We start from the raw sequence: 144,179 nt of genomic DNA, 5'->3' as shown, positions 1-144,179 counted from the left end.
AACATTTACGAAGTAGTTTTGGTGCCTTCGTAACATGTTACGAAGCTGTCAGAGGCGGTTGACACGTATTACGAATACCCGTCACAACCCCTACCGGTTGACCTGACCTGACCTGACCCGACCTGGTCTAAATGCTTAAAGATATCGTCTCTGATCAAAATTAACACGATATTCGTGATCAGCACCCCGGAAATCCACATAGCAGCCACACTTTACGACTTCTAACAGGTCCCGATTTTCCCGGTTTTCGGGTCATTGACCTGACCTGGAAGGTCACCCGATGAGTGATGACCCAGGACCTTAAAATTGGGTATCATTGGCTTCCTCTCGTGACGGGCAACACGCTCGTTTTTTCCGCGAAGCTCTAGCTCGATCAGGGGCCAAACGCGAGGGGGGTCGTACCCCCCCCCCCCTTGTGCCGTCAAAGGACGCAAAATGACCTGTGCCGGCGAGGGTTAAACAGCCGTCTGCAAGAGTCTGGTTTCGAAATTTGAGTCACTGATACTTTGATAATTATTGATAGGGTTATGAGATCAATCTCAAATTTGATCGGGGAGCCAAAATTTGTAGCCGTGGGTGCGTGATGCCTAAACTTCCATAAGGTCTCGGTCATTGGATCTGAAAAGTGAAAACAAAGCTTAGTCCTTAGGGTAACTAAGGTAACTTGCTTTGGCTCAATGTCGTAAAATGACGGAGCAAGGAGCATAGCCCCTCCCCCGCAACCCGTAGCGACAGCGTCCAATCCACTCGTCCACACTAGTCCACCGTCCGGCGTCCGCACTACTTCCCAGAACCGTCGGGCCAGGCTGCCTTTGGTGGAAGTGACATGGGGTCAGAGACGACACTATCAGCGGTCAGGTTCGAGACGGGTGGGCCCGATTCCGATCATGTCTAGTCACAGCGACCACAGGGAAACGGTGTCAGTCTGCGGAGTCCCGTGGGACGGCAACTTTCTTCACAGCGGCCATCGTTCCCACCGAGAGGACCCGCTGTAAAAGATGCATGACGCTCACACGATCACGTTCCCACGGCTCCAGCAACGCCAGTGTGTTGTGACAACCCAGCCCTGAGGGTGAACCGAAGTCGTTCCGTTCTGCTGACGGTCGTGTTCGCCAAACAGTCCCTGCCGATATTCGCTGGAGATCAGGACACCCGAGCGAACCTCTGCACCAGGTATGAGCATTCAAGACCAACAGCTGACCACTGATTTGAATTATTATTCCGTGTCAGTGTGGTCCAAGCAAACGTCATCAGGGTACTTTGAGCCAGGAGCCTCGCTTACCAGAACAGCATTTCAAAGAGTGACGGCCGGGGGTTGATGCCTAATTGATACGGACCTTGCATACTCGTATAATCATCGTCTTGTTTATTGAATTGACAATTCCTCGCTATGAAGCTGGCATGAAGCACGAAAATGAAATAAAGGAACGCATTTAACTCATGACATGTCAAAGAAGGATCGATTAACATTTTTAACCCCTTAGCTAAACTATTCGCGAGATATGTGATAAATTTCGATGGTCAATATGCACCTTGAGAGGACGCGGACGTCGAATGGTAGGGGAAAGTGGGGTAAGACGGGCACCTTAACTTTGGAGCCATTTTTCGGCCGGTTAGAAACATCATAGAAACGGGAAACTGGGTGAAAACCTTTTTCAGACATTTTACTTTCATTTGCCAGAAGATGAGACTTAGACCTGATTCAACAAATAAACTGCAGCTATTTTTGCAAAACCTTGCAAAAACCCGTCTTACCCCACCCCATGGGGTAAGACGGTCACATGGGTAGGGCAAGACGGCCAGCTTCTTTCACCGATCAGCGCAGCTCGCAACAAATGCCCGAGATTAGCCGCATTTATACAGTCGCTCGTTGGTCTCAAGTGCTTCGGAAATGGCAGTATACGAGATTCGTGCAGAAGGCGTATGCTCCTATATAGGCCCTAGTTCAGAAGCCATGTAGAACCGTTTTTCACATTCATTATTCGAGAATAAACTGTGCCGAAGGAATATTGCTAACATGTCTGTGAGTATCGGAATCGAACATATTCTTATTAGAAATGCTTCTTTTTTCCTACAGCAACAAAAATATTTTCACCATTACAGACCCATTGGGTTCATAGTTGCCCGTCTTACCCCAAACTCAATGTCAGAAGTTCAGCACGATTTTTCGCTGTGGACAATTTGATGCAGACAAAGCAAATCCGCCGTAAATGAACACTGTTGGCATATGAGTGTACCACAAGTGATTGCGAGTTTTTAACTCTATAGTGCTGTACACAAAAGCTTGCACAATACATTATGGATGTTTTCAATGAAATGAGTGTTTTAAAGAAATCAAAATAAAAGATTATCGACTGAACACAAATTCACCAGACTTGAATGGTGGTGTGTAGTGGGAAAGGCAATTCTGGTCCTAACTTTTCTTGCTCGTAGCGCTATTGGTTTGGTCTGCAGAAGGGGTGCCCGTCTTACCTACCCTGACCGTCTTACCCCACTTTCCCCTATTCGGGCAAAATGAGTGCAACTGACGAGACTAGAGTCAATCAATTCTTAGAAACAAATGCCGTATCATTAAATATCATATTGGGTCAAAGCAGTGGCGTATCCAGGATCTTGGAAAGGGGGAGGCCAAACCTGCTCGAGGGGCCCCATCCTTACCTTAGGGGCCCCAGTAGTATAGCGTATGTAGGTACTTAACTCACGCCCAGGTGCGGTTCTTTGCCACTTTTGCCATGTGAGGGAGCCTTTTTAGGCACACTCGGCAATCTAAAAAAAAAAATGTTGAAGCGCGAAAAAGGCATCGATATCGATAGCTCTGTAGCGTACAATTTATTTCAGCAGTAGGCATATAGTTTTTTTTTTTTGCTTTGGTCGTCGCTAGGGTCACTAAAGATCATCAAAAGCAAAATGTCTTTGCCAATTTTTTTTAACGATTGTAACATTTTTCAAAGGGCAGATGTCAGTCTCATCTTAGTGTCTTGCGCTGGTTGAGGGCTGGTACCCTTAACTTTAGAAGGGCCCGACTCGGTTTGAGCTCTATCTAGACTCTGATGGCTCTATGTCGCCCACATTGGCCTCACTCCGACCTCTGAAGGCTCATTCTGGCCTCTGAAAGCCCCACACCGGCAACAGAGTGAACCATGCTGGCCTCCGGGCCCCATAATGGCCTCAGGAGACCCATGCTATGGCTGACCTCACAGGGCCCCCGCTGGCTCTTGGGAGCCTTTGAGTCAGGCTCTGATGTCCCTATGCTGCTCTCGAACCCACGCCGGTCTCTAGAAGCCCACGATGTCCCCTGAGGGTCCCACGCATGCCTTTAAGGGCCACCCCTACCTTAGGGCCTCAGGGGTCCCAAACATGCATAAGGTCTGAAGAGTGGCTGCCGAGGCCCTCGAGGTAGTCTCTAATGGCCCGACGCCAGCCTATGAAGGCCCGCGTTGGCTTCTGAGGGCCAAGCACCAGCCTCTCAAGTCTGGAGTCAGATGACAGATGGCCCCACGCTGGCTTCAGAGGGTTCACGCTGGTCACAGAGGGCCCCACACTTGCCTATGTAAAAGGGCTCCACATTGTCTTCAGAGGGCCCCAAGCTGGTCTCCGTGGCCAATGGACCTCAATCTGACCTAAGAAGGTCCCATGTCTCTGGGCTTAAAAGACCCAATGCTGGACATCGACGGCCCCACGCTGGACATAGAGGGTCCCACACTGGCCTTAGAAGGCCCCACAATGGCCTTAGAGGGTCCCACGCTGGCCTTAGAGGGCTGAGCGCTGGCTCCTTAGGGCCCTACGCCAGCGTCAAAGGGTCCCACGCTCAAGTCTAAGCTTTTTTTTTTATGGCCGCCAAAGCGACCTCTGAGGGCTCCACGCTAGCCTCTGGGGGCTCAGCCTTGGCCTCTAAGGGCCCTACGCTGGCCTATGAGGGCCATCAAATGGCATTTTAAGATAGTTTGACGCAGTTTGACCCTGAAAGTTACTGGTGGCCCTTCATAGGCCGGCAAGGGACCCTCAGAGGCCGGGAGGCCCTCAGAGTCGCTGGTAAGTGGTCGTCAGATGCGCTGGCCTAGGGCCCTCGGAGGCGCCAGAGGCGCCTCAGAGCCACCGAAGTAGGCCCTTAAGAGGCACTGGTGTGGGACCCTTAGAGGTGGCAGTGAAGGCCATCAGAAACTGGTGTGGACCGTGGGGCCATAACAAACGGGTATGGGGCCCTTACAGCTGATCCCTGATTGGCCGGCAACGGCCCTCAGAGGCCGGCAAGGTCCCTCAGAACCCGGCGTGGGGCCCTTCTGGAGATAAGTGTGACTACACAAGAGACCATGGGGTGTTCTCACAAGCCCTGTGGTGTCCTTTCCAGTTGAAGCGTGGCCAGCGCGAACCCTCTGCTGCCAATTGGCACCGCAGGGTCCCTCGGGCCCGAGGGGACCCTAAACCTTATAACGGACATGTGCCCCTCGCCCCTGGCTATGCCGTTGAATCCAAGTGATCAGGGGCTGTTCAGGTGATCAGGGGCCTCTCAGGTGACCAGGGGCCTTTCAATTGACCAGGGGCCCTCCAGGTAACCAGGGGACCTTCTGATAACCGGGGGCCGGTTATACCAGGGGCTCCACGGGTACCTAAATGCCTTCATGTGACTGCAGGGGCCCTTCATATAACCAGGTAATCCCCGGGTAAACATGGCCCCTTGGGCGACCAGGGTTTCTTCAGGACACTGGCCAGGGGCCACCCAAGGGATCAGAAACCCCTCAGGTAGCTGGGGGTCCCTTAGATAACCAGGGGCCCCTCAGGTAACCAGGGGCCCCTCAGATAACCAGGGGGTCTCAGGTAATTACGGGCCCCTTAGGTAATCGGGGGGCCCTCAGATAACCAAGGGCCCCTTAGGTAACGCAGGGGCCCCTCAGATAGCCAGGGCCCCTCAGGTAACCAGGACTCCTTCAGATAACCACGGGCCCCTCAGGTAACCAGGGCCCCCTCAGATAACCAGGGGCCCTTTAGGTAGCCAAGGGCCCCTCAGATAACCAGGGGCCCCTCAAGTGACCAGGGGCCCCTCGGGGCCCCCGTGGCCCCCCTTGGGTACGTCACTGCACTCAAGTGACCCTAAGGGCCCACTTGCATGTTTGATGCCAAAGGGGGAGGCCATGGCCTCTTGGCCTCCCCCCTGGATACGCCACTGGGTCAAAGGGTCATCCTAAGCCATATTCGTTAATCGTTACCCTGACTATATTTTGATTCAAATTAAGTTTTTACGTAGGCATAGGCTAGTTTGATAAATTTGGTTGGCCGGTCGCCGATCGGCAGCAAAACATATTGTCACGTTTTCAATAACTCGGCGAAAATTGCTTGGATGTCGATTGTCATTATCATTTGTCGTGCCCTCTATAAAGTTGTAGCTCCGTGGCTTGACGTAATCCGACAAACTTTACCTCCAAATGCGTCCTAAAGATGCTCAGGACACATATATTTCACTGAAGTCTTTAAATGCCATTTTCGTCTCATCGTCTGTCGCATACAAGGACTCGTGAAAGGAATTACATCATGTTCTGGCCGGACTTGCTTCAATACCGATGGTTGAATGATCGACCTTCAATAAAACGTGTAAGGTGTATTCATGTCGGTAGATTATTTTTCGCCGTAGGCATTCCTACGGCCGAACTACCTATACTCGACCTGTACCCCCATTGTTTTTTTTTAATATTTTTGTTGCCCGACTCGGGCTTTTGTCGTTAGTAGCATACATTCATACTGGGTTAGTACACTATATACACGGCAGTGGTACGAATCGTTTTCGGCACCCGCTACGCGGGACAGCCTTGACCGCACGCTTCCTGTCACGCACCCCAAGTGGCACCGCACTGGTGCGCACGCTGGGGCTATCCCGATTTCTCGGGCCCGGCAGGTCAGAGGGCTGCTCCGGGACATGAAGCGAGGCCGTGCCCTCGGGACATGTCACCGGACCGAAGGATCTGTTTAAAGGCGGATCAGGCCCGTGTACCTGCGGCCGGGGGCGCTGGCTGGCATAGCGGTAATCCCCACGACCGAGCGAACACTCCCCAGTTACTGCCATCTCCTGGGTAGGAGCCGGCCGAGGAAAACGCTGCCAGAGGTCAGCTTTGATCCAAGGACCTCCCACACCAAACGTGAACGCACTTGCCAACTGCGCCACGAGGGTGGTATACCCCCATTGTTTTTGCGGCTAAAGATACTACACGTTAGACTTTGTTTGTAGACTTGTTTTCTCTATCTGAAAAAAGTTGAGTATCTACGTATTGCAGGCGATATAGGTAATGCAAAATATCACGTCCCGACCGCCTTTCCAGCGATGTCGCTGAGACTGGCCCTGTTGGCTTTTACCCTTCTGCTGGCGCTCGCCGTCGCACATGGCCAGGGCAGCTGGTTCGCAGCAGAAGACACGGACACCCTCTCAGAAGTCGACTACGAGGAGGAAACCGACCAGTTCAGGAACAAACGACAGTCCATCTTTGATGTAAACCGGGGTGAAAAACATGTTATCCAAAATGCATGCTGTGTTTTGAGAAGTTTTTTATTGGAATCGTACAATATGTTTTCAGTTCGCTGAAATCGTTCAATCGAGCTAACTAGAAAATAAATCAAACTGCACATTGCACAATGTACCCAAAAATATCGTAACCTATCGAGGAAACGTGAAAAGACTAGGCCACAGACTTCTCTCTCTATATATAGAGAAGTCTATGACTAGGCCTATCCAACTGTTTCGTGTTTCCATTCTCATATAGTCGTTCCATTCCAGGAAAAGGAGGAATTGCGCAGAAACTGCCTGAGAAAATCTCGGCAGGCGTGCTGTCCCCTGCTGAAGAAGGACGCCGTCAAGTTTGCTGCCTGTGTAAAGGGCTACAGCTGGTCCAACAAGGACAAGGATCGGCCTGGCTGTCCCAACTACCCCCGCTGTCCCGGCTTCACACGGGGCTGAAGCAGCATGGGCGTGTGAAGGATCAAAAATAAACGCAACCTGTCACCTGGGCACCGTTATCCCGAATCGCCCGACGTTGTTTTGTTTTGTTTGAATGTTTTCTATGATTGGTAAGATAAAACCACGAAGAGGACATACCTAGCGAGACATGAGTCAGGATATCTTGAAATAAAGGCTTTGGATTGAACATGCGGGTGTCATAAATTTTGCGGTGGGTGGTAATGCGGCGCTCGACATTACCATCAGGAGTCCATGACCCGTATTAGGTTACCCACTACCCAGTAACGCCAGCATGCAGTAAAAGTTATAACATTGTTAACATAAAATGGGAGTCCATTGTTTTGGGTTTCTTAAAGCACACTCCACAGTCCACAGCAAGCCTTGCTGCTGGTATGATAAAGTACGTTATACGTAGTACGTACCATAGGCGGCGGAACGGGGAGGGGGGGGGCACCGTACCACCCTTTGATTGTGACATTTTAACATTAGCCCTATGGGCGTTGCATGGAAAGAATGGGACCAAAAGTCGGCAGTGCCTCCCCCCCCCCTAATTGAAGGTGTTCCACCGCTACTGGTACGTACTACTCACTACTTAGGACTAAAAATGTTTACTGAAAGTCATTTAACTCCTAAAAGACGGTTTAACCAAAATCTATTCCAAAATATCCTACACGGGTAAAATTAGAACAATGAACTCTGTTGTGCACAATATCGTTATGTCGTACACTTAAGTGTAAAGATGGTACCCGACAACAGTGTAGGATGTTTAGCAATAGCTTTTATCACTCTTTTTTTATCAAATTATCCTTCAACAATACCCAAGGCGTCGACAAAACATGGGAAATTGTGGCCTTACCTACGTACCCAGTTATAAACCCAAACATATTCGGAACTGTATTAACCATAACTCCATGGATTTCCGCTCTACCGTAACTTCCGTTATCTGAGGGTACCATATGGCTTTGATTTGCATATCATGATCACGGTTCACGAAAAATATGGTTTCGCAGCACAGCATAACGTCATGCGCCTTCTGCTGGCGCATTGCGGTACAGCATATCTTCAGGCGCCTACTGCCAGCATATTGCGGGACAGTATAACTTCAGGCGCCTATACTAGCGCCATCTCGCGACAGGAATAATAACTTTGAGTAGCGTCATCAACTTATGGCGTCGATACCTGGACAATGGACATGCTGGACATTTGCTGCCGTTCTAGGCTTCGCAGGGGCTTTGCCAGGTTTTGGGGATTGCGGGCCGGGGTACACAGTCCAGACCTCCATCAATATATCTTATCTGTTCTACTTAGACCACCGCGACCCTCGCGGGGTGGCGGCACCCCAGTAACCGTGTAGCTATAGGTATTAATTGGTAGAGGAGCACAGAACGATTTGACAGTCACCAACGCCACGCGCAGTGTATGCTATCGATACGTAGCCCGACCCTTCCAACCTGTATGCTTATGAATCTTCAATTAATTTCCATTATGACAGACCACACATCTGATCTAAAAAAAAAAGTTTACGACCTCAGGCTGTATCATAGATAAGAATTAAGGTAGTACATATAAGAGCGGATCTTAGGTACATAAAATACACCGTAACGATCCAATGAATGACTTTTCTAGCAACTGGCCCTATACCCAGGGGTGGAGAAATATGCCGAGTTGGGGTTGCACGGGCGCAGCAAATCCGCCGCCGCCCTAGCGGTGACCTTGACCTCCGCCGTCTGGTGCGGCTCCAAAGCCAAGCCGGCGCAGCCGGCGTGGAATTGGGAAGTCTCGTGCTACCCCAACTCGGCACAATCGTCCACCCCTGCCTATATCATGTTTTTTGTCCATTAGTTTTAAGAAAAGAATGGGACATCACAACCTCATTTATACATACAGTCATTATATATACATATCATTATATATATATACACTCATTATATATACATATGTTCACTTGCTTCTAGCATCTCAGATTTATAGCCAATGTGACCTTTTTTATCGGTGGGCACTAGATAATTTTTCACAATTACGCAGCTCAGCCTGCTGTCATTGAAGCAGAGTTTTCCAGTCGATTCGATATCCAGATGCGGTGCCGATGGTTGTCGTAGAGACCAGTGCGCTGGTGTCACCGATTACCCTGTCCCCAGAAAACGATAGTAGCGAATTGGCCAACGTCTCCCAGGAATGAAACCGTGCGCCGCACTTCTACTGTGAAACGAAACGAGCTTCAGGACGGTAATACACATAAGACCTCCAATGATTTGAATAAGATGTCAGCATGATTTCAATGTCTCATTTCCACGCAAGTCACAACACCAGAACTCACGATTACGATTAAAATAATATATTTGCCGTCCGCCATAAACTGGGTGCATTCCATCGGTCGTAGCCAAGGTAACCAGACGACGTAACCATGGTAACCGTCCAGAGGCTTCACATTCTCCTCAAACACGTATACACACTAACGTAGCAGCACCCCAAATAGTCCTTACCCACCCTCCCTCTCCCACTCATCTAAGTTAAATATAAACAAACAACAAATATAAACCACTGTATACGACTCGGTGTATCACATTACGCACCGAATCCATGTTCGAATCCACGTCGTATTCCGCCTTCGTCGAGCATGCATACCTACACGCTAGCATATCTGCAGTCTGCACTCTGCAGCTCTAATCTTTTAATAGAACATAGTGGAAATACTTTCTCCCCACCCAAGGAACGGAAGCAAATCGACCCGGGATGGATTCCCGCAGCAACCGAGCAACAAAGACCACGGACCAACCGACGCACAACAGCTGACGACTGACGTCATTGGATTTAACGGATGATGACGTGATCGTCACTCCCTCAGCCGAGTCAGTCGCCAGGAGGTATGTCTCTATTCCCGCACGTGGATGTTGGGGTTGAAGTGCGGGTCGAACATGGGGTCGTCGTCGGAACTTGAGCCGGCCGCCAGCCAGCGCATAGCCGAGACGAACGTTACCAGCGCCACCACGACCAGAACTAGAACCATCAGATAGCGCCGGTAGATGGCGCCGGCGCGCGGCCGGGACGGCGGACCGCTCATTAGCCTGCCAGCAAGGAGCGGGGAGACTGAGTGGAGAAGACAGCGTGGCCATGACAAGCACCAGCAGGGGCTGAAGTAGAGCTGTTACTCCTGCCGCTGCCCTGACATCATTCCCTCGTAGCCTCCCCCAAAATCTTAGAGATCCGGCCCGTATAAGCTATAATTTGGCCCGGCCTCTCAAGGCAGTCTGTATGTATGTATGTATTGACACCAAAAGCCTTCCACATATGGCGTGGCGATTACGGCTTAGATCCGAGTATAATGGGTAACAGTCATGCGGGCAGGGGGAAGAACACTCAGCACTAGACGACAGTCATCCATCGATGGGGGTCGCGACAATAATCATCTACATATGTACATAAGACAAACAATATATATATATATATACATAAGCACAAACAGATCGTCCACCTATTGGCGGCATGCCTCGTCTACTACTAAACAGACTCGTCAGCGGCGTAGCGGGGATTTGTTAATCAGCGCGGCCCTGGCAGACCGGGCGAAGCTGGCAGGTGGCAGCTGCACTACCTGGGGTGGGAGGCTATTTAACAGCGCCGCGGCGCGGTACTCGAAACGCCGTTTTCCGGTTTCAAGCCTCGGTCGGGGAAGATGAAGGAGATGATCCTGCCGTGTGTGCCTGTCTCGAAAATTTTGATTAGGGACGAACAGTGCAGCGAGGTTCTCGGGCTCTTCATGCTTAATGACCTTTTGCGCGATCGTGAGTGTCAGGTAATCTGACATGGATTTTGGTGATAGCCAGCCAAGTCTGTCGCGCAGGTCCGAGACGTGGTCAAACTTACGCCGTCCGAAGATCACTCTAGCGGCAAAGTTCAAAATTTTCTGGAGTCGGTCAAAATTTTTCTGGGTCCCGTTACCGTACACAGTGAGGCAGTAGTTGATTCGTGATATGACCAGAGATGTCACGAGAACTTTAATGACACCGTCAGGGAGACAATTTCGTGCGTGAGACAGTCCGATCAACAAGCCAGTACACCGACGACTAAGCTCGGACACATGTGCTTCCCAGGACAGGGCGCTGTCAAAGACAACACCCAGATTCCCCACCTGCTCGCTTGGCTGCAACACAGAGTCACGAAGAGAGACGCTGAAGTCGGGTACCTTCCGTAAATTTTGTCTGCTGCCAAAAACCATGAGTTGCGTTTTGTTTGCGTTTAGCTTGAGGGCGTGAAGACAGAACCAGTCACTGATTGATGCGAGTGAAGCTTCCATGCGAGAGATAAGCGATCTGAGGTCGTCGGCACGGCCGCTCACTAGAACCTGGGTGTCGTCCGCATATTGGAAAACGGTGGCGTCACCTGCGTATAGCGAGAGGTTGTTCGAAAATATGGTGAAGAGTAACGGTCCCAGGGCAGATCCTTGGAAGACACCCATATTATTTGGAAGCGGCCGAGACAGTACTCTACCTCCGGCGCCATTAGATAGGGACACGCTCTGGGTGTGTCCCGTGAGAAAAGCAGAAAACCAGGAGGTCTCGATCCCGTGCATGGCCAGTTTTTGAAGTAAAAGTTCGTGGTCGATGACATCAAAGCATTTGCTTAAGTCAAGGAGACACAGCAGTGAAAGTTCTCCCCTATCAGAGGCTGCGAGGATTTGGTCTGTGACGGACAGCAGAGCGGTCTCTGTGGAGTGTCGGGGGCGAAAACCATGCTGCGAGGAGGCAAGGAGATAGTTATTTGAGAGGTAGTGGTAAAGCTGTTGATGTACGAGGCGTTCCACAACCTTCATAATCACGGGGACTAATGAGATTGGTCGAAAGTTGGTGGGATCCGAGGGGCTGCCTGATTTGAAGATGGGGTGGACTGTGGAATGTTTCCAGGAATCGGGGATATCGGAGTTGGTAATACACGTATTGATAATGTAAAGTATGACGCGACCGATAGCTGAGAAGCCGGACTTTAACATTCGGATGCAAATGCCATCAGTCCCACTGGCGCCTGAGTTGCGCATGCCGAAGATAGTGTGACCAAGTTCGCCGAGAGTGACCGCGCGGAGCTGAAAACGACATGCACCGACCCGGGGGAGGCGAACGTTCAGATCGGTAGCGGTGTTAAGAGACCGGACCTCCGCAGCGATGCGAGGTCCGACAGAGACGAAAAATGAATTCAGTTCATCGGCGGGTAAATTAGGCTGCACACTAGGACCGTCCTTTTTCCCTGCTACAACTGTCCTGATAGACTGCCAGACCTTATTGGGACCCCGCTCGCAGATATTTCTCTGTAGCTCCTCTCGCCGGTCGCGACGCAGCGCGGCCCGAACAGAGCGATTCAGCTCCTTGTAAGCTGTCGACTGACGACCGGACAGTCGTAGCGAGGCGCGGCGCTGGGACATAAGGTTCCGTGTGACAGCAGAGGCCGGGGGCGCTGTGGGGTTCCGAATGGTAATGCGCTTGAGTGGGGCGTGGTCGTCGATAATAGGCAAAAAGTTGGACACGAATGCATCCCACTGATCACTAACAGTCGCGGCGGTAAACACAGGCTCCCAGTCGACAAGCTCCAGATCAGAATTAAGGGCAGTGACATCAACGCGGTTGAGCGAACGAGCTGAGATGATTGTAGGCTTCGGACGCAGTTTGGGGACGTTGACATCTACGCTAATAAATTTATGCGGACTAAAATGACAAAACTCAACACGGGTGTTAGAGAAGAGGTCCACTTTGTTCACCATACACACGTCAAGGAGCGAACCGGAAGTGAAAGTCGAGGTTGTTACTAGCTGGTCTAGGGAGTAGTCCGATAGGAAGCTGCTGAGATGCTGTCGTGCACGAAAGTTGGGTTCTTTCTTCAGCAGGTCACAGTTTATATCACCGCAGATGACGAGCGGGGTCCTAGGGTGATCGATAAGTACTCTTTGTAACTGATTTTCAAGGTCGGCGAAATCGGCACATAAAGCGGTTTCGGAGTGGCGGAGTCCACCTCGCCTTCCTCAGTTAGGTCCTGCTCCGATCTGATACGAACCCCTACTCACGACAGTTCCGTCCCTCTACCTTCTCCGAGGCTGCCATCTCGTGTCGCTGTGATTCAGCCCCTTTACGACAGCCCCGTCCCTCTGATCTGGCCAGGTCTTATCCTGCGACATTTCCCATATTGCTGTGATTTAGCCCCTCTACCAAATCCCTCCACCCACCACCAACTCCCGAGACGCTGCGATACGGTATTTACTGACCTCCACCAGCGCTGGAACCATTCCAGCGCCGAGCGGCGCCGGTACTTGTTCTCCGAGCTGTCCGAGTCCAGCAGGCTGCGACTCTCCTCCAGGAATCGGCGGTTCTCCGCCGCTGGAAGGGGGCAGAGCGGCGGGTCACACATGGGGCGATCCGACGGAAAGGGAGAAAACGGAGTATGTTATCACGTACGCTAAGCTTGCATGGAATGAGAGGACGTGTGTAACGCACTTATTATGCACGCTTTTATTTACCGAAAAAAGTTTTCATTGGATTATGAATTACAAGCAAGTTACCTTTCTTTCTTTACCAGTTTGCATTAAGAAAGAGTCCAGTCGAAAATATTTGGCAAAAGTGGCTTATGAAATATGAACAGCTCGGTTTCTAGGACTAACGTGGGTAGAGCAGTTAGGTGGCATTTGAAAGATATTTAAATAGCAGCCCTAGTTGCTCAATCACAGTAGCGAGTTAAAGTTCAATCACATAACCATTCCCAACACCTGCGGCGCGCCCTACGTTACCTGCAGCGCTGAGCTCGCGGTGGAAGGCGCTGCCCGACTCCATCTGTACCACGCTGCTGTCCTTTCGTGCCGGCGGCTCGTGCTCCCACGCGTGAGCTGGCGACAGGGAGAGGAACGCAGGCGTCAGACAGTCAGAGAGGGGATTATCTGGGGTGACAGGTTGAGAGGGACGAGATGCAGGTAAGGAACCGAGTCAGGAGAGCATTATGTATACCACCACAAAATACAACTAACAAAATAACGACAAGTGCGGTTAGGGACAGCAAAATAATAATGTTGAATGAAACGCGACATCCATGCACAGTTTCGAATCATCCCTCGCACATCCCAGTCAAATTCGCTGAAAGGATTCGTAACTCATTGTTTTTATCCGACTTCACTAAGAATATCGGCCGATATGACCAAAATACGTGAATAACATCTTGTTAGCTTGGCACAGATCCAGCATAGATGAGATATAGCCATCTTTCTCCATTACCCCTTTTATTCCAGGTTCCCAAGTCCCAGTTACCCCGTTTATCCCCTCCCTCCCCCTTCCTCGTCCCGACCCTCACGTGTTGCTGTTGGCGTCGGCACGCTGGCGGCCGGTTCAACCGGCGGTGGTGGCTCACTGAAGCTGGCCGGGGTGTCCAGCTGCGGAACACGGGACGTGGGGAGCGCGTGTTACCAGTGAGCCGATACGGCGAGTGGTGAACTTGAGGTAACGAGCGGTTCGAACGGGATATACATTACACAACAGCCGGAAATGTAGTGCGATATGGACACATGTCTGAGGTCACATTGGTTTACAATCATAAGCTTACCAGAACAAACTTTAGGAAAATGCGCCTCACTGCATAAATAAATCACCCCCAAAACGTGATGAATAATACCAAAAGCCGAACCATACACACTGCGAAAGGGAGAGAGATCGCTCTCACCAGGGGCAGGCCGAGCCCGGCGCGCGCCCAGTTGACCTTCTGCAGCTGCTCACGGAGCACGTCCGCCACGGGGGAGACCATGTTGGCTGGCGGGAAGAGCGGCGCCGGGCAGCAGGGACATCGGTAGCCGGCCGGAGCCGTGTTGGCCGGCAGCTGCAGCGCCGCCGCGTTCAGACATGACCAGTGAAACACGTCTGTGGAGCAGACAGGGGACTGTGGGTTACTGGTGTGCTGGGTTAGAGCCTAGAGGGTGGGGTGGTGGATAAAGGACATAGATCAGTAGAACCATGGTATATCAGTGGTAAATAAATGAAGGAAGAGATACAAAGAACATGGTGTCTGGTTTCACTGGTTTCTGAGGACAACTTTGTAATAGGCACCAAACTTCATTCCAATACTACTACACAGTTCCTTCATTTGTTAATCCTCGATATTGTTATACAATCAGTATTCCCTGCTGCAAATTGATTGTAAATATGTCAAAAGTGGCATACATTGCTTATGTTCCAAATGCTGTCTTGGGCTAAGCTAAATGAGCATAAAGAAAGGAAATGGGCCACATTGATGACATATAAATGATACCTTTGCTGCAAAGAAATTCCTTTTTTGTTGGTTGGTACTTGGTACTTGTTATTTAGCTTCCCTAAGACACTTACGGTAGCAGGTGAGCCGGACACAAGGGTGGTCCTTTAGGTCTTCCTTGCACAGTGGACATTTCGGGTCACAGTCACTGTCCTCTAGCCACTTCAGGTAGGACTGCACTATGCACTGAAATCAGAAAAGGGAACAGTGAGCATGCATGCCACATTTAACTGAGATACAGGAATGCTAACAATCACAGAAATGAGCAGTCTAATTAATAATACAGTGAACAACAGTAGTTATAACAAGGCAGAATACTTAACATTAAATTTGCTTTAGCTTTATACTAGAAAATGCTTAATATAAGATATGTGAGCCACATGTTGACATAAGCAAACAAGTTAGGGGTTGGGAACATCCAGACATAGTGCAAAAAACAAATAGTGCTTTTGCATTTTTCCTTTAACATATTTGAGGGAAAAGTATGATAAGATTAAAAAAAGAAGCATCAAATCAACAAAACTGCTTCCCCTTACCTTTGGGTGGTTGTTAACCATACAATATTCACATACATTCACTCGATGCTCAAAACAAAACTGATTAGTAACTTTCCTCTTACTGCATTTGCATAAACCCATCTTTCTGTATTAAAAGCAAAACAAAAATCAACCTGTTATTCAACCTCTGCTTGAGATGAATGACATATAAGCAACAACTAGCTTTTGGGCAGGTTGATTTAGTGCACAAACTTCACCAGAGCAAAAAGCTGAAACATGGGAACTTGAATAAAAACATGAAACATGTTCACATAGTCAAGTCGAGGAGTTAAAGTGAGTGCTAGCATAGCTATCTCAATAAGTGTTGACAAGCAAAGACAATAGGCCACAGCCAACCAGGTGACCCAAGTAAATAGTTCTTTATTTTTGCAGTAATATGACGAGGTACCCGCAAAAATTATTGAGAGCAATCTTGGGAATCAATTGTCAACTAGATCGAGGTACCTACTGATATGTTGACAATATAATGAAAAACGAAGTTTTACCAGATAAAATAATGCGTAGATACTTTCAGTAATTAAAGTCAGAGTGAATGTTGAATGAAATTAAGACGTCAATACCAATATTGGGCTGGTGAAGGTTCTGAGAAAATTGAGCTTTCGATTTGGATCAGGATATTGATATAGCATTCTGACATTTCAATTCGAATGAACGAAACCAACTTCTTAGCCAAAATCCTAAGTAGCCATCGCACCAAGTGTTATACACAAAAAAATGACATGCAACGTTCCTAACAGGGCACTAAAAAGTCCTTCACTCAAATAAAAAGTCCTAACTCTCAAGGCCGTACAAGAGAGGTAGAATCATCCCGCGATTTCCAATGGACCGGTCGCTAAGCATTAGCGTGACGTCACTGGTGGATGCCGCGCGGCGCCCGGCTCCAAGCTGTACGTCGGGTACATTTGGCACCGTATAGTTGATATTACTGAACGTAACGACAACTAATGACTCTTAATAACTTTCTTACTCACCTGAAGCTGATTTCCTTGCCGGTACATTGCCGACCCGAGCCCCAGGGTTGACAATCATGGGATATGGGTCGGATGGGCGACCTCGCGACGGGAGAAGGAACAATTGCAATTGCTGTGCCCGCACCGCCGATTGCATTCTCTATCTGCATCGGGGGGGGGGGGGAGCAGGGGGCACGTGCCCCCATCGGATCAGGGGGCCTCTCGGGCCCGAGGGGCCTTGCGACGCCAATTTGCGGCTAAGGGTCCACGCTGGCATCTTTCGACTCAGAAGGGCCCCACAGGGCTCTGAAGAACACCTTATGTGCTCCGAACTCCGAAGAGCCACACTTCTATCCATAAGAACCCCACACCTGCTTTTTAGTGTCCCTTGTCGGCCTTTGAGGGCCCCTTGCCGGCAGTGGCGGATCTAGGATTTGAGTTTAGGGGGGGGGGGGGGGCAAACATTGCGCCGCCAGGCAAGTCGGCGAGAATTTCAAACGTCCAGTCTTAGGAACTGTAGTTTCTGTATGTATTTCCACACGGTCGCTCACCCACCACGGGCTATCGCCGACCTCACACTGCCGCGGCCCGCGGCTCCCGTCCACCGCGTGTCGCACCGCGTGTCGCCGCCGGGGAGACACATGGCCGGCACATGGGCCCGCAGGGCCTCGGCTAACATGTTAACTGGTGGGCCAAATGGCCCACCAGTGACCCGAAATGGCCCACCAGCCTCAAAGATTTGGCCCACCAGTAATTTTCCGAAAAATCTAAGTTTTCACATTTTACACATTTCAAATTGAATTAGCAGATCTTATCGTACATTTTCAGGCTGTAAAATACACATCGGTGAAACATATTCTTGTGAAAAAAACTTCAACCTATTGTTTGCAATATCCTTGGGGTAAAAAGTGGACTACAGTACCCGCAACTTAAAAAAGAATGATCGTCGTTGCCCGCCTAATACCATCACCATTCCCGGTTTCTTGAGACAGCCGTAGCGTAGGTTAAAGGCAGGGGTGTCGTTTTCCGAAAATGATTGGTAGTGCCCAAAGGCGGCGGCTGGCCATATATGACGGGGCTTACAAGGTAGGGTACCCCCAAATCTGCCTTTCTCATCGGATTTCGGCCACTTATTTTTCGCCCTGGTCATTGACAAGACTAACCGAAATCTAAAAAAAACACAAAAAAAAAACTTTGGAAATCTGGGTCCACACCGGACGCCATGCACAAAACGTGCAGTTATATAGGCAATAGTGTCGGCGGAATGCACGCCATTCTGAAAGAGGCCCACATCGACTTAAAAGGACGGCTGTGCTGAAAGGGGACAGGAACAGCTTTGAAGGCCCAAGCCGACTAAAAAAGACGGCTGCGGGGCCAGGAACGGTTTTGAAGACCCACGCCAATTGAAGGGTTCGACAACTAACGAGGACTGGAAACACAACGATAGTTAGAAAGACCTGCTTGCCAAAATAAAAGGATGACAGTACGAGGGGCGTTCAGAAAGCTACGGGCCCGACCATGAAGGAGCAGAGAGATACAGCATCGACTCATTAGACCAAAAAGTTCATTTATTCAAATAAACACCGTTAAGACAAACACATTTCGCGCAGCGCTTCGCGAGAGCCCTCAAGGCCTCCATAACCAAGTGGGTTTTGGACCCATCCTGCACGTCCAAGACGGCTGATTTCGTCTCCCTGCTGTTAGGGAGGTTGCCGCTGCTAATTTTCTTATGTTGGGGAAGAGGTGGCAATCACTAACCAGAGTGTGCAAGGTTCGGAGAGAAAAAAGTGGATGCGACAACAACTCGAAGCTCATCGCTTCACTGTTCGTCATCCCGCCCATGTACGCAGGTGCGTGGTCGCGGATCAGGTGCACACTTTACGTCGGCTTCCCTATAGCCTCTCCTCGATGTTTATCGAATGGACGCACATCATCAATTGTGTGCCCCTGTTTTGGAAAGTTGACGAGCGGAGGGGGGTCGCATCGACCCCTCCCCCCTGCCAGGCCGTGTTATGAAAAATGCCCAGGGCGAAGGTTAACGCTTGGTGCCTTTTCTGCACTAACTACTAAGAAACGAATCACTGCTCTCTTCTGGGCGTCGCCCATCCTATCCGAAATGGCAAATTATGCTACGAATAGAAGCCCGAATCAATCACAGAAGAGACTTAATTAATGGCCACTTACTTAATTTGCGTAAGTGGACATCCCAATAACACATCATTTAACACACCGCCTTGCAGGCCAAAATTCCAACTCCTTCATTGTTCGGCCCGAAACTTTTTGAACGCCCCTCGTAGTTACGAGCTTCAGTTTTCGGGGTCTGATGCGGTAATGACCTGGCGTTGAACCCTGGGGAATCAGGCTGCATCACCCACTCAAATCAATATACCTATGGCCTATTCTGGAGCACCGCGGCACCTTCCGAAGTCGGTGTAGGGCCTCCAGCGGCTGGTGTGGAGACGGATTGGGGTCTATTAGGGGCGGTCGCGTGGTATGCGGGACTCAGAGGCAGTTATGGACCTCTATAACCAATTGCGTTTTCGAGCCTCTTAAAATCCATTAAGGACCGGAGTCCTAGACACGTGAAACCTCATTGTCAGCTACATGCACCTACTGTGGCTAGAACCTTATTTATGTACTTGCATATGTGCTTATTTAATATTTGCTTATCTGTTTATTTTGATTTTTTATCAACTGATAAGTGACAAAAGATTGGTAGGGCTCAGCGAACATTGGTAGGGCCCAAATAAGCATTGGTAAGGCTCGGGCCCTACCAGGCCTATACAAAACGACGCCCCTGAGTCTATTGTGAAACTTCGTAGGTAGGTAGGTAGGTAGGTACCCCATAACTTGAAATTACTTGACGTAATGACATGATGTGGAAAGTGAAAATGATACCTAGGTATTGATGGAAATTTATGGACTTAGGTACGCTACAAGAAGATTGAATTGGTCAACCAATTCAAATTCAATCTACTTGTGGAGTAAGTCTATAGATTTTCATCAATAGTTACCACTTACCATTGAAGTTACTTGCTATCATGTTGATTTTATACATAAGAACCTCATTCATTTTATTTGTATGACATGTTTGAATGCAATTTTCTCAATAAGTGAAGAAAAATGTTGGTAGTGCTCAACAACACATTGGTAGTGCTCAGCTGAACATTGGTAGTGCTCGGGCACTCCCAGGCCTATACAAAACGACGCCCCTGGTTAAAGGGACTATCCCACCTTCTAAAATGTTGTTAAAACCAGTTAAATTGTGCCCGACTTTATAGATTGGATGACCAGGAACACGGTTCTGGCATTTATTTTTCATTAAACATCTTAGGCTTCCCATATTCCAAACACAAACTTTCAAATATGTGACGTCACAGTCCAAAATTACCTCCTTCCCCAGGCCACATTACTGTCATAAAGCTGATTCTTTTTACTCTGTAGGCACCACAACAAAGTTCAGACCAAGTTTTAAGCGATTTTTCAACGAACAAACCCATTTAAATCAGAATGACTAAACGAGGTGACGTCACACTAACGGTCGCTCCATGTTGAAGATAGGGCCTTGTACAAGGCCCATTTTCAAATGAAGGGTCAAGGGAACGAATTTCTTCAACACCAAGAGGCCGCGGGGGTTGCAACCTAGATAGATAGTGGTTTCTGAACCTCGCCGCAAACTTGGCTATCTCAACTCAAACCCCATGTTAAAGGTGGGATAGTCCCTTTAAGCCTCAGTCACACTTCACCGGATTGGACTAACGAGTGGTTGCAGTCACATAAGCATCTGCCGCAGACCAGTCGGTTACAAGAAAAACTACGAATAAAGAACAGACCAGTTCAGACGGTCGGGGATAGGCCTGCGAGCGATCTCAGACGGCTCGCCGATAGACACGATACAAGCCAGAGTCAAACTAGAGGTAGTGTCGGCGACTTCCAGCCGATTGAAGTCTGCAAGCGATAATATACGTCTTCACGACCGGTATGATGCTTGCAGTCACACATCTGACCAGTCGGACGAATTTCGAACCGTTCACAGTCAGCGTTCCAAAAATTTCTCATTTGGGCTGAAGATGACACTCAAGAATAAGAATGGATAATTTTCCACTCTCACATTTTGGGTTGCTAGAATTTTCCACTCAGACACCCAAGGGAAATCTGAAGCTTGGGACACTGTTCACCAGAAGTGTTTAGTGTACATAACTTTTTTATAGAAAATATTAGGGTTGCGCAGTGCGCTTGGGCTAATTGAGTAAATTATTTTCCATGCGACACCAATAGGCCTAATGATCATTTTCAGAGATGTTGGGGTTGCTGCCCCCTTTTGGGGTTCCTGCTACAACCCACTTTATATAGGTATAAAGTTGCACTCGTGCTGTTCACAATTCCTCCCGATCTACTCGACAACGCCCGATCCCGTCCGACCGCTTTCGATTCTCCGACTCCGACTCTTCGACTAGTCGGCGAGCGATCCACTCAGGGCTCGCTGATTTTAACACCCGATCGGCCGTAAGTTATCGTCCAAAGTTTTATAATCTGCGTCAATATTTTGTGCATACTTGTGCGATTTTATGTGCACCCCGCCGGATTATCACCACTGAGAGGGTTGTGGGTCCGGGTGCCACTCTCTTCGTCTAGCATCATTTGGTCTAGTGCCTTTTGAGCTAGTGCAATTGGTCTAGTGCTTCAGCTGGTCTAGCGCCAGTTTGGCTAGTTTCGTTTGAGCTAGTGCCAAAGTGCCATTCATTTGAGCTAGTGCCTTTGGTCTAGTGCCGTAATTTCGTCTAGCTTTCAGCAGACTCATTTCCATGATGGAGGTGTATTATCATGCTTGGCACAATAATTAGACTCACGAGGAAAAGATTTTGCGGTTATTCTATTTTTTTACAGAACTTCACGAGGCAGCTTTCATTCCTTTTCTGTTTCGACTGAAACGAGGTAAATTTGTTGTGTGATAGACGCAAATTACGGGTTATCGGCTGTAGCTATGGAAATTTTTAGTCATCAAGGGGTGGGGACAAATTAAGCTTCGAAGGTTTTGTCTACCGAAAGAATACTTCAAATATTACCACTCAAAATTGGCGATGCGAAAACAAAGGATGTAAAGGATCTGTTTCAACATCATTACGATATCATACCGAAAGACAAGTTGTTACTAGGCAAATTCACAACCACCCCCCAGTTCCGGCAAGAGTTGAAGTTGTTTCGGCATTGGACAAAGCCATGGAACAGGCAGAAACGTCAAATTTGCGTCCAAGAAGAATTATAAGTGATATGAATTTGAGTAGAGAAGCCACAACAGAAGCTCCAACTAGAAAGACAATTTCGCAACGTATCCAAAGAAAACGAAAACATTCAGAAATCGGACATGAAGTAGCGCCACTCAACAGGTCAGGCATTATAATTCCAGAGAAGTACAAAACGACAAAACGGGGAGAAGAAGAGCATCGTTTCCTGCTGTATGACAATGAAGGTGATGGAAACGACAGACTGATAGTCTTTTCTTCCGAAGTCATGCTAGACGAATTAAGCAAAAATAACATTTGGATGATGGACGGAACATTCAAAGTGGCACCTACTTTATTTCTTCAGTTATATACCATACATGTTATCATTGGCGGGCCAAATGGACACGTCTTTCCTTGCATTTATGCCCTTTTGCCCAACAAAACTACTCAAACATATATAAAGCTTTTCCAAATTTTAAAGGATGCTCGCCCAAATCTTGCGCCTCATCTTTGCATCATGGACTTTGAGTTAGCTAGTAAGCGCGCTTTGTTAACTGAATTTCCTCAAGTGAGTGTAGCAGGCTGTTTCTTTCATTTAACTCAAGCGGTTTGGCGGAAAGTTCAGGGAGCTGGCCTAACGGAAAATTACATTAATCAACCGGAAGTTCGAGAAGCGGTGAAATCCCTCTGCGCTCTTGCCTTCCTTGACGTTGAAAATGTGAACGAAGCTTTTGAACAACTTCAAGAATATGTCGAGCAAATTGCCATCGAGGGATTAACAGACCTTTATGATTACTTTGAGGACACATATATAGGAAGGCAAGGGCGCAGAGGGGTTCGCCGAAACCCCCAAATTCCAAAAGAAATGTGGAATGTTAAGGAAAGGACCATATCTGGCATACCCCGAACAACCAACAAGCTTGAGGGATGGCATCGGGGGATACAGGCCATGCTGGATTCCCCCCATCCCTCCATCTTCCGTTGCTTCGCAGCGCTCCAGCGTGAAGAAAATTTACAAGTTAACGATCTTTTCAGGTTTAAGGCGGGTCATGACGTTCAAAAATCCAAGAGAACTGTTAAAAATATGAATAAACGCCTGACAACACTTATAACCAGACTAGCGGAAGGCACCATAGAGCGGGCGGAATTCCTTCGTGGCGTGGGATATGCTATCACACTGAACGTTTAAATCCGAAACATCAAGATTTGGGCGGGTTGCCTTTAAGGTTTGAAGAAACTCTATATATGTTTGTTCCGGCAAAAGGGCATCTGAACTAAGTACACCAACATCCGAACATCTGAAATCTGAAGTGTGTTATACATAATCGAACGAACGAAATATATACGACGAGACCGAACTTTTTCATGGTAAACATGGCCGAGCATCTCAGGGAACTATATATTTCAAATAAATTTCGGGAACTAGCACAAATGAACTAGACCAAATATGACACTAGCTCAAATGAAGCTAGCTCAAGTGGCACTAGACCAAATAAAGCACTAGACCAAATGAACTAGCCCAAACGATACTAGACCAACTGACACTAGTCCAAGTGGAGGGGACTCGTGGGTCCCTACTCTCTCCTCTCTCTGAAGAGTCGGGGGGGTCGAGCCCCGTTTTTTTACATTTTTTGAATGCCATCCTGACGTTTTTTGCAGAATAAAGTGGCCGAAATCTGGGGAGAAATCGAAACTTGGGGGGGGGGCTATGGCTACGAAGGTCAGTCCATGTCGCTGCCCAAGTGGCCCACCAGTCAAAATTCCTTAGCCGAGGCCCTGTGGGCCCGCGTCGGCCGAGTCCGACCCCAGCCCCGTCCACCCAGCCCGGGTCCGGGCCAGACCGATACAGTTACACACCCCCCTGATCTACAAGATCACAAATCCATAATCAACACAAAAATACACATAACATGACACAACATAACAAGGCGAGTACTTAATAATACACCGGTGTTCCATAGCGCTGTGCCGGGCGACTCTCCCGCTCGGTGCGCCGCAGGGTTCGTGGTGCAACGACTCCTGGTCCATCGTCATTGGAAACATCATTAGCACGAGTGCATTCAGTGCGAGGCGTGACATCAGACATGACACTCACTACGGGGCCAGGACTAGAATCAGCATTATGTGGCTGCGCGGATACGAAAAGTGGCAGCTCATTTTCGGCACCCTCTGTGTCGTCAACCAAATAGTAATCGCTCACGTTGACGGTGCGGTGTCGCAGGTTTCTAACATGATGAGGGGTGCCATCAACTACTACTACCTGTGGAGAAACTACTGAGGACACGACACCAGGTTCAGACACGTCCGTGCATCGCGTGCCACGGCGCCTGACCCACACAGCGTCACCAGGGGCGAACTCGCCCGTCCCGCGCGGCGCCGCCGGCTCCGAGCCGTCCGATCCCTCGCGGCCATTCCCACGGCCGTCCGTTCCCTGGCTGCGCCCTTGACCGTCACTGTCACCGACCGGCAGCTGGCGACCAGCTGACCCGACACAGTCGCGCACTGTGTAGCGATAAATCCGACCGACGGGGGCATCACTGGCGCTGTCGCTGTCGCGGGGCGACACATTGTAAAGATGCACGGCCTCTGGGATTGAGCATTGCTTTCGAGCGGCAATAACCTTAACTGTCCGGTGATGCCGTTCAACAATACCGTTACCGCCCGGCTCGTATGCTGCTCGGAACCGCAAAACCACGCCCCATTTCGCCGCGAACGCCGCATAATGTCGTCCACGAAACACAGTGTCATTATCACATAGAATCTCGCATGGCGCTCCACGTTCGCATAATATCGCTTCCAGATGCGACACAACATTTTCCGCGTCCGGCCGACGCAACTGCCGCCACAAACCGAAACGAGACGGACCGCAATCGATCACTGTCAGGTACGACTGATGCTGGTAGTGGGTGACGTCGATGGCCAGCCGTTGCCACGTCTCCGGTACCTCCAGCGATCCGTGACGCCAGGTGACCGGTGCCGGATCGATTGAGCGGCAGACATCACAGTGATGCACAACAGCACGCACCTGAGACCGAGTAATGGTAGGAGCGATGTCACGACGGGCGAAATACCAGGTGCGGCGAATCCCTGGGTGACCGGCGCGCTCGTGCAGCTGAGCAATAGAGGCGTCCACTGTTGCCCCGGTCGCCACCGCCGCTTCTGTGCCGGCGGCCACCGCCGCGCCGACCACCGCGGTCGCACCCGTGTCGGCGGCCACAGCCGTGCCGACTGCCGCTCCCGTGTCGGCGGCCACCGCCGTGCCGACTGCCGCTCCCGTGTCGGCGGCCACCGCCGTGCCGACTGCCGCTCCCGTGTCGGCGGCCACCGCCGTGCCGACTGCCGCGGGCCCTGATGCGTCATGCCTCAGCCACTCTTTCGGAACCCGTGTCAGGGCGTCTGCGCGATTTTCGTCTGACCTGACCAGGGTCACTGTCAGCACGAGACCCATTTCTTCCACCAGCTGGCGAATAAGGTCGACACGCCGCCGGATTAACATCTCGCCGTGTGCCTTAGTGCGGAGCCGGGCTCGCCCACTCAGAGCGTCGTCAATCCATCGATGGACTGTGGCAGAGTCAGTTCGCAGCTCAACAGTTCTCATCCCCCATGCGATGGCTAGGTTGATACCCTTCACAGCAGCATCCAGTTCAGCCATGTTTATGTGGGTAGAAGCAGCAGCTTCACGCCTCAGCCAGCAGGCATCCTCCACAGGGCCACCGTCTGCGGTCTCCAAAACAACGCCTGCGGCCAGCGAGCTGGCATCCGTCCACACCACGGCCGCGTCACCTGAGACACACCACACGCCGTGCGCCGGATCGTCACTGTTCACCCGTTCAGCCACATGATCGACCTGCGCCTGCAGCGTACGGTCCGCTGTCATGTCGTCCCAGCCGCGTGTCACAGCATTAGCACGGCGTTTGAGCCAGGCTGTAGCGGGACGCAGCCACCCACAGACCGGGAGGTGGGCCACCAGGCGACCGCACCAAGCAAACACGCTGCGGCGGGTCAGCGGGCTGGGCGGGGGGCCGACAGGGTTGTCTCGCTCCCAGTGCAGCTCGTCACGCAGTGGGCGAACTCGCAGTCCGAGCAGCCGCGCACCATCAGACACACGCTCAGGGGCCTTGCACTCGAGTCCATACCTGGCGAAATGACTGACAACCCGCTCCGCGCTCGCAATGTCCTCATCTACCAGCAAGTCATCCACATATGAGAGCACTGCACGCTGGATTTCAGGGTCCTGTGCCAGCACAGCACTGACGACCGCCTTCATGACTAGCGGCCCTAGGCTGAGTCCAAATCCAAGCCTCCCCAGATAGAAGCGCTGGCCACGAATCTCAACCGCTTGATACGGCCATAGACTTTCGTCGAGATGGATCTGAAGGTACGCCTTTTTGAGGTCAACGACCGCCACGTTTCTGCCGTGACGCCGCCACTTCCTCAGCTGATCGGCGCAGACATCTGCTTCAGCGGTGTGGGCGTTTAGGTGGCTGTTTAACTCCCGATAGTCCAGCACCGGCCTCACTTTCTCCTTATTCTTCTGTTGTACAGCCATCAGCGGTACGAGCCCTCGCGGTGGGCCGAGCCGCTGCTCGTCGTATGGCAGCAGCCAGCCGTTGCTGATCCATGTGTCCAGCTCCGTGTCAAATTCGTAGCGGGCGGACCGTGGCACGGAGTACTGGGGCACAGAGTTTTTCCAGGCACTCAGGGCCAGAGTTGTCCGCCCACTTCCAAGCCACAGTCCACTTTCGCTCTGCCGAGTCGAACCGCACACTAAAGTCCGGCGCGTCAACTTCGAGTGGTGCACGGGCAGCGGCTCCACAGAAGCGGACTTGAGACGGTGACTGCACACTGACACCCCCCAGGCTAGAGATGCCAGACATGCCGATAATTAGTTCCACTCCCAGGGGCCGCTCGCTCACCACCAGCACACTCACTCGGGCCCGCTGCCCGGTCACAGTCACCACGTCAGCACTGCCCGAGCCAGTGCACTGAAACTCGTCACCGCTCATCGTCGTCACCGAGACAGGTCCACGCTGCCATTGTTCGCAGAACGGTGCATAAATGATGTTATCGGTGCAGCCGGTGTCGATTAGCGCTCGACAGTCTCGCCCGTTGACTCGCAGTTGCACGACTGGCAGAGCGCCGCTCAGTGCTGCACGCGAGAGGACGCCGGCGCTGACTCGTCCTCTCCTCCGTCGTTTCCCGCAGCTCGGCGGGGGCATGAGGAGGACATATGGCCTATATCACCGCATGCCCAGCAGCGCCACGGCCGGCTGGCCCGGCGCGACGGTCCCTCCTGCGCTGACAGCCGCTGACGGGAGGGGGCGGGGGCGAGGGGTGCCGGCCCGGCCGCCGCCGCCGCCGCCGCCGCCGCCGCCACGCGCTCGTCGCTGAGCACAGCTCTGGCGCGCGCCAGCACACTGGCAAGGTCGAGCCCTTCCGCTCTAGACCCAGCCCGCACCATCTGCCGAACAGACTCGGGCAGACCTGCTACAAAAGCGCAGGTCAGCGCACGCTCCGGTACGCCACCAAACAGCTGTGCCAGCCGCTGAAGGTCCGCCAGAAACACATCGGCTGACTCTCCACTGCGGAGTCTTCGGGTGGTGAAGGCCTCGTATGCTGCATGCTGATCAAGCGCAAAAGCCTGGTACAGGCCTGCGCGTATGGCCGCCAAACTGCCACGGCTTTCGTCCGGCAGCTGCGCCCACACGGCGAAGGCTCCGCCGGTCAACCGGAGTGGGATGATCGCTGCTGCATCCACTCCGCGGTGCTGGCAGAGCAGCTCCGCTCTGCCCAGCCATTCGACCACATCGCCGGTCCCATCGAATTCGGCGATCACACGCGCGTCGAATGCGACACTGGGCGCCACCACCACGGTCTGTCCACTCGAGTCCACTCCTTTCACGTCTACAGTCCCACTGCCGGTCTTGTTGGCCATTTTTCGCAATGCCGAAATAGCTTGTAGTTTCTGTATGTATTCCCACACGGTCGCTCACCCACCACGGGCTATCGCCGACCTCACACTGCCGCGGCCCGCGGCTCCCGTCCACCGCGTGTCGCACCGCGTGTCGCCGCCGGGGAGACACATGGCCGGCACATGGGCCCGCGTCGGCCGAGTCCGACCCCAGCCCCGTCCACCCAGCCCGGGTCCGGGCCAGACCGATACAGTTACAGGAACAAAAAAAAAACGAGCTACCCCTATTTTTCTCCTCGGATTTCGGGAATTATTATTTTTTTGATTTTTTACATTTTTGTCAGTCCGGCCAAGCCAGGGCAGCGCAAAAAAAAATTTGCAGCCACCCTGACCCCGGGAGATAGTTAGAGAATAGCTCACCGGCGCTATGGACGGTCCGTCCTCTACCTCAGACTCAGACTCAGACTCAGACGTGTATTAAGGAAATCCACTAAAAGCGGCTATTACATCCTCTCGTCAAAAATTAAAACGGTGGTTTCAAAGTCAAGATAAAGAGAGACAAGCATCACAATCACACTCGCATACATCATAGTCAAGATAATACAAGAAACATAGATACAGACAATACCAGCACACATACACACCAGATGGTTAGCTCAACGTCAGGTTGGATCCGTCAGCAGCCGCATGAGGCGGTGCTTAAAAACAGGCACCGGGAGCCCGAGCAAATCGGGTGACAGGCGGTTGTAAAGAACCGGACCACGGCTGATGAAGCGCCTCTTGCCTGCTTCGGTTCTAGATCGGAGCACATATAGTGAGTGGTCCTGTCGGGTCACCCTAGCTTGCGCTCCTAGTGAGATCCTCACTCAAAGTTTGATAAATCGCCCGATGAATTAGAATCCGACCCCTAAGCACAATGACATAGGCAAGCACCTCTCTAAAACACACCATACAGCGATTCTTTTAGAGATGTCGCTTCAGAAAATGCTGCAAGGTCTTCCTCTACTGTTTATCGATTCGCAACAGGTGCTACAAGTTCTATATCTTCAAAGGAAATGGCAACTAAAGACCTAAGAGCAGTGGGCAAGGGGCAGAAGAAGCTGAAGTTAAGGGCGAGTGGTGTTGATAATTAAACGTGTCAATACTATTAGCCATTTTACGCTCTAAACAAACGAAAAAATACACTTTGGTGTTTGTATGGAAGTTTTCATGGGTTGCATTTCAGTCAGATTTTATAGGCTTTGAGTATTTTTGTATATCCCAGTATACATGTCACTGAGCATGCGCGATGACCTTCACGCCTGAAATGTCACCAATCTGGTCATAATTATTGGCACCAAAGCTCTCAGCCAAAAAAGTTTCGTTGCACTCCATTCATGGGCGAATTGGCGGGACTCAAGAGGATATGTAGATGGGAGGCAAGACTGGCAAAAAAGGCTTAAATCAAGGCGTCAAAAGCTCACAAGGCCCATAGCCAACGCAAGAGATGTTGAGAATTGTGTGGTGTCGCGAGCTGCTCCCCCTGCCCGGGGGCCTGGCGACGCCACTTGCTCCCCCTGCCCGGGGGCCTGGCGACGCCACTGGCGGCGCCGGCGCGCGCGGGGTTCGGGAGAGTCGGCCGCCGGCCCGCGCGGAGTGCGGTTGCTGCAGGAGCGATCGGTGTTTGGCGCTCTGGGAAGTTTAACGCCATGCGGCTTTGGTTGTGAATAAAGAACTCACGTTACAACATCCTGGCGACAAGGATGACATGCAGCTGACATGCCAGACGTCAGTTGTGACTGTGAGTCGCGCGAGTGGTGACGGCCGGGATTCGGGCGCGAGCGAGTGGGCACTGAGGACGGACGGTAAGATGCGGAGCGAAACGGTTGCTAAATTGAAATGCTTAGTGCGGCTTAGTGCTTAGTTTTTTTTTTCGCTGCTGCATGTGTTCGTTGGTTCGCCCGTCGCCCGGCGGCGATACGCGCGCGGCGTGCCGTTTTTTTTGCCCGATGGCCGATCGTGGTGGCAGCCATGTTGCGCAGCGGACGGCGGCGCTGGCGTTGGCGGGCCGCGCTGTGATTGGACCGGCCGGTGGTGACGTCAGACGGGCACGACGCGTGTGATTGGCCGAGACTCACCGCTCGGTGACGTGACTGTGGCGTCACGGTCACGTGACTCCCCCGCTCGGGAAAGCGCGGGAAACCGTTGCGGCGGCCGCGGCGGCGGCAGAGTGCGGCAGAGTGGGAAGAGAGGAGCGGAGTGCGGTGACGGCCGGGTGCGTCGAGTAGACCGGGATACGCGGTGACGGCCGGAGTTCGCGGCGGCGGTCGGGGTTTTGAGCGATCGGGGCAGTGCAGCGCAGCCCTCGATCAAGATGAACAGCACGGGACTGTCGATTCCGGCGGTGGAGCCGTTTCGGCAGGGCGACGACTTCGGCCGATGGTTGCGCGGTGTCGAGCGTTACCTGTGTGCGGTCGGGATCCAGGAGGCCGACCGGAAGTGTGCGGTGCTGTTGCACCTAGTCGGGCCGGACGTTGCCGACCTCAGCGAGACGCTGCCGGAGGAGACGAGCGAGACGGCCAACAGCTTCGAGCGGCTCACGGGGAAGCTGACGGCCTACCTGTCTCCGGTCAGGAACGCGGTGGCAGAGCGCTCTCTGTTCCACGGGATGCAGATGGAGCCTGAAGAAGACCTGGAGAGGTTCCTGGGTCGCCTGCGAGCGCAGGTCGTGCGCTGCGGCTATGCAGCCACTGAAGTGGACCGGGAACTGCGCGATCGGTGCGTGCTGGGGAGCCGAGCCGATCTGCGGGCCAAGCTGGTAAAGCTGGCCGCCTCGAAGGGCGACGGTTTGACCCTGGCCGAGGTACGGCAGACGGCACGCGCGCACCGCGATATGGAGCAGCTCGGTGCTCAGCTGGGCGGCACGCGGTTGGCCGAGGCACCGGCAGCAGACGCCGAGGGAGCCGTCAATGCCGTGAGGTCGCCACAGTCACGGCTCGGAACCTGCTTCCGCTGCGGTGCTGCTGGTCATTGGCAGCGCGACTGTCCAGCGGCCGGAGCTGTGCCGCGTGCACGAGACAGTCACCGTGTACGCGACAGCCACCGTCCGGCTGGCCGAGCGGCCAGCGGCGGGCGCGTAGGAACGACCGGCGCACGAGGTCAGGCTGGCACGCCGGACAGGAAGAGCAGTGACGGCCCGGTCAGGCTCCGGCGATGCTTCAAGTGCGGCTCCACCGGGCACCTGAAGGCGGCATGTCCGCAGCGGCGGGTGCGGCTGGTGGCTGCGGAGGAGGAACAGACGGACGGCGACGGCGACGCGTGGCTGGTGAGCTCAGTCGGCGGCGACGCGTGGCTGGTGAACTCAGTCGAAGCCAGCGCCGCGAAGCCGGAAATGAAGACGGTGACGGTGAACGGCCAGCAGCTGACCATGGTCGTGGACACGGGGAGCCCGGTGTCGCTGGTGAGCGTGGAGACAGCGCGGCAGCGGGGGCTTCTGCAGCAGCTGGACCCGTGTGACCTGCGCCTGACCTCGTTCACAGGTCAGGCCATTCCCTTGAGAGGGGAGGCGCTGGTAAGCGTCACGGCGTCAGGAAGACCCGCGACCCGTCTGCGGCTGGTGGTGACCGGGTTTGGACCCCACCGCCCGCTGATGGGACGCGAGTGGCTGCAAGCGCTTGGTCTGATGACGTCACCGGCTCGGGTATGCCGCGTGCAGCCGGCGCGGACGCTCGAAGGCGTGCTGGAGAGGCACTCGGCGGTCTTCAACGAGGAGCTGGGACGCATCCCGATCAAGGTGGGACTGCGGCTGAAGTCGGACGCCAAGCCGGTGTACCGACGGGCGCGTCCGGTGCCGTTCGCCCTGCAGGAGGCGGTGGACCGCGAACTGGACCGTTGGGAGGAGCAAGGGATCGCCGAGAAGGTGCCTCCTGGACACTTCTCCGGATGGGGTACGCCGCTCGTACCCATCCCCAAGAAGGACGGCGTGCGGCTGTGCGCGGACTATCGGATCACGGTGAACCCGCAGCTGCAGCCTCTGAAGTATCCGATGCGCACACCGGAGGAGTTATTCGCCAGCATCCGAGGGAAAAAGTTCTGCAAGCTGGACTGCAGGAACGCCTATCTCCAGTGCGAGCTGGACGAAGAGAGCCGAGAGATGACCACCGTGACCACACACCGTGGTGCGATGCGGATGAACCGTCTCCCGTACGGGATCAGCACCTGTGGAGCGCAGTTCCAGGCGATCATGGACCAGGTGCTGGATGGTCTTCCAGGAGTCGTCTGTTACCTGGACGACGTGCTGATCGGCGCCGACAGCGACCGTGAGCTGATGGACAGGCTGGACCGGGTGCTGGAGCGGCTGAAGGACAACGGCGTCCGCCTCAAGAAAGAAAAGTGCCAGTTCGGAGTCCGAGAAGTGGTGTATCTCGGTTGGCGACTGTCTGAGGCGGGTCTGCGCCCAGTGCAAGAGAAGATGGCGGCCGTCACAGCAGCACCTGACCCTCGGAACGTGCAGGAGCTGCGATCTCTGATCGGGTCAGTCAGTTATTATCAGCGGCTGCTGCCCAACCTGTCTACCGTGCTAGCGCCGCTCTACGCGCTACTGAAGACGGGCGTCAAATGGGCATGGACGGCGGAGTGCGCCGCGGCAGTGCGCCGTGTGAAGGACATGCTGTCCACGGCGCCGGTCCTGATGCGGTACGACCCCGTGCTGCCGCTGCGGCTCGTCACGGACGCCAGTGCGACAGGAGTCGGAGCGGCTCTGATGCAAGTGACGCCCGAGGGGCTCGAGAGGCCGGTACAGTACGCCTCCCGAACGCTCACTCCGACGGAGAGGAAGTACGCCCAGGTGGAGAGGGAAGCCGCAGCCGTCTCGTTCGGAGTGCGGCGGTTCCACCAGTTCCTGTTTGGTCGGCCGTTCACCCTGGTGGTCGACAACAGGACGCTCTCCAGGATCCTGAACCCGGACCGTGAGCTGCCCTCTCTGGCGGCGGCTCGCATGCAACGGTATGCGCTGCAGCTCGCGGCGTACCAGTACAAGATCGAGCTGCGCCGGACGGAGGACATGAGGCTGGCGGACACGATGTCCCGTCTGTCGGTGCCGGACGAGGCGGAGAACCAGCTGTCGGCAGAAGAGGAGGCGGCGTACGGCGGAGGCGGCGTAATGTTCATCGCCGAACAGGGGCCGTGTTTGACCGCGCAGCATATAGCAGTGGCCACGCGCCGAGACCCGGTGCTCGCCCGCGCTCTGGCGGCGGTGCGATCGGGCTGGCCGGCGGTGGTGGACCCGGACCTGGCTCCCTTCAAGAATCGCCGAGAGGAGCTGACGACCGAGGCCGACTGTCTGCTCTGGGGCGGCCGAGTCGTCATCCCGAGCAACCTGCGCGACACCGTCAAGCGGGAGCTGCATGAGGGTCACTTCGGCTGCACTCGCATGAAGCAGCTGGCGAGGCGCTTTGTGTGGTGGCCGGGACGCGTATTCGCCAATTGTATTACACGAATCGGCCCATCAACTAGCGACATCTCTAGTGCGACGTCATAGCCATCCGCCGCGACAATGCATGCATTGAGGCTAGATTTGAGTTGAGGCTTTTTTTGCAATTGTATATGGCAATCAAATATGTATGTGTCGCCGTAGCCGAGTGGTTAGAGTCTCGGTGTGGTGGACGAAAGGTTGGTGGATCGATTATTGCTTTAGCGGTTCTTTTCTCTTAAAAAGAAGTCGGTCGTAGACGCGCATTTTTGGCCCCTACGTTCGCACGCCAATATCGTACGCCCAATAAATCTCTGACAAGTATTCATCTGATTAAGGAATAAGTTGCAAAAGAACTGCAGTTGCAGTCTATACCTGAACTACCAATTTTGTTACGGCACTGTCGATATTCGTCAAAGTCGGAAGAGCTATTATGAAACACACTCGAATGACAACGGATTCCTGTATTATTTCATCGATCAGATAAGACATGTATAGAGATAAATTGATAACAGCCCGCCGTGAGCATGCAACTTAACAACCAGTCCCAAGTTATCTTCATAAACGTCTAATATAGATCTTTTTGACTTTAACTAGATTCCAAGTAAGGGGACTAGGTATCCCCCTGGCGGCTGAAATGTAAAAGTTATAGTTAGGGCATAGCTCCTATAGATGACGCTCTGACGGCTGAAAACTGATGATCTCGTCCCGTGATTACGCTAACAGCTATGCCGAACTTTTTTGTGCATGGTGATTCTTACACGAAAAGCTATCTAATAGCCTGCTTACCAGCGTGCGATTTTTACTTTTCATCTTAGTTTTCGCTACTTTTAGGTACTTTACCTTGCCAAGTGCTCACCTACTTTCAAAAGGTCAGCGCCGCCCCTGTCAATGCTGCGTGCTATCACCCATTGGCAGTGAGAAATATTGATCAATGTGAATGAATGGCCATCGCCCAGCACCATTTGTCTTTCCATTGGCTACGTTCGCATAGTATGCACTATGCATTAGTGATGTTAATCACAGAAAATCAGAACACCGCTACCAAACCAAATACAAACAAAGACCATTGGAAAATACCGAAACCGAACCAATCGGTTGGACTGCAAATATCTATCTTATGCAACATATTCATTAGAAGAATGCCTACGTCTGATTTCTTGGGTGCGCGCCGTTGCAAATGTATAAAAAACGCACAATGACAGATGACACGAAAATCGAAGTCGCCGAGTGGATTCGAACCACCTACCTCTGAATCACCAGTCAGATAGTCTAACCACTTCGCCACGGCGACATCATATTATACGCAGCTTAAATGTCATTAATTTAAAACCTAGCTTCAATAGACGGGCGAGGACCGAAAGTATGACGCCACGCTGACGTCACTCAGGAGGCACGCTATTGGTCGGCCGATTCGTGTAATACAATTGGCGAATACGCGGCCGGGACTCGATGCTGAGCTGGAGGCGCTGGCTCGCGGGTGTCAGGCGTGCGTCTCAAAGCGAGCTGAGCCGCCGCAGGCGACACGGCACCCGTGGGAGCCGACGGACGGCCCGTGGCAGCGGGTGCACGCCGACTTTGCTGGGCCGATGCTGGGCCATTCCTTTTTGATAATGGTCGACAGCTACACAAAATGGATCGAAGCTGTGCCGATGAAGACGACGACGGCGGCCCGGACGGTGGCCGTGATGCGCGATATTTTCGCCCGTCTGGGACTGCCAGTGCAACTGGTGACCGACAACGGCCCGCAGTTCGCCAGTCAGGAGTTCGCGGCGTTTGTGCGGTCAAACGGCATTCGTCACACTCGTGTCGCGCCGCACCACCCCTCGTCAAACGGACTGGCGGAGAGAGCAGTCGGCACCGTCAAGAACGCGCTCCGAGTCTGCGCGGCGGCCGGTGGGGGAGTGGACCTCTCTCTGTCACGCGCGCTCCTGGCGTACAGAGTGACGCCCCACGCCGCGACTGGACGGACTCCCGCCGAGATGCTGTTCGGTCGGAACCTACGAACTCGGATGAACCTCATGGTTCCGAGCGCCGAGACAGCTCTGCAGGCGGCTCGGGACCGGCAGCGTGAGACGGCCGGCGGACGGAGCAGGGAATTCGCCGTGGGAGCTACAGTGTGGGCCCGCTCGTATGACGGTCGTCAGAAGTGGGTCCGCGGCACGGTGGTCGCCCGCCCTGGTCCCGTGTCGTATGAAGTGGATGTGGGACACGTAATCTGGTCGCGCCACGTTGACCAGCTGTTGGCGGCGGCGGCTGACCCAGGGAACAGCGCCGGCGGTGACGTCAGAGCGACGACCAGCGGTGACGTCAGAGCGACCACCGGCGGTAGTGTCCGAGCGGCGACCCGTGGTGACGTCAGAGCGGCGACCGGCGGTGACCGGGCTGGTGGCGCCGGCGGCAGCGCCGGGCGCCCTGTCGGAGACGATCGCGCCAATGGCCTCGGTGACGGCAGCCCCGCCGGCGTCGCCGGTCAGGCCTGTGACCGGGGAGCAGTCGGCCTCGGCCGTGCCGGTGATCTCGGCGGCGGCGGTGATGCCGGTGACCCCGGCGGCGACGGCCGTGCCGGTGACCGCGGCGGCGGTGGTGATGCCGGTGACCCCGGCGGCGACGGCCGTGCCGGTGACCGCGCAGTGTCAGAAAAGTGGCCCGTTTCTAAGTTTTCTTGAACTCGGAAGATTTGTTCTGCGAAAAGTCTTGACTAAAGTAAAGCAATTTTTGTTCTGTGAGCAAACGTTCCCTAAACAGATGGCCAATGATTTTTGTGTAACAATGTACTTTTTCTTCTTCAGCAGATTTAGTCATCTCTCTCCAGTCTCCATGGCTACTGAATGAAGACCTGGACTCCTGAATAGAATGCAGTACAAACTACTGACCTACTCCCAAGAACCAGCACCGCCTGCTACTCTAAGTTCACCAGCTGACAGCTGTTGGCAAAACTTTCACTGGTAACCTTGTCCCTCACAATAACTGGTATTAGATTGGCAGCCTGAAGCCCATCAACTGTGATGTGTTATGAACAGGTGATCTGTGAATGGTGATCACACAGTGTGTGCGTGCATTAACAATTAATCCTGTATTTTTTTAATAAAAATGTTGAAAATATTGTCACTCTTTCAACATCTGGTTCAACATGTATGATATGAATGAAGGACTACACAGCATGCAGGAGCTGGAAATGGGCAATGCCCCAATGGATATGCAGACTTAACGTAATCAGGTGAGATAAACCTGAAAAGCTCGATTTCATATCCATATTAGCATGCAGTGCCTACAAAGTAGTGAATGCTTTAAAAAAAACTTAGCTGACAGGCAACAGCAGTTCAAGTTAATAACGTAGTCAGGTGAGATAAACCTGAAAAGCCTGATTAATTTACACGTACACTGGTCTGAGAAACAACACTACCAAGCTAGTGAGTAGTAAATGGGCAATGCCCCAAATGGATATGCAAACTTAACATAGTCAGGTGAGATAAACCTGAAAAGCTCAGCTTGATTAATTTACATGTACACTGTTCTGAGAAATGACACATATACCAAGCTAGTGAGTAGTAAATGCTATCAGAAAATTATGGGTACTGGATAAGCATATTACCCATAATACCTATATCAGCACAACCAATCCTACCTTTAAAATCACCTTCTCACACAAATCAAACCAAGGCCCTACATCAATATAGGAAATCACAAAAATAACACGCGAGTCATATAGGAGACGAGTCATGAGTCTTGGCCTTTTGACGTCTAAAACACTGCCATCACCGCACCAACAAGTTCGCTACCCGCCCGGCTCCCTTCATAATGCAACCGGGCGCAAACTTGTTCTGGATTCTCATGTGCGTGAAGTTACCTTACCTTACCTTACCTTAGAAGTACACGGAATTTTGAGGCCAAGTAGCAGGCCTATTGGACCGGATCATTACTTTAAACTCGCTCTGTTTCTATTGATCGAAGACTGATGAATATTGGATGTTTTTCCAGTGGGAGTCGAGTCGGGACTTGAAGGCATTGACAGTAGGTGCGGATACAACAGAGGGAGGCAGGCCGTTCCAGCTGTTGATTGCTCTGACTCCCAGAAAGTTCCTCCTCGCTCTTGATCTTGATCTTGGCTTGTGGAGCTTCAAATGATGGCCTCGAGTAATCCTGGAGCTTGCCAATGGAAGGAGACCTGGGCGCACATCGAGGGAGCCCCGGAGTATCTGGAAGACCGTTATCATGTCTCCTCGTAGGCGTCGATACGTAAGTGAGGGCAGGTCCAACTCCCTGAGTCTCTGCGAGTATGGCTTGGGCCGTAGTTCACGGACCAGCTTGGTAGCACGTCTCTGGACTCTCTCTATCTTCTTTTGGTCTCCCTTCGATGGCGGTCCCCATATACTGTTACCATATTCCAGGTGAGGTCTTATCAAGGTCCTGAACAACACAGTAAGCATGTCTTTGCTAAGATTTCCAAACGATCTGCGGATGATTCCGAGGAGCTTGTTTGCTTTGGCCACAACCCTTGCTGTCTGAACATGAAACTTCATTGCACTGTCTATTGTCACGCCTAAGTCCTTTTCTTCGTCAACAGCAGTGAGGTTTGATTCAAACATTTTGTAGCTGACACAGGGGTTCCTGGGACCCATGTGGAGCACCTTGCATTTGTCCAAGTTGAGTGGGAGTCTCCAGCGTTGTGACCACTCAGCTACTTTGTCGATGTCTTCTTGAAGTCGAAGTCTATCACTGGGGGACTGAACAGGACCGAACAGCTTGGAGTCGTCCGCGAAAATCTTGATATGACTTTCAAGATGGTCAGGCATGTCATTGATGTATATGAGAAATAACAAAGGACCCAGTACGGAACCCTGAGGAACACCACTTTTCACCTTAGAGCTGCTTGACAAGGCGCCTTCGACCAGGACCTGCTGGGTGCGATCAGACAGGAATGCTTCGACCCATTTCAACACCCTTCCATCAACACCATAGTACTTCAGCTTAGAAAGAAGAAGACCATGTGGGACCGAATCAAATGCCTTGCTAAAGTCGAGGTAAATGGTGTCGACAGGCTGCCCAGAGTCTATTGCTCGCGTCCAGTCATCCATAGCTTCAAGGAGCTGGGTTGTACAGGACCTTGCAGGACGAAAACCATGCTGGTGAGGACTAAGCAGATTGAAGCTCGCTAGGTGAAACATGATCTTGTCCCTGACAACTGATTCCATGATCTTGCAAACGACTGAAGTTAAGCTGACTGGTCGGTAGTTCTTTGCATTTTCCCGGTCGCCTTTCTTGAAAATGGGAACTACTGTAGCGTGACGCCATGTTTTCGGAACGATCGACGTTTCCATGGACTTGTTGAACACCACAGCAAGAGGATGGGCAACCAATGGCGCCAACTCTTTCAAAACTCTGGGATGAACCCCATCTGGACCTGGTGCTGCTGACACATTGAGACTCTCGAGCTTGGACGTGACCTCAGCGGGGCTCACCGACATGTCACTGAGGATCTCATCAATTTGAGGGAGTCTCTCGATGCTCTGGGCTGGCGAGGCAATTGGTTCACTTGTGTAGATACTGCTGAAATGCTTGTTCAATATCTCAGCTTTCTCATGTGGTTCATATCTTGGTATACCTTGTTCATCTATGATAAGGTCGATTCCAGACTTGGTTTTGAGGCGAGAGTTGGCGTACTTCCAAAAAGCTTTTGGGTTGTCCTTCAATTGAGATACTATGGATACTTCAAGTTGGGTTCTCAGCTTCCTCGTCATTTTTCTAAGGGCGTTCCGTGCAGCAGCATATCTAGCAAAGTCCTCTGGGCGTCTAGACTCCATGTATATGGCCCACAGATTTCGTTTCTTTTTACGCAGTCTCAAGGCTTCTTTGTTCATATACAAGTTTTTTGCTTTAGCAATCTTAGTCTTCGGCACAAACTGTTCAATGAGGCCCGCTATACTGTCTTGAAACAATGTATAGGCATTCTCCACATCAAGCCCTATCATTGAACCCCAGTTGACTTTGCTTGCCTCAAGCCTTAGCTTGTTAAAGTCAGCCTTGTAAAGGGCAGGCTTCAGCTCTCTATGAACAGATTGTATTGTGTAGCAGTTCACTGTAAATCGCAAAACCAGATGATCACTCATGTTTAAGCCAGGCAGATACTCGAGGTTTTTGATCATCCCTTCTTCATTAGTGATGACAAGATCCAAAACACTTGGTGTAGTACCTTCACGGTATCGTGTAGGGTGCAATATGTGCTGGTGAAGGAATACATCATTCATGGTCTCCAGGAACTGGTGAGTGGGATGCTCTGGAGGCATTTGGCTTGCCATAATGTTCCAGTCAATGTGTGGGTAATTAAAGTCACCAGCCAGAAGAAAGTGAGAAGAAGATCCACACACTTCTCTGAGCAGACTACAAACCTGAAGTGTACTTTCAAGAACATTTATGCTGGGGCTCCTATACAAACATCCTAGGAGCAAAGTATCACTACCCAGCAGCGGTATTGAAAGCCAGAGTACTTCTACCAAGCTTCGGGGTGAGAAAGAGATGGTTCGGCATTTTAAATGGTCTTTAGCATAAACGCATAACCCTCTCAACCCCAAAGATCCAAGACTTGGTTTCTCTGGATCAAAATTCATAAATACTTTGTAGCCTGGTATCATGAAAACCGATACAGAGAGAGGGACAACTTGAGCTTTTGGGATAACCTCAGTTATCAATATCAAGTCTGGTTCTGACCCAGCAATCTCCAGCAGTAGACAGTCCCTCTTGTTCACCAGTTGATCTGCATTTGTGTACAGTATCTTTAGTCCATTCCTTCTACCATGACCTTGTTTGAGTCATTGCTGTCTTTGTTGAGCCCCACGCCCAGCCTGCATGGTTCTGGGCACTTCAGATTGGGGTGTGCTTCCTCGTCTGGTTGTGTCAGCTCTTGACTCAGCCGACTGAGGCTTCGGATTCTCTTGTCTCGCAGAGTTGGAGAGCTTAACAATAGCACCACGCCTTATGACAAGACCTTGCTCACCAGATGCTTTTCTGTTTGCCAGTTCTTGTCTCAGCTTCCTGTTGATCTCCCTCTCAGCAGGGGTCAAGTCAGGATTTATGTATAGGTTCCTCCAAGCTGAATTGTCTCTAAGCTGGGCTGACATGCGGAGGAGCTCTTGCCTTGTTTCCAGGTCTTCCATCGTGACCACCAGCAGTCTTGGTCGGTCACTCTGGAGTTTTCCGACCCTATGACACCTCACAGCCTTGATGTTCAGTCTGAGATTTTCTCGGATGATGCTGGTGAACTTCATCAAGTCCAGCTTCTCCCTTGTTTCTCCCTCAGCTGGCTCGCTTTCTGGCAGGTTAAAGACAACAACATTGAGTTTCCGCCTCTCTTTGTCAAACACAGCATTGACAGCACTGCAGATTTCCTTTGACTCCTCTAGCTGATGTTTTGCCCCTTTTACACCATTTACCTTGCTGGACACATCTTTGATCAGGTCAGCACAAGAACCCCTGACAACCTCGGCAAAGGATGCCTTTGTCTCTAATTCTCTATTAAAAGATCGCTGAATCAGCTGTTTCTGTTCTGCAGCCACCTCTTCCTGATGGCGAAGGGCTCGAGTTACCAGCTTGATGTGTTCAGAGATCCCAGAAGCCAGTGACTCTACTCTGCGATTTACGTTCTGCACCTTGTCCTCAAATGACTCAAGGGTATCACCTACTGTTGAAGCCATAGACTCTACTTGTTCATTTACTTTCTTCAGTACCACGTTTTCAATTGATTCTAAGGTGTCTCTAACTTTTCGGTCATCATTTGCTCGGGAAGAGAAGATTTGTATGTGACAGGATGCGCAGAACCAGTGCAGCATAGCGAATTTACCTGCAGCGCTCACCGCACCCTTTGGAATCGCTTGGCATGCACTGTGGAACCAAGCCGAACATTTATCACATGCGATGGCGCTTTCTCCATCCTTAACTGGTTCCCCACAACGTGGCTTACCTGGTCCTCCCTTGCATACGATCAGTTCCGGCTCATCGGAACTCGGAGTGCGCGACCTTCCACCAAAAACAGTAAAGACACTGTCATCAAGCCTTTTAACTGCTGAACCATATTTCCCATCTTTTTTTGCAGCAATCTCACTTACTTTCAGATGATCTTGACCTTCCCTGCAGTCGGCTTCTGCCACGCCACCAAAACCTCCCGCTGCGCTTTTGTCACTCTTTCCTTTTCCCGCGTCGCTTGTGTTGTCTGCGCTTGTAATGGCGGGTTCACTTGTGACCGTGATGCTCGGCGGAGAGGTAGAGGGCGTGACGATCGCCGTAACGTTTTCCGTAACATTTAGTGACGTATCATTTTTCTGCCGTGCACGTCTGGGAAGCGTTGGAGATCGCGATAGGGTAGGCATGGATAAACCTACTTTGATGCTTTGGGTAAACCAAAAAAAGGACCGGGCAATGCTGTAGGGGAGGAATCCTCAGAGCTCCCAAATGCACGTCCGTCCAGCTCGAAAGCGCGAGGTGAAGTCAAGTTGGCGTCGGATTCGGATTCGTATTCAGCGTCGAGTACCGAATCACTTGAAAACGTCATATCTGGTCAATTCGGGGACGGGGAGCACGAATATGACATTAATTTTGCCCTAGCAGGTATCCCTCATCCCTTAATCGTCCCTTAAATGACGGGGCGCGCCAAAAGTGCCTCAGGGGTTCTTCCGATCGCGAAAATAATGGTCCCAGGCAATTCCCCGGGTCGATATCTAGCCGCACCACCACTAACTTCACACGTGCCTCACATCCCTCATCCCTTAATCGTCCCTTAAACGACGGGGCGCGCCAAAAGTGTCTCAGGGGTTCTTCTGATCGCGAAAATAATGGTCCCAGGCGATTCCCCGGGTCGATATCTAGCCGCACCACCACTAACTTCACACGTGCCTCATATCCCTTATCCCTTAATCGTCCCTTAAATGACGGGGCGCGCCAAAAGTGCCTCAGGGGTTCTTCCGATCGCGAAAATAATGGTCCCAGGCAATTCCCCGGGTCGATATCTAGCCGCACCACCACTAACTTCACACGTGCCTCACATCCCTCATCCCTTAATCGTCCCTTAAACGACGGGGCGCGCCAAAAGTGTCTCAGGGGTTCTTCTGATCGCGAAAAGAATGGTCCCAGGCGATTCCCCGGGTCGATATCTAGCCGCACCACCACTAACTTCACACGTGCCTCATATCCCTTATCCCTTAATCGTCCCTTAAATGACGGGGCGCGCCAAAAGTGCCTCAGGGGTTCTTCCGATCGCGAAAAGAATGGTCCCAGGCGATTCCCCGGGTCGATATCTAGCCGCACCACCACTAACTTCACACGTGCCTCACATCCCTCATCCCTTAATCGTCCCTTAAACGACGGGGCGCGCCAAAAGTGCCTCAGGGGTTCTTCCGATCGCGAAAAGAATGGTCCCAGGCGATTCCCCGGGTCGATATCTAGCCGCACCACCACTTACTTCACACGTGCCTCATATCCCTTATCCCTTAATCGTCCCTTAAATGACGGGGCGCGCCAAAAGTGCCTCAGGGGCTCTTCCGATCGCGAAAATAATGGTCCCAGGCGATTCCCCGGGTCGATATCTTGCCGCACCACCACTAACTTCACACGTGCCTCATATCCCTTATCCCTTAATCGTCCCTTAAATGACGGGGCGCGCCAAAAGTGCCTCAGGGGTTCTTCCGATCGCGAAAATAATGGTCCCAGGCAATTCCCCGGGTCGATATCTAGCCGCACCACCACTAACTTCACACGTGCCTCACATCCCTTATCCCTTAATCGTCCCTTAAATGACGGGGCGCGCCAAAAGTGCCTCAAGGGTTCTTCCGATCGCGAAAATAATGGTCCCAGGCGATTCCCCGGGTCGATATCTAGCCGCACCACCACTAACTTCACACGTGCCTCATATCCCTTATCCCTTAATCGTCCCTTAAATGACGGGGCGCGCCAAAAGTGCCTCAGGGGTTCTTCCGATCGCGAAAATAATGGTCCCAGGCAATTCCCCGGGTCGATATCTAGCCGCACCACCACTAACTTCACACGTGCCTCACATCCCTCATCCCTTAATCGTCCCTTAAATGACGGGGCGCGCCAAAAGTGCCTCAGGGGTTCTTCCGATCGCGAAAATAATGGTCCCAGGCAATTCCCCGGGTCGATATCTAGCCGCACCACCACTAACTTCACACGTGCCTCACATCCCTCATCCCTTAATCGTCCCTTAAACGACGGGGCGCGCCAAAAGTGTCTCAGGGGTTCTTCTGATCGCGAAAATAATGGTCCCAGGCGATTCCCCGGGTCGATATCTAGCCGCACCACCACTAACTTCACACGTGCCTCATATCCCTTATCCCTTAATCGTCCCTTAAATGACGGGGCGCGCCAAAAGTGCCTCAGGGGTTCTTCCGATCGCGAAAATAATGGTCCCAGGCAATTCCCCGGGTCGATATCTAGCCGCACCACCACTAACTTCACACGTGCCTCACATCCCTCATCCCTTAATCGTCCCTTAAACGACGGGGCGCGCCAAAAGTGTCTCAGGGGTTCTTCTGATCGCGAAAATAATGGTCCCAGGCGATTCCCCGGGTCGATATCTAGCCGCACCACCACTAACTTCACACGTCCCTCATATCCCTTATCCCTTAATCGTCCCTTAAATGACGGGGCGCGCCAAAAGTGCCTCAGGGGTTCTTCCGATCGCGAAAAGAATGGTCCCAGGCGATTCCCCGGGTCGATATCTAGCCGCACCACCACTAACTTCACACGTGCCTCACATCCCTCATCCCTTAATCGTCCCTTAAACGACGGGGCGCGCCAAAAGTGCCTCAGGGGTTCTTCTGATCGCGAAAATAATGGTCCCAGGCGATTCCCCGGGTCGATATCTAGCCGCACCACCACTAACTTCACACATGCCTCATATCCCTCATCCCTTAATCGTCCCTTAAATGACGGGGCGCGCCAAAAGTGCCTCAGGGGTTCTTCCGATCGCGAAAAGAATGGTCCCAGGCGATTCCCCGGGTCGATATCTAGCCGCACCACCACTAACTTCACACGTGCCTCATATCCCTTATCCCTTAATCGTCCCTTAAATGACGGGGCGCGCCAAAAGTGCCTCAGGGGTTCTTCCGATCGCGAAAAGAATGGTCCCAGGCGATTCCCCGGGTCGATATCTAGCCGCACCACCACTAACTTCACACGTGCCTCACATCCCTCATCCCTTAATCGTCCCTTAAACGACGGGGCGCGCCAAAAGTGCCTCAGGGGTTCTTCCGATCGCGAAAAGAATGGTCCCAGGCGATTCCCCGGGTCGATATCTAGCCGCACCACCACTAACTTCACACGTGCCTCATATCCCTTATCCCTTAATCGTCCCTTAAATGACGGGGCGCGCCAAAAGTGCCTCAGGGGCTCTTCCGATCGCGAAAATAATGGTCCCAGGCGATTCCCCGGGTCGATATCTTGCCGCACCACCACTAACTTCACACGTGCCTCATATCCCTTATCCCTTAATCGTCCCTTAAATGACGGGGCGCGCCAAAAGTGCCTCAGGGGTTCTTCCGATCGCGAAAATAATGGTCCCAGGCAATTCCCCGGGTCGATATCTAGCCGCACCACCACTAACTTCACACGTGCCTCACATCCCTTATCCCTTAATCGTCCCTTAAATGACGGGGCGCGCCAAAAGTGCCTCAAGGGTTCTTCCGATCGCGAAAATAATGGTCCCAGGCGATTCCCCGGGTCGATATCTAGCCGCACCACCACCAACTTCACACGTGCCTCATATCCCTTATCCCTTAATCGTCCCTTAAATGACGGGGCGCGCCAAAAGTGCCTCAGGGGTTCTTCCGATCGCGAAAATAATGGTCCCAGGCAATTCCCCGGGTCGATATCTAGCCGCACCACCACTAACTTCACACGTGCCTCACATCCCTCATCCCTTAATCGTCCCTGAAACGACGGGGCGCGTCAAAAGTGCCTCAGGGGTTCTTCTGATCGCGAAAATAATGGTCCCAGGCGATTCCCCGGGTCGATATCTAGCCGCACCACCACTAACTTCACACGTGCCTCACATCCCTCATCCCTTAATCGTCCCTTAAATGACGGGGCGCGCCAAAAGTGCCTCAGGGGTTCTTCCGATCGCGAAAATAATGGTCCCAGGCAATTCCCCGGGTCGATATCTAGCCGCACCACCACTAACTTCACACGTGCCTCACATCCCTCATCCCTTAATCGTCCCTTAAACGACGGGGCGCGCCAAAAGTGCCTCAGGGGTTCTTCTGATCGCGAAAATAATGGTCCCAGGCGATTCCCCGGGTCGATATCTAGCCGCACCACCACTAACTTCACACATGCCTCATATCCCTCATCCCTTAATCGTCCCTTAAATGACGGGGCGCGCCAAAAGTGCCTCAGGGGTTCTTCCGATCGCGAAAAGAATGGTCCCAGGCGATTCCCCGGGTCGATATCTAGCCGCACCACCACTAACTTCACACGTGCCTCATATCCCTTATCCCTTAATCGTCCCTTAAATGACGGGGCGCGCCAAAAGTGCCTCAGGGGTTCTTCCGATCGCGAAAAGAATGGTCCCAGGCGATTCCCCGGGTCGATATCTAGCCGCACCACCACTAACTTCACACGTGCCTCATATCCCTTATCCCTTAATCGTCCCTTAAATGACGGGGCGCGCCAAAAGTGCCTCAGGGGTTCTTCCGATCGCGAAAATAATGGTCCCAGGCGATTCCCCGGGTCGATATCTAGCCGCACCACCACTAACTTCACACGTGCCTCATATCCCTTATCCCTTAATCGTCCCTTAAATGACGGGGCGCGCCAAAAGTGCCTCAAGGGTTCTTCCGATCGCGAAAATAATGGTCCCAGGCGATTCCCCGGGTCGATATCTAGCCGCACCACCACTAACTTCACACGTGCCTCATATCCCTTATCCCTTAATCGTCCCTTAAATGACGGGGCGCGCCAAAAGTGCCTCAGGGGTTCTTCCGATCGCGAAAAGAATGGTCCCAGGCGATTCCCCGGGTCGATATCTAGCCGCACCACCACTAACTTCACACGTGCCTCATATCCCTTATCCCTTAATCGTCCCTTAAATGACGGGGCGCGCCAAAAGTTCCTCAAGGGTTCTTCCGATTGCGAAAATAATGGTCCCAGGCGATTCCCCGGGTCGATATCTAGCCGCACCACCACTAACTTCACACGTGCCTCATATCCCTTATCCCTTAATCGTCCCTTAAATGACGGGGCGCGCCAAAAGTGCCTCAGGGGTTCTTCCGATCGCGAAAATAATGGTCCCAGGCGATTCCCCGGGTCGATATCTAGCCGCACCACCACTAACTTCACACGTGCCTCATATCCCTTATCCCTTAATCGTCCCTTAAATGACGGGGCGCGCCAAAAGTGCCTCAGGGGTTCTTCCGATCGCGAAAAGAATGGTCCCAGGCGATTCCCCGGGTCGATATCTAGCCGCACCACCACTAACTTCACACGTGCCTCACATCCCTCATCCCTTAATCGTCCCTTAAACGACGGGGCGCGCCAAAAGTGCCTCAGGGGTTCTTCCGATCGCGAAAAGAATGGTCCCAGGCGATTCCCCGGGTCGATATCTAGCCGCACCACCACTAACTTCACACGTGCCTCACATCCCTCATCCCTTAATCGTCCCTTAAACGACGGGGCGCGCCAAAAGTGCCTCAGGGGTTCTTCTGATCGCGAAAATAATGGTCCCAGGCGATTCCCCGGGTCGATATCGCCCCTGAGGCACTTTTGGCGCGCCCCGTCGTTTAAGGGACGATTAAGGGATAAGGGATATGAGGCACGTGTGAAGTTAGTGGTGGTGCGGCTAGATATCGACCCGGGGAATCGCCTGGGACCATTATTTTCGTGATCGGAAGAGCCCCTGAGGCACTTTTGGCGCGCCCCGTCGTTTAAGGGACGATTAAGGGATAAGGGATATGAGGCACGTGTGAAGTTAGTGGTGGTGCGGCTAGATATCGACCCGGGGAATCGCCTGGGACCATTATTTTCGCGATCAGAAGAACCCCTGAGGCACTTTTTGCGCGCCCCGTCATTTAAGGGACGATTAACCCGCGCACCGACGGGGGGGGCGGATATCCGCCCCCCCCTGAGGTTTTTCGCGGATAGCGGGAAAACCGCGGCGCGTAGCACCGCGAAATTTGGTATGACTATTCCCTCATCAATTTTACACATGGTGTGCAAGTTTGAACCTCCTACCTTTTAAGGTCAGGTCACCAGGTCACTTTGAATGACCCAACCTCAAGTCACTTTTTTGCAACTTTGTCACCGTGCCAGAGCTACAGTAGATGTCGGAGGCCTTTGAAAGTCGCAGGATGTTATAAGGTCATTAGTAACTACAATTTGTATATCTCGGAATTTTGATATCGGTGACCTAAGGTCAGGTCAATTTCGCGACCTCCCCATTATAAGTCAATGGGGGAAAAATCAACTCCCTATTTTTACCACTAAAACGGGTCGGAATGGCCCCATATACCATACATGACTTCATATACGATCAACCTTCACTACCTTGAGGTCTGTTTTGCTGTTGAGCAGCTGTGAGGTCATGTGACGTCATCAAAGGTCACCAAAGGTTTTTGGCCAATAACTCCGTACAGGAACAAGATACAGCCGCGTGGATGGTCTCATTGTGTTCAGCTCGTCAAGACGCATCGAATGATATACATGATGACCTCGAGGTCACGTGACCTGAGGTCAACCTTTGACCTTGACCTTTCGAGGTCAACATATATATCATTCGATGCGGATTGACGAGAGGATCACGATGATGCCCTTAGTTTGCTCCTATCTTGACTAATTCGAAAGTTATTCGAGAAAAACTCTCTCCATATCTAGCGCCGCCATTTTGCATTTTTCGACCCCTGTGACGTCATCTTTAACCTGACCTGAAAATGACCTTAGTAAAAATTGTAGATCTTGACCGTGCGTATCCGATGCCGTTTACCGCTTGTCGCTATCTTGCTTCGTTCTCGAGATCTCAGGGGGGGGCGGTTATCCGCCCCCCCCCGTCGGAACTAAGTTGGCGCAGACCCCCGTCGGTGCGCGGGTTAAGGGATAAGGGATATGAGGCACGTGTGAAGTTAGTGGTGGTGCGGCTAGATATCGACCCGGGGAATCGCCTGGGACCATTATTTTCGCGATCGGAAGAACCCTTGAGGCACTTTTGGCGCGCCCCGTCATTTAAGGGACGATTAAGGGATAAGGGATATGAGGCACGTGTGAAGTTAGTGGTGGTGCGGCTAGATATCGACCCGGGGAATCGCCTGGGACCATTCTTTTCGCGATCGGAAGAACCCCTGAGGCACTTTTGGCGCGCCCCGTCATTTAAGGGACGATTAAGGGATAAGGGATATGAGGCACGCGTGAAGTTAGTGGTGGTGCGGCTAGATATCGACCCGGGGAATCGCCTGGGACCATTATTTTCGCGATCGGAAGAACCCCTGAGGCACTTTTGGCGCGCCCCGTCATTTAAGGGACGATTAAGGGATAAGGGATATGAGGCACGTGTGAAGTTAGTGGTGGTGCGGCTAGATATCGACCCGGGGAATCGCCTGGGACCATTATTTTCGTGATCGGAAGAGCCCCTGAGGCACTTTTGGCGCGCCCCGTCGTTTAAGGGACGATTAAGGGATAAGGGATATGAGGCACGTGTGAAGTTAGTGGTGGTGCGGCTAGATATCGACCCGGGGAATCGCCTGGGACCATTATTTTCGTGATCGGAAGAGCCCCTGAGGCACTTTTGGCGCGCCCCGTCGTTTAAGGGACGATTAAGGGATAAGGGATATGAGGCACGTGTGAAGTTAGTGGTGGTGCGGCTAGATATCGACCCGGGGAATCGCCTGGGACCATTATTTTCGCGATCAGAAGAACCCCTGAGGCACTTTTTGCGCGCCCCGTCATTTAAGGGACGATTAAGGGATGAGGGATATGAGGCACGTGTGAAGTTAGTGGTGGTGCGGCTAGATATCGACCCGGGGAATCGCCTGGGACCATTATTTTCGCGATCAGAAGAACCCCTGAGGCACTTTTGGCGCGCCCCGTCGTTTAAGGGACGATTAAGGGATGAGGGATGTGAGGCACGTGTGAAGTTAGTGGTGGTGCGGCTAGATATCGACCCGGGGAATTGCCTGGGACCATTATTTTCGCGATCGGAAGAACCCCTGAGGCACTTTTGGCGCGCCCCGTCGTTTAAGGGACGATTAAGGGATGAGGGATGTGAGGCACGTGTGAAGTTAGTGGTGGTGCGGCTAGATATCGACCCGGGGAATTGCCTGGGACCATTATTTTCGCGATCGGAAGAACCCCTGAGGCACTTTTGGCGCGCCCCGTCATTTAAGGGACGATTAAGGGATAAGGGATATGAGGCACGTGTGAAGTTATTGGTGGTGCGGCTAGATATCGACCCGGGGAATCGCCTGGGACCATTATTTTCGTGATCGGAAGAGCCCCTGAGGCACTTTTGGCGCGCCCCGTCGTTTAAGGGACGATTAAGGGATAAGGGATATGAGGCACGTGTGAAGTTAGTGGTGGTGCGGCTAGATATCGACCCGGGGAATCGCCTGGGACCATTATTTTCGCGATCAGAAGAACCCCTGAGGCACTTTTTGCGCGCCCCGTCATTTAAGGGACGATTAAGGGATGAGGGATATGAGGCACGTGTGAAGTTAGTGGTGGTGCGGCTAGATATCGACCCGGGGAATCGCCTGGGACCATTATTTTCGCGATCAGAAGAACCCCTGAGGCACTTTTGGCGCGCCCCGTCGTTTAAGGGACGATTAAGGGATGAGGGATGTGAGGCACGTGTGAAGTTAGTGGTGGTGCGGCTAGATATCGACCCGGGGAATTGCCTGGGACCATTATTTTCGCGATCGGAAGAACCCCTGAGGCACTTTTGGCGCGCCCCGTCATTTAAGGGACGATTAAGGGATAAGGGATATGAGGCACGTGTGAAGTTAGTGGTGGTGCGGCTAGATATCGACCCGGGGAATCGCCTGGGACCATTATTTTCGTGATCGGAAGAGCCCCTGAGGCACTTTTGGCGCGCCCCGTCGTTTAAGGGACGATTAAGGGATAAGGGATACCTGCTAGGGCAAAATTAATGTCATATTCGTGCTCCCCGTCCCCGAATTGACCAGATATGACGTTTTCAAGTGATTCGGTACTCGACGCTGAATACGAATCCGAATCCGACGCCAACTTCACGCACATTGGATTCTCGCAGACTATATTTGGTGTTTCCGTGGTGGCAGACTATCCCCTGGTAAAAGTTCCCAATTGCAGTAAAGTATGAAAAAATGATATCAGTAGATGTAAAAAAGTTTTTTCTTTTCAAAAATGTCAAAATTTAGCAATTTTATAACGTGTGCTGCCCATATTTTACGATAGTCTGCGGGGTCGTTCCGGGCCTGCTAAGGTCAGCTTCACTTGGATCGTTTAAGACACCTAGACATCATTCATTGCAAAACAAGGTATTGCTAGAATGGAAATTAATTGCTAAAAGTTATAGAATAGTTTTTGTTTCGTAAAATTGAGCAAAAAATGCGTATGGGGATAATAAGTGACAGCGTCTTTTGAGGTATCACCTTTTTGGTGCCGGCATAAGAGGGCTTGGACGAATTTATGGCAAATTCTTTGTGAATAATATTAAAATGAACAAAATAAACAGTTATTGTCTTTTTGATGCCTTTTTCCCATCTGAATTACACAAAAATTGATTTTTTGTTATTTTACTCGAACTCATGGCAGTAAGATATCTTAACTTGTAATAAATCGACCGAAGGCATTATTTTGTGCTGCATATTATTCATTAAATTTTGTATTAAAATAAATTGAACATCAAAATCGTTTTTGTCATTCGGCAATGAACTTAACCAGCAACAAATACATTTTTAAAAAATAAATATATTCTCAGACTAGGCAACGCTGTCTCGCGCGCTTTTACGCTTGCTTTTACGCGAACGCGCCGGGTTAGGGGGTTAGTCTCGAGATTTGCGTGAGTTATTGTAAAGAAGTATAATTTCGTGGGGTAATTTAAGAGTTAAATGTTCATGTGCAATTTTTCTCGTTTTTTCATACTCAACAATACGATTTTTGTTTAAAGGCTGAGATACTGAGTCTGAGACTCATTCGACTTCGACCATCTTCGTTCAAGGAATCTGAGGTGGGATTGTTCATGTCAATTTTTGTAACAAGCTCAGGTAATGGTAATACTTAACATAAACCATGTGTTTTGTCTTAACTTCTCTCCTTCTTGATTATACCTTCACTTCTACCTAGGCTAAGAAACTGATATTCAAGGGTAGCTGCTTTCACACTAGTAGCCTTCTGGTGGGTTCAGATTGTTTTCTTGCATTTAGTTATGATATGTTCTTGGATTTCCCTTGTTTAAATTAGGCAAATGTGAGTATTAATATTTATATAGGTATGCATCATTATACTTGAGCAATGGCAATGTAGCCTACCTGCTTACTAAGTAGATACGAGATTGCATGGGTATTCATTAAGCAGGCGTCTCACGAGATGCCAGATTTGAAACATAATCTAACCTGATCTAACCTTGCCTACTAACCTACAACCTACAAGCCTAATACCTACAACCTACAACCTACAAACCTACAATCTACAAACTTACAACCTACAAACACTGCCTGCCTAGGATGCCAGGATGCGACACTGCCTAGGATTTAGGGTTCCTTACATCCACAAACCTACAACCTACCTTGCTATTGTAGACAGATCTGGCATCTCGTGAGATGCCTGCTTAATGATTACCATTGCTTGTTGGTCATGTACAAGTGTTTCACTTTGATATATGCTGCATTTCAACAATGTCTGCCCATTATGCTAAAAAGAAACTGATATAATGCGGTAGCTGCATTAAAAATTTGGAACCATAGTTGAGTTCCAACTTTGTTCTGCGACCTTTTCAAAATTTTAGTCTGCGAACTTAGATCCCCAAACCACTTTTCTGACACTGTGACCGCGGCGGCGGTGGTGATGCCGGTGACCCCGGCGGCGACGGCCGTGCCGGTGACCCCGGCGGCGACGGCCGTGCCGGTGACCCCGGCGGCGGCAGTAGTGCCGGTGACCTCGGCGGCGGCGGTGATACCGGTGACCTCAGCGGCTACAGTCACACCGGCGGTGGCGGTGATGTCGGTGACGGCGGCGGAAGGGGCGGCGGGGACACTGAGGGCCCCTCGCAACGCCGTTCCGCTCGGCGCCGGAGGTGCCCGAGGCGACTGATCGCCGAGGTTTAAAATGTGTTTGGCGCCGGAGGTGCCCGAGGCGACTGATCGCCGAGGTTTAAAATGTGTTTGTTTCCACGTTGAGGTTTAAAATGTGTTTGTTTCCACGTTCCGGTTTAAAATGTGTTCCGTTGTAAGGGCGGCAGCTTAAAGTGAGTGTGTTCCGTTTTAAGGGCGGCAGGGTGTGGTGTCGCGAGCTGCTCCCCCCTGCCCGGGGGCCTGGCGACGCCACTTGCTCCCCCTGCCCGGGGGCCTGGCGACGCCACTGGCGGCGCCGGCGCGCGCGGGGTTCGGGAGAGTCGGCCGCCGGCCCGCGCGGAGTGCGGTTGCTGCAGGAGCGATCGGTGTTTGGCGCTCTGGGAAGTTTAACGCCATGCGGCTTTGGTTGTGAATAAAGAACTCACGTTACAACAAATTGGTCATTTGGGTCATGACATGACCTGAAAAACAAGGTCATATCTCCGAAACCAAAAACCACAAAACTTGAAATTTTCAGTGGACATAAAGAAAGGATAGATGAGCAGCTATACGAAAAATCAAGCTTCTAGATCTAAAAATGTTCAGTGAAGAGCAGAAAAAACTACCTGGGGGATGGGGGTGGCAACCCCCCCCCCCCCCCCGGCTCCATGTGCGGGTGAGGGTTAAAACTGATCTTTTGAAAGCGGTAGTCGTAGTTCAATGTTTTACATCAGAATCGGTCGAGCATGACGCCATTCTGACGTCTTATTCGGCCGATCTATTGTAGCTGCGAAGTTTTTATTTGAACACAAGGCGTCAAATTGATGCAGTCAAGGGTACTGAAATTTTTGTGTTGATGCATCCAGTGGTTTCGAAGATATCGTAGAAAAAACGAGAGGAGGCTTTAAATAGCCCCCCCCCCCCCTCCCCCAGTGAGGCGCGGGCTATGCTACAAGTGCAAACACTTCTTATATACCCATGCAAACCCACCACTGTCCAACCGCTCACCAGTGTGGTGACCCCTGACCCCACTGGCGTCTGGCGGTCTGCTGTTGACGGTTTGTTTACTTGGTTCAAGGTTTCAATAAATCGCGTTACTTTTTTTGGTAGCAGTAGCAGTAGTAGCACTGCTGATGGATGATGGACTGACATTCATGGGGCGGAGGACTTTTTATCAGCTCACAACTTTATATCACGAATGACAACCTTCTAGTCCTCCATTTATTTCACATTTTCTTTTCAAACACCATGGTTTTAGTATTCAAGTTGTCAGGGCATATTTTAAGGATTTTTCACTGCGTCCCAAAGGTGGCATAGGGCAAACGCTTTGATCGGAAAGGGCACATTGCAAGCGAAATAGTATATAATGCAAGTGAGATAATGTACAGATACATGTGTACTGTGCTGGTGGAGGGGCACTGCAAGCGGGATATTGGGAGCGGGCTGTGATTGCTTTTGGTCAGTCTCGAAATTCGCCCAGTCGTAGTGCGTTCTTTATCCGCATTCAAAGGGCGGACCGGCGATTTAATGACATTTGCATTGTTGCTAGTCACTCGTTTTCCTGAACGGCGTTGGGCGTGTTTGACCTCCCTTGACGCATCAAATTGTACCTATGCTTAGAGAATAAAAATGAATATGCACATGATTAAAATGTGATACATACGTCTCTTCATGCGTTTTTCACCCTTATCAATCGGCTCAAAATAGAGGTTGACGTGTGAAACATTGCCAATTTGCATTGAAGATACTATGTGTTTGAAATAATTAGATGACGTAAGGTCAAACAGTACCCACCTAAGTTGTGACAAGAAATCATCGGATTTTAAAGCTACATAAAAAAATCCATCATAGATTAATGCTTTGGATGAACGGATGCTTTGGATGCTTCGGATTTCGCTTCCTTACTGCCTATCATGTAATATAACCCAAACTTTTCCCAATGGAAGTTCCTTTGTTTAATTATTATGCCCAGAAATGTGTCGATTTTCTGCCATTTCCGGGCGCTTTGGGGGGGGGGGGGGGGAGCATGGCCCCGTGGCCCCCTCTATATCCTCCTATATGGCCAGACGGCCATGACGGCTCTGATCTGACCGTATGCCATCAAATGTCAAACTTCGCAATGATGCGATATTTTTTTTTCGGAAAACGTGCCGGTATCTCAAAAACTATGATAGCTAGGAGGACGCAATCGATAGAAGAAAAGCAATTGATATATGTATCTTGAACAGCTCTTTCGTCAATATTTCGTCAGAATTGAGTTCAGATCAACGGTTAAGGCTCCATAGCCAAAAACGGGTAAAATTACAATTTTTGTCAATATAGGTTTCATGAAAAGCTTTTAAACTAAAAAAAGGTAGAGAATTTTCGTTTGCACGATCGTTCTTCTCTCATTTTTACCTCGAAATGTCAAGGTCAGAACTTGACCTCACATTAAAGGAAGACTGCCACCTTCAAAAAGTTTTCTCAGATCGGCCTATGATTTATTCCCTGGACAAAACAAAATTTTAGAATTCACCTGACAAAGTATCATCACGTGAATCGCGAAAAAAATTGTCGATTATCATACAATTATCAATCGGTTAATGTCTAACGACAATGTTTACACATCACTAGACTTCAAGGTCATAAGATTATTACATTTTATTTGAAAAAGTAAGGTATTTTATAATTTACTAATATATGATTTCATAAGAAATTGGCCATGTTTAATTTATTTTGCATATAAGTTCGTAAAACATTTAAAAATCATGGCTCATTTGGAATGGGTCTGGCCCATGTTAAACCCCATTTCCCACACTTTTTTGGAAAAAATGAACTACTGAATATATAAGTTTAACTTTTATTTTGACACTCCAAAATTCTTCTCTGATCTCGAAACAATCAAAGATTTGACATATATTTACCAAAAGATAAGAAAATTCATGTTTCAAAGTTATCGATAAACAGTAGAGATGTCGGTTTTCTTGGACTAAAAAAATGGCATCAAACTGAACTTTGGTCTCCGATTTCTCGCAAACGGGTTCGAATTTCGGAAAACCGACTTCAGTCTGGGACATAGGTGGCTCAGCTCTAGTGAAAACCGTTTTGTGGAAAAAAGGTGGCAGTCTACCTTTAAGGTCATTTCGTGACCAAGATAGATCATGTCGCATACCAGTCGATGCGTTTCGATGAGGTACCTCAAAACAATGATACAATCCACTGTGCATGCAAAAGCCCTGTAGGGCCAGATTTTGGGCCAGGCTCCGGGCCTGCGGGCTCCAACTTGATATCTCTAAACAGGACTTTAGGGAAGGGCAGGACACAGAGTCTGAGCCCTAAGGACAGGACAGGCACGGGCCATGAAGCTAAGATAAGACGGATACTTGAGGGCTGGGTAGGATGCAGGGTCCGAGGGCAAGGCAAGGCGCGGGTCTGAGGCTATCATTACACAAGGCCGGAGAGTAGTGCAAGACACAGGGCCTTAGAAAACCTGATGATCAACACACATGATGGCAGGGCAACACGCAGGATCTTAGAGCAGGGCAAGAAATAGTACCTAAAGGTAGAGCAAGACATAAGACACAGGTATGGCACCAGGCCCGAAACACCGCCCACGTCTTGTCATACCTTCGGGCCCCGAGGGTATGACAAGACGTGGGCGGTGTTTCACGGATGCTGCTATCGAATTCCGCGAGCTGACGTCATACTTGTGGTAGTGTTTGAGCAATGGGCCTGTTGATGTCTCCATGGAAACCCAATTTGACACGTGTAATAGCAGCGTGCTGCTATCACCGGTGAAACAGGGCCAGGGTATGGGGCCTGAGGGCAGGGCAAGGCTCAGGGCATGAAGGCAGAACAAAGCACGGGTTCTGAGGACAGGTAAGGGCACGGGGCATGAGGACGGGAAACGGCACGGGACCTGAGGGCGGGAGACACCACAGGGCCTGATGACAGGGCAGGGCACAGCGCCTGAGAGCGGGCATGGGACACGAGACCTTAGGGCAATGCAGAATACAGGGCTTGAGGGCAGAGTAGGACACTGGGTCTGATGGCATGGGACGGCACAAGGCCTGACGACAGGGCAGAGCACAGCAACTTAGGGCGAGGCAGGGCCCGGGCCTGAGGGCGATACAACGCATAAGGCTTAATGGCAGAATAGGGCACAGGGTCTAAGGGTAGGGCAATGCACATGAGGCCTGGAAGCAGAACATGACAGGACAGGGCCTGAGGCAGGGCAAGGCATTAGGCTCGAGGATGGGCGCGGGGCCGGGGCATGAGGACATGGGAAGGCCTGAAGACAAGGCAGCGGCACGGGGTCTGATGGCAGGACGTGTTACAAGGCTTGAGGGCAGAGAAGGGCAAGGGCCCCAAACTAGGGTAGGGCAGGGCACGGGGCCAAAAGACGGGAAGGCAGCGCATCAAATTTCCAGGCAGAATATATAAAGTATCGTGTTTGAGGGCAGGGCAGAGCGGGGCACAGGGCCTGAATGCAGAGCAGGGCACAGGGACTGAAGAAAGGGCAGGGCAAGGTACAAGACCTAAGGACAGGGCACTGGGCAGGGCACATATCCTAGGGGTATAGTAGGGAAGAACATAATAAGGTGTATGACCAAGGGTAGGGCAGGGCACAAGGACTGGAGAGGGCATGTATGTGCTTAGGTACATACTACATAGCCCAGGGCACAAAGCAATCGGAAAGCCAACATCTTTTACACAGTAAAAGACCGAGGCATGTTACTTATTTTTGCTCGCACTTTTCGGCTGAAACCGTGGCATTTCAGTGTGGGACGCAGTGGTCCAAATTTCGCAAGGGCTATGTCCCAAAGGCAGGGGGCTGCGTCCCAAAATGGGACGCAGTCAGTATGTTAAAATATGCCCTGCAAGTTGTAGTTTTTTAGGGGGGCAAAAAGATATGTTTGCCCAGAGGTTTTCCGTTTAGGGGGGGCAATTGCCCATTTTGCCCCAACGTAGATCCGCCACTGCTTGCCGGCTTCTCAGGGCCTATTGGCGACCTCTGAGGGCTACTTGCCGGCCTCTGAGGGCCCTTACCGGCCTATCAGGGACCAGCAGCTCTAAGGGTTCCACAAACGCCTGCGATGACCCCCTAAACCAATGGTTGAAGGCCCCCACAACGGCGCCTGCGAGGGCCCTCACCGGCGACTGTGAAGGCCTCACACCGGTGCCTAGCTGAGGGCCCCACACTGCCACCTCTGACCCTTCAATGAGTTCCCGAAACCAGTGCTTCATATCGGCGGCTCTGGGGGCTCAACGCCGGAGCCTCTGACGGCCTCAGACGGGACCTGCGCATCGGACGGCCACTCACCGGTGACTTTTGAAGGCCCCACACCGACGACTCTGAGGGCCCCACTGGCGTTTGAATGTATCTTGCTGGTCTCTAAGGTAAGGACTCCACAGGGCTCCCGAAGGCACCGCAGACCTCTTGAGAGCCCCTGTCGGCCTGTAAAGGGTTCGAGGCTCGAGCCAGCAGCTCTAAGGGTCCCACACCCGACTGTGACAACCCCACACTGCAGTGTCTCTGAGGGCCCACAACGGCAACTGTGAGGACCCTCACCGGCGCCTCTGAGGGCCCGCAGTGGCACCTCTGGGGACCCTGCACCAATGCATCTGAGAGCATGGTTAGCGCTTAGCACCGACGGCTAGCGCACGCCCGGTGTGTTATCGGCCGTGAGCCGCTCCAAAACGGCTGCAGTAACTAGTCGATATAGGTAGTAAGCAAATGCAGAGATGCAGGTGGATTGATGAACGGCAAGCTTTTGTGTTTTACGAGGGTGAAGGGTCGAAGTCGGCTGCTAAGTGGTGAGCGGATTTTATCAGATGCCGGTTCACCATGACCTTTGTCCGGGTCCTGGTACCCTGACGCACTCTTGGGGAGCCGAATCACAGCAAAAATTCACCCACGACTGTATCTATACGGCTTACGCTTTTCTGAAAACGTCTGCGTTTGGCCTTCTACGGGCCCGGCCGGCCGGCCGGCCGCGCCGGCCCCGATTGGCGGTCCTCCAGTGACGTCACCGGTAGTGTTAAGCTGATTGGCGAATAATACATGGGAAGAACCGGGACGACATCCCCCTGCTAACTCTGATACGTTCAAGGCAGTATATACCGATACGTTATTCACAACTGTCGACAAGACTGGCGCGAGAGTTTCAAATACGTGTGGTTGTAAACAAGTCGAAAGACAGGTCTAAAATGCAGCTAAAAATTATTGACAGCTGCAAATAAAACCAGCGTCATAGACACACCAACTGAACGATCGCCTTGAAACTTTCAGCGATTGATAAGAGTAGATAACAGTATTGTGATGTGTCCATCTGTGTTGTTTGTGTCGGCGCATGCTATGCACGTCTCCTGCATGCTAATACATGGCCCCCCTGCTTTGCAGTGAATGTTGTGACAGCCGGACTTTTTGGCCGGACTCTCAAACATTAGGTTACAGGTAAACTTGGCAAGCTAAACCGAAAAATGGCACCTGCGACCTCTCCTTATGTCCCTGAGCTGAAGTCATATCAGGTCATGAGAGGTCCCTAGCATTTCTTTGACAATAACTTTTGAAGTTTTGACAGATAGGTACATGCTAGAGCGACGAAAACACCTCAGTTGTGTTCAGCTCCACGATCCTACGGATCGACTGATATGCAGTATGACCTTTTCCGGTCAGGTCATGTCCTTGACCTGAGGTCAACTTTTGAAAATTCTACGCAACGTGAAAAAATCGACGTGTCTTGACAATAGTAACATGATAGGTACTTGCATGATAAATGTCGTTACTTTCTGGAGTCAAAAGTTATTGCAAAAAATGTTTTTCATGAAAACGGCCATTTTTGGAGTTTTTGCCCTCTTAGAGTCTAGAGGCTTAACCACTGACGTGAGGTCAAATCTGAGGACAATATCCAGAAAGGTCTGTGAAAGGGCTATCGAATGTGCTTTTCCGCAGCGCTGTAGCTCTATTGGTTCCCGAGTTGAGCGTTGGGTGTTTTGAAAAATGTTGAAATAGACAAAACGGGGGGAGGGGGGTCAGACACCTCCGGCCCGGCGCGGTTGGTGAAGTGCACCGCATAGGCGGCGGAACGGGGAGGGCACCAGGGCACCGTGCCCCCCTTTGATTTTGGCATTTTAACATTAGCCCTATGGGCGTTGCATGGAAGAATGGGACCAAAAGTCGGCAGTGCCACCCCTTAATTGAAGGTGTTCCGCCGCTACTGGTGTACCGGCTCGGCGCGGGTTAACCCGGCACCGCCTGGGCTATTTCCGTACCCACGACAGCCTGGGGGGGGGGGTCGGATCCGACCCCCCCCCCTGTTATCTCGAGAACCAATGGTCGTATCGAGCCCCGCGAGGCGGCGTTCGAAAGGTCTCTACGAGACCTTCCCAAAGCACTCTCAAGATTTTAAGATTGAGGTCAACTTTCGGGTCAAGGTCAGGTCAAAGGTCAAATTCAGGGGTTTTGCATGATATGAGAATCCTATGCAAATGCATAGGATTCTTACTGGAATGCAAACGGACTGATGTCATCCCCAGGATTTGCATGATTAGGCCTACGGACAGCGGAATCGATAGCTGCTGCTCGAAACTCACCAAAAATGATCTCAAAGGCCTAGTGAAGGTACCATGTGCGTATAGGGGTCATACTAAGTACGGGTCAAGGTCAGGTCAGGTCACGAAAGGTCACGGTTTTCACTTTCTGCTACATGGGCGTGCGACACATGTTTTATGGCTTATTTTTCACGCCGAATCCGATGGTAATGGTTATATGTGACCCCAAGTCACTGTGCTGGTGATAAGTGTGCATTGAAACTTGAAAGCATAAAAAATCGTTTATACCATACATAACTAAACGAGGGCTAAGAAAAAAAGTCAATTTTTCAACTTTTTATTTTTGACATAAAAATGCACTTTTCTAGACGAGCTTTGTCCCAGGAATCTAGTAGTGCCATTTGTTTTCACATGCAATGTTCAGAAGTGCCTCTAATTCGCGAAAATGCTTATGACGTCACCATGCCCTATGCATGTTGGAGCTATTTTTTACAATTTGGGGGTCAAAAATCAAGATAGAAAGTTGAAATTTGGGGAATCTAATGTTCTAATAGAGCTCTACAACATATATTCCGGTTTTTTGGAAATTCCCAAAATTTTGGATTTTATTAGCTGTTTTCCAAAAAAATATAGTTTTTTTGAATTTTTAGGGGTGAAAAACGCATTTTATGGAAAATCCGAGATAGCCATTTTAAAGAACTTGTTGAGCTGCGTCTTTTCATGTCCTTAATTTGCAATTTGCTTTAAAGCCTGATTTTTGCCGATTTTTTAAACATTTACCACTTTTTGACTAAAAATGCCGTGTAGTTACATCACTAAAATCGATATATCTAAAAAAATTGAATCTTTTTTCTTAAAAATTGCACAGGAGACGTCAAATTGATGGGGAAGAAGGTATGCCAAGTTTCAAGTAGATAGCGAAAGAGGTTCATGAGTTATTCAAGAAAAACGGAGGGGGGGTCGGATCCGACCCCCTCCAGGCGGTCGCGGGTTAAGATCACGGACACGATCTGTTTGTAGGTGAGAAAAGAAGGGCCAGGGGACGGCGCAGAGTACCTCAGCGAACAGGCATTGTCTGTAAAGCTCATGACGGTAAGCTGCAGTCTCCACCGATATTGAAGAATGACTATCAATAGTCAATCGGAGCGCAGCAAAACACGGACGTTCAGCTACGTATAACGTAGCACAGATGGTTCAAAACAGGTACTGAGTGATACATACCTGCGATCGACACGGCGAATCTGAGCACGCAGTCACCTGACACTGACACACTGTCACATTCATTACTCTCCAACATCGCATTAGCTGTCATCATGTCTCTGTCAGCCCAATGCCACCGGAGACGGGCCCCAGGGCCAGACCCGAGTGATTGACAGAGAGATACGGGGCCGCGGGGAACGATCGATGGTTTCCCCGCAGTTCCCCGCAACCGCACCAGATGCCAGCGACATACGGCGGTGTTTACACGAGATATGAAGCAGCCGAGCGGTACACAGAGGCTGAGTGTAGGGGAAACCGGGGGAAGCCCGGCATAGTAAGCTCTTTTTCATTTTTATTACATACCTTATGTGCTGTATAAAATGTTGATATCCTGTTAGCTAGCTAAGTTCATTGGCCGTGTTTTCCCAAAAATTCGGTTTCGTGGAATAAGTATAAGGTTGAGAAAATCGAGTTTTAAAAAAGTGTTGATTTTTCTGGGGTAAGCCCGGCATAGGGGTAACGCCGGCCACCTCCCCAGCGCTTTACAACGAGTTGATGAAACCATTATGTGTCTTCCAAATATTAACGGAAAGTGAAATATTAAGGTACTGATAAGCTCTGGACATCTTAGAGTTTATGTCACTACTGGTATTTTAGCTAGCGTCTACCACATATACAGTACAGGTCGATGAAAATCGTGATGCAAAATTGACAAAAAATGTGTATTTCAAAATTCCGTAAAATTTCTTTTTCGGGGGGTTGGTGCAAAAGCCCCCCCCCCCCCTGAGGCTTTTCGGAAATAGTGCAAAAACGGCGGCGCGCAGCGCCGCCAAATTTCGGGTACCTTATGGGGCAAACCTTGCGCATCTTTTGCTAAACAAAAATTTGACCGGGTCATGTCAGGTCACGGAGTTATGACGTCACAAAGGGAACAGCCTCCGGCCGGATTTTCACAAACTGAGTGCCAACGCCCGAGGTTTCCTGCCGGTGGTACGGACATCGGTTGATGGATCGTGATGAAACTTCCCATGCATGTTGGGGCAAGTATTGGCTATCATATGGTATAAGAAACTTGACCGGGTCAGGTCAGGTCACGGAGCTATGACGTCACAAGAGGAACAGCGTCCGGTACTATTTTTGAAAAGCGCCCGAACCACTATTTTGCTAATTCTTGTCACCTCAATGGGAATATGCAGCAATATTAGCTTCTATAGGGAGCAAATGTACCTCCCAAATCCAACAATACAATCAGATTTCAAAAATTTAAATTTTGATTTTTCGAATTTCTGCCGCCGACTGTGACCTTGCCGACTTCCGGCGCTCCCAACGCGCCATTTTTAGAGCTAGGGAAACGAAATACATACCAAACGATAGAGAATTGATCAAGGAACACGATAGTGAAGGTTTCAAGTCGATATCTTCCACCGTTTTGCCGCAATCGCCGCGGAAAGTTGAAAAAAGTCTATTTTTCCGAAAATTTGACCTTTGACCGGTCAAAAGTAGGTCAAATATTGACCTAGGACCAAAAAATATACCACCAATCGCGAGATCTCGGCGAGAGCAATCCGTTGGTCTTTTCCGCTAAGCTCTACGACGCTCCGTTTTCAAACGCCAATGGGGGGTCGCACCAACCCCCCCCCCCCCTGCATGGGCGAAGGTGGCAGATCGCCGTTTACGGGCGAGGGTTAATGCATCATATTGCATATCATTCGACTCCGCTGATGAAGAAGAACACAACGACACCATTTTTGAAGCTCTAGCTTCATTGTCTGTCGCGTTATTTGCAAAAACGTAGTTTGACCCTAGTTGACCTTAAGTGACATGACTGGCTTTGTCTATGATAACATGTTTATTTTCGAAATTTATCTTTGATCTAGGTGTAAACCAAACCTGCTCAGTACCTATTATCTCATGGAAAACAGTGGTTTAGTGGCATTGCTCTCGGTTGGGGGAAAGCATGGCCACTCGCCCGGGGTTACCCCAATGTGCTAATTTTTATTTTAGAACTGCGATGTTCGAAAAAAAATGTCATACTTAAGCCAGCCTGCCTCGTCACCCCTCACTACAAACACTTAAACGGTCCTTACATAACATTCGTATAAATATTAGTACTGTATGGTATAACATTAACAGTGCAACATATCTAACTTTTTAGCTAAAAACCCTTAAAATATCATTTTTGCGCTATAACTTTAACAATATGCAATTTTTGTTAGCCTTAACTTTTTTGCTGGCGTTACCTTAGCTGCCACGCTGAAAGGACAAACAGTTGAGCATTTTATTGTGAATAATTTAGCCGGAAACGGGGTGGCCGGGCTTCCCCCGCGCCCGGGCTTCCCCCGGCTTCCCCTATCACAGAGTTTCGGGGATATACTGCGGAGAACCGCCCTTGTGTCTCGGTATCAGTGTCAGGTCATCGATGCAACCCAAACAACACGTGTTGCTACAGAACAGATGTTTATGTTTATTTTATGGGAACGCGCAGAGCGAACATCAATATATTTTTGTCTCGGCAGAGTAATAGTGTTATCGAAAGATGTTGAAACCAAGAACCGTTCAAATGGAAGTGCAAAAACATGTACAACATGTCGTGTGATATTATGTCGTTTGATAACATGATATCATGTCGTTTGATAACATGTCGTTTGATATTAAAAACATGTCGTTTGGTATCATTTTCAGTCACCTGCATGCAATAACACATAATGCGAGTTCAAAATGTTTCCATCCTTTTTGGTCCACCCTGTATTGCTCCAAGTGAAGGTGTTTCAGTTGGGCTTAACCCAACCGTAGCCCAAGTTCGATTATAATTATCACTTTTGCTGTGTAACTATTGGCCATTATATTTCATAGACAAGGGTATGTTCATGCACATTGCACACATTCATGCGACCAGTGGAAACATGTTTCTTCTGTGCCAGATTGAGTCTGGCAACAGTCAGTGGCAGGGCCTCGGCTAAGGAATTTTGACTACTGGGGCAAATCGGCGAAGCGTGTTGGCGCCCTGCTGGGGGGGGGGGGGGGGGTATTTGAACACCTGCGGTTTTCCTGCGTTTTTTTTTTTGCGGATATCTAAAAAACGGCTGCGCTCCATCATCCATCAATTCTACACGTGTTGTAAAAATGTCAGACCAAGGTCATTCAAGATCAGGTCACCAGGTCAATTCAAGTGACCTCACCTCATAAAATGTTTCAATGTATGCCGTAGCTACACCGAGTGACCGATCACTTTGAAACTTTCAGCGAATGATAAGAGCAACAGCATGTACAAAATTTATATCTCGGAATTTTCATATCGGTGACCTAAGGTCAGCTCAATTTTGCGACCTCTTTTATAAGTCCATGGGAGAAAATTCAAAACCACCTCTTTTGGACGAAAGTTATTTTAAACACTATAAAACACTGTACGGCCCTCCAGGTACCTAGTGGTTGGTTGCCAACATCACAATAACCTATCTTGAGTATCTGCATTGATGAATACGTCTAATGGCTGTTGAAAACCATTGCCGAAGAGTGTGCAAGAACCCTCTTCTCATTTCTATTGAGTCATTTTACAGGAGTGTCTCTGTCATTCAAAGTTATTACACCAAAAGCACACAGGCTAACCAACCACTCTTTTTCTGGAGGGCCGTACGTGACTTTGACACCCTGAACATGAAAGTAGCATCCGTGACCCTTCTTTATGCCCCTGAGGTCATCTCAGTTCACGAATGGTATCTAACAGTTTTTCGCGAATAACTTTTGAAAGAGGCATGCTAGAGCAATGAAAATGCCTTAGTTGTGTTTGTCTCGACGATGCAGATCCACTGATATGCAACATGACAATTTCCGGTCATGAGTAAAAAGTTATTGCAGAAAAACTGTTCCCGAAAAAAACGTCTATTTTGGTAGTTTTTGCCCCTTGCAGGCAAAACCGTTGACGTTAGGTCAAATCTAAGAGAAATAACCAGAAAGCATGCTAATATGGCTATCAAATGCGCTTTTCCGCGGTGCTGTAGCTCTAATTGGTTCCCGAGTTATGCGTCGGCATCCTGTAAACTGTCCATATTCGGCCTGAAAATCGGCGAAATTTGGCCTTCACCATGACCGTCCTGACCTTTGACCTGACCAAAAAAGTGGCCGAAGTAATTTCGTCATTATTTTTGACGCTCTTTCGAATGAAGATGGAAGATGGATTATGGGGTGCAAAAAGATATGTTTGCCAATGCACGTCTATGTTTTTGCCTTTTGGATGGAAATTGAGGATGCAGCTGCAAGTGCACACCGCGCACTCCTCTTCCGCCGCCCCTGATTTCTTGCCACAAACGTCTTCAACCGCTCCCGAATGAAAGAATGTACGTTAACCCGGCAGGCGGTGGGCCTCCCAGCCACCTTCCGCGCGGTGGGGGGGCCATTTTTTTGCCCCCCCCCCCCGAATCTCCGAAACTACTGGACGGATCCGGAAAATTCAAACGGCGTTCGATAGCCCTGTCAAATTTGTCGAGGAAAATCAAATTTCATTGACCTCGGGGTCACCGATGACGTCACAGGTCAGGTCAAAGATAAAATGTTTCACCGTTCACGGGGCTTCTAGGGAAAGCGCTAAACACCGAGTAAAACGCATTTTGTCGAAAATCAGCGATAAGGCGTCAGTTGTCTAGTACATATGTTGCTATTAGAGGTCACTGGTCATACCAGGTCAGGTCACAGGTCAGGTCACCAAAGGTCACCAAGGGTCACCACATGAGCCCAACTTTACTAAGGTTATGTGATGCATGTTTTATGGCCAGTTTTTCATTTCCAACTCAATGGTGTTGTTTCTAAGACAATCAGGTACGGTTTAGGTCACTTTCTGGTGGAGGTCAGGTCAAGGTCAGGTCAAAAAATGTCAAATTTCAAAGTTGATATTTTTGCATAAAATGGGTATCGATTCGATGCAACTCGGCACGGGGAGTCTAATGGTGGTCTTTGTTTTGCGCTACGAGGTCTAGAATTGCGAAAAAATTGAGTTTGAAAATTTGACGTCATCAATTTTGAACAGTATTTTCGCTATAACTTGGCCAAAAAGAGGTATCGATCTCAAATTTGGTATGTAGATAGAAGGCGGTAGGGACCATGACAAGTTTTCCGTTTTTTTCGAAATTCAAAAAACTTTTTGGATTTTTTGGCTATTATATTCAAAAAATATATTTTTGGGGGGTCAAAATCCACAAAATTCGAAAAACCGAAATAACAGTTTTGTAGCCCTTTTAATTCCACACCTTTTATGTCTGAAATATTTTTCTGTATCTCTAAAGCTGTAGGCCTGACAGCTCTTCCCGCGAAACCTTTTTTCGGTCGAAAATGGCAAAAATGACGTCACTCTGACGTCATTAGCGGCCAACCTATCATAGCCTTTGGAAAAATTTTTGGTCACCAAGTGCGCTAGCTGCTCCCGGGAGGGTACTGAAAGTTCGGTGACGATCGGCGCAGCGGTTCTCGAGATATATTGAAAAAACTAAAGGGGGGCAAAAAATGACCCCCCCCCCCACCGCCTGGGCCCGATTTCACCAAGTGAATATATTCTTGGTGTACTTTGGAAAAGTACACCGACAAAGTACGACGATAATACTATTCGGTTTCGCCACAGGAATATATTCAATACGCCCGCTTTACGTACTTTGAGAGCCACCGGCGCGCATGCATATATCTTTTCTTGTCGTACAAGAGGAAGTACCTAAACTAATGTTGCTAATAATGCTCTTGATTTTTGCTGGGAGCATGACATTCCAAAGCCAAAAATGTAAACAATCGGCAGCAAGCCGCGGAGCACAGTTGACGTTACTGGCGTGTGTGGGTTTTATTGGATTTTGAATTGATATTAATTTTTTTCTTCCATGTTACTTCTCATTAGATATTGCTTCAATATTTGTTCACATCTTCTACGCAATTCTGGAGTGGTTCAAAGCAAATATAAATAAAGTCGAACAATAAATAGCATTACTTGAGGCACCTATCTTATATCTAACTACCGATCACTGACGATAGCAAGGAGCACGGCCGACTAGCCGACAAGTTATCTGAAATATTACTTGAATCAAGTTGTTAAATAATCGAAGGGTCTACCGACGACTTCAAATATGGAGAATATTTCGGAATCATTCGGCAGACTGAACCTGAACGGAAGCGGGAAGCCGGTGATAAATTGAATCATTTGGCCACAACACAAAAAAATATGGACATTGGACAGCATATGGGTACTGCAAAGAAATAGCAAAAGTGGGCGATGAAAACGAATGTAAACGAATGCGTTGTGACTTGTGATGCAACATGCTGGGCATGTCAATCAAGGCGTTGCTGGACTGGACTTCAGTCCTTCCTCTCGCCCTCGCCAGTTATTTACTTTCTCTTCGGTAAAACGCTGTATAAAGAACACGGTGTAATAATCACGGTGAGAAAGATTTGAAACGCTTTTGGCCTTTTGTGTTATCAAAATACAATGTGAACTGTCGTTTTTTTAAAGTGGAAAACTCAATGTAATCGGGAATGCGAATGAAAAAAGGAATTCCCTGTTGTGTTTCTGCATGATGGGGTGATTTTAATCGCAGTGATGCCACGATGAGATAAGCCTTATAAAAATAGCTGTTCTGGGGTTTAATTTCAATATAAGCCCTGACACACGATACCCTATATATCCAGCAAGAAATAACCATATGACATCAAAAACTTTTTGCGTAGCCTGTGGCATGTTTTTATCATACGTTGCATCGACGAAGTCATTAAATTTGTAACATTATCATACAAAAAAATTGATGTATGCCAAACTGTTTCTCAAAGTATGCCACAAAAAGTAGCATAGGGGAAGTTGGGGCAATGCCGGAGTTGGGGCAAAGCCGAAATTCGAGATATTTCGAAAACCGTAAGACATGGATGCCACCTGTCAGTGATGCTCTGAAGCTTAAGTGACTACAATTATCGCATGTTTGTTACGAGTCGTCATTCGGAATACTTCGACTGTGAGGGCGCCAAGAGCGTTTTCAAGGTACGTTTCCCTTGTACTACATGCGCCTTTGAAGCTGCATTTCTTACTCATTATGCTACCGTTTGTCTGGCCAATTCGGTCAAGTAATCTTTAGCATGTCTTTGCATAAGTGTGCTGCCTATTTGAAATTTATACAGCACGTTGAAAAGTTATGGGCCTGCAAATGAAAGTATGGCAGGCTGGGGTAATGCCGAAAACGTGCGATTACGCACGTGTTAAAAGCACGCTACGTGGACTTTACTGCTGTAGAATAGCAACGCGTATTTTTAGTCACACAAATTACACTTTCAACCGACACAACGGCCTGTTACCTATAAGGAATGATTTACCTGGCATGTTCTTACTATATCACACAATTATAACTTCCAGTGTGCACCGCGTCCTCAAGCTCTTAAAACACGTGTGAGCTTTGATCAATTCTGGATAAAGTTTGAGATAAAATGGCAAAACATCAATGTCGGCATTCCCCGTAGATCATTTCTCCCATTTTCGGCTTTCCCCGCAGTCCGGGGCAACGCCGAAAAAGTCACTTCTTTGATATTTTTAGTTTGTGCGCTTAACGGTATGCGAATTCATCAAATGCGCCTGGTATGTATGAAAGGCAAAAGACTGGCCTCTCGAATGACGCCAACAAGAATAGCTTATGTTGTCTACCTTGCGTGCTACGGGCGTCAGAAAAAAAGTCTTCGGCGTTCCCCCAACTTCCCCTACTTTCAATGCCAGAAAACTCGGCAAACAGCTGTTGAAAAAGCAGATCGGCGTACCAGAGGTACCTCAAATGTAATAGTATGCCAAAAAACGACGGACTTATGCAGTCATACTTTGTCTTTGTCTTGAATAAGTATCCCTGTACGGAGTTTGGTGAAACTGAATATGTCATAATATGCCAAAAGTGAATATGTACGCCGCCGTAATGGAATATATTCACTTGGTGAAATCGGGCCCTGGAGGGTTAATATTGATATATTCTCATTTTGTGGAGGTTGGGCAAAGCCTGACCACTACTGGGGCATTCCTCGACTCTACTGGGGCATTTGCCCCAGTAGTTAACATGTTAGCCGAGGCCCTGGTCAGTGGCATGCAATACGATGAGGCTGCTGAGGGGATCATAGCGGGATTGCGTGGTCGGCGTTGACGACATTCACGGGACCACGAACCCAGGCTCATTGCGCTGCACACAGAAAAATATTAACACCGTTAGCGGTGTAATTGCACAGTACATATCTGAGCACTTGAGGAAAGTTAATTTAGTCCCTTCCCCGCTTAAATTACTCGCGCTTCTAAATGAACACCAGGAAGAAGGTAATAGAACACTGTTAGGAGGGTTGGGTGTTTTACTACATGTAGCAAAACACCCAACCCTCCTAACAGTGTTCTATTACCTTCTTCCTGGTGTTCATTTAGAAGCGCGAGTAATTTAAGCGGGGAAGGGACTAAATTAACTTTCCTCAAGTGCTCAGATATGTACTGTGCAATTACACCGCTAACAGTGTTAATATTTTTCTGTGTGTGCCTTCGAGACCCATTTGGTGCCGCAGCTCCATTTTTTCGGTGTTAAATGGTAGAATAAAATCCCCTGTTTTATCATTATGATGACTGTTGCGCGTGGTCCACGGCATCTAATCGGCAGAGGCAACCTTTAGTCCCGGCTCCCGGCTTGTCCATTTTGCAGGTCGGAAGTCCATTTTATTTCCTCATATTTCTGTTCAGCTCGGACTCCTAACTTATTCAGATCGGGTTCGTGGCGTCGGATGGTCGGTGCGATCGTTGTTTGTTTCTCGCATAAGCTTACGATGTAAAACTATGCTATAAAATGATGATACTCCACCAGCACAACGCACAGCATGCATTTATACTCTGGCATGATCTATAATCATGATGTATGCGTACATACAAAAAAAAACTATGTCGGTATGCCACGGCATACATGTATCACTTTCTTTGTACAGTCCTAAAACAAAACGAGTACCTACATATCTATCGGTAAACCTGACTCGTATGCATTAGCATCGCCGGCATCAAACGTTTGACCAGCCGACAGCTCTGCGGAAGTACCCTGCACCACCAGGGCCGCAGTCTGAAGTTCCAGTCCCGTCTCGAGCCAAGGACACGGTCACGGTTCATGAACGCCATCCCGTCCCGATTATCGAGTGACAATCGCCGATCGCTGCGGGTTTGTACGCGGGCTTCCCGCGGCGGCAGTAGCGCGCAGATTCGATAAACGGGACGCCGCACGCGACGCTGCGGATCCGTGGGCGGTGCGGTGCGGCGGGCCGGCCACTCAGTGCCGGAGCACCAGTGGTGCCGGGTGGGCAGAGGAGCGGAGCGGCAGCTGGTGAGAGGTGGGAGCGGTGGTGCCATTATAGTTCGTTTGTAGTTTTGTGATGTGGTGATTGGTGGACTGATACGTATAGTGATCCCTTGTCAGAGGTGCATATATGTAGAGCCTCGTGCCTCTTACCTATGCGTACCAGAGGCAGCTGTGGATTAATCCTTAAGCATTCATAGAGGTAGTATATTCATGTAAATTAGTTTTACACACACTCACTATAAAAGCTTTCTAACCCTGTTCCGAACGACATTTGATCTGTAAGCGCTTCAAAACCACATCGGACCAGAATGGCGAATCGACCTTATGTTCGCGCGTTTTTAATTTGTTTTGTGATTTGAAACGAGAAAACATGTTAATGATGTTTGTCACGACTCACGAGGATTATGGTGTGTGTCCAAATCACCCCAACTTCGAGTTCAAAAATTTTTACTTGAATCGTGGAAATACTTTACAAGATGTTTGTCACTTACCTTATGGTATGTGTCCAAATCACGCCAACTTCGAGGTCATAAAAGGTCAAGGTCATAGCTATTCGCATTCATGGCAGTTACTTGATCAATGTTTGAAAGAACATGAATGTCAAGCAAAGCAGATTATTGATAGATGAAATGTTATCTTTTTTGCTGAAATGTAGGTATTCCCATGTAGGTAATGCAAACGTTCTTACCGAAAGCGAGATTATGTGGCGATAATTCCAAACCATAATTCCAAGCATGAAATAACCATTGAATGGCTAGTGGCAGCCAAAGTCATTGGGTATGCTTTATGCTATCAACAAACATCCACCCATTCCATTTTTCTTGAATCACACCCCGAACACCAACGAATCGGTGAACTGTTATACGGCACCTGGCATGCGGCAGCACGCTTATCGTTATCTGGCATGATGTCATACGTTTATCAGTGAATCAATCGGCAGATGTAATAGCTCTGGGCTAACAGTAAGTGTGAAATGACAATAAACCTCGGTAAATATCGATAGCGTTATGGTCTCATGGCGCTGGATAGTAAACTTGTTTGATCTACTTTTTTGTGCGTATTTGCCCCCTGCAGAGGGTTTGGAATACCTACCTCGCTTTTTCGGAAACCCTGGCGTAGTTGTAAAACACGGCTTTAGGTGATGCAAGACACAGGTAAGTTTTTAACCAGCCATCAAGGCTTTAGGTCAACTGGTTATCACATATTATGTAAAATACCCAAATGATGGGTTTGGTGTTTGGGTGTGTAAGACAGTTTGTCGCTTTTGTAGTTTTTGCTACAACGGCGTGGAATGTCCAGCAGCGTCGATTCCTTGGCTGGTATGCGTTTCGTTTAGAATCGGTCCAGTATAGTATTGCCCTGTCTAGGTCAGGTCAAATACAGTACCTAACTAGAGTCACGACCTATCGTCGGAATGGCAAAATCGTTTGTGTTGCATATGCAATGCGATGCAGCAATTCATTCGGCGCTCATTGGTGTTTTCCCGGTTCGCTTGCTTATATTTCGATTGTATTTTGCCCACAGCTGAATTGGACACGACCAGAAAAGCAAGATGAGGGTCGCCACCGTCGCCCTCGTCTGCCTGACGGCTGCAGGTGGGTTTTTGGTCTGCTTTATTTCATTATTAGAACGATGAAGAATAACCTGTTGCTCATTTCTATCAGAAATATAAAAATAAACCATGATATATATTCGGGCGCGGCCCTTCCTCAGTGGTAGGTACCCATCGCTCTAATAATCATCGTTCATCGTTTTATAACAATGCTCAACGCAACGTTCAAATACCTGAAATCATACTTTATTTCAACATTATATCAGTGGTATGATAGAACGTAAATGTCAACTGAGGGTCAACTGATCCATCCATTACTCCAGCTTGTAAATGTGGCGTGCATGTGTTCAACCCCTTGTAATATCTTGGGCTGAATGGCGGAACAACAGCGAACAGAAAACACATCACAATTCACGCACACACAAGCAAGCGACGTCTATCAGTGACCGGGCAAATGTATGGAGAGTCTGAATCACCGTGTTTACAAGGCAGGAAGTTGAAATGACGTGATGCTGACGTCATCACTCCGCCCTTGAGTGCCCGGTTTGACAGCAGCGGACGCCACAAAAAAGTGAGAACTGAGTGACGTCAGCGCGAGACATTTTGATGATGTGCTGCCTGCCATATAGGTCCATATTCGCTGGAAATAACGGTCAAACTACATAGTTACAGTTTTTCGGAATTGTCTTCGGCGAAGTGTTGTCGATTGACACAGAACCTAGCAATAATAAATGGTGCATGTATCTAATGCGCTCACCGCCCTGCTGCAATATAATTTGTTTGTCCTAAGACATCATGGAATCGACTACACTACCGTTCTTCTGATAACGACATCAGATGATAAACAATACATCTTGAATAGATGAGGTAGCACGAGCCACGCCACGAGTCAAGCCAATCTCCTTCGACTTCTGGTTATCTCCTCCATTCGATTTTCACTGGAGACGAACGTTCTTTGTTTGCGTTAACGGAGAAAGCAAATAACCGACCTCTAGGAGCTTTCAGAAGAATAACAAATAGGTGTCCAACGTCAACATCTCCGCTCACACAATGATATCATATTCAGTACAATATGGTCTTGAAGTTCCGTGGAAAGAAGTAAGAACGATGCCGGACCTCGTATTTATACTTCGAGGAGCGCATTATATCGTCGGTTCCTATCAAATAGCCTACGACTGTGACCGTGACGATCAGGCAATCTCAGCCTAATGCCTATGTAGTAACTTAGTTTAACTTTATATCACCGGTAGCCCGTAAAAGTGAATCTCCTGTTGGTCTGTGACCATCTTTTACCAACCGTGACCTCTATGACCTGTCGCCAGCCGTGTGCACCGGGTCTCGCTCCCCGATCTCCGACCGCGAGATTCTGGAGCTGAGCGCACAGCTGTTTGATTCCGACACCAACAATGTGTACGACCACCTGGATGTGAACACCGGCGGCCGCGTGCCCTACGGAAAGTCCACCGACTACGCCCAAGCACCGTGAGTCGACAGCCAGCGACTCTGCCGGGTTTGCAGTGACCGATTCCATAGAAAATAAATTGGCGTCTGAGGTAAAGAAAAAAATGTTCAGTCCTCGGTCACGTCTCGTAATTGAGTATTTGTGTCTGGTATGGTGAAGGCATAAATTGTCTCCCTACTTCCTTCACCATTGCAAATGTTTCGTCTCTCGCAGCCTGCTGGAGCCCTTCAACGCCACCCGCTACCTAAGTGCCCCCACCTATACGGCCCTGGTCAACTTCTACAACAACTATGAGCGTGACGTCAACACCAACGAGAGGCACACACCCGAGGAGCACAGCGAACAGGTCCACTTCATCAACAAGATCACAGAGACGCCCGCCATCAACAAGGTCAAGCAGTTCCTCTCCAGGAAAGGTAAGAAAACATTTTTTTTGTAAGATACCTATTGCATGACTAAGCGCATAGAGGCATGCACAAATTTTACATAGTTGCACGTAGTAGGTATATTTATGCTGCGTATCGTAAATCTTTCAAGGTCGGCAAAGTTAGCAGAAAGAAGCTGAGACATGACATCACTCTGCGCTAAGTGCAGCTACATTTATTAAATGATGGGCGATGTCCTTATCCACCCAACGAGCTGACGTTCTAGCACACACCCAATTGGTGGGTGCAGCCGCGGATCTGGGCCGGCTGGGCGGCCTCTGGCCAGTGTTTGGTTTAGCCCGCGCCTTGTGAGGGTCGTTGTGTAAACATTTTCCGTGCGATGACGAGCATCCACGCCCGTCAGCTACTCAGACAAAGACGCTGAAACAAGCACGCTTGTTAACGAGTGATGATTAACAGCCTGAGCCATAAGTTGTGCTAAAATCCCTGAACTCCTTGTGTTTTTAGTAAATAAAGCCTTTCTGTATTCACTTTTTTAAGCTTGCCCGTACGGTGTCGTTTGTTGAAATCCTTTGCCATGGATATGACATACTCAAAGAGATTTAAGCACGTCGCAGCAGTTATCCGGGATATTAGTTTACAGCCACACATCTATGAGACGGCTCACCGTTTGCCCATAGGTTACGTGCCAAGCAGCGTGAACTCCTTCAAGCGGACGATGAAAGCGCTCTGGTTCGATTTCTACGGCCGTCGTCGTGGCAAGCTGACTTCGTCCGGGTTTGAGCACGTGCTTCTCGGGGAGGTGAAGAACAGGTGAGCACGTGCTGCTACATGAGTACTAAGATTCGTTCCGGAGTATTAGCTCGGCCGGACCCGGGGTTATTCAAACCACTGCAACCTGGAGGGGAGGGGGGCGTGCTCGATCTCCCGTCCAAATCCGTAAATAAATATAAGCTATGGGAACAAAAGCGGTACCTACCGAACAAAACGTCTACACGAGACGATTCTAAAGCATCTAAATTTCTTACCTCAGGTCAAATATAAAGGTCAAGGCCAAGCACAAAACCAACACATGTGTAGTGACCTCAAACTATGTGTTCCAAGAGGATGGCAGGATGCATAGCATCGGTCAAATTGTTCGGGAAAAAGAAAATCCGTCTCCGAGGAATCCGACGATGTGAGCAAAGTTCAATGTCAAGATCAAAGTTGTACTCGAAATTGACCTCAATTTTTGGATTTTTTCGTGTATCTCATGTCTTCGAAATGCTTTGAAATATTTTCAATCTTGCTAGGCCCCCATATGTGGTCCTCCTACCTAACGATGCAAGGCTATCCTAGGGTCAATGTCATGCAGAAGCGTCCTTGAATGTTTCACAGATCCAACTCAATCATTATACTTTACCAGTAAAACGCCTTTTGGGCGAAGAACGAGCGAGCGAGATAGTGAGCCTTGCACGTGCGGAAGGGCGAGAGGGTACTTCCAACGGGATTGTGCAAAGCACCCTTCTAACCGGTCGCTAGCGGTGTGCCAAATTTGAACGTAATCGGCCTGGCCGTTCCTGAGATCTGGAAGCGGCATTCTGCACGTGCGCACGTGCAAACGGGGTCCAAAATGACTTTTGCACGGCACCCTACTAACCGGTCTCCAACCGTGTACCAAATTTGAGCGCAATCGGCCCAGCTGTTCTCGAGATCTGGAAACGCCCCCTGCACGTGCGCACGTGCAGTAGCACCCTAACCACAACACATGTGAATGCATCGCTTGGTGGGTGCCTACCCGTATGCCAAGGTTCAGCGAAATCGCCCCAGTAATTACCGAGTTACTGAAATGGGAACAAATTTGGCACCTCTTCTTTTTGTATTTTGCACGTGCAGTGGGGGTCACTCACATAGATCAAGAGTCAATCCGACCTTTGGTAGAAGGGATGCAGCTAGCCTATAAAAATTACCGCAAGACAATCGCTCAAGTCGCTACTGAGATATGGGCCTCTCAAAATCATTACTTTTGCAAAACTGCTTGAACACCCTTGACTTTTCACGTGGCACGTGCCACGACGGTCACCGAGATGTATCAAAAGTAGTCAATTACGGGGTAGAAGGGATGGGGCTACCCAGCAAAAAAGACTGCAGGCCAATCGGTCCAGCGGTTGCTGAGATATACACGTAAGCTTCTCAAAAGCGTAAAGGCCGCCGTCCACTGCGACGGAATTCCGTCCGGAGTCCGTCCGGAATGTCGCCGCACGCTGGCCGCATCCGGTCCGGATGCGGTCCGGATGCGGTCCGGATGCGGAGAGCTAATAAATGTTTCCTATCACTTATTACCAAATAAAATATTGCAAGTAATCAGCAGCGAATACTCTTGCCATTCTAAGGAAATAATTTTTACTTACTTCATGATGATCGAGTTCCAATTCTTCGTACAATTCACAATGTTTGCCTCCGATACGGCCCCAAACCACGTCTATTCCGGACGTTCCGGATGCGTTTTCCGCAGAAAAGTTCAACGCGTCGGACATCACTCTTCCGTCTCCGTAGCAACCGCATCCGAAACGCATGCGGAGAGCTGACGGAAAATCAACAGCTGATTGCCGTTCGGATGCGGTCCGTCCGGAGTCCGGACGGAGCGCACACGATTTCCGTACGGACCGGATGCGCCCATAGGGTTCTGTGTTAAATTCCGTACGGACCGCACGCGTTCCGCACAGTGGACGGCGGCCTTTACAGGCCGGGCCGGGCCGGTCCGCTCATACTGAGATTTTTCCGTTATATTGAAAAGACTTCGCTTCGCTCGCTGCGCTCGCTCGCTCGTAATAATGTTGCTATGTAATGCAACCATTTTTGCTATCCTGAGACTCCAAATGGGCGTTTTGAGCAAAATAGATGTCAACTTCGTGATCGGCGGCTACGAATGAATAAAAAAAGACCTATCATACAACAATGTCATCCAAATAGGTTATTCAAGGCCACATAAGGTCGACATAAACTTAAACTTTTCCCAACAAAATGTATGTCATTTGAGGGATCTCGACACTACAAATGTGGTGGTGCGACTGTCGGATCATTTTTCTGAAAGTTATTTGCGAAAAGCTAAAAACCCAGCGCGGGTTCGTTGACCTGACCGCTGATCTCAGGACACTAAAATTATTTTTGTGTTTTCTCTCGTTCATATGCTACATAGCCGTGCTCATCATTTGTGGCTACGTTCACATGGTGGAGAGCCGACAAGCCACACCGTGACGCAGAACACATCGAATATCCTGTCAAATGTCCACACACAATGACACACAATACCTAATACCGCATCAAATTAAATTGAGCCGAATGCCCTTCGCCAGCCCGATCGAGGCTCCTGAACATCGCCTTCCATACAGCGCTCATTGGCAATGTGTTTACGCTTCCGGCTATGTAAGCACTGCTTGCCGTTAATCAGTTTGTACATTTTCAGGCAAGTGAGCGGCTTCCACAACTGGGTGTATTTCTACTTCCTGGAGCGGAAGAACCAGGTCAACTACCTCGGCTACAAGAAGTACAAGCTGATCCGGGGACGAAATGTAAGCCTTCTGATCATTAGAAACGAATCACTGTATTTGAATTTACCCAAACCATTTTAAAATGTTATTGCCACAAATAGAACCCGCACTTATCTCGGGAAAAAGGGCGTGCTTTCGATGACTTAACCCTCGCCGGACCCATTTAAGTTTCGCATACGATCTCCTAGCCATTTATCCCCTCATGGAGCTAGTCAAGATATTAGATACCCCAAGATATTTGCCTAGCGGTGAAGAAGATACGATATCATTTAGGAAACATATTATAAAAGGATCTGTGTCGGTATACCACGACCTTTTGCGGCCACCAACCGAACGATCCAATCACGCTGCTCCGCTCGAATTCACGTTAACCAGCTCGAATGAAGGCCGTCCGGTCGGGAGCACCGCGGCAACGTACTGCGCGGCAGCCCTTTGCGCGGTCCTAGGACACGTCATCCCGCTTACGTCATCAGACGTCGATGCCGGGTGCAGGGCTTGGAGGAAATGTGCAGCAGTGGGTCCGTGCTCAAATGAGCGGTGCAGCAATGGGTCGCCTCTCAGCCGAACAGTGGCGGTCGCAGGGGGGGGGGCATCAGGGCCATGCCCCCCCCAAAGGCAAATCAGGGGGGGCCATCATATCATTTGGCCCCCCCCCCCAAACAACCGATGGGCCCCCAAGGCCGTATGGGGCCCTGGCCCGTATTCGATTGTCACGAGGCTCGAGAAACCCACGCCAGCCATTAACAGCTCCCATACCAGTCTTTGAGGGTCCTACACTGACCTCTGAGGGCCCTTCAGTGGCGGTCAAGCGTCCACATTGACCGCTGAGGACCCACATTGACCTCTGAGGGCCCTCCACTGGCCCTTGAGGGCCCCTAAACCGGCCTCAGGGGCCCAACCGGCCTCTGGTGGCCTCATTTCTGTCTCTCGAGTCCCAAGACTAACCTTTAAGTGTCTCTGAGGGCCCCGCACTGGATTCTGAAGACCCGATGTCGGCCTCTGAGAGCCCGCATCGGTCTCTGGGGCCCATCTTGGCCGTTGAGGGCCCTCCGCTGGTCTCTGGGGTCCAACGCCGGCCCATGCCGGCCTTTTAGGGCCCCACACTGACCTCTAAGGGCCCCATGCTGGTCTGTAAGGACCCACATTAGCCTCTAAGGGCCCCCCGCACTGGATTCTGAAGACCCAATGCCGGCAGCTCAGGGCCCGCATCGGCGTCTGAGGGCCCATCTTGGCCTTTGAGGGCCCTCCGCTGGCCTCTGGGGTCCAACGCCGGCCCATACCGGTCTTTTAGGGCCCCACATTGACCTGAGGGCCCCATGCTGGCCTGAAAGGACACACATTAGCCTCTATGGGCCCCGCACTGGATTCTGAAGACCCGATGCCGGCCTCTAAGGGTTCGCATCGGACTCTGAGGGCCCATCTTGGCCTTTGAGGGCCCTCTGCTGGCCTCTGGGGTCCAACGCCGGCCAATGCCAGTCTTTTAGGGTCCCATTCTGACCTTTGAGGGCCCCATGCTGGCCTGTAAAGGCCCACATTAGCCTCTGATGGCCCCCCGCACTGGAATCTGAAGACCCGATGCCGGCCTCTAAGGGTCAGCATCGGCTTCTGAGGGCCCATATTGGCCTTTGAGGGCCTTCTGTTGGCCTCTGGAGACCAACGCCGGCCCATGCCGATCTTTTATGGCCCCACACTGACTTCTGAGGGCCCGTGCTGTCATGTAAGGACCCACCTTAGCCTCTGAGGGCCCCGCACGGGCTTCTGAAGACCTGATGCCGGCCTCTAAGGGCCCGCATCGGCCTCTGAGGGCCCATCTTGGCCTTTGAGGGCCCTCTACTGGCCTCTGGGGTCCAACGCCGGCCCATGTCGATCTTTTATGGCCCCACGCTAACCTCTGAGGGCTCCATGCTGGCCTGTAAAGACCCACATTAGATTAGCCTTTGAGTGCCCAATTCGGTCTCTGATGGTCTCAAACTGCCGGTGCCCTTTGGAGGCCCTGTACTGGTCTCTGACTTCTGAGGGCCCTAAACTGGCCCCTAAGGACCCAAACCAGCCTCTAAAGGTCCCACACCGGCCTCTGATGGTCCCATTTCTGTCTCTGGGACCCACACTGACCCTTATGTGCCTCTGAGGGCCCCGTACTGGCTTCTGAAGGATCGATGCCGGTTTCTGAGGACCCATAACGGTCTTTAAGTGCCTCATACCGACACCTGAGGCCCCACACTAGCCTCTGAGGGGGCCCAAAACTGGCCTATGAGGTCTCCACACCGGCCACTGATGGCCCTATTATGTTCTCTGGGGGCTCAAGCCTTACCTTTGGACGTCACGCACTTGCCTTTGAAGGCCCACATCAGCCTCTGGGGCCCTACCTGGGGCCTTTGAGGCCCTTCGCTGACCCTTGGATCCAACGCCGGCCTCTGGGGGTCTGACACCGTACTATAAGGGCCCCATTGCAGCCTCTAGGCGATAGGTATCGCTGAAGCGCTATCGATGGGCCGAAGTAAGTGTAGGAACCATGGGTGCAGTGGGCGCAGTTGCACCAACAATAATTCTGCATAGGGTGCAGCCAATGTATTCTGCATCCACAATAATCTGAAACAAACCCCCTTTTCTCAGCAACACTACTTTCCATGCAGCACGACAAATTTAGGATATTTTGCCCACTATCCATCTTTCGAAGCATTTGCTACTGTAACGGTCTTCAAAACTTACATTTGTGCTCAAGTACCTAAAAAACAAAAATGAAACGGAACACGTGTGATTGAACAGTGAACAGATACCGATGACCCACTGTCAAAAGTTTTAGCACGATGATCTCAGAAAATGGCAAAGTTAGCCGTCTTTACTTTTGCGGTAGTCCATTCACATTTGCGTGAGTTATTGGCCATATCAATGCTTTAAAATGCACTTATCGGTACCTTTTCGACATGGAACATCCTCAAAGCTCGCAATGAGCCTCCGTTCGGGTGCCGCTCCCTACCCCCCCCCCCGCTTCACCGGCCATGGCCTGGATTTCTGCACCCGTGCACTACGCCCGTGGGCCCCTTCTAGCACCGGGCCCCCCGGGTCAGCGCAGGGGCCCCTTTGCCAAGTTGCCCCCCCCCAAACTCCAAGTCTGCGACCGCCCCTGCAGCCGAACTCGCCAGTGGCGGCAGGCCCTAGACGACGGCAAAGGAAGCCAGCAATGAGCCCGGTAAAGCTCCGAAACGGTGACACGAAGCCGCTTGTGATGCGTGGTAAATGTCACCGGGCTGCATGTCGATTCTCTTCCGACTTTTCTGAAAAGAAGTCTGAATTTTCCGTCGACGATATCTTTCCATCATTCATCACTGAGGAGACCTATAAGCGTGCACCCTTTTCTACGCAAAGAATGGAATGTTATGGATCATCAGCATTCTGTAACCGTATAGGAACATAGCAGCACAGCTGCAATTGCAGTTATTACACAAAGCACGATCAATACATGCATTATAACATAACAACACAAATCACAATCAGTATTCATGTCCGTTTCTGTCGAACGTAGCGAAACGGGGAGGCACTGCTCATTAGTCTTTGACACATTGCTAAGTAGGTGTGTTGGCTGGCCGTTTCATTTGCGTGCATTCGCTACAAAATATCATCGGGGACTTCCTCGGTGTCCTGATTGGACTCGAAGACGGACTCGACTCGCGGCAGGGCGTTTTCCAGATCCAGCTCATCCAGACAGTCGTGGAACATGGCGAAAAGCATCTGGAATGCACGATGATTGAGGTCCTTCATTTCTTCCGTGAAGCTGTCTGCCGGCAACCGCTTGGACATGACAGCCAGCAGCAGCGTGAAGAACAGTCTGAAGTGGAGGGCATTCATGCCGCGCTTGTAGTGGTTGGTGGCCACGTTGACCACGTAGTTCCGGGCCAGCTGCGGATCTCCAAGCTGGGACACGATATTTGCAAGCGTGTAAGCTATGTATTGTCCGTGAGCTGCTAGCTTCTTGTGACGAGCTACCTGGCTGAGTTCCATGCCCTCGAATATCTTGAATTTGGGCAGAAGAGAAGGTTCGCGAGTGAGTGCACTGAGGAGCACCTCAGAGCCAATCTTAGCGCACAGCTTGCGGTTCTCCATGAGCTCATCCCAGAATTGGATAACCGCCTGTGTCTCGCGCTCGTTCAGAAGGTCGGACACCCTGGAGAAGTGCGGCGAGGTCGCCATGGTGCAATGTAGACGGCTTGTGTGGCACAGGCACCGCGGGTCGGCTAACCCGGTGTGAATTTGGAGGCCAGCAGACATGCCTTAGATATTCTTAAACGATACCTGGGGCCATTATGTGTTCGATATAAATTTATCGCTAAATTTTGTGAAAGCAAACACATCAGCAAAATTATTACCGGGTTTGTTAATGTTTCTTGCAAGAGCCGCTTATTATATCTAGCCAGCGACCAATAGTATGTCTGCACGCTACTGTATCGCTTTTTCTTTTACTTCACTATAGCTTCGCAATAGTTTTGCGGCATCGCAACACTTTGAATGCCTATGACCCTGACAGCCCCGACATGAGCGAGGCTGATGACGAAATTGGCTGACCTTTTTGGGAACTTTCCTTGATTTTATGTCAGCTTCACGTGAGCTCTCTTGCAAGGGGCAACTTTACCGATGCGGTATGCATTCATTTAACGGCAATACCAACTTAAGCCAGTGAAAACCGGACTTCTAGAAACCTATGTAGAATTGAATGTGAGTAATTGTAAAAATATACAACCTTAGACTTGTGAAGCAAGTTCCTAACGTATTTATTGTTTATTGCAATTTATGGCCATGTATGTTATGAGGTTATCGGTGGAGCCAACAAATAACTAAATGTACTTTAGTTATTTGTTGGCTCCACCGATAACCTCATAACACAAATATGTCCCTAAATAATCAGCATATGGCCATGTATATCGGTGGTCTGTTCGGCTTAAACGGCACCTGCTCGATCAGTCATATTTTACACGATCCGTACTTTTGCCCACAGACCGCCATGGTGATCAAGTTCCCGTTCAAGTGGGATACCTACCTGAAGCCGGTGACGAGCATGCTGGTGGGCACGTCTCCGGAGGTGGAGATCTCTCTGTTCACGCTCTGCTTCTACGCGCGTCCCGATCGCAACTGCCGAGTGAAGCTGGGCAACCAGCAGCTGGTCCTCAAGACGCACACCTACAGGAGCGGAGGCAGGAGCATGATCGGCTCCGCCTACGTCGACCTGTGACCTGTGACCTGTGACCTGTGACCTGTAAACCAGATCGGGTCGATAGCTGCCCCCTGCAGTTGTCAGATGGGCTACCATGGTCGCCAGGATTAGATGATGTGTGGCGATGTACTGTTGCTTGTTTTTTAGAGATTCGGGGCATCAGGGTCAAAAGCAAGCAACGTTTAAGGAATTGTATTGAACATATTGTTCTAAGATGATATGGACATGTCACAACTTATACGTATGTCATTTGCTTTTTGAATCCTCTTTTTATCTACTGGGCTGCGTTCAATACAAATTATGTAGTTGGGATTTTGCTTATCGTCTTTCAGTTTAGCCGACCATAAGTTCAATGTCGTTCGAGGAAAGCGTCGAAGAGACGCGGCCCGCCCGCTACATACCAAGGTAGGCAATTACTGTGCATTCGTGAGTTTTTCCTTTGCTTTAGTTTTGAACAATTCGGCCAAGTTCGACCATTTCGGGTTATCATGCATATGAATAAATCGGTCGGCATCAGGCCATCCTGGCAACGTCCGATAGTTGCCAACTGAAGCTTCTCTTGTCGGCCGCCAGACGTCACCACCTGGCTTCTGAAGGAGACGACTGACAAAGGCTCCGCTTGCTGATCCAGCGTGCGCTGCCCATACGAGTAGTCAGTAGTTAGAGACAGGCCATTTTAATGATGGTCACTAGTGAATGTGATGTTTACCCCTCGCCGGAGCTATCGGTTTTCTACATACCGGTCGACCAGGGGTCACGGTCCCTTCGCTGCTTCACCCCACATTAAACCAGAGCCGCGCCAAAAAAAAAAGATGAGTGTGCGCCGTTACAAGACGCAGCGATTGGCATCCGATTTAAAGGTTTCAGGTCAACCGGTGATCTCTGAGGTCAGGTCAAGTGCTCCATGGTACGGGATGGGTTTCGGTAAATAGTTTCCCCAGAAATGGTCGCAGCACCGCGATTTCGGCACCATCATACCTGTTCGTAATGCTCAGACGCTTCGAATGATATACGTTTTATATGGATGAGGTCAACTTAACCCTCGTCCCGTTGGGGGGGGGGGCAATTTGGCCTCCCCGGGGGGGCAATTTGGCCCCCCCTGTGGTTTTTCCTGAAAAACAAGAAAACAGAGGCGCGCAGCGCCGCCAAATTCTCAGTACGTTCCCGGGCATCAATTTGACACCTTCACTCCAAATTTCAAGTCCTAGGTCACCTTAGGTCAGGAGTTATTAAGGTCAAACTGAGGTCATGTTCGAGCAAAAATGACCAAAAACATGATATCTTGAAACGCTTACAAAATCTACAGTCACCAAGCAATTTCAAAGTTCTTTATATGGTCATGTAGACAAAAAGCGGCGCTACAAAATGGCTATCTCGGATTTTCAAAATTGTGGGTTTTTGACCCCCAAAAATTCAAAAAATTAGAAAAACGCTAAAAAATCCAAAATGTTTCCGAGTTTCAAAAAAAACGTAATATATGTGATAGTCCCTGCACTTTTTTATATACGTACAAAATTTCAGATCGATATCGATCGATTTTTTGGCCAAGCTATAGCGAAAAAAACTGTTCAAAATTGATGACGTCAAATTTTCAAGTCAAGGTCACCTGAAGGTCAGGTCAGGTCATTGACCTTTGGTGACCTCGGTTCACTTTTTCGAGTTTTACATGTTTCTACTTTCTAGGCTAGTTTCTGGATCTGAACTCGAATTTAGCAACCATTTGAACATTTACGAAGTAGTTTTGGTGACTTCGTAACATGTTACGAAGCTGTCAGAGGCGGTTGACACGTACTACGAATAACCGTCACGACGCCTACTGGTTGACCTGACCTGACCTGACTCGACCTGGTCTAAATGCTTAAAGACATCATCTCTGATCAAAACTAATACGATATTCGTGATCATCCGAAAAACCCTTAGCAGCCGCAATTTACGACTTTCTAACAGGTCCCGATTTTCCCGACCTTGGGTTATTGACCTGACCTGGAAGGTCAACCAATGACCTAGGACCTTAAAATTGGGTATCATCGGCTTCCTCTTGTCACGGGCAAAACGCTCGTTTTTTCCGCGAAGCTCTAGCTCAATCATGGGGGCCAAACGACAAGGGGGGGTCCAACCGACCCCCCCCCCCCTACACATTAGAAGCTGGCAAACGCCGCACACATGCGAGGGTTAAGATGTTGACCTCAGGTCAGGGTCAAATCTCAAAGTAAGTTGAAGGAGGTCATATCGCATATCATTCAATTTGGCAAGTCCTTGTGACCCCATTGGTGGCTTTTCCGACGCACTTAAATTTACAGGGATCACGTTGAACTAATGTAAGACATATGTATCACACGGTACACAGGGTGGTCCAGATAGTTTGACCTAGCCAGCTTAAAGCCTTTGGAAGGTATTGAAGGAGCACGGAAGGGATTTGTGAGCAGATTCTGCCCCTCCCCCTCCCCCACCCAGCGCGGGCGGGATGCAGGTGAAGCCAAATCAGTTATCTAATGAATTGGCGCTCAGGCATCTCCTTTATCCTTCGCCCCAGTTTGGGGGGGGGGCATATGTTACCACCCTGTCGCGTTTTTTTGCGTGTAAATAAAAAAACACTTCGGGTAGCTTTTGGTACATCAATTTGGGACAATGTGTGAAATTTTTAAACCCAGGTCATGTCAGGTCAGGTCACCAGGTCAAGTTAACAGACCACGCCTAAAAAAGTTTGCAATCATGTCCAGCCTGCAGTGTTTGTCAATTGTCAGAGAGGTTTTATACTTGGTAGATTGCATGATGTCATAGGTGCCTACAATTTGTATATCTCGGATTTTTTTTATATGCGTGACCTAAGGTCAGGTCAGTGGCGTGACCTTTCCATTAGGTATAAGTCAATGGAGAAAAACGAAAATGCCTCTAGATCCGTGTGTACGCATAGGAACAGTCCAAATATTTCAGAATCACGATGATTTGGACCACCAGTGACGACCAAGGTGTTTCTTTTGCTGATAGCCTCTAGAAAGCTCATCCGAGGTCATTTGATCCTACAAACCGTTTTTTGCCAATAACTCTCGATTGGAAAAAGATAGAACGCTGGGGTTGGCCTCATTGTGTTTGTCTTGCCGAGACGCATCGACTGATATGCAACATGACCTTTTCCGGTCAGGTCATGACCTTGAACTGGGGTCAAATTATAGTTCATTCGACGCGTCTCGGCGAGAGGAACACGATTCTGGCAATAGAAATGTCCTAGCTTTTTTCAGTCAAAAGTTATTGTCGAAAAACACTTTTAGTAAAAACAGTTTTTTTTTGGAGTTTTTGCCCTCTGGAGGCTAAACCGTTGATCTGAGGTCATTTTTGGTGATGACCTTATCAAAAGAAGAGTTCAAAAGCTATCGATTTCTTTTCCCAGCGGTTTTCTATCATAGTTGCTGAGATATTGGCATGTTTTCTGAAAAATATAATGATAATTCGCAAATTTTGACCTTTGATGACCTCTGGTGACCCCAATATTGCTCTAAGATGAAAAATGACCGAAATACTTTCAAACGTACGCATCGAGAGCTATCGACTCTTTTTACCGCGCCTTTCTATCCTTCTTAGTTTTTGAGTTAGAGGTGGGTGGTAACATATGCCCCCCCCCACTAGGGCGAAGTTGGCTGAGACCGCCACTGGGGCGCAGGTTAAAGTGTACTTACAGAGTGTGAAAGTGATAACGTCATTTCAAACAAGTCAGATTATGATCACTACATGTGTGGTTGGATGCTTTTATGGTATGGGAAGCAGGGTTGTGCTTGACTCATGAGTCGAGTCAGAAAGTTGACTCAACCCTGACTCAAATGAGTTAGATTTGAGTCGATTCGGATAAAATGTTGAGCTGTTGAGTTGAGTTAGAGTTGAGTCGGACAAAAATATTAAGGTGTTGAGTTGAGTAGAGTTGAGTCAGTAAAATAACTTTTGACATTGAGTTGAGTCAAACATTTAGGAACATGAGTCAGCTGACTCAACTTTTTAGAAAAAATATGTATATAAATATAAGGCTTTCATTCCCCCCCCCCCCCCCGCTTAACAACTTAGCCCTGGCCCTGCTGCCGAATCTTTTTTTTTCACCCCCGCTCAACAGCTTTTTATCTGAGTCAATTTTAACAACAACAACAAAAATTGATTGAAGCTTGAGTCGACTCATATTTTCATTGAGCCGCTTGAGTCACGAGTCGAGTCAAGAGAAAAAATCAGCTCCTTGTTTGAGTCAGAGTTGAGTCAGGGCTTTCTGAAGTTGAATGATGAGTCGAGTCGGCAAATTTTTATGAGTCGAGCACAACCCTGATGGAAAGCTGTAATTTACTGGTTACTCACGCATTCTCCAAGAAACCCGCTCAGCCTCCCTTCTCTCTCTCTCTCTCTCTCTCTCTCTCTCTCTCTCTCTCTCTCTCTCTCTCTCTCTCTCTCTCTCTCTCTCTCTCTCTCTCTCTCTCTCTCTCTCTCTCTCTCTCTCTCTCCTTTCCTCCCTCCCTCTCTCCCCCTCCCCTCCCCCTACCGTTGCGTCGGCGCGCGGCTGCGGTCGACAGTCGGGTCGTCGGCGACGACGCTCCGCCGCTGGCGACGGTCAGTGACGGCCGGTCGGTCGGTGGCTGTGTGACCTCAGGGGAAGCCGAGAGTCAGACGAGTGACGCCGTACGGACGCCGGTGCTGGAACGCAGAGTCGTGATCGGAATGGTCTAGGAGTGCGTTAAGTGCGTGGTTTTGCTAGTGCATTGAAGCGGTTGTAGTGGTGAATTGCCTGTTGATGCCCGAGTAGTGCAGAGCCGTGAGGGATTGGTAGTCAGTCTGGTGAGGTGATTCGGAAGACGGTGTGTTGAGGGAGACAGACGAGCGCAAGACTTGCCGGGCTTACGGGTTATAGCTGTGCAAGTGTTGGATATCTCGAAAAGCTGAACGGCTTTTCTGGATGCTGCTTTTCGGAAGTTTTCTCAAGGTAAGCTTCAAACATTATGACGGTTGGTCCGAAAATATGCGCAGCATTTTGAGTCTGAAGCAAATAGGTATAAATGGCTTTGTGAATGGCAAATATAAATTTGATAAATAACTTGCTATAGTTACATCATGACTCTATCAATCTTTCTTAGATGATCCTTAAGATGCGTATCACATAACATATTTGTTATTGACCGTATGTACGTCCCCTGATGATTCCCTCTAACATCCCTGACATCTAAGGTTTCACCTAAGACGCGCCATCTGCCGTTAATGCACACACAGATCATGTAACTGACCAAAGAGATTAATCGATCTCCGCTCATATTCCGCATTTAATGTCATACATGTCGACTTTGTAAAGAAAGATGATAACAGAGCGATGACTTTAGAGGTATTTGGTCAACGCTGAAGAGTTACGGTGCTTTATGAAAGCTGATGGTCGTGTCTCAGTGTGATCAATAACTCGCCTTTGAATTATCCCAGTACACAAAGCTGTAAATCACTTACACTGAAGAAGTTTCAATTAAATCATAACAATAAATCTGATACTGTCTGACAGTAAATAAAATAATTGCAACCTCAGCCCGACCATTGTATCACAGAGTTAAATTTTATCAATTACGGAAACTGTCGCATTGCGAGAAGAACTACCTTTTCCGCTCCTGTTCCACACCTAAGAACCTTAACCCTGCACGGCTGGTCGGGGTAATGTCAAACCCTGAACTTGATGGTTCCGGGTTAATGGCGTAAACCGAAATAATTCCTGACTTAATAGCCAGCGGGAGAGGTGCAAAAGAGGAAGCCAACAAAAGCTCGTAATCGTTATAAAAAGTGTCTTTTACCTTACTTTGGAGTTATGCAAACCGGGGCTAGGTCAAGCACTCAAATAGATAGGGTTTCAGCAAAATGAATTTTGATAACTCATGCACTTGACATATTTCCCTTGCATTAAAGATATCTTGCGCGAGTTTAAAGGCCAAAATCGGGTGAAGGCTAGCTTACCATTTCGCAAAAGAGATAAAATTAACGTTAAAAGACACACGGAACCTTTACATGAAAAAAGGGTCCGGCGATAAAAGCGTGAATATTTATATCTTCCCCCCAGAAGATTCGAAGGTACACTCCCAAACGGCGAAGTTCTTAGTTCATGGCCCCTTTCATTTGGGCCTTTGAGGGTGGTGCCATTTTCGCTCCTCTCAATTGCGGAGGCGTAACATGTGGATTGATGTAGGTTGGGCTCGTTCTGTAGCATAAATCAAGTCGATCGTGGCTTGTCTCATTTATCGGGGACCACCAGTTTTGTGTGGGTTCAATATGACTTGGTCCCAAGATCAAACATGGAAATCAACTCTAGAAACCCAATAGGTGACGCTGCATAGCATGGCAATGCAGAACTGACGATTCGATTCATGCTTTGCTTTTCGGCATGTTTTTCTCATACCTTTTATATTGCATCCAATTAACGTGAGCTATTTTTCTACTTTGTTCACAAATATACGAATTTTAATGGTGGAATGCTTTATAAGACATGTGTTACGAAGCAGGACTTGATTGAATCTGCGTTCTGCACGTTTTCGTGACGAAGTAACTAATTGGTCATCTAATCGTGAGAAAGGTCTGACTTGGTCACTTTATAACATCAATTTCCAATGCTGACTTTTGTAGTCAATGCGCGTCGGCTGTGGCATGACGTTTTTGCGGGTAGGCACGTGTCGGTAGGCACGTGTCCTTTGGCAAGAATAGGTGTGTAAGCCATCCAACTGGCATTCGGCTCACCCGTCACTGCTCAGCCGACATTTGACATAAAGCCGGCGCTATTGAGTGTACTAAGAACACGGCTAATGCATAATCGGTACTACACCAATACATGTGACAGAGAAATCCGACAACGAAACCACTTGCCATCACCCTTACACCCTCCTTATACCACAACAATAGGCCACACGTACCCTCCCCAGACCCTTCTGTCCCGCGCCGCGCGGCCGGATAACTGCCTCAGGCGACTGAAGACCCGTTAGCGTCGACCTGGCATGCACCTGGGGTCACCCGTCACCCGGGGTCATTAACCGCCTGAGGCATTATGGCGAGCTGCCGTCGCCGCCGGTGGTCCGTCATTAGCTGTGCTGCCGGGTACTTGTGGGCGCATATAAGTACAACTGACGGCTATTGGTGATTTGCCTTATTTGTAACACATTGACAAACGCTGGCCATGTTGTCATCACACAAAATTTAATGCAGTCGCAGGCGCAGCGAGTGATACGATACTCCGCCTGTCAGTGTGCTTGCTCCCGTGATGTCTTCCAGAAACGGTGGCTATTATTAGCTGAAATCAGAGGCTAGGTGGGTGGAAGCTGTAGATGACAGATTCTTATTGATGTCGTTCATGTTCATGGGCCTTTGATATATTCCATAACGAGAGGGACAGGGAATTAGTCTGTCAAACGGAGGTCACAATGGTGGGACCGTGATCTGCCGGCATAATGTGACATCGAATACGCGCTTCGAGTTACGTCGCCAAATAACGTATTTTAAGGAACCTTTGCTATTAGAAAAAGAGTGTAGATTTTTTGTGATAATCTATGATAATGTGTTTTGCCCCTTAGTCAATGCACGAAATTAACTGTTAAGTAATGTTGCACTAATGAACTTTATTTACCATAGTGTGGTCCCCATTTACAAAACTTGATTAACATGCAATAAAGTAGTTTCGGTTTACTCGTAGGTACAATTAAATGCATCGAAAAAGTGAGGTTGTATTATTCCAATCAAACTTGGGGAAGCACTACAGCGAGAGTATGCAATGTATGCCATTTTTAAACAAACTAATAGATCTCCATCACCAAGTCATCAAACAAATAATTAATATTATTTTTTTCTGGTCAGGCATACGATGTAGGTATTGATAACTTAAATCTCCACATAAAAAAACGAAGAACAAGTAACAACACCAACCAACTCGGCGAAGCGCACCTGTTTCCGAGGCGCAACAATAATGGCCGACCGCCAATAATCTATAATGGCGTGGGTTGTCGGGCCACATACATAACTGGGCGGCGATGACTGTAATTGGGCAGCATTGGACGAGCGTCCCATGTGACTCTCACGTGACAGACCGTCACGTGACCTGTCACGCCACTGCCTGTTGGGGCGTGACATCGGTCAATTGAGGTGGAACCGATAACAGCATAAGTACGACTACTAGCGAGAGCGCAGGGTTCGATTGACCATATCGATATACCGTGGCACCAGGGGGAGAGAAAGGATGGAGCAACAGGAACAAAGTGAACAAGCGAAACCCCCTCGCCACCGAATGTCGCCCTCACATGCCCCTGTCGAGGCGCATTTCAAGACCGGCGAGATCGATTCAGATTCTAGATTGTTGTATGGTATGAAGAAATGAGGAGTTAAGTATGCTGCAATGGTTCAGCATCAGTCGTACCGTTTTCTGTAACCAGACTTGTGGGTTAGGACTTGCAAATGAAAGACTGCAACAGGGATAGGTAGCTGCCCTGCGTGGACCCCTTCTTCAGTCATCAGATGACATGAGCCCTTCATCAGTTATCAGCTGGCCCGACTTATCCAATGCTCGGGGAGACGATTCCATGTCTACTTACAGGTGAGCCGCTGCGCCACCTCACCACCGGACGCCGACGAATAGTGCCTGTCCACTCTGCGCCCATACTGCCACTCCGATCCTGTTTTGAACCTCGCAGCCAATCATCCCTCGATGGCCATAAATTGACACGCAAAGCCGGCTCGCTGATTACTTTCGCTAACCCAAATATTCCCCCGATCCACCGGATAGGATGAAAAACACAGTTTGGTTTTCACATCGCGGCTCACGTTTTCCCTGAAATTCTCTTTCGACGCGCACATAACTCGTGTGAGGTGGAACGGGATACAGATGAGACGACTCCTGCGCGCAATATCCGACCGCTGCGGAGTGCCGGGCCAGCAGTTTCTGCGGCCGCGTGTTGCTCGACGATGTTCCGCTCGTATTCAGAGAGGTGCGGGCGAGGCGGAGCAGACGCTGGCAAAACGGCTGAGCTCGACAAAATGGAAACCCTGAAGTCTGGTGAGATAAGTGTGCCAATATCCGAGCAGGTGACGGGAGCAGAACGCTCGCGGTGGATCCTTTTGACATTTCATAATGGAAAGATGGTGGAAGTAGGAAATTGATGTTTCTTTTTTGTGCATCGCTTATCGTTAAGTATTTGGAATTGAGAACGGCTTTGGATACCTTATTTTCCCAAGTCATAATACAAGAAATGGCTTCAAATGTCGGCATCTCATTTGATAAGGTACACGGAGACTGGAGAGCAGCACATCATACTTTCGAGCAACCCGAAACATTCTCAGAATAGCTCCATAGGATAAGATCGCTCTCACTTATCATCTATCGGCTTCGAAACTAAAAGACTCTACTCATTACACTTAACCCTCGCACCGACGGGGGGCGGATATCCGCCCCCCCCCCTGAGGTTTTTCGCGAATAGCGGGAAAACCGCGGCGCGTAGCGCCGCGAAATTTTGTATGACTATAACCTCATCAATTTTACATATGGTGTGCAAGTTTGAACCTCCTACCTTTTAAGGTCAGGTCACCAGGTCACTTTGAATGACCCAACCTCAAGTCACTTTTTTGCAACTTTGTCACCGTGCCAGAGCTACAGTAGATGTTGGAGGCCTTTGAAAGTCGCAGGATATTATTAGGTCAGGCAGGGGCGCCAGGCAGGGCCATTACCCCCACCTACCAGACCCCATTGCTGACACAACCAAGTTTGCTGAAATTCCATACCGTCCTGGAACTCTTTGGGTATTTGTGCATTTCCAATGCATCAAGTTTAAAACATGACACTTCCTCCACAAAACATTTAATGCCTATATCCCAGTAGCGGCGGAACACCTTCAATTAAGGGGGAGGGGAGGGGGGGGGGCACTGCTGACTTTTGGTCCCATTCTTTCCATGCAACGCCCATAGGGCTAATGTTAAAATGCAAAAATCAAAGGGTGCACGGTGCCCCGGTGCCCTCCCCGTTCCGCTGCCTATGCTATATCCCATTTAACCCTTGTACATACAGGGGCGGCGGGTGGTTTTTCGTTAAAAACTCACGTAAAAGGCATTGGATCACGACCAAATTGTACCCTCGAGCCCATCATATTTTTTTTACCAGCCCGGAAAATATCATGACCTGAGACCAGATTTACCAACAGAAAAATAACCGCCTGCCGGAATTTTTGCCTCAAGACCGCTTCACATTGTTTCGGAACTTTCCCCAATCGACTTGGGGCTATTACAGTTCCAAAAGGATCGGTAACAGCGAAAAACAGTGGCGTCATCACATCATACATAGTGAGCACAACACAAATGCCGCAGCCTTAATCAACATAACGAAAAATGATAATAATAATAATTGCTAACAATTAAATTGCAGGCTGCACGTTGAATGTAACATACAATGGGATGGTTGTTCGAGATGCTCACAGCCACATTCAAGTACACTAACATACATGTCATCAAGAACGCAGGTATTTAGATTATGTCTGTACAGGTCGGTCACATATATGGCTCACTAACTTGCTAGCAAACGTTGGTATTGGCAGTAGTGTCAGATCATGAGGCAGAGCATTATATTGTCGGGGTGCGCGACTACAAAAACGTCTCCGGCCCATTTCTGTACAGGACATAGGTACCTGCAGATTGTTATTCTGCCTAGTATCGCAGTCCCGAATGTCCGACCTCAAAATGAGGTTATCGGCAAGCGTTTTAGGCACTCCCGTGCGACGCACTTTGTGAGCCATACACAGAGTATGGTACTCGACAAGCTCACTGGCTTTAAGCCAGCCTAATTCATGTAATAAGTCAGACACGTGATCAAATTTCTTGCGTCCAAAAATGACTTTAGCCGCATAGTTTATGACTTTTTGGATGCGATTAATATTTTTGCGCGTACCATTACCATAAACAGACAAACAATAACGGATATGTGAAATGACTAACGCATCAACCAGTATCGCTAGATTACTGACGGCGGCAGGTGACCCCTCAGTAGCGCTAATCCGATGAGGATACCAAAACAACGCTGAGCGATTGATGAGACGTGCGCATCCCAGCTGAGAGTACAGTCAAACTGGACTCCAAGGTTTCTGGTCTCCGAGACGGGAATGAGAGATACGGAGCGTAAACGCGATGGGCCCGTAAGCGGATAGGGCTGTACCGTTTACGCTCCATATGTGAAACGATCTTTAGGCAAAAATTCCGGCAGGCGGCTATTTTTCTGTTGGTAAAACTGGCCTCTGGACCCATAATGACCGTTGGCTTATGAGCTTTTTCTGGAGATCATCTTGAGCCATAAACTCTCACTTCAAGGAGTTATAGCGGGTCCCGATTTTCTCGACACTTGTCATTGCCCTCTTGAATGAGACGGAATGACCAAGGACCTTAAAAATGGGCAGCAGCGGCTTCCTATTGTCATGGGTAGCACGCTCGTCTTTTTTATGCACAGCTCCATATCAGAGTCCGAGAGGCCGCGGGGGTCCGGTCGACTCCTCCCCCTTACGTTAGCGGCTGTTGAAACGCCAACAGACGGGCGACGGTCAAAAGTTGCAGCTGCTTTTGTACGACTGTACGGAGGGGTGAGATGGTGAGGCGAGCAGGTACGTGAAAATTGGTATCTAATCAATGTGTGCTGACTGCTGTGCCTTTGGCCTGGGCTAATCTTTGAACCCTGGGATGCAACAGTCACGATGGCTCCATCACTGGAGCTACAAACTCTAAAAAGATAGGCTTTCTCAGAATCCCTCATTACCCCCACCGAAAGGGCTCCATTACCCCCCAAGGGGGCATGCCCCACCATTTGCCGACCCCTGCCTTAGTTTGTTCCTATCTTGACTAATTCGAAAGCTATTCGAGAAAAACTCTCTCCATATCTAGCGCCGCCATTTTGACTTTTTCGACCCCTGTGACGTCATCTTTGACCTGACCTGAAAATGACCTTAGTAAAAATGGTAGATCTTGGCCGTGCGTATCCGATGCCGTTTACCGCTTGTCGCTATCTTGCTTCGTTCTCGAGATCTCAGGGGGGCGGTCATCCGCCCCCCCCCCGTCGGTGCGAAGTTGGCGCAGACCCCCGTCGGTGCGCGGGTTAAGCGTAGGTAAATGCTTATCGCGAACAAAACCTCGTAATACTTAACATTCTCAATGCAAGATAATTCGTGCCAGTTACATCATCTCATTAGTGTTCATCACAGGGGAACATGCAAGTAATGTCATTGATTACGTTATGGTAATGACATTGTGCGCTGCGTTCCATTTTTGTTCCACATTTAGCCAGAAGAGAAGACTGGGCCAGCGCTGTGCTCAGTGAGAAATATCGCCATTCCTGTGTTGTCCCACATGCATTTTGAGCAGCGCTAAAATTAGCAATTAACCAACAGCTAAAGCGAGTCTCATGCAGATTCTGCGTCTCATTAGCCTAGCTTCAGAGCAGTCTGCAAAGTTAGCGCAGTTCGCTGTGTGCGACTCTGGCGACGTTGAATTAACCAATCCTGACCTTTCTCAGGTGGACTCGTCTACGCGGTGACGTCATGAAGAGCCCTGACGACCGCCTGCGAGCGCCGCCGTGCCCCTGATGACGTCACCGGTGTCCGTGATGACGTCACGGCCCAGCCGCTGACTGGCGTCGGACAAGATGCCCGGCGGCCGCCGGGGTCTGGTCGCGCCCCAGAACACCTTCTTGGAGAACATCATCCGCAGGTCCTCGTCACAGCGTGAGTGACCCGAAAAACCCCACAAATCGACACCAAACGACATGGACACTCACCACGTGGTATTCGAGCGCACTATGTTTTCTAATCATGCTAGAATATAATTGTATCTTAACATTAAATTACGCATTGTTAACAACTATGCATAATTTTGCTTGAATCAATAAAACGGCACTTAAAAGCGAATTCGCAACGATATCATATGTTTCCGATCGTTTTCCTTCAAGAAAGAATGCTTTCTTTGCTATTGCTCCATTTGATATCATCCGACTTTTCTGTTTTTCCTTCCAATCCTTGTGATCTTATGATAGCCTGTAATCGACTCCAAACCTCTATCGTGATAGATGGCCCATTTTCTAATTATGGACTTGTTCGTTCTTTGCCGAGAACTGCTTTTAGCGTTTCCTTTGATTTTCTTGCCCGCGCGTGGAAGATAAATGGTTCGTTTAAAATTCCTAGTTTTAATGGCGGCAGTCACCATCGGTGATGGATTACCCTGCAGTACACCGTTGGCTAAAAGACGGTCTGGTAACGCATTCACGTTCTCCAGCGATATCGATCTGTTCACGATGGGCGCATGGCTGAGCTGGACAGCAAGTGAAAGCCTTACGTCACAGGTCACCTCAGTGGCCGGAATATCAATTCAGCCATTTCTGTTTGATATTTCCCGGATGAATCTCGTGTATCGTTGTCAACCACTCGGTAATCGATGCGAAGGCACTCAACTTGTAACTTTCATTGCCGAATGTTTTTTTTTCAATGTGCCAATTTTACGTTGCAGAAAACCTATGATTGTATGATCGGATATCTCATTCGCTAACCATGACTGCCATTAAGTTTCTTTTTCAATGGTTAGACACTGACTAATTTGTGGTAGTTTTTCAAAGGACGTCGCTGATTCATCTATTGCATGCGAGTATGCCCGTAATCCTCCCACTGATTTTCCATTCAGCCACTGGCTCATCGTATACCGTTACGGTGGTATCCCGCTCGGGTAGGTATCCATTCCACCTGGTGCTATCGGACCGTATCGAGCCGGCCATGTTTTTTTACCGGTGCGCCGCTGCCGGTGCCATCGATTCGGTGAGCCTTTACCGGTCGCGACTGCCGTCATCCCGAGGGGACGGGTCCCGTCGCCGGGACACGCGCGGTGGGTAACGTCTGGCCGCGCTCCCATAGGCGGCGGAACGGGGAGGGCACCTGGGCGCCGTGCCCCCTTTGATTTTGGCATCTTAACATTAGCCCTATGGGCGTTGCATGGAAAAAATGGAACCAAAAGTCGGCAGTGCCCCCCCCCCCCCCTCTTAATTGAAGGTGTTCCTCCGCTACTGCGCGCTCCGGATATAGCGGCCACTTACCAACAGATCGAGTGGTGGGATAACTTATGTAGATGGCAAACTCACAGGGGAGGCGCGGTGCACTTTAACCCGCGCGGGGCTGGGGTCTCCAGCCGAACGCGCGGGGCTGGGGGGGGGGGGGGTAAATTTTACCCCCCTGTTATCTCCCGAACTAATGGTCCGATTTGGAAAATTCAAACGCCAATCGAAAGATCTCATCACGAACTACTAAAAACATGTACTTAATTTAAAGTTTGAGGTCAAGGTCAAGGTCAGGTCAAGGGTACAAATTGCAAGTTTCTACAGTATCGGCCTTGCACAGTAGTTGCCGAAGAATGGAGTCATGGACTGAGACTGATCGCCCAAAACGTGTTCTTAGGCTACCAAGACAATATTCGTTGCATACAATATCATTCAGAGGTCAAGGTCAAGGTCAGGTCAGGTCAGGTCAGGTCACCCAAAAACAAAATATAGAAAAGGGCATGTGCGACACATGTTTTATGAGTCATTTTACTCATAGAATTCAATAGGCACACTCAATAAGTGATATGGACCACCTCTGGATGAATTTCAGGTCGAGGTCAGGTCAAGGTCAGGTCAAGTGAGGTCAAATTTTGAAGTTGGTTGTTAAGGCCTAAAAAGGTGTCTATCTGATGCAGTTTTTCACGGCGAATCGAATGGTGCTATTTTTGTTTCCGTACGAGGTCTAGAACTTCCAAAAAAGTCATTTTTCCAAAAATTTATGTGTCGTGACGTCATAAAATTTTGAATAACTCCCACATTTTTGAACCGATTCTTCTCAAATTTGGTATGTAGGTGCACATAGACCACTTCTCTGACATATATTCCGGTTTTTTCGATAGACTCAAAATTTTGGATTTTATAATGATTTTCCCAAAAAAGTCAGTTTTTTGAAAAAAATTTAGGCCAAAATCCAAAATTTTCAAAAAACCGAGATAGCCATTTGATAGACAAAGTAAAATTACGTATAACCTTTTTGTTACGTCTTGATTCCTTTAAAAATGAAGATGTTAGCGGCGTTTGAACTTTTGCCGTTTTTGAGGCGAAAATGGCGAACATGACGTCACTAAAACGTCAATTTCTCAAAAATTTTCCGACGGATTTCGCTCAAATTTTGAGGGAACGTGTCAAATTGATGTAAGAAAAGGTACCGAAAGTTTGGCGGCGCTACGCGCCGCCGTTTTTGAGATATCGCAAAAATTCGCGAGGGGGGGTAAAATTTACCCCCCCCAGCCCCGCGCGGGTTAAAGTTTGAGCTCTGCTGTTTCGCCTCATTGGAAATTTATTGCGCAATGAATGGCTAGAGAAGAGGCTAAATAATTGACGGGAACACACGGCTTTCGTATTATAAGGTTAGAAGTTTTTTTTTTAAGCATGCATGCTTTGGACATTGGTGGGTATTTCTCCACATTGCAGGGACAGATAAAAGACCATGGTTCTGTCAGTCGATTCAAACATTCGTAATTATTATGAAATTTCACTTTGCACTGTCAAGTTCGATTCCTTACTTTCCCTATAAGTCTATTCGTTTTTCACCGTTCGTCGTCCCTCGGTCGTATTGTCGTCTTCGACCAGTGCCTATGTAGCTCTGGCAGCCAACAGTCGATGGCCGTGGCAGCAGGCCAGCTATGAAGCCGTACAGGTGTCTGTGTCGATAAAATGCCCCAGCCGGGGAGGGCTGAGGCGAGGTCACGCTCCAACGTCGATCTGTACGAGGACAAAATGGAGAGAGGAGGTGATCCAATCGACGTTGTTACCGCGAAATTGTTCAGGATTACTGTTCTTTCTTAACAAGACTGAAATCAACGGAAAATGAATTGAACCTTTCAGTTCAATACTAACCTTTCATCATAACAATATAAAAATAACCAGTAACCTCATAATATAAATCAGAAATAGGAGCCAAAAAGTTATTTTTAAAAATTATCGAATATTTCGCTCCTGGAGCTTCGTCAGCGATAATTACAGAAAAGCGTTTTTTCTGTAATTATCGCTGACGAAGCTCCAGGAGTGAAATATTCGATAATTTTAAATATAACTTTTTGGCTCCTATTTCTGATTTATATTATGAGGTTACTGGTTATTCTTATATTATTATTATTCATCATGAGCCTCAAGCAGAGTTTCAGCTTTTTAAGAACTAACCTTTCATCTGTTACATATTAAATGATGCCTTGTCTTAGGTCTACTAGCTCGTAGTCCGCATTCAGGAAATATTTTTTCACGATTCATGCATGATGACTGCACGCTCCAGAGACTTTATCACCATTCCTGGTATCCCGACCTCCACCATGAACTGCGAGGAATAGCGCGGCCTGCATAGGCGACGCACAAGGCTTCAGTGGTTCGAAGTCAATTCCGGGACTACCTCCCAATTTGATACAATCCCACCGAATGGCCTATTCTAGCTTCCTCTGGTCCTGAGTACAACATTCCCACCCACACGGCAAAAGTAATCGTGCATAAATACATTATTTTATTCGCTGGACAAATGGACGCGGAGGCATATGTAAAATTTCTGTTTAATTTGAGAGAGAGAGAGAGAGAGAGAGAGAGAGAGAGAGAGAGAGAGAGAGAGAGAGAGAGAGAGAGAGAGAGAGAGAGAAGAGAGAGAGAGAGAGAGAGAGAGAGAGAGAGAGAGAGAGAGAGAGAGAGAGAGAGAGAGAGAGAGAGAGAGAGAGAGAGAGAGAGAGAGAGAGAGAGAGAGAGAGAGAGAGAGAGAGAGAGAGAGAGAGAGAGAGAGAGAGAGAGAGAGAGAGAGAGAGAGAGAGAGAGAGAGAGAGCGAGAGAGCTTTAAGCCAGCGCTTCCCACCGAAATTTCCTCGATAAAAGGCCTAAAAGACACCCTCCCTAAAAGCTAGACAAAAGACCGCCTGTAACTTGCAAGAAAACATTATTTTACGAACCATAAGCATCAACTTCTCAACCATTCACTAGCAACTCCCATAAAAGGTTACATCAGTCAGCGCTGTTACAGGTGAATGGCAATCAGAACGGATACCTTATGCCAGTTCTTATTATGGAATCATGCCGACGCGACTTTACCCTCTATCAATGGGTCGGTATCTAAGGAGAGACCGAGCCACGCCGGTCGGTCAGAGAGGAGGCATCTGCTGATGGCTCTCCCCAGGCTGGGAAATCGAATGAGTCGGACCGGGTGGGATGACTGAATGGGTGTCACTGACGAACCTATCACAGAGCACAGCGATATCAGCACGGCAGGCTGATCGAATGGCCATTCACCGGAAATGGCATAAGGCATCCGGGGACGGCCGACGGGGATCCGAGATGTGCGCGGGATTTCGTCAAACTATACCTTTCTCTGATTGGTGTTTCTGTAAATGGCTGTTTTACTAGAATGGTTTTCAAAAATATAAATATAGGCTTAAAACCTTATAGGCTTATAGGCTTATAGGCTTAAAACCTAACATTTTAAGCTTGTGATAGCAGCTGAATTCTGAAAAGCATCGGAACCGATGTTACCAAATTGCTAGAGGTATTTGCAGAAGAGGTTACTTTAGATATAATCAAAGTTCTAATAAAATCGCATACTTTTTTATAGCATAATTTCTTTTAACCCGCGCACCGACGGGGCGCCAACTTCGCACCGACGGGGGGGGGGCGGATGACCGCCCCCCCCCTGAGATCTCGAGAACGAAGCAAGATAACGACAAGCGGTAAACGGCATCGGATACGCACGGCCAAGATCTACAATTTTTACTAAGGTCATTTTCAGGTCAGGTCAAAGATGACGTCACAGGGGTCGAAAAAGTCAAAATGGCGGCGCTAGATATGGAGAGAGTTTTTCTCGAATAACTTTCGAATTAGTCAAGATAGGAACAAACTAAGGGCATCATCGTGATCCTCTTGTCAATCCGCATCGAATGATATATATGTTGACCTCGAAAGGTCAAGGTCAAAGGTTGACCTCAGATCACGTGACCTCGAGGTCATCATGTATACCATTCGATGCGTCTTGACGAGCTGAACACAATGAGATCATCCACGCGTCTGTATCTTGTTCCTGTACGGAGTTATTGGCCAAAAACCTTTGGTGACCTTTGATGACGTCACATGACCTCACAGCTGCCCAACAGCAAAACAGACCTCAACGTAGTGAAGGTTGATCGTATATGAAGTCATGTATGGTATATGGGGCCATTCCGACCCGTTTTAGTGGTAAAAACAGGGAGTTGATTTTTCCCCCATTGACTTATAATGGGGAGGTCGCGAAATTGACCTGACCTTAGGTCACCGATATCAAAATTCCGAGATATACAAATTGTAGCTACTAATGACCTAATAATATCCTGCGACTTTCAAAGGCCTCCGACATCTACTGTAGCTCTGGCACGGTGACAAAGTTGCAAAAAAGTGACTTGAGGTTGGGTCATTCAAAATGACCTGGTGACATGACCTTTAAAGGTAGGAGGTTCAAACTTGCACACCATGTGTAAAATTGATGAGGTTATAGTCATACCAAATTTCGCAAACATTCGCGAAAAACCTCAGGGGGGGGGCGGATATCCGCCCCCCCCCCCCGTCGGTGCGCGGGTTAATAACAAATCTGTAAGTAAATAAATAATCAAATATAATCGGTTTTCCTTTGCGAACAAAAAGAGCGTAAAAAGCATTTAATATTCTGTAAGTGACCTGAGCCTTATAGCTCCAGTAGAAGTGCTTCATATTACGGACCGAAAAGGCTTCCAGCAGAACTCAACCGCCACGACAACACAATCGTTCTGCAGTGCTGCGGAAAAGAAATGCGTAGATGCGAGCTGCCAGTCGGCTGGCTTTGTTATGCAAACACAGCTCAGTCTTGTTATCACTGAGACAAACATTCGGCTGAAACGAGAGCCCGAGACGTCCCGTTATCGGAGCGACCACGATGCCCGGCAACACTGTCACAGAAAACGCCGCAAAATGCATAGGCGGCGGAACAGGGAGGGCACAGGGGCACCGTGCCCCCCTCTGATTTTGGCTTTTTAACATTAGCCCCATGGGCGTTGCATGGAAAGAATGGGACCAATAGTCAGCAGTGCCCCCCCCCCCTTAATTGAAGGTGTTTGGCAAAATGGGCACCATCACCTCGTCGAATGACTGCCATCATCGCAACAAGAGGCACTATCACACAGAGGAGTGACCATTGTCATAAGACAGCTTGTTTTGCTGTAGCAAGTATTGTGGTTCTTCACTTGGCTTTCAAGTTTTTTTTTCTTTTTCGTAGGTTTTGCTGAGCCAAACCTACGAACATGGTGACATTTTTGTGGATATCGATATTGCAGACCCAATACCTACTAAGTACCAATGTACATACATAAGGTAATATGTTAACTTAAGTTAATATGTTGATAAGTAAATTTCATGCAATATGCTGCATAATTTACCATATGAGAAGTTAAGTTGGCAATGTTCTACAATATCCTGCTACGTACAAGCTCATAAAAGTCTCGCTATTGTTTCACATTTTCCCCCAGAATTGCAATATTAGGTCCAGATGAGGTTTTGAGCTTTTTTTCTGAAAAAAACATCAAATAGATCAACTGCCTTTTAACCTACGCACGCAATACGACCCAAGTGTGTCAGTCTTACGACAACTTTTTATCGTGTATCCAATTAGTCTACCTTACCATATAGCGTGCATGACGGAAAGTCATTACCTGCGGAAAATGGTGGCTTGTTGGATCGCTATTAGGTGCAGAAATAATCAACAGCCTTCCTACTATCTGACAGCAAATTTAATGGCGGGCATTCCAAGACTCAGCTGTCAGCCTGCGCAGAAATGAGGTGTACCGAATGCCTATCATTTTCCTTGAATGTTCATTTACGTATAACCACCCCTTACAAGATTACACATAAGAGTTACAATATCCATTTTGCATGCTGTGTTGTCAATGCAATCGGTGTATTGCATCGAATGCAATCAATGCAATTTAAAATTTAGTACCCTTTGACAATGCCACGTTCGGCCTGCGAGGAAGATGCTAGGGCCTTCTAGTTCTATCGACCGTCGGCAATGGTCCATCACCACGACGGACGGTAAAAGCAGGTGCCCTCGGGCGGTTTCAGACTCCATTCAGAAATCTGCCTTCGTTGATCACAACGAGGGCATGGATTTCAAGATGGAGTCTGAAACCGCCCGCGGGCGCCTGCTTTTACCACCCACCATCACCCCAGGGTCTGCGTGTGCGTTACGGCACTGATTTAGTGATTCACCTCACACGGCCGTCTCCCTCGGGGGGCGACCCCACCGCGCCGGTCGGGGCTCCCACAGACCGGAGCAGGGCCGGTCGATTCCCTCTCGGCTCGCCAGTCCACAGGGAAATCCGCCCGCAGATAAACACGACGCGATGGTGGCATTCGGCGGCGCACTGCGCCACGTCTGCCGCAAATCTGACGTCACCAGGGGAGCAGACGTAGTGGACCTGTGAACCTGGGACAGCACTGTATGGTGGTTTCTTGCTGATTGTTCTCTTGGTAGAGGCTCTCCGTCGCCAATTATTTACTAAATTTGGAATAATTAAACCATGTAGAGCTGCCAGGTTCCTAAAGACAAACTGAAATTATTCAGTGAGTAAGTGGTCTCATCACAATATGACGAAGTACGCTTAAGTCAAATGAAAAGGCTATCACGCCAGGCTCATGGCCAAACGGTTAGGGTCCTAGAAATGGATTCGATACACATTTTACCACAGTCCATGATTTCGCGCGCACCCAAATTACCATGTCATCCCTGTGTTTCGCTTTCTGCCCACTTTTTAGCCTTTTCGGACTGCTTAGCCAGCTTCTAATGCAATTTGTATTATCTCCGTAGCTGCCATTAAGTCAATCAACTTTGAAACCACTTACTCGTATCTACCGTTCAATGCAAAGCAGCCTTTGAAGACCATCTAACGCATTCTGTGGAATACTTAACCGTAAGAAGGACTGCGGATCTTAGCTGATGGCCACTACGACGTTAAGCTAATGCGCTGTTTATATAAGTAGGCATAAGCATTGAAGGGCCATCTAACGCATTCTGTAGAATATTTACTTAACCGTAAGAAGGACTACGGATCTTAGCCGATGGCCACTACGACGTTTAGCTAATGCGCTGTTTATATAATTAGGCATAAGCATATTCAACAGCATCATTACTTGATGAGGTTATCCATTGAGGCTCATCCATTGCTGTTCGCCTTTTGAACTTATTTACGTGAAAGAGATACAAAAATGCAGACTATTCTTCCTTCTGGAGATGTATGTACTTGAGATAAACATCTGAAACAATCTACATCGCACACTGGACATCTGCGCAGTGCCGTTGCATCATGCATCATAATGCATTATTTTTATCAACTGCGTTTTTCAATCTCATTAGATTAGACGTAGTTCGGTCATGAAGTTTCTAAGCATGTAGGTTGTGTCGTGTAACTTGTAAAGTGTGACCTCCTGTCGCTTTGGATCACCATTTAGCCTGACGCGATCCTCTCTTTCCAGCGGACAGCAGTTTTTTGCTCGCCAATGCTCAGATCGTCGATTTTCCAATCGTCTACTGCAACGAGACGTTTTGCAAGATGTCTGGCTTCAATAGAGCAGAGGTAAGTCTTCCCGATTTCAGAGCAAACATCTGTTTTGCTTGTCTGGCCTGCTCCATTTTTATCTAATTCTTTTGATGAAAGAATGGCTGTGCAAGTAGTACTGAAAGTACCTGAATAGTACTGAAAGTACTATTAGTGCTGAAAGCACCTTTCAGTACTAATAGGCTCCTAGTTAGTAAGCGTTGCTAGCCGGCTCTGTCTGGACTTCGCCAGCTGGAAATAGTCGGTGTGTTGGTCGCCGCTGAACCGGCGAACAGTGCTCCTCTCCATCACGTGAATCTGACAATCGTAGAAACTATCCACCCTCCTCTCCCATCGTCCTGGAAACACCCACCAAACAGTTATGTCGAGCTGTCGCCGCTGTCGCTGCCTTGTCGATCCTTCCGACGACCCCACGTTGCTACCCCGCTGAGCCACCCACCACCTCTGCCGTCGCCGTCGTCACCGACGTCTGGTCGAGGTCGACGGGCTGGCGATTGTTCCGCGGCCGTCTCGCAGATAAATGACGGCGCTGTCGTCACGCGCCACGCGCTGGTGCCGGCCGATGAGCTGGTTTTCCGCGTCAGGGGACTCCGGGAGACAGTGAGGTCGGGTGGGGCACCATTCCGACGCTGCCACGTCAGCCGACTACAGACCGGAATCCAATCGTGTTTTCGCAGGAATGACGATCGGTATTTCGCAGGAAATGGTGTCGGCGTTGGTTGCAAACGGTCGGATGACATTGGAATGCTGGCTGATTTGGATATTTCTGGGGTGATCTCTTATTCCTGCTGTAGTTGCTTAATCCTGTTTGTATTGTTTTTGTAAATGTAATTTTTGGATAAATCCTATTTGACTGTTGATGTCACACTTCTGTGGATGATCAAAAGATTCATCACAAAATACCGTACTGTTATCGTACGAGACATTACTATTCAAGGAAATGAAAGCAAGTCATTCAATCAGCCTTTGTGATGCCCAGCTAACCCAATATGTCATCGTCCACAACGGCACAAAAACCCTGCCCACGCCCGGATTCTGACGACAGGAGGGCGTGTGTCCAAGTCCGTCCACCCGCACAATGGCACGGCACGGCTCGTGTCCGCACAGCCGTGACCAGTCCGGTCAGACGCGGATGCCGGATCTATTTCCAGCCGCGGCGCCGATCTTACCGGCTATTACGGGAGCTCCGCGGGGACCTGAGCGCAGCGACGCCGGACGAGATCACGTTCGCCCCCGTACTCCGCCCCCCCCCCCCCCCATCGCGGCCACCCGAGCCGAGTGTACAGGCGCAGAAGGCTCCAGGCTGGCTGTCCATAGCGACCTCAGGGGACAGACATCCTGCAGGCTGACCTCTGAGGTCTCATGGGATGTCCGGCTGCCGCCCGTGCGGTGATCTGGTCATGGAGATGGTCGATTATAGCCACGGAGACGGGACGGAGACGGGACAGACGCATGCAGAGATGATTGGAGACATGGCGGTGTGGGCACAGATCAGATTACGGAGACATGAGACCGAATGACGGAGCGGAGGGACGGAATCAAGTAACAGAGGAATGGAGAAGCAAGGAAATCAGAGCTACACAAGATAGAAGGGGAGAGGGAGAGAGAAGGAGAGAGAGAGAAAAAATAGTGGAAAGGCAAAAGAAACGGGGTATTTGCTAAGCAATCTGAGCCCGATAATCCGAGGCCAAATATCATCAGTTCCTTTATTTGATGTGCCTAGGTGTCGGACACCAATTGTGAATGAGTCCATGGTTTTAAATTTGGAACGGTAACGTGCATTTCATTTTTGGAAGTAATGATACGTTCAGAATCACACAGGAAGGTGTCGGCACACCATGAGGTCTGAAAGTCCTTGACATTGTGGAGCTGTTGGTGCCAGTTGGTGTTTTGCTGCCTCAGTTTGACAGACACCCCTCAGATCAATACGCCGTGACGTCTACAGCTCGTGTACTTAAATAATTAACGTCAGTTCCGTGTAAAATGAACTCCATAATGTCCCAGAAAATTGGATTGAATTAACCATAAACGGTCGTTGCATGAGTCAACCATGCATGTTGGTCAAACTACCTACGCCATTAATTAGTAAATCGCATTTACGCTCCGTAAGTCCTGGTGCCGGCAGGAGGATATCACGTCAGCCATTTCGTCAGCCTCCATCGCCCCCTGCCTCCCCCCTCCCCCCCACGGCGTGGGTGGGATTGTTTCCCGCCCACGAGCGGCGCCGACTTTACATCGCGTCCGGATTTAGCAGCCTCATCTACATCTCTGGCGGAGGGCGCACGCATATCCCGCACCCGCGAGTCGTGCCGATGTGTTCGCCTTGTTGCGCTGTCACGGGAGTAAGAGAAGCTCGGCGAAATGATCAAAATAATAGTTCGGCAAATAATTCGAATGCTCAATTGCTCTTTTTTTTTTGTCATTTTTCGCTGTTTTTTTACTCCCTTGTAATGAAGTATGACCCCCGCTCCGGACGCTTCAAGAAGTGCATAAGTTAAAATCGTGCTTCGGAAGAAACCTGACCCAGTGCCCACGGCGGGAAAGTTTTGAAGTCATAAAAGTTAACTTCTAATGAAGTCGCAATCATAAGTTGCAATCTAATGAAGAGTTTTATTGTGTCGACGGCTGGGCGCAGCGGGCTGTGGACGACTGTCGGCCCTCTCTCGTTTCACCCTGATCTTTGATTATTTTTTAGCGAGACTCCAGCGAGAGAGAGAGAGAGAGAGAGAGAGAGAGAGAGAGAGAGAGAGAGAGAGAGAGAGAGAGAGAGAGAGAGAGAGAGAGAGAGAGAGAGAGAGAGAGAGGAGAGTGACTTTATAAACGTCTCTACAGATGCCTTTTACGTGATGATGAGAAGCATACGATATGAATAACATAGATATAACGTGGATAACATACGATAACATTTTCAACATGATACACTCCATTATCACGTGATACGACGATGGTATCAATACATTCCCTCATCTTTCTGCTGACAGAGAGCTGGAAAGCGCACTGGTATTGCAACAGGCGAGCTAATTGTTTGTTTAGATGATACTCGTAGTTTCACCCAGCTCCATCCTCCTGAATACTTAAAGTTAAAGCCGGCAATGACATGTGACGTCCATTTAGATAATAGTTACTTCTATCATATAGAAAAGCTGCCCGCTAGATAACGCTCAAAATTAGCACCCGAGGCGCAAACAGCCATCCCTGCCACGTCTTCGGCTGCTGTTGGTGACATTCACTAACCTCTGACGCGATCCCCAGCCGTAAAGAAGCAAGTTCACCAGTTTATGATCAATAAAGTTTCAGTTATAAACCCGCTGAAAGTAAACGTCTCGCCGGATAGCCGCAGTGAAACGCTGTGAGGCGGAGTTTCTGGAATTACTCTATTCGGGATGACATGAAAGCGCTCAAAGAATGCTCTAGAATTAATAACATTTTTAATACTATGAATGAAACATTAAGATGCCTGTTGCGTCTAGAACATGCTATTCATAGCCCACTTTTATGTTACGTTCTTTGTATGGAGTTCTAAAATAGTTTTATGATAAAGTTTCAAAGGTTCGTTACTTTCAGTTAACCCTCGCCGGCCGAGGGGGGGGGGGCGGGTGCCGCCCCCCCATAGGGTTTTTTCGCGATAGCTCCGAACACGCTGGCGATAGAGAGCTGAAACTTGGCATACCTGACCTTTGATCCAAGCCGCATCTTTTGACACCAACCGCATTTTTGGGTCAGGTCAGGTCGCTGACCTATGACGTCATAAGTGAACCTCTGCACGGTCTACAGATGTCGCAACTACGCAACGCCCTCACTGCCAGAGGAGATGTCACAGGGAAATGAAACTTGCAGGATCTAGTATCCATTATGAGTCTCACAACTTGTATATCTCGGATTTTTCCTAAAGGTCATATGAGGTCAGGTCATTTTCGTGACCTCACCATTATAAGTCAATGAGGAAAAATTCAAACTGCTATTCTGGCGCCGGGAACGATCTCCAACTATCTCAAGCACACAGAATCGTGATTTGATGCACTCCTTGCAAGGTTAGATGCGTCACTTTTGCAATGTTGACCTTGCGTGACGTCATTTATGACGTCATCAAGGTCATATTAGTTTTTCGTCAATAACTCTTGATCAAATTGAGCTAGCGAGTCGGGAAAGTCACCAATGGACTCAAGAAGACCTGCCGAATCGAATGATATGCGACATGACCCCTTTCGACCAACTTCGTGACCTTAGGGTGCTGACCTGACCTTGACCTGAGGTCAACACCCCAAGTTGACCTGACCCGAACAAAAAGTATATCATTCGACGCGCCTGAGCGAGGCAAACACGATGCTGCCAAAATCGCGGCTCTGCGGCCATTTTGTGCGAAGTTATTCACCAAAAACTGAACCGTACCTTGGGGCACTTGACCTGACCTCAGAGGTCACCGGTTGACCTAGGACCTTAAAATCGGGTACCAATCTCTGCGTCTCGTAACGGCGCACACGCTCGTTTTTTCTGCGACGCGCTAGCTCCACCAGGGGCGAAACGGCGAGGGGGGGTCGTACCCGCCCCCCCCCCCCCTCGGCCGGCGCGTATGTAGAAAACCAATAGGTCCGGCGAGGGTTAAGTCACTCATGTCAATAGTGTTGAAAGTGACCTCAACTCAGCCCTGGTGGACTGCCTGTGAATTCGACTCATCGCAGTCCTTTTGCGACCCCGACCTACCTCTTGCGGTCTCTCTGTGACTTAAACTGCAGCCTGTTGTATGACTTCGTCTCACCGGGGCACCTTTGTATCTGCAGGTGATGCAGAAATCGTGCCGGTGCAGCTTCATGTACGGCGACCTAACCGACAAGGAGACCATCACGCGGCTGGAACAGAGCCTCGAGCAGCAAACTCTCGACCAGATCGAGATACTCATCTACAAGAAAAACAGTGGGTCACACACCTATCCTTTACTGATTCGCTTGTACTTACAAGTTACGCGGGCGTGTTTTATTACGGGCGTGTAGGCATGTTTGTGTTAACCGTATCTCTCGTGAGGTAGCTGTTCAATCGTGTGTAATTTGTGCAGAGACCAGTGTCGCTCACTTGAATATAGAGTGTCGGCATATGCAATTAATTCAATTTGAAATCAAATCAATACGACTGTCGAGTTTCACCGGTTTCACCAGTTTGCAACTCTCCAGAGTACTCAGTTCAAAATCAGTCAATCTCTTAACAAATGTAATTCATATGTCAAATTTAATCATAAAAACACATGACATCCGTCAGTACTGGTAATTTCGTGGACAGTAAATCACATCGGTACATCCTTTTTCAGGGACGCCGCTATGGCTGTTGCTGCACCTGGCCCCGATCCGGAACGAGAAGGAGGTGGTTGTGTTGTTCCTTCTCACCCTGCGAGACATCACGGCGCTCAAACAGCCCATCGAGGTGGACGACACCCGGGGTGAGATGCTGCGCTGTACGCGATATAACTATCAGCAAACATAACTGCAGTATGTAAATCGTTGGTGAACAGGTCATTCGCCTGCTGGCAAATTTGCCCAGTGAGTGGGAAGGGCATCGCGATATTTTTGGGAGATTTCACTGAAATGATGCCGGCTGTAGATAATCATCATATTATTGTTTTCGTAATATCTTCTCTTGTATAAAACCTTCACAAAAAAGGATAGTGATGATACAGGGTGTCCAGAAAAAAAGATACTACGGAAATTAAGTCGCATTCATTAACGCACGTGCCGATTTTGTTCCAAACTCATGTGCTTGTAGTGCAAGATTTGGCAAAACTCATAAGCACTGTAATGCGTCGTTGGAAAGTTGTCTGCCTGCCCTCCGAGATTGTCAACAAGACCATCAGTCACCTGCAGACTGTGCTAGTGCTGGAGCTGATCCGCCGTAAGGCCGCTCACATTGAGTATCTGCTTTGAGGAGCTGCCGCAACTAACCAAAGAGTTTACATGCCATGTGGCACCTGCTGTCTGTTTTGCCATATTTTGGCGAATACAAGCATGTGCCATTTTAAAATGTAAGGTGTTTATTTTCGGAATTACAGCAAAAAATAATAGTATCCGTTTTTTCTGGACACCCTGTAGTTAGGAGAAGCGCAAAGAGACCCGGTCCCTGTCTCTCCCAGCAGGTCTGTCCAAGTTCGCCAAGCTGGCCCGCTCGGTGACCCGGTCTCGGACCGTGCTGGCCTCCCAGTTCGCCTCCAACATGACCGGGATCAAGGAGAACGGCAAACAGTCCAACATCGGACACGTGAGTTTGAAATAATCAATACAGTCCATTGTCCAACATCAGACACCTGAGTTAAGATTATCCATACAGTCCAACATCGGATACATGAGTAAGAAATGCACAGTCCAATATCGGATACATGAATAAGCAAAACACCGTGCAACATCGGACACGTGAAGTCAGTCCAAAAGCGGACACGTGAGTTAGAAATACATACAGTCTAACATCGGACACGTGAGTTAGAAATACATTCAGTCCAACATCGGACTCGTAAGTTTGAAAGACACAATCGGCGGCCAAAAGCTTCCCTAATGCATCACGTTAATTAGACAGCGAGCTCTTTGCAGTGGTGTCTCATCATGAAAGGTTGAGAAAACACACGGTCATCAAATACCCTGCCGTATACATAGGTTATGCGTCCCTGTCGCAGCTCTGGCCACCAATTTCCAGCGCACGGTAATGATTACAGGAGCCGGCAAGTTAAACTTGTGGCGAAACTGCACCCATGCGGAAACTCTGGTAGTAAGATGCCGCAACTAACGAGCGACATTTCACACTTGGCTACGTAGGAGATTGCCTGTAGATGAGTTAGAGATGATATTCTTTAAACGAATTCAACAACACCCGATGTGTCACTGACCTAAAGCTCTAGCTCAGTTCCGTTGGGTGTCGACCTCTCTCAATACTTCATCTCCATATATCTGAAAATGCCGACAAGTCAGACATCTGTTGCTAGCAAAACATCTCTTGCTGAATGCTGCAGTGGATGTTTTCGACCCATCAACGGACGTTACAAATTTTGAACATCTATGCGATCAATGCTCAGCGCCAAGGCACAAAATGCATTGATGATTTAATCTGAAGGATTCTGTAGAATAACAAGATAGGTATTGAAAGTGACTTAAACCCTCCAACAGCCTTAGCATAATGAATGTCTTATCAAGGCATGTTTAAGCTGTATCGCACGACATGTATAAAGATAGTGATGCTACTTTTTGTGGAACATAATTGGTAGCATCGATTTATTTAATGCTATACAGTAGGTATGACCGGTATGACCTTACCAACCTTCATCAAAAGTATGTTCGTTGGTATTTCCGACATGGGCCGTAAAAATGTGATCGGCCGGTGAACACAATCTGTAGTAGCTCAAAACATCAATATCCAATTCACCCAGTAGTTTGTCAGAATGAAATGTTAATTCAGACCCACTTTACGTTTTCCAGTCACGCGCTTGGTTGCGACTTCGGTACACATTCGACAAGGTTTTCTGCTCAGACTTACAGCTATAGACCGGCGCCGTACATACATTGGCTTTTAACGACTGCTTTTAGCGAAAAACGGCCACATCTGTTCGAGTTGGTGTGTGCAGAAGCCCAATCGGGTCAGCTGAACGCTCTCAGTAATTGAGTTATATAAGCTAACGGTTCGATCGTAAGACGAAATCTAATTAATTAGAAACGTGATTATGATTGATCAAACCTTATATAAATCGTTCAACTTGGCTACAAGATAAAATAAATGAAATTTATCTCAATAACCCACCGATGATTTATTATTTCACTAGCCGCTTATGCTTCCAAATTCAATCAGTTACAATCGCTGCCCAAGCCCTGGAAGACTGTTGGTGTGGAGAGCTATTTAGGCAGCCACCGCTGCCGGCCCATTGATTAGACTGTGCAGGCGCGTGTCTGGACGGACGCCCTACGACCAAGGTATAAGGCGGTGGCCGTGACCTCGGCTTTGACCTGTGGCCGATCATACTCTGCCGTGACCCGTGACAGGCTCTCGCTCTGTCGTGACTTTATGACTTGGACACTTTATAGAAACAAGCCAGTGTGGTGGCGATCAGAAATTGACCCCACTCTGCGCTTCCACCGCCAATCTACCGCCAATTCTATTATGAAGGCTCTAGTTCGCGATGAATCGCTCGTATGAGGTGGTGCTCCCCTAACCCTAAACCTTACCACACCCCCATGCATCCCACGCACTGAATTTTTTCCATCAACATACCCTCACCAATTTAGGTGGGTTCGCAGCTTCACGTCACATATTCTCAATTTACCCTAACAATACTCTCACCACATCTCCCGCTCTCATCCTCACTCCCCGTTTCCTCTCCTGTTATCGCATTCCCTGTCAGCACTAGCGAGCTGTCGATTCCTTGGCGGGGCCGGCAGGGCGCCAAGTTGACAGAGCCACCCGGTGTAAACTAGAGGTCTGCACCGGCCGGCTGCAGCCGCGGCTGGCTGCAGCCCCACGGCTGTGGGCCGGGGCGGCTGCAAATATCTCCAAGAACACGGCTACGGCTGTGGCCACGGCTGTGAGATTTCAAGCTCAATCTTAAGTACTCAAATATAAAATTTCAAATCCTTAATCTCACATTCTGATAAGCAGTCTAGCCAGTAAAAATCATGCAAAGGATGCCCAGCAACATTGAAAGTGGTGAAACCTTTGAAAACCTGTAATGGTTTTACCATTTGCTGTAGGGGAGTTTGCACTCTGGTACAGAATACTAATTATAGGTGCCAATTGTTCCTTCATCATCAAGAGCTTGACAGCTTCAGAAAATGCAACATGTTGCATTGTCACATCCCTCTCAAATCAATCTCACCTGGTCATTAGGAGAGCACCTTACAGCTATTGAAGATGAGCATTCAATAATTCCTTCAGGTAATAGAAAAAGAAATCACGCCTATGTAAAGGCAGGTTAAGGCTTCATAAAATATTATCAAAAATAACTCTTAGATGTATTTCTGGATTTTCGGCTAGTACAATTACATAATATAAAACTGGCGCTTTATGTTCTAACTGGTGTGTGAGTGACCGCTAACAGAAAATGCTGATCAACGAAGCCAATGGAATTAGATTATAAGTGAGCATGAACCTCACTTACGGTTAATTCACATGATGGTGAAAACCCTGAACACGTAATTTACATGACGGTAAAACCCTGAACACAATATTTCTTACGCGAGCTGTTGACTTTACTAATAAAATGACGTCTTCTTCTGTAAATGTTAAAATTTGATGCCAAATCATTGTTTGAGAGCAAGTTTTCAAATGTATAGCATTATTATTTATTTAATATAATTTTTATGGCTGTTTATAGTGACACAAAACAATTTATTGCCACATCTTTGCTATTGACGTCATTAAAAACTCAAGTAAAATTTTTGATTGAAAGAGGCAATTGTGGCTCGCACGTCCTTGGGGATTTGAGCGAAGATCATTATTTGGAAAAATCAAAATAGATGAATGTTTTCTTTCTTGGACGCTCACTAGTGTTTTGATGCCTTGCATATCAAATTAGTTTGAGACTTGCTCAAAAGGCTGCTTCAAGCCTGGCATATCACACCCCAGAAAATATGCAAGGTAAGAAAGAAGTAAGAGTTTTGACTAGAAAATTACTGTTTGACAGTCCATCAACTTCAGTTTCATTTTCCATACCTAACATTGATAATGAAAAGCATCAGGGTCTGTTGTTCTGTCCCACAACCATGCTTCAGGATTTGGCATTAGATGTCTACACTGCTAGTGCTTCTATTCTGGTTCGTTGTTTATGTTTTCTGTTGATGTAGGTACCTACCTACCCATCCTTCTTAACCCCTTGCAAGGGCTTGTGTAGACATGCATTGCGCATCAAGCTTCAGGCCTTCGGCCTAAAGCCAGATACACAACCACTTAACCTATGATGCTTCATGAGCTTGAGAATCTATAGCCCATTGCAATGTGCTTTTGGCTATATGTTTCAACTAAAAACAACTTATTATATACTATTTGGTTGCATTTCATTGAAAGTATCCACGGGCGGCTGACGGCTGGCTGCCCACAGTTTGCCACGGCTGTGGGCGGCTGTGGCTGTGGAGCCACGGCTGCGGGGCGGCTAGGCTGTGGAAAATTGCAGCCGTGCAGAACTCTAGTGTAAACGCTCCTGTGTGGCCCAGTTCCGCCGACATTCGGCCGAATCCGAAATGACTAACACACGGGATCGCCCTGTCCTGGTTAGCAAGATTACTTTCTGGGTGCCGTAGAGCGATGTTAAACAACGCATTTATGGCTAAGGGAAATGTGTGGCGGAAATGTTTTTGATTGGAAATGACGGGGATTAAAAAAGTGATGCGGGAAGCGTGTCATTGCATTTCTTAGCACTTGATTTATGAGGTTTGCTGATGCCTTCAAAACGGCATCGTTGTTTCTTCAGGATTACCTATAGACGACTCCAGGTCATACGGTTTTCGTATAAGGCCGTATTCCTTACCGGAAATTATCTTATTATTCTTGCAAGTTGAAACATTCATCTGTATCGTTGGTATCGTCATGGTATCGATGAGATCTTCAACTCCCAACACCATCCTCCTTCTTATCATGGCCCTGTTTTCTTGACGGTTGGGTTGTATTCCAGTCAGCGCGCGCGCCCGGGCGTGGGGAGTGTAAATATTGTTTCTGGACACCTTTTGCTGCCACAGCTAAGTAGGCCCATAAAGTGGCACCGCCGGTGGCATGTCGATGGCACGTAACGTGGATGCCCTATCAGCGACGCTATGTGCTTATCGACACAGATCGTTTAGCGGGCTTCCTCAATAAGTGCACGCCTGAAAACATCAATCTTCTTCACAAATTGAGAAACGTTCCTGTGCACCGGCCAATGCAGTTTTTCCGATTTCCTTATTTCAACTCGAAAACCGTTTTCCGTTCGCAAAAATTGAAATGTTAACGAGTTATCGATCTCAGTGAGGGACATTGTTATATTACATGCCACTACCTCTGGGTCGAGTCTTTAGGCTAAATCCTATGCTACCAGTGACCAGAATTGGTGCGGCATTGTGTGTCGACAATGTGTCCATTGTCTACCAAAATATGACATCTGACTTACAACAGATGAACAGATGACCTGAGCTCTCCGAGTTCTGACAGATGTCTGACCTGACCTGACCCCAATGACCCGAACTGACCCGACCGGACCTCTGTGTGCTCCGACAGATGATGTCTCTAAACTCGGACGTGCTGCCGCAGTACCGTCAGGAAGCGCCCAAGACACCTCCCCACATCCTGCTTCACTACTGTGCCTTCAAAGCCATCTGGGACTGGGCCATTCTGTGTCTGACTTTTTACACCGCCATCATGGTGCCATTCAACGTCGCCTTCAAGAACAAGACGTCGGAGGACGTCAGCTTGCTGGTGGTCGACTCCATCGTCGACGTCATCTTCTTCATTGACATAGTGCTCAACTTTCACACGACATTTGTGGGGCCCGGCGGGGAGGTGGTGAGCGACCCGAAGATCATCCGAATGAACTACCTCAAGTCGTGGTTCATTATCGACTTGCTCTCCTGTCTGCCGTACGACGTCTTCAACGCCTTCGATCATGATGAGGACGTGAGTATGCAACGGCGTGCCATTCTTTGGTGAATAGGTAGTTACTGTGTTTGCATGTCATGCCCAAGATTACTACAACATAGTAATTTCGGGTAGCATCTTAGTACGTATAGTAAAGTAGTACAACGTAGTTGCAGCAGACACAGGTCATGCCCCGTGTCTTGCCTACTATCTTTAACTAAGTTACTTCGCATCTATTTTTCAGTACTGATAAACGAGCTCAATTTAGAAGCGAACTTGCCTGGGCGTAAGCCTCTGAACTTTGAGCTCCCAGTGTGTACTTAGCCTCCAGTGTGTGACGTCCGTTGCCGCAAGGGAATCCGCTCAATGGAACCGAGTTTGAGAGAAGCATCAACTTTGATGATGAAGTTCTGTATCGGCTAAATGATGGATAGAGCTCAATGACAGTCGATCGGAGGCTGGTGAGATTCCAGGATTCTGGAACTGATGCTTGCGTACATTCGCCGATGATGTCGTCCGAGTACTACGGAACATTTGAGGACTCAACTAGGTATCTATCCCTGTGTAGCTAAGTACCTGCCCTGCAGTGCACTTTGTGAGACGGAAACACGTGTTTCCACTTTCTGCGTTCCACTTAAAAACAGTTTTTTTTTTTCGCTTCACTAACGAGCTTCCGGAGATTAAGACTGATACCATTTTCTGTTCAGCTGAACTTCAGCTAAGCCGACGACACTGACATGGTATTACGATTATTATTTTTTAAAAAAACTGTCTTCTTGAACTTTTTATTTAGGAATCCGGGTATTCCCTGATCTTTCTTTGCGATCATAATATTGAGATGGCCAATAATGACATGAGACCTCCATCCTCATGCAAAGTTTCACACTGCATGATGCTGTGACTCATCTTGCAATACCTGGCCGTCACTTGGTCACCTGTGGCTGCAGCCCGCTCCCGGAGGTCAAGATGTGGCCGCTAGGGACCGAAACAGCTCGAAGCTCGAAGCCGGGATATCCCGGAGCTGAGATAACTCGAGGCCGAGACTAAGCTCGCAGCTGGAATAGTTCGCGGAGCTGACTCAGCTCGGTGGTATACTGTTCCGATCTCCCACGGTGCCGCGAAAGGGACGACACAGGCTGACCTCCGCCACTCAGCAGTGACGCCAACCTCAGCCGGACTGTCAGTCGACTGTCTGATTTACGGACCGGGCTGATGGCAGGGGACAAATGTGGGCACTGACGCTCGGACGCTAAACTGGGCCCGACGGAACCCGGGGTGACGCAAAGGAGCGCTCCTTGAATAGCTAAACATTGGTCCAGTAATTAGCGCAAATGGACAAAATGAACGACTGGTAGTTTTGGGGCGATTAGCTGATATGGACCTGGCTATGCTAACGTTAACCGACATAAGGCTCAATCGTAATAAAAGATGATTAGCTGGACAACGCTTTAATGAATTACGTGTTTAAATATAAACTTCGATAAATCTTCCGCTCATAGCCACTTCATGGCGCACTTCTGAGTCACCCAAATACAATAATTCGTTTAGTTTCGCAAGTTTTTATTTACATATTAACCCTCGCCCATGTAGGGGGGGGGGGGGTTGGTGCAACCCCCCCCTGAGGTTTTTCGGAAATAGTGTAAAAACGGCGGCGCGCAGCGCCGCCAAATTTTGGGTACCTTATGGGGCAAACCTTGCGCATCTTTTGATAAAAATAATTTGACCGGGTCATGTCAGGTCACGGAGTTATGACGTCACAAAGGGAACAGCCTCCGGCCGGATTTTCACAAACTGAGTGCCAACGCCCGAGGTTTCCTGCCGGTGGTACGGACATCGGTTGATGGATCGCGATGAAACTTCCCATGCATGTTGGGGCAAGTATTGGCTATCATATGGTATAAGAAACTTGACCGGGTCAGGTCAGGTCACGGAGCTATGACGTCACAAGAGGAACAGCGTCCGGTACTATTTTTGAAAAGCGCCCGAACCACTATTTTGCTAATTCTTGTCACCTCAATGGGAATATGCAGCAATATTAGCTTCTATAGGGAGCAAATGGACCTTCCAAATCCAAAAATACAATCAGATTTCAAAAATTTAAATTTTGATTTTTCGAATTTCTGCCGCCGACTGTGACCTTGCCGACTTCCGGCGCTCCCAACGCGCCATTTTTAGAGCTAGGGAAACGAAATACATACCAAACGATAGAGAATTGATCAAGGAACACGATAGTGAAGGTTTCAAGTCGATATCTCCCACCGTTTTGCCGCAATCGCCGCGGAAAGTTGAAAAAAGTCTATTTTTCCGAAAATTTGACCTTTGACCGGTCAAAAGTAGGTCAAATGTTGACCTAGGACCAAAAAATATACCACCAATCGCGAGATCTCGGCGAGAGCAATCCGTTGGTCTTTTCCGCTAAGCTCTACGACGCTCCGTTTTCAAACGCCAAGGGGGGGGGGTCGCACCAACCCCCCCCCCCTGCATGGGCGAAGGTGGCAGATCGCCGTTTACGGGCGAGGGTTAAGCTGGAAGATAACTTCAAATTTTGACCAAGGTCCCAAATCTGACATTCAATTTTGCTTGGGCTTACACTAAAAATGTTGCCGACAAAAGTTTTGTTAGATTATCTAGCTGGCAGTATCATATGAAATCAGCTTTGCTGGGCTGTCACAATATCAGGCCGGCCAGTGTGCCGGCCGGATTCTGCAGGGTTACAGTCCGTGATAAATTGATTTCCGGCAATTGGTCTGATTCGGTGAGGGCCGTGCCTCCGGACCGGACCCGTTGCCGAGCCGTTGGTCCTCCTCCCGGGCCGACATCGGTCGATATCCCTCCAGCCGACAGCTCGGGCCGCCGGCCGCCGCTGCTCGCAGCGCAATCACCAATCACAAATATTACCCGTCCTCAAATGGAATGAAGAAAATGGATAGAACCGATAGAAGCAGATGGTCGTTCACCGACGGAGTTCGGGCTGGATATGAGTGTTCCCTCATCTTTGAGACCAGTTTTATGTCAGTTCTTTTTGTGATGAACAGCACGGCGTTTTCCATTTGAGAATTGGCTCAGCGCTGCGGAGCAGGCTGCTCTGATCCACCTGGCAGTGCCATTCCGCCGTTCCGTCTGGTCCAGAGACTGGACATTACTGAATGAGTAGAGACGGGGCGCGGTGGCCAAAACTGGACTGAACATGAGCCCGAAGGGAGAGAAGGAGACGACAGACATTACCCTGCAGAAATACGGCGGTGGAGACTAATATTGGACATTACCCTGTAGGGAGACAGGGAGACGGCTGACATTACCCCACAGGGAGAAGGAGACAGATATGACTGGTGCTGAGCGTAAACCGTGGAGAGACAGGGAGTGATGATCGAATCATGGACGGTCACAGCCATGAAGGGAGACGGTGAAAGCGATTACCTGAGATGGACGCAACCCTACGGGTTACAGGAAGATCGGTACTGGACAATGATGCATGGGTAGACGGACAACCCTGCAGTGAAAGCGAGTATAGTGCCACAGCCAACTGCCGTTCCCGATACTCCCAGAACCGGAGATTTGTGCCGTGATGTCCCGGTCGCCGAGGACAACTCGTGTGATCGGGTCCGTTGGAAACGACTGTATGACGACAGGCCAGTCACTGATGGAAATTGGCGGCGAGATTTAACGGTTGTCAGCCCAGCGTCCAGCAGAGGGTTACTGATAGAGTGTTGGAAAACCAGATATTTTGCTTAACTCCATCGCGCAGCTGAGGCTGCGTTTTGGTGTATGTGGCTTGGGAACGGTCAGCTTGAAGGGTGATTGTAAAGTTTATATTAAAATGCATCAATTTAATATCATCAAGTCAGACACGTAAACCAAGAACAAGGAAACCCCATTATTGAATACTAACTAATAACGTCGTTAGAAAAACGTGTCTCCGTTTGCTGAGATTGCTCGAATAAGCAATGCATTTCTTTGATAACTGTTCTGAACGAATCGTCAACTTCTGCCTACAGGATAAAACTCGCGAGAAGTACCCGCATCCGTGTAAGGCGACGAGCTGTCATTGCGCATTTAGGACTCTCTATAATCAGGCTCGGTAGAGCCAATTATACCTAATGTTGTACCTACACATTACAAGCATGTCATGCTGGTATTATAAGCACTGCAGTTAGTCAAAATGGAGTCAGAAAAGTCATGAAAGTCATCGTTCGCAAATGACAAAGAGACATGAATTTCTCATCGGTTGAGATCGATGTGCCAGAATTTCCTCGGTATAGGGAGGAACCGGGCACATATTTGCTATCAACCGACCGCATTTATTGGTGCGGAAGGTTTGAGTTGGAGCAATGTTTAGTTTGTCTATTTGTTTATTAAATCACTAGCTGAGTAACAGATGGAGGGAAAGTTCGAGTATCATTCCAGTTCCACAACATTGGCTATGCTGACCTTGTAGGTAATGTAGTTACTAGTTACGTTTGTGGTTTCAACGCTGAGTTCGTAGCTCGATAGTATCAGCTGTGATTGAAGCGGATTGATTGAATCCAGTCGGGCCTGCCAATTTCCTGTAGGCGATTAGCGTTCACAGTATCTCGCTCGACCGCGGCCGCTGAGGGCGGTCGCTACTATCCCGCAGCATACAGATGTAATGCGGCACAGTCTACCTTCCTGTATGTTACTGGGCTGATCCGGCGCCGCATGGAGCGGAATCGCGGTGGACATTCAGCGCGAAGAAGTGAGGATGGGCTGGGCTACGTGTCCGCGGCTTGTCAAAGTTATCGTGTAGCCTGTGTGGGTGGTGCTTATGAGTGCCCATTTCCGAGGGGATATTAGCCAATTTCGTTTGAGACTAGTTTTTATCCCAACGACAAATCGCTTCCGGAGCTAAGGGCTACGTTGTCTCCTGCATTCCTATACCTATAAAGTTTAATTACTCTATTGTTATTGAACCACCATGTGCATTTAAATACACAACAGCACCATGTCATGTTTAAAGGGACTATCCCACCTTCTAAAATGTTGTTAAAACCAGTTAAATTGTGCCCGACTTTATAGATTGGATGACCAGGAACACGGTTCTGGCATTTATTTTTCATTAAACATCTTAGGCTTCCCATATTCCAAACACAAACTTTCAAATATGTGACGTCACAGCCCAAAATTACCTCCTTCCCCAGGCCACATTACTGTCATAAAGCTGATTCTTTTTACTCTGTAGGCACCACTACAAAGTTCAGACCAAGTTTTAAGCGATTTTTCAACGAACAAACCCATTTAAATCAGAATGACTAAACGAGGTGACGTCACACTAACGGTCGCTCCATGTTGAAGATAGGGCCTTGCACAAGGCCCATTTTCAAACGAAGGGAACGAATTTCTTTAACACCAAGAGGCCGCGGGGGTTGCAACCTAGATAGATAGTGGTTTCTGAACCTCGCCGCAAACTTGGCTGTCTCAACTCAAACCCCATGTTAAAGGTGGGACTGGCCGGTAAGGGCCCTGAGGCCGGTAAGGGCTCTTAGAGACCGCTGAGCCCCCCCCCCCCAATTTCGACGCCAATGGTCAGATCCCATTGCAATTGAACTCACCTGAATGAAGTGAACTATTGAAGAGTGTGCCTATCATTTATCAATCCGGTGCGTAGTAGCAAAGTCAAACTGCTAGCAGCGGGCTGACCACCCATCTTACGCATGCATATCTACCGCATAAAGTACCAATATCTCGAACACCAGAGCTGTGGCGTGTTCTCTGCGTCTGCCCCTTATAACGTGTAGTCAGTTGATTGCTGATTATTGTTCGTATTTCACAAAGCGCAAGAATTTGTCACACAACAGCGACACTGTAAATGCCCTCAAGTACTCACCTCTGGCTCCCGAAACATAAGTGCCGCCCTTCCCTTGGCATTTAATGCCGCCCCCGGAGGGAGTTATTTCCAGCCCATTTTTTTAGGAGTGATTACGCCCCTGGGATAGTCCCTTTAACCCGCGCCCGGCTGGGGGTCCTGGATTTCCACGCCCTGCTGGGGGGGGGGTGTTTGAACACCCCCCCCCCCTTCTAACTCGGCTCCTGGGCCACGTAGCGATACGCGGAAGGCGGCGTTCGAAAGAGCGTCAAAAATAATGACGAAATCAGTTCGGTCAATTTTTTGGTCAGGTCAAAGGTCAGGTCACCAGAGGTCATTGAAGGCAAAATTTCGCCGATTTCCAGGTCGAATATCGAAAATTTCCAAGAAGCCAACGCATAACTCGGGAACCAATAGAGCTACAGCGCCGCGGAAAAGCGCATTCGATAGCCCTATTAACGCCCTTTCTGAGTAATTCTCTCAGATTTGACCTAACGTCAACGGTTTTGCCTGCAGGGGGCAAAAACTGCAAAAATAGCCGATTTTTTCGGAAACGGTTTTTCTGCAATAACTTTTGACCCAAGCCTTGTACGAGCTTACTTTTACCGGCATCGTGTTCCTCTCGTCAAGACGCATCGAATGAACTATAAATTGACCTTGAAAGGTCAACTTGAAAATTTGACCTCAGGTCAAGGTCATGACCTGACCGGAAAGGGTCATGTTGCATATCAGTCGATCCGTATCGTCGAGCTGAACACATCTAAGGTGTTTTCATCGCTCTAGCATGCCTCTATCAAAAGGTATTTGCGAAAAACTGTTAGATACCATTCGTGACCTAAGATGACCTCAGGGCATAAACAGGGGTCACGGACACCATTTTCATGTTCAGTGTGTCTAAACCACTTGTAATTCAGTGTTTGGGAGTGTTTATAATGTCTTTCGTCCGAAAGAGACGCATTTCAATTTTCTCCCATTGACTTATAATGGGGAGGTCGCAAAATTGACCTGACCTTAGGTCATCGATATCAAAATTCTGAGATATACATTTTGTACATGCTATTGCTCTTAGCAATCGCTGAAAGTTTCAAAGCGATCGGTCACTCGGTGTAGCTATGACAGACATTGAAACTTTTTATGAGGTGAGGTCACTTCAAGTGACCTGGTGACCTGACCTTGAATGACCTCGGTCTGAAATTTTCACAACATATGTAGAATTGATGCATGATAAGGTGTACCAAAAACGGCGGCGCGGAGCGCCGCCGTTTTTGAGATATTCGCGAAAAACCACAAGGGGGGGTGTTCAAACACCCCCCCAGCAGGGCGCGGGTTAAAAAGAAAGCAAGCAGATATTACGCAGGCTGCTAATAAGTAAAAAAAAAAACATGGATCAAAATACGCATAGCGTATGGTAAGTATTTAAAATTTACCGCAAAGCCCAGTTAAATATGTTTTTTAAAACGCTAGCTTGGATTGGATATGCATTACGCGAGGAAAAATCTGAACAAAACAACACAATCTGGCACCTTCGCAATTTTCAACCCCAAGCTGACTGAAATCGTGGTGCTGCTCCCAAATATGCGGCGCGCCGTCCGAGCTGTCAGAGGCGGTCATAAAACATGCCCTGACAGGCTGACACGCCACCCCACTCTTATGGCAAATGGCTCTCCCATACTTCACGGCGTGGTCAGCGGACATGCAGAGTTTACGGCCCACCCACCGCGAACAAATGACCGACCTCACTCAGCGTCCTGGGCTGCAGCAGTGCAGAGCAGCTCGGCCGGAGCAGCTAATTCCAGCGCCGAACCGCCTGTTTATCATCTAGCGCATCAGCCTAATGCACCTGCGAGAGGCGAACGCGAAACGTATTATTTAGAGACACAATGAAGAAGAGGATAGAGATTCTCGGGCGTGGGTAAACACCATTCTGCTGGAGGAAACGGCTGAGCTACGATAAACCTGGAAGACAATGGTTTTAATTTGCGAGTGTTTCACAAACTTGTCGGTGAATGGTGATGAGTGAACACTGTTCTTCTGTCCAGCCGTGCCGTGTGGGAGTGATGACAAACAAGTATGGAATGAAATGAAGCAACTCGACACAAGCACATCCGTGATGGCGGAAAGGTTTTGACAGCCGTATGTAAAACATGGGAAAAATGACAATCTTGCGAACTATTGAGGTAGTTGCCAAAATGTGGCTGCTCAACACAGCTGAAATATTGTGACGCAAGCAGATTGTCTTCCAAAATCTAAGCAGTCGAGTCCCCGGAAGGCGATGGCATTGGGAGACAAAAGCCGGAAATGAAGTGTCTGGTCGAATTCGTCCATATCAACTGGTGTCAAGCAAATATCGACTTGACCTTCGCCTCCCCTTCAATAATTAACAGCTCTGTCTATTTGCATGACCCTTCCCTACCCACTCCTAAGTATATCGACCTCCGTTGACCTTGACATTCCCTCCCTCAATGCATACTGTAAAGGAAACCTATTTACACAACCCTTCCCCTTCCTATCCCCTCAGTGTATCGGCAGCCGGTTGACCCATCTCTCCCCACCCCCAGGGTATCGGTAGCCGGTTGACCCATCTCTCCTCACCCCCAGGGTATCGGCAGCCGTTGACCCATCTCTCCCCACCCCCAGGGTATCGGCAGCCTGTTCAGCGCGCTGAAGGTGGTCCGTCTGCTGCGGCTGGGCCGCGTGGTCCGCAAGCTGGACCGCTACCTCGAGTACGGCGCCGCCATGCTCATCCTGCTGCTGTGCTTTTACATGCTGGTGGCCCACTGGCTGGCCTGCATCTGGTACAGCATCGGCCTCTCGGACGCCGATAATGGAGTCACCTACAGGTGAGAGGAGATTACAGCCAGGTTACGGCTCAGATAAAGGGAGAGCGATAGGGTCAGATAAGGGGAGAGCTGACAGCAGGGTCACCAGAGGTGGATGGGGTGGGAGTATGGGAGGAGAGGCGTCGGAGAAGAGACTACTACAGGTGGGAAGCGGCTTACGTGGACTGTGGGCCAGACTGCTATACCAATTTAGTGACCGCCTTGTTTCGAATTCGATAAACAAATTGAAAGCTGGATAATTAACGCCATCGTTTCATCATACACCCGCTTTGAGCTTTGAGAACGTGTCGGATATTGACCACAAAGTGAAACGAGATGCAATTGCCTCTTTCGTATCAAAGAAAATAAAACTGAGCTTTAATAAGAAACTGAACTTAAATTCGATTTTCTTTATTTCTGAAAAAAGTTTTCTGCTATCAGCGAACAAAAATATATTGATTACATCTGACCTTTGATATAGGTAGCAACAGATGTAGCGAGAGTCGTACTGCTCTTATCGACGGCAGCAAACAAAGCAAACGTCGAAGTGCCCCAGACATTTCTGGTGATATGTCGCCTTCCAATGCATTTCAAATCGACAAACCATGACATTGCTCCCCGGTCTGAGTAAATCACGCTCTGACGCCGGCATAAAAACGGCCTCGAATTATTTACGTTCTTTCCTTTGAATAAATTACCTCCGACGATAAGGCGTCATTCGTGTCAGCCCGATGTATTCTTAAGTGTTTTACGGAGAAGACGGCCAGATAGGACGTCCTAGTTTGATTATTTATCGCAGAGTGGCGCTGACACGGCCCCGGTGAACGGGCCAGCGGGACCCATAATGTAGCGCGCGATCCACGGCCAAGCAGGCAGCTCGGCGACAGTTTTGACAAGTCGCCGGTGATTATCGGCATCCCTTGACGGGCGGTATTGACAGACACGCGGCGGGGAGCTGCTGAGCTGCCTGCAGCGCGCCGCGCGGAAAATTCCGCCCAACGATGGCGGCCAGATAAATGGAGAGAGGCCGAGGGAAGAGGATAGAGTGAAGTTGCGGAGCCTCGGTGTAGAAAATGGACAAAGTTTTATCAGTCGATAGAGTCTTTGAGAGGGCGACAGAGTGCGTCCATCTCTTTCTCTCTTTTTCGTACTATCTCTTTCTATCCTCTCTCTTTCCCTCTCCCTCTCTCTCTCTCTCTTTCTCTCTTTCTCCTCTCTCTCTCTCTCTTCCCCCTCTCTCTCTCCCTCTCTCTCCCTCTTTTTAACTTTTTAGCTCTGTCTCTCCTTCAACACCTCCTGACCCTCAAACCATCCCCTCACCACCACCGTCACTCCTTTTCAGCTGGCTGTGGAAGCTGGCTAACGTCACCCAGTCACCCTACGAGTACGTGTGGTCCAACGAGACGATGGCACCGGTGCTGGTTCGTGGCCCCTCCAGGAAGACCATGTACGTGTCCTCTCTCTACTTCACCATGACGTGCATGACCAGCGTCGGCTTCGGCAACGTGGCCGCCGAGACAGACAACGAGAAGATCTTCACCATCTGCATGATGATCATTGCAGGTGAGCAGACGAGTCATGGTGGAGTTAGGGGTGAAAGGACAATAGGTGGCTGTGAGACGGTGGAAGAACTGGAAAATGGATTGAAATATGAACGTGATCTGTACTCCTATATAGGTCCAGCAAGTAGCGTATGCAAATTTTAGTTATGTTTCGTTCCTTTTTAGATGCCTTCATATTGTTTTATTTTCCGGTTTTATTATTTCATTGGGCTTGGAGTAGAAAAATGAATGAAATTTTTCATCCTATGAATAAACCACCTTGGTGCTATTTCAAAAAATTTCCTTGTTACAGTCACTCATTCAGTCATAAGGCTAGTAAACTTTGTCTGTTGCGACTCTTCAACAGCGTCCAGAGGCAGTCAGACATCAAACTTTGGGCTCTTTATTCTTACAAATCACCCAACTCCATTCTACATGTCGCCAAGGGTGGCAGGGGCCGCTATAGCGATGGTTTTGAGCGCACCAGGTTCGGTGCTGGCGCACCACTGGTGTCACTGCTTCCATCGCGGCGCGCCCGAGCCACAGGAGAATAATGGCGTGGCCGTGCCGCTGCCGGGGACAAATTTGGCGCGTCTCCGCCCACAAAACAGCGGCTGTCGTCACGAGCGATCGCCCGGAGGCACGCACCACCGCCGCGACCCTATTTCGGACAGTCACGCGGCTAAATGGTGCGCCGCTTTTGTCAGAGCTAATGAAATGGGACGAATGAACGGACGCAAAAATATTGGGCTGTTGATATCTTTTGCAATGCCGCAGCAACCCGCAACATACCCAGTAACATGTGAAACTAAGCAGTGCTGAGTAGAAATATATATGCTGGTCCTCTGGGAACAAACGATGCCCACCTCCGCCCCGCCATCGCCCCCGCCCCTTCTGCTCGGCGCCTAATGACAAATGACATCATGTCAGCCGCCAGCGCCCGGTTTGGCGAGCAAAAAATAGCACCACGGCGTCCCCTACCCGGCGACTGTTTGACGGTTTTTGTTGAGGGCCGCCCTCCAAATGACTGCAGACTGCCGGCGGCCCTGCCTCTGCTGTCAGACGTCAGAGTCTGACGGCCACCAAGTCTGAAGTCGGCTCGTTAGAGACCTAAAGATGGTGGTCAGTCATTAGCAGGGCGAGGGTTTTGAATGATATCACAAAATAGATATAAACGTAACCTTGCATTTTGAACAAGTTGTCAGGGTTTTGTATGTTTTCTAATTTAGTTTTGATGAATTACTTTAGCCACTTTTACAGTCAATGTTCGCGCAATTACAAATTGAAGGGCTAAAGTGACACGTTTCTTTTCAGGCCCCGACGATAGTGAATAGATGTAAAGCTGCTAGTTGAAGTTTTGATTAATAATCAATTTTTAGGAACTTCAGTGCCTGGTTCCTAACATAGAAGCCTGACTTTTTTAGCATAACACCCAAAACACCCAAAGAATAGCATAATTCTGCAAATTTAAAACTTCAAATTTAATCAATCCGCATAATTTTGCGGAGAGTGAAGGGCTATGGCTGGTGCGCCGCTTTTGTCAGAGATAATGAAACGAGAAGCTTAAAAAGCTTTAGGCTTCTCGTGAGGTCAAGTTTGCGAATATTTCTAGCCCCACCAGTTCAAGCATGCCTATTTTCAACGTGAGGCCACCGTCTCCTCCCAATGTACTGTGATGGGGCCACCACGGTCACCACCACCCCACGAGTAAGGTGGTGTCAGAACATCTTTGAGATGTCTGCTTTTAACTTACCACGGTGCGTACTTTAAATGACTTTGGCGTGTTTGACCGTCATCCAATTACATCAGACCATTATTTTAAGTGCCCTGGGACCGGACCTAATCAAAACAAATATCCTCTGCGGTGGTCGAACCAGTCACGATAATTATCATTCACGACACCTTGAGGGAATCGCCGTCGTAGACTCGTAACAGGTCACAAACGTTTTTGTGTGGTTGGTAGATTGTTTGCGTGGTTATCCTAGAGCTGTTTACAGGTTCGTTTACTGGGAAGCCAGCCAAATTGATTCATACCTACATGCAAAGCGAAAGGGTTTTGGTTTAGGTGTAAGTCTTTTTTCCAGCTACCTTTGTTTCGTTTTAAAGAACTAAGAAGTCACCATTTAAATAACTTTTCCGAGTACTTAGCCTCAGCAGCCGTGAAATGGCTTGGCTTGCTTGTTTATCCTCTGTCGTAGACTAAAACTTTTCTGGGCCGTGTCGAAAAATGCAGTGTCCCGGCCCGAGCGGGCGTGTCTCACCAAGGAAATTACGGGCTTTCATTGCATTGCTTTATTTTCAGTAATATTAAATGTTACGAACATCACTTAATTGTTGACATTCATGAGCCGTTTTCACGACGGGCTATCCGGCGAGTGCACTTAATTTGACCCAATCTGCACCTAATCTCTATTACAGCAAATATTTTATTTATGTATTTATTTCAGTGTTTTAATCGACGATACTCTACGATAATATGACAAAGCAGGCATATAAACAATTAATGTAACCCTAGTTAGTAGCTACGAAGAGACACACTGAACCTAATTTGACCAAATCTGCATCTAATCTGCACCAGATGTGCACCAAATGTGTACCAGATGGCCGTCGTGAAAACGGCTATTACGAACCAAGCTGTTAGCCTTTAAGAACAATGTGCATTCAAATAGCGAAGTTTCTACCTGTGATCTTTTTATTCCTACATATCAATGCTACCTCAAAACTGAAGTCTGCGAAGCAATTTGATCTATTTTCATCCAAACCCTTCTTCTCCAATTCTGGTGCGGGGAAAACAATAGTCCACTCCGGTCTCATTTTCTCCAAGAGTCGCCGAGAAAGCTTTGCCCAATTGGCTTGCTTTATCCAAGCCCCATTTTTGGCTCTGCGGCAAAATAATGTGGAAATAATCCTAAGTCTCAAGTTCGGGCAGCTTTGTACACAATGGTGCTGTCTCAGCATCGCGGGATGAGAGGATTGCTGCTCTAACACTGAATGCAGTCGCCATCTTTCATCAGTTACAGATATGTTTGTACCTAGTCTTCGAAGTCTTCTGCGGTGGTCTTAACGTCCTCGAGTGCTGACTTCTGGTATCTGGCCATTAGGCAGGGTTCACAGGTCCACGCGTTAGTTACAGTATTGCTCCAATCCACCGCTATTTCACACGCTGTCCTATAGCCTGATATCGCATCTGGATCCCACGTGACTCCATGTAACGTTCCCCTCCCTCCTATTGCAGCGCTTCTGTACGCCACCATCTTCGGTCACGTGACGACCATCATCCAGCAGATGACCTCGGCCACGGCCAAGTACCACGACATGCTCAACAACGTGCGCGAGTTCATGAAGCTGCACGAGGTGCCCAAGGCGCTCTCGGAACGCGTCATGGATTACGTCGTCAGCACGTGGGCCATGACCAAGGGCATTGACACCAACAAGGTAGAGGGCGAGGCGAGTGGCGGGTGCGGTCCTCTGCCGGGAGCCAGGTGACACCGCCGGGCTGGCGGATTTTCGAACATTATTTCTCTCTCTATTTTTAAGAGATTTTCCAGTTTACACTGCAATTTACCCTGCCTGCTCTGAACCCATCACGCTACCTGCGGTTCTTGATTGAGTGATCCCGCTGGTGCCTTCCCTCCCCGTACCCACACCGCCAACACCCAGCTCTGATATACGAGCCATGCTGCGCCGTGCCAATAGAGCTAACTCAACACTCGCCAGTCGCTGGATGATGGAAGTCACCGAGTCCAACGAGATTTAACAGATTTAATGAGATCTCCTCCAGCGGAGAATCGTTCACGGCAGGCTTAACTTTGGTCAAATGGCTCTCACGGGCCCGATGATTATTCTTCGAATGGAACGTCCAACTTAACGTTTTGGCCGTGAAAGGCGCAAACGTGACGATCAGGGGATAGAGTAACGCACGAAAATGTTCAGTCATGTTTCTAAAGCTATCCAAAGTTCCAATGACATTCAACTGTCTCACACTTCAAATGTGCTCAATCATCCTTTTTGCTGACGTCATAGCATCCACTCCTTACATAACAACAAGGCTGTGTAGCATTGATTCATCGCACAAAAGCTTTGTTCTATGAATCTGCGTTTACGTTGCTCGTGGTCTAATTATATCTGAAGATAAGGTGCAATGCCTGTTACCAAAATGAAATATTAACGCCGCCAATCGGTTAAACATATGGCCCTTTCACACGTAGCAACTTTTCCGGTCGCCGGCGACGGCAACTGTCGCCGGCGATCGCCAGCGACCGGGGTCAGTCGCCGGCGATCGCCAGCGACCGGGGTCAGTCGCCGGCAACTCCGCAGTTGTCGATATCAGCTGACCAGTCGCCGGGGTGTGACGTAGCAGTCGTGTCAGCCAATCATTGAAGAGTTGTCGGCGTTGCCGAGAAAGTTCAATTTTTTCCAACATTTTGAAGTCGCGGCGACTGTTCTAGCCAGCCGCCGCTCAACTGTCACGTGACCCGCTTGACCTTGAGTTGGCACCAGATATTGCGCTGCTGATACATGCAGCGGCGCAGCTTATTTTACTGCATTATTCAAGGTACTAAATATTTGGACATGTTTTGCAGGATGATAACTACCGTCTAGGTAATATTGGAATAATATTTATTAGATCTATTATTGAAACAATACATAATATCAATGAAAATACAATCAAACTGCGATTCTTCTACATTGGAATTCAATGCACTCAAGCATAAAACTGAAAAGTGATATGTACTTGCAGTTCCTCCATTTTTCCTAACGCATCAGCCAAGACTACGTGTGCTGCAGATTTTGCTCACCTGTCTTGTTTATTCAACTACAACCCTGTTCTCAATAAATGAATAACTTCGCTGTAACGACATTAGCATTGAAGGAATGGTTGGTGGTAAGCATGGGACAATCACAGTGATTTGTGGTCACACATTTGAAACCGTGCTTTGTATGTGAAAAACAGAAAAAAGGCATTCTAGAATGTAGCAGAAATTCAAATGCCAGAAACGGACCTGAGGAACGGCGAAGCCTACCACCCACATAAAACACAGGCTTTCATTATGTCAAAAACAGATGCTGTATTATCTAAAGCGCTGGATTGGGGAACACAAGTGTACCCCCCCCCCCCTTATAACAAAATGCATTTTTCCACACAGTGGATATCACTAAACATGGCGAGGTGACAGTATATGACACCATACGCGCGACCACATAAAAATGCAGCACGCGCGGACACGGGGCAAGGACGGTGGCACAATATGCCGATACCCAAGAAGAGACAAGCCTAGGTCAAAGGTGACAATACTGTGACAGAAATCTTAAAAATCAGCCTGGACACAGCTCACTCTTCATGACCGTTTTTATCGAAAATAGACCAACAAAACACCAAGGCTCCTTCGTCCAAAACTCAAAACTCGACATGCCGCTCCAAAGGCCTTGCAAAACAGCGCACACCAACAACGCATAATAGCCAGCAACGCACACGACAGGATTTTCGAGGCCCGAGTCGTCAGCCGCCGCCGCCGCCACCTCCCGGCAGCTGATTGCTGAGTGCCTTGCTCCTTGCCCACCGGCGCCGATCGTGGCGACCTCTTTACTCTGGCAGAATCGACCCTACCGAGCGGCGACAGCATTCAGAAGCAAAATGACAAATGAATTCACTGCACTTATGTCAGAAAATCGAATGCACATGCCATGGTCACACGCGGTGCCGTCCACGGGGCCGGCAGAAGCTGCTCACTGTCACCGAACACCACCTGCACCTTGGACGCAGTATGTGAGGGCTTGGCGGACGCGCGCCGCCTCGCGTGCGGTATTGGCATCAAGGCCCGGACACGAGGAGTACAGTCACACTCGGCGCAATCAGAGCACACCGTCCGGGGCCGTCAGTGTCGATCTCCTGACCTCACAGAAAGTTGTGCAGCACACAGGTGAACGCCGTCATGTGGTGACTGGTGCGCAGCACACCGTCCCACGGAATCGTCTGTGGGCCGTGGTGCAGATGCTGTCTCTAGGCAGAGTCAACAGTGCAGTGGCAGAAGTTGAACATTCAGCTGCTAGACTCCTTTTCGGGTCAGCAATGCCGTCGAGTTGGCCATCAGGTGGTGTTGCAGAATCATCAGGTACTCTTGATCAGGTACATCAGGTACAGAACCTCTTGACTCATCAGGTAACGCTGTGACTTGTCTGCCAGGCACAGAGGGCGGACATGTCAGAACATACTTCAAATACATTTTTAAAAATCATTTTTTAACCAAAAGCTCTGCAAATTAGGAAGCCTGGAATAGGCTATTGCTTAGCATCATAAAAACTACCCAAATACCCAAATCAGGTTAGGCTTGGTTTACCCAAATACCCAAATCAGGTTAGGTTTGGTTTTTACACTTCAGGCTAAAATGAGAACTATCTTACATCATTATCTTTGATGTAGCATTGTTGACGCTTTTTGTCTTGCACAATTGGCAATCAGTATTCAGTGACACAGAATTGGATTTGTGGTTCAGAAACCTAGCATTATTTCACACCTAGCATTTTAAGGCAGTGCTCATTCTTTTTGAAAGCAAGTGTATTTTTTAATATAATTTTCTAGGTAATTCATTTCCTACTGAATATGGTTATGAGACCATTGTTACTAATTTTGGTATTATTAAGGCAGCTGTAGCATGAGTGGGCATATGCTGTAGAGACTGGAGTGATTAAAGTCACTAGAGGCTTGAGGGTTTTTTTTAGACATTATGCAGCAGCCTGGGGAGATATGCAGAGGCAAGTCTAGGCACCACCAGAAGGGGGACAAACAGTCAGCACAACACACAGCGGGCACAAGGGGAGAAGATTGTAAAAACTATTGCCTGGATCCACCTCTGTGGACATCCTCAGGCATGCCTCTGTGGACATCTCCAGGCTGCTGCATGTAAAAAAAAGTATCAAGCCTCTAGTGACTTTTTCCACACTGCAGCAAATGCCCGCTTATTCTTGGTCTGCTCTACCTTCCCAATTATGAGTTTTGTGTGAAAATGACATTTTTACATTGGTGGAGCTTGTGTGCGCATGGTACACATAAGCCATGCCGGCAGCATTGCTGCAATGAATAGAAAACAGCTCCAGGGCCAAAATACATACCACCTAATACCTTGCCAAAATACATGACATACCACCTACTGGGCATACTGCAATTATTTATGTACTAATAAGCCATGGATTATCATTTGCCATGTGAGCATGCACACATGCGAACCCAATGCGGATTAAGTTTGGCCTGGGTTGTTTATCCATGGTACCAAGGAAAACTCCAGCAGAAACAATAACAAAATTGCAAAGCTACCTGTTTGATTTTGATCATGCTAATTAATGAGCAGCAATATAATATTTTGTTGCTATCAAATATTTCCTTGTGTCGCACGAATAGGTAGGCAAATAGCTGACTGATGGTAGGCACTTTGTCCTCAAGGGCACTGATACTGAATGTAAACAATGTTCTTGTGACACAACAAGCAAGTTTTCATTACCTTATGAAACTAGTGTCAATTTCAATGTCATTAAAATATTCAATTTTGATGAAAAAATACATATTTATCACAAATAAAAATCATGGGTGATCATGGGCAAGTGCGCCACAAATGACATAAACCCTCCAATATTGTCGAATCAAGCTTAAATTCAAGTCACAACAGCTTCACGACAGGCAAACTACAAGATAATAATCCCTATGCTACTGTGCAACAAATTTAAGGTAGCCACACCAACCAATTTAGGAAAAAAATGCATCACAAATCACCTAAACCACTCACCAAGGACAAAACTGTCATGGCGGCGTCCGCTGCTCGAGAAGAGTCGCCGGCGACTGGCCTGTGACGCGGATCTGACGTCACCAGTTGCTGGCGATTGCCCGGCCGTGGCCCGGCGATCGCCAGCGACTTGCTTACGTCATACCTACGTCACACACGATCGTTGGCTGGCGGTCGCTGGCGGTCGCCGGCGACTGCTGCTGTCGCCGGCGACTGAAAAGTTGCTACGTGTGAAAGGGCCTATAGTTTCGTACACGTAACTGGCAATGCACTATCCATAAACTAGAGCCAAATATAACCCGAGCCAATTTTAATCCTGGTATAATTTTTATACCACAGGAATCAAAATAAATTAGGAGGTTCGGTGAAAATTCGCAACATTTAAATGATTCCGTGACTCTTCTTGAACGTTTTGATTTAGTAATGTGTGTCTAGGTAGACTGTAAATGTGCAGAATCTAGCAAAAAAAAAAACATCTCAAAGCCCTGTTTCTTTGCATTAAACGCTTCTGGTTCAGCATCTGTTGATTTCCTGGGGCCACTAATACAAGACAGCCTGGTCAATCAATACCACCATTAGTGGCTGTTGTTTGCGCAGTTAAATCACGCGGTCCCCCTGGGATGCAGCGGTCGTTCCGCCCAGCCGGCTGCCGTGTCTGAACCGGTCGGGATTGGAGAGGTTCGGCGCAGCTCCGGACAGGTGCGGCGACTCCCAGAAAATCTCAGCGCCCTGGTGCGCCACCAACTTTTGCCAGTTTCATTTATTTCTCGCTGCCGCCGCTGCCGCCGCCACCGCAGCCGCTAACGCAATATGCCGGCAGCCTCCGACAACTCTGGGGGGGGGGGGGCGACGTCGGTCGCATTCCGAGCAGACTGAACAGCTGCGACGCAACAAACAGCAATCTGGCGCGGCTGGCGGCGCGGCGGCGGTCTCATTCGGACGGTATATCGGCGGATTACCTCTGTTGTCATGGTGGCCGCGCGGCAAACACCGAGATCCGTCCGCCGGCCGGCCCAACTATCCCCGGATTATTGGCCGCGCGTTACTGGCGTGTTTTTCCAGTCATTGGCTGCGGCTGCAGCGGGATATGTGGCCAAATATTCCTCTCTAACGAAGCCAACCGTGTCTGTTCGCTGCCCGCCGCGGAAAGCTCCCCCCCCCCTCGAGCCAGCGTTACCCCGCTCCAGTGTAACACACGGGCTCCTGTTGGATCCTGGTGAGCTCAGCTGACCGGGACGCCGAGAGGCTGGGATCGATTCTCCCCGGCAGGTCGGCCGGCACGACCCCTCCCCCGACCCCCAGGATAGTTGTACATACCCTCTCTCGCTGCCGCGCTGTCAGTTACTCCGGGCTCTGAGCTCGGTTTGAGTGGAGCTGAGCCGGTTACAATAGCGTTGTTCTAGTTGTAACGAAGCAGTGTTTTCGTGAAAGAATAAAACCCCTACAAACAAAGGAAGCTCTTCAAAACCAGATCAAAACCAGACAAGTGATTATTTTTACAAGACAATGGCTTATGCAACATCAATCTGCTGTGCATCTATTAATTTACCATCCAGCGACTTTAAGCATTGCGTTCAATTAAAAGGGCTCATAGCATGATGTGATTTAAAGTTAGAAAACGAACGCATATATGAAAGCAGCGTCAACTGCACATATCGTCCTTTTTGTCAAATATTGTTCTTCTAAAACACATTGACAGAATCCATCATAATCCCCAAGTCCATGAAACGCTACTTAGCTGCAGCACAATTATGCAATATGCATGACGTTACAATCACCTTATCACCTCGCCATCATTTAGGCTTTGCCTGGGTTTCGGCACCAATGTTTTCTCCATGACGAGGAAATACGTTTGATTTGCTCCGAGTTTCCAGCCGGTCGGTAACGCCTGGCCCCGCTGCAGACGGCTGGCCCGCCCTCCCGTGTGAACCGACCCTGATCCTGTGCACGTGCCAACCGCCGCACGTGGCCGTGTGCACGTGACGCCTGACGCATGTGATCGTGTGCACCCCGCCGCACGGTGTAGTATTGACTTGAATATCACCGGCCGCACGTTTCATGACTGTTGCTCGTTGCTCTTGTCACCGGTTGCACGTTCTAGTAGCTGCCGCTTTTTGTGTTCGTTTCTAGGTGAATTAGTAACAGCGAGTGAAACACGTTAAATATGGAGGTAGAACTGTTTGTTATAAATCATACAAGAGCCACCTATGGTATGCAAGACCAACTGTGGTGTTTATAAGCTAGCTGCATTCGGCATTCCTGGTCGATCGTTGTCGTGAAGATTAACATGAAATGGTTGTTTGGCATTGACTTGCCGTATAATATTAACCTCCATTCGCTATTGGACAATATTAGACAATATTATTCCGCTAGATTTTAATATGCGCATTCAAGCATTCAAACCATTCGTTTCCATTGTCAGAATATGTTTTAGAAAAACGCTGTAAATTAGGTTTCATGTCAGCAAAAAAAAGAAGTTGCAACAGCATTCAATTTCTGACCAATAAATAAGCAAGTCATTGATTGGCTGACGACTGACGCTTAGGTAAGTACTTCCGTCTTACATTGTGTACGGACACATATCTGTCAAAGATCCCTGACATGTGTTTGACGCTAACAAGTCAATTTCACTATTGGCACATGTGTAGCATTTCCAATGAAACGAAACGTGCATGAATAGTATGTTGCATAGCATGATCACACCGCACGACTCTAGTAAATGAACGCTGCATGGGAATTGATGGTGTCTGGTGGCTAAAAATAAACTGCTTTGACCTTCAAGGCAGGGAGGCAAGGCATTTGTCGAAATGGTAAATAGCCTGGTATCGTTTTGATCCCCACATTGAGCTAGCATCCCGTTATGCCGTAAAGCAGCCTTCCAAGTCGCCGGACGCTAAAGCATCACGTTTTATTGGGTACCATGAAAGTGTAGTGGTATCATCGGCCACAGTCCCTGCATAATGTCGGGCGCTCTCGGAGACCGGCGAAGCTGCTCAGATATTCCCGGCGTCACACGATGTGTTTGAATCTCATTTCGCAATTTATGAACCTTGCCGTCACATAAATCACAAGGACCGGAATCGGCCATCTGAACCCCTGTGATGTCGTCTGCAAACGTGGCCCTTCAGCCGCCTTTCGCTGTCGCTCGGAAAATTCAGCTGTCTGACCAAAAATCACGTCATCGCAGGTTCTCAACTACTGTCCGAAGGACATGCGGGCGGACATATGCGTCCACCTGAACCGAAAGGTGTTCAACGAGCACCCGGCGTTCCGCCTGGCCTCTGACGGCTGCCTGAGGGCGCTGGCCGTGCACTTCAACATGTCGCACAGCGCTCCGGGCGACATGCTCTTCCACACGGGCGAGAGCATCGACACGCTGTGCTACATCGTCTCCGGGTCGCTGGAAGTCATCCAGGATGACGAGGTGGTGGCCATCTTGGGTGAGTACTCGACGTCGTGCGTGACTTGTGTGCACGCCTTGTGTACATACGATGAATTGTGTTGAGAATAAGTAAAAGAGGCTACTAAAGCTGTTTCACAACTTCTAGGCTGTGACTATTTATTGTATTGATTGATTGATATCTTGCTTTGTGCTCACTTTACCTACAGCCAGCTAAGATGAAATAGATGTCCACGGAAATTTTCTAGAGATGTCTCATATGGAAACTTTTTGGGCTGTTCGCGTCAATAAAGCTCCAGAATAGACCATAAATGTCTATAAGTTCTCTGACTTTCTCACCATCAGTCTGAACCACTGAAAACTCAGCTCCGCCGCGCCGGTGGAACTTTGTAAAGTTTTCTTCGAATTTGATGGAGCAGGGGATGATCGGTGGAAACGCTACCGGATGATGTAGAGGCTCCACGATATTTTGTGGTGGAGTTCCATATTTTGTATGTGGTATGGAGGTTAGCATACTAAGAACCTTAGGCACTGCAGCTTTATGGCACAATTTGTGTCCAAATTGAAAGAATATTGTATACTCCTCAGTGAAATAATCCAAGTAAAAGAAAATGTACCATCTGAAACTTACATTTGAAATATTAGACCCTCTATCATTTGCTGTTCCGAAGTCACCATCCCCAGCCATCGGTCCCGGGAGGGCGGTTCACACTGCGTTCTCTGATACGGCCTCCGAGGGTGATTATCTGGCAACGGGCCGCAGACGAGCCCCCAGCGGCCGGAATGACATGCAACATAAGCCGCGTCAGCATGCGGTTTTCCGGCCATATATCTGCATGACATGAAGGGACGACGCGATCTGTCCATTTGAATGTTTCGCTCCAAACCCAGCCAGCTAATCGGCCAAAGTGCTCTGAACGAGGCATTTTCGAAACCCGACCGGGCGACTAAATGGAATGGAATAAGCCTGTGATTGATTGCACCGGGAACAGTATGCTCTAAATCAGCCTGACTTACACTCGCGCCGGGGACCTGCTGCGACGATAAATATATCCCGGCCGAGTGAAGCGTGATCGTTTGAACAAAACGTCGCTCGGTTCATGGTTGAACGAGCCGTGGGAGCAGCTCAATTTCATCGAGACCAAGGGAAGTGAAATTACGTTTGGATATAAACTAGATATATAGTCTGCTACGTGGATTCTTCGTCAGATGCATTTCTTGATGCAGCCCGGCTTAAAATTTTGTAACTGGTTTGATATTTAATCCCGACTTTCAACATGAAGCTTCGACAGAAATACCGCATTGCGACGAGTTGAGGTCAGCTATGTAATAGCTAGTAACTATTAAAGACAACAAACCGACGCAATCGCCGCCAAACATTTCGAACTATCGCCACATAACTTTTCTGCTGACAGCATACTCGACAAGATGTTTATTGAGATCGATGTCATGCAACTTGATACTCTACAGAGATCGATGTGTGTCGCTGCAGCGTCACTAACAAAGCTCTGTCGGCGCATTGCTTTCCGATAAGACGGCGGCGCTATCCGGCTGCACACCGGCGCGCCCGGCAGTCAACATCTCTATCGACGGGTGGGCGGCCAGCGTGGAATTCTGCCGGCCCGCTGTTTTTCGCCTTCGTCTCTGTGCAGCGTTCCGGTTCGGTCCACCCACCTATTACTCGCGTGGGTGGCGGCTCTCTATTTTTGCCGTCTCGCTCGGTCCGGCCAGCTCCGGCCGGCTCAGCGCTCAACAATTGGCGACGGCCGGGAGATCTCAGTGCTTTTGCGGAACATCCGCGGCCGTCCGCCGTCCCGAGGCAGTGCCTCCTTTGTAACGCCGCACTCAGCTCCCTGCACACAGAAAAATATTGACACCGTTAGCGGTGTAATTGCACAGTACATATCTGAGCACTTGAGGAAAGTTAATTTAGTCCCTTCCCCGCTTAAATTACTCGCGCTTCCAAATGAACACCAGGAAGAAGGTAATACATAGAACACTGTTAGGAGGGTTGGGTGTTTAACTAGTTACATGTAGCAAAACACCCAACCCTCCTTTTCCTCAAGTGCTCAGATATGTACTGTGCAATGTACGGTGTTAATATTTTTCTGTGTGTGTGGACAAGACGGCGGCCACAGCCGCGGCGCCGGCCCAGCACGGCCTCCGGACACCCTCTCCCCCCCCTCTCCCTCACTGACCCGAACTCTGCCCTGCAGCTGGAGCCGCTCGTTCACAGTGACTCGCGGTCGGTCGGTTCTGTTTAGAATGGCAGCTCGCGGCTGTTGTCTCCCGATAAAGCAGTGAGGGCCGCTTTGGCGACTGTAGAGGCCGCGTTTGGGAACGGCTAAGAACCCGCTCGGCGCCAACGAGAGCGTCTGAATTGTGGTCGAGAGTGCTGGAGGAGCACTCCCGGAGTGATGAAGGGGACTCCGGGAGAGGTCGAACGGAATGGAGCCGGCGACAAACGCCGTCGGGCTGGAGGGATCACTGGAGCGTGGAACAATGTGGATATAGAGCCTGAGAGGATTGTGTACCAGCTGAGCTGTTTTTCTTTGTTCGGTCTGAAGTGGCACTACTTCAGGTAATTCTACCTTTTGATGTTTGGAAGAATGAAAAAATCCTAAGGATGAACAGAAAACAAGCACGTGTGCTTGACACAAGTGTACATATGTGGATATTGACTGAGGTCTACCAGGACATATATTTGTAGTAGTTTATTAGCCACCTTCACCGCACTGAGAATACCCGGAATGGCCAGTGGCTAGCCTCAGCGGATGAAATTATGCTCTCGGAAAATAAGATCCACCACAGAAAAAAGCTAAGTGCAACTCTTGGAAAAGTATTGTCCTGACTATCAGGTATACATATTCCCAGGCTCGGTCTACATGGATTATATTCATGGTCACTGTTCCAGCCTTTTCTTTGCTGTATTTTCTATTACTATCTATTACAATGCTTAACAGCACTTCCGTCGCTCACTCGCTGACTTTGCCGTTGTGGCAGGACGTCAGAGGCAGACCCGGTGGCTCTGCCGGTGGCCGTTGCCGTCCATTGCCATCCTGACTCCGGATAGCCGCCCGTCCCAGGGCCATCCGAGAGCCATTGCCGAGCCCAGCCGCCGTCAGCGCGACTGCAGACTGTTGCCATTTGCAGAAAATAGCGCCACGAGCACTGCATAATGCAGCGGAGAGTGCAATCGCAACAGATTCCCGGTCGGACGCAGTAGGAATTGATGAAACCAAGCTCGTTGCTTCGTGTCTATTTACGTTTCATTTTCAGGATTTTTTTTTTATACTGTTGGCTGTTTTATATGTTGCCTAAAAAATGTTATAATGCAATGATAAGCTAATGCTGAAAACATTTTTAAGCAGGTATTTAATGGGAAATGGGGAAGCCCTCAACCCATACGCTCTTCATGCTTTTGAAAGTAAAGCACAGGCAACGAATGGTTGCAGGTTTTACATGTTATCGCAACTATCACAAGGGCCTTAAGGGTGTGAGCGCTCACCTGATGACCTCCATCTCCCTCCGGCAGGTCAGGGTGACGTGTTCGGAGACACGTTTTGGAAGGATCCGACCGTTGGCCAGGCGGCGGCCAACGTACGAGCGCTCACCTACTGCGACCTACACACCATCAAACGCGACAAGCTGCTCGAGGTGCTCGACTTTTACCACGCGTTCGCTAACTCGTTCGCACGCAACCTGGTGCTCACCTACAACCTCCGGCATCGGGTATGTGTGCTGATACGACCCCAGCAATGGGTGGGGTTCACTTCTACACTTATAAGCCTCATAAGTCTAATCAAATGTATTGAGCATCGGTATCTGCAGCCGAATTACACTGTGAAGCGCAGGAAAGGCTCCTTCATCCTCGGTCATAACCGCTCAGCCACACCAAAGCATTCCTAAGCTTTCCGCTAATCTGTTCTTTATGCAATGCTCCCTTATAAGCTATTGCTGTATGTTGGCTAAGCCCTGACATTCAGTCAGACACCTCACCAATTCATCGGCGACGAGACGAACAAATAAGCTGAAGTGGTGAAAAGCACCCCAGACCACAGACGTCAGCACAATAAATGACCAGTGAATTAGGTAATGGCTCAGTTCTCTGAAGAAAACAGGATGTCATTTGTACAATTTTCGACATACACGCATTTGACTTGTCTACAGGAAACCCCTGTTTTTATTGAAAGACTAGAGTTTTCTCAAAGAGATGGTGCTACGCGGTGTCCAAAAATACTTGGTGATATGCTGCTAGGCGTGGCATTTAGAAGTGGAACAGATATCATATGTAGGGCGAGATTATTAGTGGATTAGCTTTCACACGCTTCAAAAACCTGACAAGGTGCAATTTCGCCATTATTCGTCCGAAACAGCCCATTACCTGTTTGTGTATTATTTGGATAAATGGTTTATTTCCAATCGTGTGCGATTCATTCCCCCTATCGCGTCGGTCCCTTTCCTGGGTCTTTCCGCCGAAAACTGCTGAATAGTCAGCGTCTGCGTGTCGCCGTCCTGTCCCATCGGACCTCTCTGCGCCATTCAATTGGATTCCTCTCAACGGTCACGGGGCGAACGACCTGCCGTCCCCAGAGGGAATCCTTCCACACCGGCGCCAATTCCGGCTGAGCGCTGTTAGCTATTCACAGTGCGGTGCTTGCACTCGTCTCCAAAGTAAATACGGCTCGGTTTGGAGAAGCGGCCTCGTGCCCGGGGCCGGCGCCGTCGGCACGGTCAGGCTGACATGTTTGATGTTTGTGGAGGGCGTGCGGCCGCCAGCGGCGGACACCCGGCCGAAATGGGTGCCGTCCGTCCATTCGCCGGTTACGAGTCCGAGGGAGTCGGACGGAGACAGATGCGGCGCGCGTGCCGGAGTTGGAAGCCGAGCTGCCGAAGCTGAGTTTACGGAACGTCCCGCGCTGACTCAGCAGAGACACGTGTCACGGATCGCTGCTCGGCGCCGGCACTTTGTCGAGTTCGGAAACCCAATGAACTGTCAGTTGACTTCAGTTCTAAAGGTGAAAGTGCGGTCGCTGTTTTGGGTTGGAGATGTAGCGAAATGTATTCTGGTCGGTAGACTGAGCTCGGTTGAGCTAACTCTAGGTCTAAGCTATAGAGTTAGTGACACTTGAATTATGAAACAGACCAAAATATTCCAGACCAGAAGTGTAGCGATTTTTGAATCAAATGGGATTGTCGATTACCTCGTCACCATGTTGTAGGGGAGACCCGGAAGGTATGGGCCGGTTTTGTGAAAAGACAATTTTCTTCCAGTGGGCAGTGGCTAGACTCGGTTTTTCACTCTGTGCACGTGAAATTGCCTTTCGCCTGCAACGTGTGCCTGATATTATTCATCTGGGATCAATTATTTTGTCTCCAGATAACTTCCCATAAATCATGTGCTAATTCGATCCAGCAAAATACACCGGGAGGTATGGGCCATGGCCCGGGAGGTATGGACCGGTGCCATGTTTCATATTCTTTTCTCGACAATGAGAATACACTCGAAGCTGGTATCTACCTTGATCTCTCTTAGAGCCCAGGAACCGCATAAGCGGCCAACAGCTTAGGTACTTCATGGAGATCACTTGGGCCCATATGTATTTTAGTAAACTCAAGCATGCACCATGAAATAAGATCAATAATATTTTTCTGTTCGAATTAAATTTGAAGTTAAATTTTCGACCTTGCGCGACAAAAATAAATCTTGTTGATGGGGACATTCAATAAAAGCAACATTTTTGTTTATTTAGAATCGACGGGGTGGGTGGCCCGAACCTCCCGGTTAGGACGCCAGAATGTGCGTAGCATCTCAGCTCATAATCTTGCAAGAAAGCTTCAAATTGTCTATTCAGTCTTAATTTGCATGCTTTAAACTTTATGTTAGCGAAGGTCTGACACCATAAAACGAGCCTGGTTCAAATGTATCACGAATTTTCTGTATATACCGTATTTTACTCGAAGAGGGCAAAACGCTTTATCACCGCTCATTACCAAAGAAGACTGAGGAATATTTGAAAATCATGTTGGATGTATAACGGAATGGCTGCTACCAGTTAACGCCGTCAAACGTGTAAAAATACGCAACACTTCTTCAAAACTGCGATGGCCCATACCTCCAGGGGGCCTATACATACCTCCCGGGTCTCCCCTACCTGACAGCAGGTCGATTTATTTTCATCGTGGTCGTTCTCTTTTTGCTGTTGGTAGTTATAGATGATAACTATATGAAAATTAGTAGATCACTTCAGTCACTATTTGGATTAATAATCATATGATGTCCACTGATGCAAAGAAAAGCTGTGGACCAAAATCGTACACGCACCTGTTCAGTATGTAAAAGTCGAAAACAAACAAGCGATCCACTGCTAACGGTCCGGCTTCTTTTTTTAGATTGTCACATGTAACGTCTCTCGGCCAATATTTGAAATACTCACTCTGCAGTGCTCGATGCTGGCAAGAGGTTAACAAAACATCGCAAATTAACTTGTTGAGCTCAATGCTTGGTCACTTGGATTTATTATTTAAGTCGTCAATATGCTTTTATGGATTCAGCTCACGTTTTATCGGCGAACCGATTGCAGAATAATGACCTGATAATTGGGAGTTAGCTGGTCATCGTTCACAGTAAAGGCCGTTTAGGCGTAATTTGCGCTGTGCTATTGCCGATGTCCTGATTATGGAGCATTACCTAACCTAATTTAGCAAATCTAAGCGGACCTGGAATATTATCATGTGATCTCAGTTGACCGAATTGCAAGTTTTCCCAAGGTTAGGACCTGAATGGTCGGGGAGGATGACTTCAAAACCATATTGTCACTCGAACTGATGAGATTTTTAGAGAGAAGAAATCAACATATTTTTCGGTTACAACAGATTTTTAGACTGGTTATTGTTTTTTACTATT

At 49.0% G+C, this 144,179-nt stretch overlaps 5 protein-coding genes across 16 annotated transcripts in view; 4 read left to right on the top strand and 1 right to left on the bottom strand.

Moving 5' to 3' along the window:
• Nucleotides 1-7,127, top strand: part of LOC122371473 — a 19,829-nt gene extending 12,702 nt beyond the window's left edge. For 4 of the 5 annotated variants that reach the window (XR_006254740.1, XR_006254742.1, XR_006254741.1 and 1 more), the window contains 2 exons: nucleotides 6,309-6,475; nucleotides 6,761-7,127. Coding sequence is in view for 2 of the 5 variants with exons in the window: in XM_043347821.1 (XP_043203756.1) it covers nucleotides 6,311-6,475; nucleotides 6,761-6,940 (345 nt within the window). In the remaining 3 variants the exon portion in view is untranslated. Of the gene's footprint in view, nucleotides 1-1,070; nucleotides 1,174-6,308; nucleotides 6,476-6,760 lie in introns of those variants that run through there. The other variant, XM_043347823.1, reaches the window with a different exon arrangement.
• A 2,132-nt stretch (nucleotides 7,128-9,259) lies between these two features.
• LOC122371468 (zinc finger protein-like 1 homolog) lies at nucleotides 9,260-41,698 on the bottom strand. 6 transcript variants are annotated; one of them, XM_043347812.1, is made up of 8 exons: nucleotides 41,673-41,698; nucleotides 15,742-15,971; nucleotides 15,280-15,391; nucleotides 14,624-14,817; nucleotides 14,258-14,336; nucleotides 13,704-13,799; nucleotides 13,185-13,296; nucleotides 9,260-10,005 (listed from the first exon to the last, which is right to left on the bottom strand). In XM_043347812.1, exons 2-8 carry the CDS (start codon nucleotides 15,841-15,843, stop codon nucleotides 9,813-9,815), a joined length of 888 nt encoding a protein of 295 aa, XP_043203747.1. In that variant the 5' UTR covers nucleotides 15,844-15,971; nucleotides 41,673-41,698; the 3' UTR covers nucleotides 9,260-9,812. The 6 variants fall into 6 exon arrangements, with proteins under 6 accessions (XP_043203747.1, XP_043203748.1, XP_043203745.1 ...); XM_043347813.1 differs by lacking the exon at nucleotides 41,673-41,698 and adding an exon at nucleotides 41,400-41,557; XM_043347810.1 differs by lacking the exon at nucleotides 41,673-41,698 and adding an exon at nucleotides 41,255-41,329.
• LOC122371476 (uncharacterized protein K02A2.6-like) lies at nucleotides 30,202-37,870 on the top strand. Its single transcript, XM_043347829.1, has 4 exons — nucleotides 30,202-30,801; nucleotides 31,090-33,270; nucleotides 34,785-35,501; nucleotides 37,865-37,870. The coding sequence occupies exons 1-4, from the start codon at nucleotides 30,202-30,204 to the stop codon at nucleotides 37,868-37,870; spliced, it is 3,504 nt and encodes a 1,167-aa protein (XP_043203764.1).
• A 9,576-nt stretch (nucleotides 41,699-51,274) lies between the features above and the next one.
• LOC122371475 (poly(U)-specific endoribonuclease-C-like) lies at nucleotides 51,275-83,030 on the top strand. Of its 3 annotated transcripts, XM_043347827.1 has the most exons (8): nucleotides 51,275-51,310; nucleotides 51,437-51,496; nucleotides 72,107-72,177; nucleotides 73,457-73,616; nucleotides 73,810-74,012; nucleotides 74,663-74,795; nucleotides 77,428-77,533; nucleotides 82,503-83,030. In XM_043347827.1, the coding sequence occupies exons 3-8, from the start codon at nucleotides 72,135-72,137 to the stop codon at nucleotides 82,734-82,736; spliced, it is 879 nt and encodes a 292-aa protein (XP_043203762.1). In that variant the 5' UTR covers nucleotides 51,275-51,310; nucleotides 51,437-51,496; nucleotides 72,107-72,134; the 3' UTR covers nucleotides 82,737-83,030. The 3 variants fall into 3 exon arrangements, with proteins under 3 accessions (XP_043203762.1, XP_043203763.1, XP_043203761.1); XM_043347828.1 differs by lacking the exons at nucleotides 51,275-51,310; nucleotides 51,437-51,496 and adding an exon at nucleotides 70,417-70,606; XM_043347826.1 differs by lacking the exons at nucleotides 51,275-51,310; nucleotides 51,437-51,496 and adding an exon at nucleotides 70,477-70,613.
• A 4,289-nt stretch (nucleotides 83,031-87,319) lies between these two features.
• Nucleotides 87,320-141,004, top strand: LOC122371474 (potassium voltage-gated channel protein eag-like; the record flags this gene model as incomplete). Its single annotated transcript, XM_043347824.1, has 12 exons — nucleotides 87,320-87,669; nucleotides 95,233-95,440; nucleotides 104,275-104,375; nucleotides 109,136-109,268; nucleotides 109,657-109,785; nucleotides 110,476-110,597; nucleotides 115,560-115,955; nucleotides 124,375-124,577; nucleotides 125,899-126,119; nucleotides 129,333-129,544; nucleotides 137,060-137,312; nucleotides 140,808-141,004. Coding segments are annotated over exons 2-12 (2,046 nt in total), but the record flags the coding sequence as incomplete, so codon positions are not given.
• Between the last annotated feature and the right edge of the window lie 3,175 nt (nucleotides 141,005-144,179).

This window comes from Amphibalanus amphitrite, unplaced genomic scaffold (assembly GCF_019059575.1).
Source record: "Amphibalanus amphitrite isolate SeventyFive unplaced genomic scaffold, NRLGWU_Aamphi_draft 001247F_arrow, whole genome shotgun sequence".
Taxonomy (NCBI): domain Eukaryota; kingdom Metazoa; phylum Arthropoda; class Thecostraca; order Balanomorpha; family Balanidae; genus Amphibalanus; species Amphibalanus amphitrite.
Note: the sequence above shows the minus strand (reverse complement) of the source record. Positions and strands in the feature narration are given on the sequence as shown.

Coding starts and splice junctions, on each gene's coding strand:
- LOC122371476 (XM_043347829.1), top strand. CDS start 30,202: ATGAACAGCACGGGACTGTCGATTCCGGCGGTGGAGCCGTTTCGGCAG. Junction 30,802..31,089: donor CCGAGGGAGCCGTCAATGCC/GTGAGGTCGCCA, acceptor GCATGTCCGCAG/CGGCGGGTGCGGCTGGTGGC. Junction 33,271..34,784: donor GCACTCGCATGAAGCAGCTG/GCGAGGCGCTTT, acceptor CGCGGGTGTCAG/GCGTGCGTCTCAAAGCGAGC.
- LOC122371475 (XM_043347827.1), top strand. CDS start 72,135: ATGAGGGTCGCCACCGTCGCCCTCGTCTGCCTGACGGCTGCAG. Junction 74,013..74,662: donor GCAGTTCCTCTCCAGGAAAG/GTAAGAAAACAT, acceptor GTTTGCCCATAG/GTTACGTGCCAAGCAGCGTG. Junction 74,796..77,427: donor CTCGGGGAGGTGAAGAACAG/GTGAGCACGTGC, acceptor GTACATTTTCAG/GCAAGTGAGCGGCTTCCACA.
- LOC122371468 (XM_043347812.1), bottom strand. CDS start 15,843: ATGGGTTTATGCAAATGCAGTAAGAGGAAAGTTACTAATCAGTTTTGT. Junction 14,818..15,279: donor TGTCCGGCTCACCTGCTACC/GTAAGTGTCTTA, acceptor TCTGCTCCACAG/ACGTGTTTCACTGGTCATGT. Junction 13,800..14,257: donor GCCGACGCCAACAGCAACAC/GTGAGGGTCGGG, acceptor CCCTGTCGCCAG/CTCACGCGTGGGAGCACGAG.